The sequence below is a fragment of the Gopherus flavomarginatus genome, chromosome 14 (assembly GCF_025201925.1).
Source record: "Gopherus flavomarginatus isolate rGopFla2 chromosome 14, rGopFla2.mat.asm, whole genome shotgun sequence".
In the NCBI taxonomy this organism is placed as follows: Eukaryota; Metazoa; Chordata; order Testudines; family Testudinidae; genus Gopherus; species Gopherus flavomarginatus.
Window position 1 is genome coordinate 28,373,817 of NC_066630.1, and position 144,179 is coordinate 28,517,995.

Below are 144,179 nucleotides of genomic sequence, written 5' to 3' on the forward strand. Positions count from 1 at the left end.
CAAGTAACAAATGTGATCTCCTGGGTTGCTGTAACAGTCTTACTAGGGAGTCACAGAGTCCCCTTAGGGTTTTCAGTCTATTTTGTCACCCAGGCAAGCTGCACCTAGTGATAATTGGTCACCTATACCAGTGGCTCTCAAACTTCATTGCACTGCAACCCCCTTCTGCTAACAAAATTACTACATGACCCCGGGTTGGGGGAGGGAGGCCCGGAGCCCGAGCCTTGCCACTCCGGGTAGGGGTGGAGCACAGGCTTCAGCTACAGCCCTGGGTCCCAGCAAGTCTAATGCTGACCCTGGCAACCCATTAAATGCAGTTTGAGAACTGCTGACCTTACCAAATATCACAAAATATTCAGATTACTTCCAATCCCAAGGGATCATTCACGTACCTCAGCGCAATTTGTAACTCAGATCACACACCAGAGACAATGCTTGTAGCCAATCCTGTAATAAACTAACTAAAGAGTTATTAACTAGGTAAAAGAAACAAGAGTTATTATAAGTTAAAGCAAGCAAGCAGATACACACAAATGAGTTACCAAAGTTCCTAAAGATGACAGAGATGTAGTAATGTGTCTCTGGCCCTGTGAGAGTTCAAACAGCAAAGACATGAAAGGTTTTCGTATTACTAATATAATTAACATCAGTCAACATGGTTTTATGGAAAATAGCTCCTGTCAAACAAAATTGATTTCATTCTTTAAAGAGAGCACAAGTTTAGTTGATAAAGATTACTGCATACTTGTAATATACTTAAACTTTTGGAAGGCATTTTGATTAAAAAATTTAGCACAATACCATAAAAATAAAGCACATCACATAGAATAAGAACGGACAGCACTCAAAAAGAAGTTGTCAGTGGGGAATGCTCACTGAATGGGGGTGTTTCTAGTGGAGTTCTGCAGTGATCAGGAGTAGGCTCAACGTTATTCAATATTTTTGTCAGTCTGGCAGTAAATATAAAATTATTGACTGTAACATTTGCAGATGACGTACATTGGCAGAATGTTAAATAATGAGGTGCACCGGGCAGTCACACAGAGCGATTTGGATTGCTTGGTAAGCTGGGCCCATTCAAACAAAATGCCTTATGGAAAGTTGTCTGTCTAGGAAAAAGGAATGCAGGCTATCCCTACATAATGGGGGACTGTATCCTGGAAAGCAATGACTCTGACAAAGAGCATCATTGTGGACAAGCACCTCAATATGAGCTGCCAGTGTGATTCTGTGGCAGAAAAAGGGCTAATGTGATCTTTGGATGTATAAACAGGAGTAGCGAGTAGGAGTAGGGAGATGATTTTACCTTTTTATATGGCATTAGCAAGGCTGATACTGAAATACCGCATATAGTTCTGGTGTCCCCATTTTTAAGAAGTTGAAAAATTGGGGAGGTTGCGGAAAAGAGCCACAAAAATTATTTGAAGGCAGAAAATGCCTTATAATGAGAGACTTAAAAGAGCTCAACCTGGTTAGTGTGTGAAGAAACATCCTGAGAGGTGATGTGATTACAGTGTGTAAGTACCTGCACAAGGAGAAAATACTGGGTATTAATGGGCTCATTAATCTGACTGAGAAACTCACAAGAACCAGTTGTTGGAAGCTGCAACTAGACAAATTCAAATTGGAAATAAGGCTCAATGTTTTAATAGTGAGGGTGATTAGTCATTGAAACAAACTCCATCTTCTGATTCTTTAAATCAAGACCTAATGCCTTTTTGGAAGTTTATGCTTAAGCCCAGGACAAGTTATGTTTCAGTCAGCCACAAGCTATTGGACTCAGTACAGAAGTGCCTGGGTGAAATGTAATGCCCTGTGATGTACAGGAAGACAGAGTCGATGATCTGTCTGGTCTTATCTCTATGAATCCCCTGCTGTGTTTGCAGTAGGATGGCATGGAAAGCCGCTTTGGTGGCAGTGCAGGGACAGGATAGGGAGGGGTTACGAGACTGAATTTATGTGGAATCAGTGGTCCTATTACTCTGTACAACTGATGCAGAAAGGCATGGACACTGGGTGGGGGTGGTGAGGAGAGGTTTGCACTGAGTGTATGCATCGAGCGTATGTGTGTGGGGATTCCATCTCCTCATTCTCCCTGAACTTGTTGGGCTTTATGTAGAGGAAGTGAATTTCATCCTTTATTTCTATGCAACATTAAACAAAGCATCTGTGTGTGTACATTACATTGGGCTTCTGTAGCATATAGGTCTGGCTAGAAATGTTTAAAACTGAATAAAAGTTAAAATGAAAAATTAGAGGTAAAGCGCTCTATGTGTTCTAAATATTAAGCTACAGTAACACATTTTTAAGTACCTGAAACAAATGCATTGAAGAGGCTACAGCACTACTCAAGCCATAATGTGATGTGACATGGTAAATTCTAAAGGCTGTCTAAGGTGGGACACTCAGGAAAATTAATCTGAAGTAACTAAAAGAATAGAGTTAAAGTGGATTAGTTAAACTGCATTAAACCACTGTATGGACACTCATTCCACACAGGAGTTTAATGTGGTTTGACTAATCCACTTTAAATCTATGCTTTAGTTAATTCAGATTAATTTTCCTGAGTGTCTGCATGTAGACAAGCCCCAAATTATCTCAAGAGACCCAGCAAATGTAACTCTTCACAAGAATAACGATTTCAATGACACTGCTATTATAAACCCTTCTGGCTAATATTTGACTTACAATATCACAAAGACTGATATTTCATTTGGAATCCTTGGTACTGACTGACAGGCATTCCTATTTTTTTTACATGAAAATGCTAATTTATTATTTTATTTCTTTAATTTTATACAACAAAAAAAGGTGTGTCCCAGCTACTCTGGGTACCTTTGAAATTATTTAAAATACAACAATAACAAAACCAACCCCAATCCCCTAGAAAAACACTAGTACGTTTCACTTTTCATTTCTACTGCATCAGTTTCTCAACAATTTCTTTTCTCACAATTTAAAGTCAGTTCTAGAATAGTCTTAGAATTTTTTTCATATATGTTACTGAAGGTACTGTTCTGTATTTTTCCTGAATGAAGAAAAATGCAAATGCACTGGATTAGGAGTCAGAAGGCCTGGGATCTATTATCAGCTCTGCTACAGACTTACTGTGTGACCTTGCCCAAGGTCATTCAACTGCTGTGTGTTTCAAATCCCCTACCTATGAAAAGGGAATAATAATTAGAAACAACTAGGGAAAACAACTAAACTTTTTTTTCCTATTTGAAAGTCACATTTTTAACAACAAAAAATTTTAGAACTCCAAATTTGGAAAAATTCAGGCATCTCTAAAAAGAATACTTATTTGCCCTTGTAAAGCATTCGAGGCAGTTCAGTGAAAAGTGCTATGTAAATACAAAGAGTTACTAATTATCTAATGAAAATGAAAAAGGGTGTTACATAGGTAAGGCCTGGTCTATACTAGGAAATTACGTTGGCTTAACTATGTCACTCAGGGGTCAGAAAAATCCAAGGTTAAGTCAACCTAATCCCCAGAGTAGACAATGCTAGGTTGACAGAGAGTTCTTCTGTCGACCTACTTACTACCTCTTGGGGAAGTGGATTACCGACACCAGTAGGAGAATCCCTCCCGACAGTGCAGACACTTCCTATGCCAAAGTGCTGCAGTGGTGCAGCTGTGCCGCTCTAGCATTTCAATTGTAGACAAGCTCTAAGTTGACTAAGGTAAAACTTAACTGACTCACTGAGGATATGTCTACACTGCAATAAAATACCCATGGCTGGCCTGTGTCCGTTGACTTGGCTATAGGGCTATAAAATTGCAGTGTAGATGTTTTGGTTTGGGGACCTACAACTCGAGTCCTGCAAGCCTGACTCAGGCCAGCCACGGATATTTTATTGCAGTATAGACATACTGAATGGAAATATACACAGTGCATAGAAGCATCAAGAGGACCTTTCCAGGGTCCCACGTGGAAATTCACGTTATCTGAAACCTTTTATTATTTATTTTTCTAACTGCTTCCTGCCTTTTTCTAATTTTCCTTGTTTGTTTTGGTTCTTTCTAGACTTTAGTCCCTATTTTTTCCAATGCACTTTTCCCTTTTACACTCTGTTTCATTAACTTCTAATTCTTTGACCCTGTTTCATTATTCTCTTCTTTCTTTTAATTTTTGTACTTTGCTTCCTCCTGCGCAATTCCAAATCTGTTATTTCTTACCTTTTATAACTATCTTTGGGTCACTTTTTAGTGCCTTCTTTATCTCTTAGTTTCTTCTCTATACCGCGACTGACTTGCTAACACTTCTCCTTTAATCTATTTTTTGCATGAATTTCCTTCTTTTTCTCCTCCTCCCACCTTCCCATATTCTTTTCTTTTCCGCTGGATGCTGCTGTACTGGGAGAACAGCTGTGCCTTTGATAGTTTCATGATAAAACTGCTGAAGACAGAAAATGCTGATGGATTGAATCGGGAATATCAAAAAGCCAGGATATACTTTTAAATCTGAATCCACTAATCCACAAGAGTTCTGAGATTCTAATTCCAAAGCAGCTATCTCAGCATCACTATTAGCAGGCATTAAATGTTGGTTTTGTTTTCTTTTTGCAAAGTGAGCTAGTTCCAAGTTTTGTTTAGCATTGCAATCTGTAAACAATAGAATCACTGAATTGTGTATAGGCGAGAATTCAGGGGAATAATACGAGGTCAGCCTGTCAACATCCAAAAACACTTAGCTGTCTATTTGATTGCTTGAAAGGCTTAACATGCTTAGCAAGCCAATCCAGTAGTCAGCCTCCTAACATTCTCCTGAGAATGATATTATTGCCATTGCTCTGCCCCTGGTTAATTTTCAGCTCCTGTTCTCTCTGGATCTGTGGTCAGTTTTGCTCTGTAAGTATGGAAATTAAGAACATGTTTTTCATGAAATAGAGTCAGTGTCCTCTTGACATGCCCAGCAACATTTTGTTGAATCAAGCTAAGTTGTATTTCAAACTAAGTTAGGTGTTTAAACTTCTGTCTATTAGAGACAGGTGCAGAACAAGACCCTTATTTTGTCTGCAAAAGTGGAATGGAAAAGAGATGAGAACAGTCAGTTGCGTAGTAGTTTAGGGTTTTTGAAATGCTGGATAGGACCCAAAAATACATAGGATCACAAATCTCAAAGTGATGAATAGTTCTTAAAAAGATACCTGTGTGGTTTGGGGTTTTTTTTAACCTCAAAGTTTGGTTCCAGTTCAAACTGGTTTGCCTATCCCTGATAGAGCCCAAGCCTGAGGTCTGAGCACCTCTTGTCAGCTAGCTGCTAATGCCTTCAATCCTCATTGACTTTACTGAGATTTGTAGAATTGGACCCAAAGGTTCTGTCACAAGGTTGTCTTGTTTCCAGGGTCCATCCCCACTGTTTACTAGAATTGCATGAAATGGTCAATCCAGAGTTCAAAACACTCAATATCTGCCCAGTGTTGAGCTTGCGATGATGTGTTCTTTTGCAAGTGTTTTATACCAGTGAAAGTTTTGTTGAAATTGTGCATGGGATTTTCTTGCCCCATCTCAGGATGTTAATACAACTCTCATGGTGCATCTCTGAAATTCAGTGGGTTAGCTGAGCCGTATTGCATGGTATTTCTTCTGGTTCACTGATTGGCCAAACTTATTGCATATGGTGAGGAAGGTTGGCAGAAGCCATGCTTCTGTTCTTCAGTGGGGAAGAGTTGCTGTCTGACCCATCAAGGAAAACCTGTGTGTATCTGTTGTTTATGCTTTTACTGAAGTCTCACAGTTACTATTAGTGTAACCATTTTACAAGGAGAACACAACTTTGAGAATTTGTTCTGTTGTGGCCTCAGAGGCATGGGCTAAGTTCAACCATGGTGTTTATTGGTTAATTACAGCTTTTGCCCAGGGAAGCTAAGGGCCATAGATATTGCCTGCGCTGTCTGTCTGTTCATGGAGATCTACACTCCCCTAGCCTACTTGCCCAGGTTAATACCTTCTCTCAACCTGCCTGGAAAAATAAACGAGTTTCCAGTATTTGAGATTCTGTAGAAGCTTCCTCTTTATAATTAGTATAAAGGAGAAATATCCCCAGGAGAAGGATCAGCTTCTTTTGTTCAGGCATCAGCATTACTCTCCCCTTAAGGAAGAGAGACAGGAACAGCAGCAGAAAAGGCATTTCTTCAAGATGAGTCCCACATGACCACAGAGTCATATCTCCTTCTGCAGTGGCCACCCCACAGCGAGGCTGTTCTGCCTGCGGACTTAAGAGAGCTGTTGCTGAAAAATGTAAGTCTAAGTCAATGGGGATGACTGTGAGATCAGCAAAGCATTTGGAAGAGCCAGGGGCTGAAGCACAGGTTGTCCACAGAAAGCATGATGTTGCTACGAACTTTCCATACATCAATTCAACTGGAAAACAAACTGCATACTGCTATCATGGCCGTTAGTGACAGGAGGAGCAGGAAGGTGGGGATGAGGTGAGGTAACAAAAAGTTCTGTCTAGGAGGAGCTGAACCCATTGTTAGATTTTTTTTTTTTCAGATTGTCCTTGTCAAGGCTGATTCCCCACTCTGGCACTCTGAGTGCAGAAGTTGGGGGCCCGCAAGGACTCTACCTGCCACTCCAGGCTTGTATTAAACTCCCAAGGTTACAGCTTTTCTCTGACCTTGGATTGGTAGATTCTGCCATCACGCAAGTGCAGAATCCCTTTGAGAGACCAGAAAGGCTCACTTGGGAATTCCTTCCTGTGGGATACACTAAAGCCCTTTCACCCCACTCCTCTCTGGGGAAGAGCTGACAAAGACAAAAAAAAGAAGAAATCAGCTGTTGCCACCAGGTAATTAAATGTGCACAGACTTCTTAAGACACAAAAATCCAATTCTGTTCTTAAAAAAGGTAAATTTTATTTAAAAAAAAAAAGGAAAGAAAATACATTTGGGAACCCAGCTGTTGCTAGATTTTAAAAGCGCAATTACAAGGATTAAGCACCAAGAATAGTTTTCTCGAGGTCCAGCTTAAAAGTTACAAGCAAAACAAAAGCACTGGGGGTTAACACAGAGGAATCCACAAGCTATAAAGAAATAAAAGGGATAAATCTAATTGTGTCTTACTAGACATTTCCTGATTTACTTACGTATCTGGGGTTTCAAATGAGTAGTTTCTCGGTATGATACTGATGATTTTTCATACCTGGTCCCAAGCTTCTTACAGCTTTGCTGCTCTGTCCTCCTCTTCCTGGGAGAACAAACAGACAGACAAAGGGGAAGTTTTTTCTCAATTTTAAAAAATTCTAGCCCTTCCATTGGCTCTTTTGGTGCCTACTAACTTCCTTTTACCTATGTGTAGCAGTGAGACTTTTTAACCCTTTACAGGTAAAGCAAATAGAGAACAGCTACTAAGAAGGATTTTATAGCTAACTGGTGGGCTGGGTGTCCATAAAAGGGAGCTACCCCTCACCCCCCCTTCGTTTGTCACAGTCCTTATGGAGAAAATGTTTGGAGCTAGTCTTGTTCAACTAAAAGTATCTGTTTATGGGACACCAGTTTTATCATTTTTAAAAGGGAAAACACATCATGTAAGTAGGGGACATATATTGGGTGAGACGTCAAGATGAACCAAGGTAACATCTAGCCCTTGCAGTAGTCTCTAACTAGCATCTGCCATGCTGCCTCCCCCAGCTCAGCATATTATGTCCCTAAACCATTCCCTTAATTCAGCTATTGCTTCAGTTAGAGGGTGAGAGAGATAGTGAGAACTAGATATTTCCACCTGATGATGGTGTTATTCTGCAGAATCTCCCTTATAAAGCCTCTCCTTTGTGCATAACTACTCCCTTCGAGTAGGACTTTGGGGTAAAATGTTGAAAACTTTTCAGATGAGCAACCAGGATTGGCAACCTTTCTTCTTTGCCTTCCGCTATGCTACTAAGCTGTGTCAAGACCTCAGATTTAATGCAGGGAGCAACCTGGCAAGCAAAAACGTAGAGAAGATGGTTTCAAAGCAACCTAGAAACAGCAAACTAGACAAGTTATTCTTTCAGAAAGCCAGTTGCCCCCCTCAGCCCTGAGATTAAAACCTTGCCATCTATTTAGCAGCTGATCTCAGTACACTCACACCATTGACTTATTTAGGCTTGATTGGATTTAGCCCTGGCACACCCACCTCATCCCCAAGTGAGTGACCAAGGACACATCAGTGATTTAGGGCCCAGTCGAGAGATGTGTTGATTGTTTTCGGTTCTTGTTGTTTAGGGCCCAATCCAGGGATGTATTGATTCTTTCAATTCAGTTCTTGCAGGTTTGGGGCCTTACTTCTTAAACTAAGAAAGATTTATATTAATGTCTTGATCCTCTGGCTTTTCCTCATGCAAAATACGTACTAAAGTCAATGACAGTTTACCTTTTGCTGATCCTGAAAAGGTAACATATGGTGTCCAGCTATGCAACAGAGAAGTGCAAAGGTCTAATGCAGGCTCTAGGTTCAAAGTTTAGCACTGCTGTTTCATACATACTTGGCTAAATATGTTTCAGCATCTGTAATAGGGGGTAGGGGTGGAGAAACAGAAAGTGAATGATATTACACAAAGCAATGAAACTCTTAACGTCTTCCATAGACAGTCTTGCTAGACTGCTATTTGGGAGTTTACCTAGATGCAGTTTCTTGACAGAAGTATTTTCTATCGACTATTATCCTGTTTTTTGTTTCTTTTGTAAAAGTCCCTCCCCCCACCATTGCCTTTGTGCCTAGCATTTTTCCACACTTTATTTCCTAAAAGACGACCAGGTTTGACGATGCATTGTGATTTTCTTTTCTACGGGGCTTTATGAAGGAAGCTGGAGGCAGTTCTCATTAGTCTCACTAAAAGCAGCAAAGGATCCTGTGGCACCTTATAGACTAACAGACGTTTTGGAGCATGAGCTTTCGTGGGTGAATACCCACTTCCTCAGATGCATGTAATGGAAATATCCAGGGGCAGGTATATATATGTGTGCTAGCAAGCAAGCTAGAGATAACGAGGTCAGTTCAATCAGGGAGGATGAGGCCCTGTTCTAGCAGTTGAGGTGTGAAAACCAAGAGAGGAGAAACTGGTTCTGTAATTGGCAAGCCATTCACAGTCTTTGTTCAATCCTGAGCTGATGGTGTCAAATTTGCAGATGAACTGAAGCTCAGCAGTTTCTCTTTGAAGTCTGGTCCTGAAGTTTTTTTGCTGCAGGATTAGTCTCACTGACATCTTTTATCACTTATCAGAGGAACAAGCAAACGGAGAGCAATTCCTTTGATCATGGCAAAAGTAGAAAGAGTATTAAAAACCCTATGAAGATTTGCTAAGTAGAAAGTGGAAAAGGCAGTCTGTGGCATGTTTCAAAGAAGTAACATGATTTAAAGTTGCCAGATTTGCTTGTATGTATTAAAGAATTGTTAATGATGCTACGTTCTACATGCATCCTTAGATTTTTTTTTTTTTAAACAGGCAAAGAAGCTCTTAGGTAGAAAGGATGGATTAGATCAATTGGAAAATACCTTTAAAAGGTGAACTGTGTTGGAGAGGAATTCTGTGAGACAGTGACAATTGCTGAAAATAAAAATAAGGTTGTAGCAGTGGCACAATGGATTGGGGGAAAACGTGGCTCTCATGGGAGAATGTCCAAGAATCTGTTAGAGAGGCATGTGGTGTTGGTGGTAGTTATTGGATGTTAGTGAAAATCGTTGATAGAAATTTGAAAGCTTGTAGTTTTCCATGTATGGTACCCTGCCCCATTAACTGCCCATTCTGACCTCAAAGTGCCGTTTCTTCTTCCCTGTTCAGGAAGTAAGAGTTGTCTCACTGGATCAGACCACAGGTTCACCTGACATGCTGTCTGCGGAGCTGGCATCTTGTCATATACCTTGCCAAAATGTGCAATACAGGTGTGGCCCCTGCAAAAGGCAGGAGAATAAAGGGGACATACCTCCTCCTCCACAGCTTTCTGAGCATCCTGTCACCTTCAGTATAGCTGCACACTTGTCCATTTAGTCTTGCACCTCCACCTGTGCTTTTGAGTGGTAACCTCTTTGTGTAATGCTTACAAAAATCCCTTCCTGGCCAAGGGGTCACCTTGCAGCCTGAAGCATGAGGTTTCATTCCCTTTATCTCAGTTTTCATAGCTACAAAGGCCATAATTATGCAGGTATTTTCTTACAATGCAGACACCGTGCCAGCCTAATCCCTGCAGTATTCTTTACTACTGTAGCTAATTTTAAACTGTGTTGAATTTGATTCAGCTCTGTGCAATGAAGTGCATTTCTATAACATCTTTTATGCAAGTATCCCCAGAGCACTTTCTGATCAAGCTAAAATTAGCACTGAACTACAAACAAATTCCTAAAACAGTCATTTAAAAAAAATGCTAAATATGGGCTATTAATGCATGTGTCTAGTTAGAAGTTACAACAGGCAGAGGGCCAAGTACAGCTCTGTTATGTTGGAGTAACCGACAGGAGAGATAGGGCCAACTGGCTCATACTCGAACAGACTTGGAGCTTGAACTATTGTAATAGCAAGGAGCTGTTATGTATTAATCTAAGACTGCTGATATGTAATAATGAGCAAGGTGAGGTCAAGCTACAGTACAATTATGGTGGGTTATTGGAATGTCTTATATGAATGTACTGGGTGACATACTTTACATGTGTAGATCATGTATTCAACTGGCTTCCACAATGCCAGAATGACCCAGTGGATGAGCTACAATCTCAGCATATTGGGAAGGGCAGAATCGTATGTTATCATTGTGACTCTGACAGGCAAGGTCATGCCAAAGCCCCTAAGTCTCAATGATCACTGACAAATGCATAGCTGAAAACCAGACTGGCTCACCTATGTGTTCTCATTGTTAAAATAGATGTTAGGTTTATAAGAATGTGCTTAGTGTTTGAATTTTTTGATCTGCTTGTGAGTTGTGGCATGCATCAATCTCACTTATAATATCTGCATCCCAGGTTATAAGGTAATAGCTGAGTGTTTGCTATGAAACTGGATATAGTCAAGAAATGGGAACTGCTAGTTTACCACAAGAGGTGTCATCTCCTGCTCAACAAAAGAGGGCCTATAGACACCAAACCAACCAACTATTGTGCAACATCAGTGGACAAGACTTTGTTGATTGCTGCCCCTACACCTATGAAGAGGGGATGTACACAAACTCTTGTCTCATCATAGTTTGAACTTCAGGGGAAGGGAATAAAAAGCCCTGACCAGAAGGAACTGTATCGCTATGCTATTTGATTGCTGGAGAGGGCAATATTTCTAAACAGCAGCAAGGGATCCCCAAGCTGCTTATCCGGGGTTAGCTTTTAAGGACATAGAGCTTGCACACGTTACAGTAGCTTCTGTTGCTTTTTGGAACCTAAGACTAAACTGATTTGTATGTGTTTACCTGCATTAACCTTGTAAATAACCTATTTCTTTTTCCTAGTTAATAAATCTTCAGTTAGCTTATTACAGGATTGGCTACAAGTGTTACCTTTGGTGAGAGAGCTAAGGTACAATTGACTGGAGTAAGTAACTGGGCCTTTGGGAATGGGAGTAACCTGAATATTGTGATTTTTGGTGTAAGGGACCATCTATCACAGAGGCAGGCTTGCCTGAGTGGCAAGATAGCTGGAGCGCCCAAAGAGGCTGTTTGTGACTCCATGTTAAGGCTGTTTTAATGCTTGAGGAGTTCACACTGGATACTTGGGTTGGCAAAATCTAATCATAGAACACACAACCAGCTTGAGATTTGTGTCCTGGTTTGTAACGGTCTGCCCTGAGGCTAGCATCCACATTTATGAACCACTCCAGACAGTGCGACAACTATGTATAGCCTGAACCACACGTTTATTCATTGTAAGTTTATACAAAACATAAAAAGACCTTTCTAAGGCTGTAGGTTTTGTCAAATATTAAAGATACAAATGCAGCAGCTTTCCCAAAAACATTGTGATGTTAGACAGAACAGGCTTGAAGTCTAGAAGGTGTAAGTCTGGTCAATACATTTTAGCACAATTCTTGTTAAACTTCTTTAGTGTGAAGAAAAATGTGAGTAGAACAAGAACAGAACAGAGATTACCTTGGCTGTAGCAGTGGGAAAAGTAAACTCTGACAGAATTGTTTATTATAGTGCAAAAAAAACCCAACCAACCAAACAAACACAAAAAACCCCAACCTGGCCATATTTTTATGTTATGTTATCTATCAGCTTCTGGGTAGACTCTGCTAGGGTCTGATCCAAAGCCTTTTGAGTTCAGTGGAAAGACTCCTATTGACTTCAGTGGACTTTGGATTTGGCCTCTGATAAGCAGCGTTCCATGCTGCTAGACATAATTACAGGGCATTCTTCCTTGCTGATTTATCAAATGAGTGAATGCAGAGAAGAATCAATGTACAGCCGTTATTCTGAGTTGTACAGTAGATGTGTGTGGTTTTGCTGGCATGACGGTGATAGTTCCCCTGTTAGCATCTAAATGTGGATGCTGAGCATTTGAAATGTGACTATTATTGAAGTGACTGGGACCAAACCAAAAACCTGAAGAAATGGAGAATTACCTGGACCACAGTCTGGTCAACACATCCTGAAAATCAGCGGTGAACAGAGCTGGAAACCCAGTAAGAAATCCAGTAAGATGTAAATCAAGATGTTAGTCAAGATGCTGCTATTGTGGAACAATTCAACCAGCCTAACTCAGGTGATCATTGCTGGTGCTCACAAATACATTCTCTGCTGTGGCCAAGCCTGGGGCCAGATGGAAACTTCTTTTTCAAAGTAAATTTCTTTTCCATTATGGTGCTGCAGTTGTTTTAACCACAACTTTATTGAGCATCTTCAGACAGGGCAGCATTAGACATTATCTAAATAGACAACTGCCTAAGGGCACCATCTCTCACAGGAACGGTATTGGCCCTGATCATTCACCACGAGTACCATTCTGATGCACTTGTGGGACTGCTGCATTCCAGCCCCACGCCACCTCTTGTGATCTTGTCTCTGTTCACTAGTGTTCAGTTGGTGCGTCTGTATTTAGGTGTCCCAAATCCTCTGTATCTCCTGCAGCCAGTGCATAGGTTTCTGGTACACCTTTGGGAATGAAAGGTAATCTTTGCAGCCCTGGGTGATTTATGAGCATTGGAGATCGAAGCAGTACTCTGCATCCTAAAGCACGAGCCTCTACTGTCTGAGCTAAAAGACTCAGCTCTGTTAGATAATGTTCTGGCAGGTTCATGAGCCTGGCCCAGGCACCACTAAAAGGGAATGGAGCCCCACACTGAGTGGGCATGCGTTACATAAAGATACCCCGGCACTGGCAGCAGAAATGGTGTGTCCTTTCAGAGGAAGACATAACACTGAAGAGAACAGCTTTGTTCTATTGTGTTATGTCTATTGGTTAGGGTGACTATACGTCCCATTTTTGGCTGGGATGGTCCCTTTTGTAAGCCCTGTCCCAGCCGTCCCGACTTCTTTGGCAAAAGTGGGTATCTGTCCCGTTTGCTCTTGCTGACTGATCAAGTTGGCAAGAGAAAATGGGACAAATGCCTAGTTTTGTCAAAAAAGTGGGGTGTGGTGCAGAACAACATGTGGGGGGCAAGCAGAGATGCCAGGCCAGTGCAGGGAGGAAGCTGGGCTGAAGGTGGGGTGGGGAAGAAGGTTAGTGTGTGTATGTGGGGGGTGGGGGGAGTGGCAGGGTTCCAGCAACCAGAGATAGCCTGCAGGATTCTATAGACCAGCGACAGCCTAGAGTGAGGGGTCGGCAGGGTTTGAGTGACCAGCGACAGCCTCCAGCCGGCAGAGTTCAACTAACCAATGACAGCCTCTAGCAGGGGGCTGACAGGGTTCAACTGACCAGCGATAGCCTCAAGTGGGGAGCCAGCAGGATTTGAGTGACCAATAACAGTCTGGGGAGGGAAGGTGCCATGGGTAAGCAGCTGGGGCCAGCCCTGCAATGGGGGGGCCTGCGGTGAGCAGCTGGGGCCAGATACGTGGGGAGGGCCCTTGGACCAGCCTGCTCGGTGTCCTGTTTTCCCTTTAGGAAATATGGTCACCCTACTTTTGGTACACTAGAAATCTAGATTTATTTTAAATGTTTTTTGAGTGACCATTTAAATGGGCTCTTCTGTACTTCTGCACAACTACACTTTTGATTTAGGTTACAGAAAATGTATTGATTTCATAGCTATTTTCAGGACCAGTTCACACAAATTTGGGCCACTCACACTTAATTGATGTGTCCAGCCACAAAGCCTGAGATCCAGCGTGTGAACTGTCCAAAGCTTCAATTCAATTGCTAAGGTGGAAAGAGAAGGAGGAGGCATTTACAAAATAGTAATCGTAGAAGGTGGATGGGCTTGTGGACTGCGACTCAGGTGATCTGGGTTCAATTCCTACATCTGCCACAGACTTTAGGTGACCTTGATCTAGTCACTTAATGTCTCAGTTCCCAATCTTCTGCTTAAATGATATTCAGTTCTCCCTCGTCTAATCTCTGCTCTATTTGTATCTTTATCCTCTTAGGATGGAGGATGGAGCTCAGATCCTGCTCAGCCTCTGACTACATGTGATGGATGTTTAAAGGGCTGAGTGGAAGACAGAGTGAATCTGAGAGTGCGCTGTCCTCCAAATGTGAGTTGACACTCCTGCTTCTTGTACAATGATTGAATTGGCCATTTAAAATCTATCAGTTCTGATTTCCTTGAAGTGAGAACCAATCATGATTTAAAATAAGCTGTGAAGACACAATACAAATCAATATGCCGGTTTTGGTTCCTGAGAGGAACAGTCAAATGGAAACATAGGATCAAATGAATGTCTGGTTAACTTGGAGCTGAAGTTATTCTGGTAGGTTCACAGTTGTGCAGGAATATATAAATTACACCATTGTTTTACGTTTAGCTACTGCGCCCCTTCCTCCCTTAGCATAACAGAAGTCTAAATAAACAAGGTTTCAATCAGACTCTCTTCTTCCATCTTCCTGTGGGTTATAGGCTCTTCTCTGAGGGGCTTTATGTGAATGTAAAGAAATGAAAAAGAGCTTGTGTCCACCCTCTCCCAGAAGCTCCTACAGTGGGTCCTGGAAAAGGAGGTAAGGAGCTGGCTTGGTCCTTGAGCCATTTGTTTCCTTGCCCAAAGTGGCTTGTTCACTTCTTCCCAGAGTTCTTTGCTCTCTAGAACTGTGAACTTCCCTCCCTTGAGTTTCCACTTCCCTTCCCCGAGATTTATTCTTTGGCTGTCCACTTTCTGTCTCAAGTATCGGGGGTAGCCGTGTTAGGCTGTATCCACAAAAACAACAAGGAGTCCGGTGGCACCTTAAAGACTAACAGATTTATTTGGGCATAAGCTTTCGTGGGTAAAAAACCCACTTCTTCAGATGCATGAAGTGAAAGTTACAGATGACGGCATTATAAAGACACATGAAAAGAAGGGCATTACCTCACAAGTGGAGAACCAGTGTTGACAAGGCCAATTCGATCAGGGTGGATGTAGTCCACTCCCAATAACAGATGAAAAGGTGTCAATTCCAGGAGAGGCAAAGCTGCTTTTGTAATGAGCCAGATGCTCCCAGTCCCTATTGAAGCCCAAATTAATGGTGTACATTTGCAAATGAATTTTAGTTCTGCAATTTCTCTTTGAAGTCTGTTTCTGAAGTTTTTTTGTTCAAGAATAGTTACTTTTAAATCTGTTATAGAATGTCCAGGGAGATTGAAGTGTTCACCTACTGGCTTTTGTATGTTACCGTTCCTGATGTCTGATTTGTGTCCATTCATTCTTTTATGTTGGGACTCTCCAATTTGGTCAATGTACATGGCAGAGGGGCATTGCTGGCACATGATGGCATATATAACATTAGTAGACATGCAGGTGAATGAGTGTGGCTTGATGGTGTGGCTGATGTGGTTGGGTCCTCTGATGAGGACAGAGTAGGCAGCGAGGTTTGCTACAGGGATTGGTTCCTGGGTTGGTGTGTAGTTGCTGGTGAGTATTTGCTTCAGGTTGTGGGGTTGTCTGTAAGCGAGGGCTGGCTGGCCTCTCAAGGTCTGTGAGAGTGAGGGATCGTTTTCCAGGATAGGTTGTAGATCATTGATATTGTGCTGGAGAGGTTTTAGCTGGGGGCTGTACGTGATGGCCAGTGGTGTTCTGTTATTTTCTGTTTTTTCTTGTTGGGCCTGTCCTGTAGTAGGTGATTTCTGGGTACCCGTCTCGCTCTGTCAATCTGTTTCCTCACTTCTCCAGGTGGGTACTGTAATATTAAAAATGATTGATAAAGATCTTGTAGGCATTTGTCTCTGAGGGATTGGAGCAAATTCAGTTGTATCTTAGGGCTTGGCTGTAGAAAATGGATTGTGTGATGTGTCCTGGATGGAAGCTGGAGGCATGTAGGTAAGTATAGCGGTCAGTAGGTTTCCGGTATAGGATGGTGTTTATGTGACCATCACTTATTTGCATTGTAGTGTTCAGGAAGTGGATCTTTTGTGTGGACTGGTCCAGGCTGAGGTTGATGGTGGGGTGGAAATTGTTGAAATCCAGGTGGAATTCTTCAAGGGCCTCCTTTCTGTGGGTCCATATGATGAAGATGTCATCGATGTAGCGCAAGTAGAGGAGGGGCGCTAGGGGACGAGAGCTGAGGAAGCATTGTTCTAAGTCAGCCACTTTGTGTGTCCTTTTTAAGTCATCACAACCAAGTTTCATGGCAGGCCTTCTAATCTCCTGGGGACCAGAGTCCTTTGCCATGGTTCATGCAGACGTAAATCCTAGATTAATCTGGCCTGAGATTTGTAAAGCGCTTTGAACATGTAAGGCCCTATAAAAAGTGCTGTACATTATTAATGAATTCACAGGAGTCCCTCCTGAGCTATTGTTCCTGGAGGTGAGGTACGGTGACAATCACAGTCAAACCTGCCTCCCATTTTCTGAGATTACATCTGTCTTTTCAGGATTGCAGGAAGAAATTGCATAGGAAGGAGGAGGAGACCCCCTTCAAAGATTTCACCTTCCAAGGGACTTCTTTCAAAGACTCTGGCATCGTCTTCATGCTTTTCCCCCCCTGCTACTGGATTGCCCCGTCTCCTCACGCTAACTCCTAAGCACTTTTGAAAGCTGACAGCCTCAACTGAAACCTCTCTTGGGGGGAAGGAGGGGGAAAGAGAATCTTGATGCAGGGGGATGCTTTCAAACTTTGTCTGCAGCCAACACACAGGCGGGGAAAGAAGCAGCATCAAAAATTAGGCCATTCCAGCAACTCACTGAAATCACAAGCACAATGCATGAAAAGCTAGGCCCACTGCACCTAAACCTACACAATTTGACATTTTTCAGTGGCTGTGCCAGGAACATCTATAGTGTCTGGTTACTTAAAGCAAGGGAGAAAGAGGTGGGTGGTGAATCTAATCAGTTTTGCCCAGATTTGAGGTTTCTTCCTTTTCAGCATAAGTAACAATGGGAAAAAGCTAAAACTATAGACAGTGCAATCCAGATTCCCTTTACCTGAAAATCCTTGTTATCCGAATCCCCTGTGTGTGCCCCATGTCGTCCTACGATAGTTAATAGGGCTTCCATTTATCTGAAAGTTTCAGATATCCCCCAGGCCATTTGGATAAATGAGTGTATTATGTGTGTGTACAGATAATTCAATAGAATTTAAAAAAAATATTCTATAGTAACTAAAACCAGAACTTGAACAGAACACAGAGTCAAAACTGAGAATGTTGACTAGCTAAAATGGAACCAATAAATGAACAGTCTTTTCACTTCCCCTAGCACTGTTCAGAATGCATTATGGGTTCATTTGGTTTACTCCTCTCCTCCCATTATTTGATAGTTCTTTTAACAGTTGCGAGTTTTACTCTGTTCCTTTTGATCAGAAGGGAAAGGTACTGTAGGAACTGAGACACTGCAGTGACTCTATCTTTGAACTCACCAGGTCTAAAAGCCTGCAAGAATATTTTCTCTTTCAGCTTTCTACTCTGCTCATATAGCTGCCTGATAAAGAGATGTTAAATTGTCCTTAAGGACTAGAAAGGTAAGAATTATGCTCTAAAACTCCTGCATTTTTTTTAATTATAAGTGCATTAAAAATTTAAATGTTAGACTTTTCTAAGTAGAAATTCTTCTTTTCAAACATTTTAATCCTTTTGTTGCTTAAAAAAGTTTTTTTTTCGTTCATTTTATATGGTGCAAATTTGCAGGTAAGTGTTCTTGCAAATGCTGCAGCTCCATCTAGTGGTATAGTTGCTAGTTGTCAGGGCAAAGACAAACCTCTTTGAAACAGTAATTATTAAGAAAAGGATACGGATTTAACCTTCTATGTTTTCAGTGAAATCCTTCAGAATTTACTTCAAATAATCAATGCAATGTGAGCTATTATCGGTCAAAATTCATATACAGTTTTAAGATATAGCAATTTTTGTTTTTGTTTTTGTTTGTTAGAGATACCAGTGTATGAAACACAACCCAAAGTGCGTCCTTTAGTATTTTCATTTATAGGTACTTGTCTATTTGTAATGTATGAAACTAGTACTTTTAAAAATGTGTGTGTATATTTATGTGTGTGTGTATATGTGTGTGTGTGTGTGTGTGTGTGTGTGTGTGTGTGTGTATAATAAAAAAATCTATATCTATAAAATTTGACACCTCTTATAGTTCTTTTCATCTGAGGATCTTAAGGTGCTTAGCAAATATTTATTAAGTTTCATGATATCTTATACCTACATCTCATATCTATCTACTCTATCTATACAGTTTAAAAATAAGTGTCTTGTGCATGTATTTATAGACAAAGTAAGCCTGATTCTGCTCCCACACTGTCATTTAATTAATTTCATATGAGTTACTCCTAATTTACACTGGTATGAGATCTGAATCAGTATTCTGTGTATGTACAGTATATGTAAGAGGATCTTAATTAAACAGGTCTGTCTTTTAGGGTTCTCTCCTCATCCAAACAGGAGCTGAGATTCAGTATTTTGCACCATTACAACTGATGTATCATTTTTCAACACATCTTGTCCCTGTCTTTGATCTTATCAGAAAATAAACATTCTTGACTTCATTTGCTGAGCTGCTGCTGGGCCCAAGGTCTTTCTAAATTCCAGCTGATGTCCTGAAATTGAATTTTGTGCTGCCTGTGCAAATCTATTGAAATTCAGTGAAAGTATTTAACACTTATTAAGCTAGAAGGAAGCAGATATTATCCTTTAGTGATGCAACAGATAGTAAGAGTTAATAATAAGTATGTGATAAGGAAGATCACAGGATTTCCTGTAAACAAGATGCTGCGTTGCTGAGGGGCATCCTTTCTGCATATGTTTCATAAGTACCTAGGCATCCTCATGGGCTTCTCTAGTTATTTTAGTAAGTTGTGTAAACAGTATTATCTACTTAAAGCCCTCAGATGATCTAATAATTGATATGGAAATGGGCCAAAGCTCAATAGATTGTATGCAATTCTCCATGGACTTCTGAGAATGGTCTGCCCATTTTATTTAACATTTTCTCTAGTTTGTGTGTATTTGTGCAGTCTGTGGTTTGCTAGACACGCCAGACAGATGTTGGTTGGATGATCTTTTTTGTTTTAATATACAATTTTTAACATGTTCGTGCTCCGTACTTGGCTTGACAGTTTTTATAGGTATGTCAAAGAAAAGAGAGGAGCCACTAATAACATCAAACAGTGAAAAGAGGTAAAATCATACTGGAAGGGTCAAATCCATTATGCAGCATATACCTGCATTACATGTTAAGAAAAGCTGGACACCTGTTAATGCAATTAGTTACATTACTCTTCAGTGTTGAACTGATGCCTACAGGAGTGGTGCAAGGAACCCCACCACTCTAACATGAGTTGTTTAGAGTTTTTTGCAAAGATATTTTGTCTATTTTTTTTGTGCGTGTGGAAAATGTTAGATTCTCTGAAAATTTTTGACCAGCTGTATTTCTAAATGTGTTTCTGACACTTGACTTTCTCTCTAGTCTATTTGTAATTGGAGAATAGTCGTAATAATCCTTGCTGAACAGTTTGCTATTCCTTCATTTATTAATTTAAACTTACTCAACTTCCCCCCCTCTCCTTTTATAGATTTATCACAAGCAATTGGCTGCAAGTATTTGATACAAGCAAAATTTGAGCTGTGTTGGTTAGTGTGATTGTTCACAAAAGAAGTGTAGTTGCAAGCTGGAATAATTTAGGCCACCCACCATTTGGGAAACACTGATTTGGGGCACCTTGAAAAATACCTAAACATAAAGATGTTTTTGTTGAGTGGTGATACTAATAATACATAGTTTGTATGTGTGGGAGGTGGTGTTGCGCAGTGGTTACAGCTCTTGATTGTGACTCAAGAAACTTACGTTCTATTCTTGGGCCTTCCTCTGGCCTAGTGGCTGATATTGGGCACATCACTTTACCTCCCTGTTCCTCAGTATCCCCACCTGCAAAATGGGGATAATGATACTGATCGCCTTCCTTAAGTGCTTTTGAGATCTATGGATGAAAAGTGCTATATAGATCTCAGATAGGTTTCTGAAGTTGATGGGCAAGGATTCGTTGGTAATGATTCAGATCAATGCTAATGACATTGCATCATGGGATAGCTTGCAGATAATAGATGACTTCAGGGAGCTCAGAAATGTACTCAAAAAGAAGAATGTCTAAGTGCTCTTCTCTGAGATCCTTCCTATTCCATGAGTGAAGGAAGACAGAAGGGAAAAGATTCTGGAAGCGAACCGGATTCTGGTCCACCTTCTAAGGGAGCAGGGGCTGTATAGTTAGAACCAATTTTCCCCATGCCAGGCTGGCAAGAGTAGTCAGAAGGATGTTAAGCCAATAACAAGAAGGGAAGGTAAAAAGAGGGAAGATGTGAGCACTCATTTGGCCCCAAAGCAAGATGTTGAGAACAAAATTAATTTAGGAACCAAAGGAGATGAAAAGAAGAAATTGCTTAATTGTCTATACACCAATGCTAGGAGCCCAGATAACAAACAAACAGAGCTAGGATTGCTAATTTATGAGCATAAACTCAATCTAGTTGGTTTTACTGAAACCCAGTTGAATCATTCTCATGACTGGAATTTTAAAATCAGTGGTTATCACCTATCCACGAAGGACTGAGTGGGCAATTCTCGAAAGGGAGAGTGAGTAGCACTCTGTCAAAAAGGGCATTACCTTTTCAGGGTCACTGATAACTCAGATGAAAATGATCTTGAATGCTTATGGTGAAACACAAGATGGGTATTATTAGTGTCTGCTACAGACCTTCAAATCACACTAGGGAGCAGGATGACCAACTCCTTATGCACCAATCTATAAAACATAGGGAAAAAAGCTGCCTAATCCTGGGGGACTCTAATTTGAGTGAACCTTGCTGGAGGTCTCATACTTTGGTACTAAAACATGGTTGGAATTTCTAAATATTATAGATAATTTCCTAATTCAAAAAGTGGTGCATCCAACATGCGGGAATTGTGTCAAGATAAGGTGTAACACAGACAAAGAAGAACTGATCACAGAGCTAAAAATTAGTGGTAGCTTAGGTACAGGTGATTATAACTTGGTTGCACTTGTAAATGCTTATAAATGTGGAACAGAATAAAGTCCAAACCACATTTTTTCAAAAAGCTGAAAACAGTGACGAATCAGATCAACTGTGAGGAAGAATTTAATCAGAAAAAATGTGAATGAAAATTGGGAATTGTTTAAGAACACGTTATCAAAAGCCTCCAAAGTCATGATTGATTTAGAGGAGAAGTAAAGGCAGCTATTAAAATTTAAAAAATAATATCTAACAAATGGAACAAAGGGGAAGTTTGTAGTAATAAATATGAATCAGACGCTAGGAATTGCAGAAAATTGACAAGGGAAGCAAATGGACACAAGAAAATCTGTGGCCAGTAGAACAGAGGAAAATAAGGGGTTTGTTTTTTAAAGTATACTAGGAACAAAAAAACTTCCTGACAATGTTACTGGTCCATTTCCAGATGGAAATGATAGAATTGCCAATACTGGTGCAGTACAAGCAGAAGTGTTCAATAAATATTTCTGTTCTGTAATTTGGAAAAAAAAACATGATTTAGTTATCATATAATAACACTCTTTCCATTCCACAATCATCTTAGGAGTATCATCTTAAACAGCTGCTATTAGACATTTTTAAATCAGCAATTCTGGATAACTTTCATCCAAGGGTTTTAAAAGAGCTGGTGAGGAAATTGCTGGACCATTCATGTTGATTTTTCAATAAGACTTGGAACACTGGGAAAGTTCCACAAGACTGGAAGTAGTTAATTTTTAAAATACTGGCACAAAAGGATAAACAAGATGACCTAGGTAATTATAGGCCTGTGAGTCTGACATTGATCCTGAGAAAGATAGTGGAGCAGCTGATGCAGGATTTAACTAATCAAGAATTAAAGGAAGTAAACATAATTTAATGTCAATCAACATGAGTTTATGGAAAATAGATCCTGTCAAATTAACTTGATATCTTTGTTGGAGATTACAAGTGTGGTTGATGAAGGTAATAGTGTTGATGTAATACACCTAGACTTCTGAGAGGTATTTGACTTGGTACTTACTGCATGATTTTTTTTTTAAATAGAATGATGTAAAATTAACATGGCACACATTAAATGAATTAAAAAACGACTAATTGATACATCTAAAAATGTAATTGTAAATGGGATATCATCATCAAGTGGATGTGTTTCTTAGGGGGGTCCTACAGGGATCTGTTCTTGGTCCTACATTGGAAGAAAACATAAAATAATCACAGATAAAGTTTGCAGATGACAGAAAAACTGGGGGAATGGTAAATAATGAAGAAGATAGACCACTAATACACAAAGATTGTTAAACTGGGCACAAGGAAACAATGAATGTTTTAATATGGCTAAATGTAAATGCCTACATCTAGGGACAAAGAATGTAGGCAATACTTACAGGCTGGAGGACTCTATTCTGGGAAGCCATGACTCTGAAAAGGATTTGGGGGAGGGGGTGAATAATCAGTTGAACATGAGCTCCCAGTGTGACACTGTGGCCAAAAGGGCTAATGTGACCATTGGCTGCATAAACAGGGGAATCTTGAGAAGGCAGAGAAGAAGAGAGGTTATTTTTCCTCTTTATTTGGCACTGGTATGACCGTGCTGGAATACGGTCTCCAGTGCTAGTGTCAACAATTGAATAAAGATGTTGATAAATTGGAGAAGTTCAGAGAAGAGTCATGAGAATGATTAAAGGATTTGAAAACCTGCCTTATGGTAATAGACTCGAGAAGCTCAGTCTGTTTAGCTTTACAAAGGAAAGGTAAAGGGTGACTTGATTAGTCTGTAGGTATCTACATGAGGGAACAAATATTTGATAACAGGCTCTTCAGACTATCAGAGAACATGATCCAGTGCCTGGAAGTTGAAGCAAGACTAATTCAGACTGGAAATAAGATTTACATTTTTAACAGTGAGGGTAATTAACCATTGCAACAATTTACCAATATCATGGTGGATTCTCCATCACTGGCAATTTTTAAATCAAAATGGTCTGCGTTTATACAATGGGTCAGAACAGATGATCATAATAGTCCCATCTAGCCTTGGTATCTATGACCCTGGGAGTACATAGCATTGAAATTAGGAAGAGCTTATTTTGTATAGGCCTGTAAGGAGGCGCCCTGGCTCCCCGCCACGCCTGAGAGGGACGAGCCAGAGCAGGTGCCTCAGTGGGTGGAGCCAGCACGGCCTGTCCCCGCCCCCCGGAAGTCAAGGGGCAGGACAGGAAGTATAAAAGCCCGGCCCCAGCGCTCAGTTGGGCGCAGGCTGCCGGAGAGGACAGATGCTGGTGCCTGGGCTCCCGCCGGGCCCAGCCTGCCCCGCGCCCACTATCCAGAGGAGCGCTGGCTGGACCTGCCCCGCACCCACTATCCAGAGGAGCGCTGGCCGGACCTGCCCTGCGCCCACTACCCAGAGGAGCACTGGCTGGACTTGCCTCAGACCCGGTACCCGGAGGAACGTCGGCCTGATCTGCCGTGTGCCCGATACCCCGAGGAGTGGCCTGAGCTTCCCCACGACCGGTACCCGGAGGAGCCCATGGTCTGGGACCCCCCAGACGATGCTGGCAAGGACCAGGTACCCAGAGAGGGGGAGGTTGGAAGTGGCCCGGGGGTAGCCAACCCTGGTTTGGCTCCTGAAGAGCCCGAACCCATGTCACTGTGTTGCGGCCAGGATCTCCACTGACCGCAGCGGGTCTTGACCGCTGCTAGGGCCCCGGGCTGGAACGCAGTGGAGTGGGAGGGCCTGCGTTTCCCCCTGCCACCCATAACCAGGTGGCAGACTCCCCCTCTTCCCGCCTATTGCCGCTGCTCTGCCCTGATCCAGAGGGCCAGAGCTAACTAGACTTGTGTTTGGTGCCCCGCCCGAACCAAGGGCTGGGCCCCGTTGACTTTGCCACTGCTCCGCCCTGATCCAGAGGGCCAGAGCTAACTAGACTTGTGTTTGGTACCCGCCCTGCCAAGGGCCTGGGCTGATACTGTGTTTGCTCAGCCCCTGCTAGAGGCCTGAGCTTGAACTGTTACTGCCCCGCCCTGTCCAAGGGCTGGGGCTTATTGACTTTGAGAGCCCCGACCCCGGCTAGAGGGTCGGGGCTCTACCTTGTTTACAGACCCTGTACCCCGCTCAACACCTGCCGAGGGGCTAAGCCTATCCGGACTGCAGTGTGTAAGGAGGCGCCCTGGCTCCCCGTTGCGCCTGAGAGGGACGGGCCCCGACACGACCGGCTTACAAGGCCTGATTCAGCATCAGGGACTAACCCAGTCCAATGCCATAAATAAATAGTTTGTAACTTTCGCAAGTGTAGAAACAGTAATGTCCAGTTCTAAAATAAGACGGTACTAGTAATAAATTATTAATCATACAATCAAGAATAGGCTTCTAGACTGGTGACTTACTGCCTGCGAATATCTTTTTTTCCTGTTTAAGAAAATACTAAAAGAAGTGAAAAAGGCCTGTATAGGTTTCAACTATCTTCTCCTTAATGCTCATTTCTAGATTAAAGGTTGGAGTTATTTTATTGTATATTTTATAAGCTTTGTATAGCATTCATTGCCATAATATCTCTCAACCTATTAATGAATTTAGCTTCATTTAAAAAAAACTATGAGATGAAATATTTTCCATTTTTTTAACTGGTGGTACAGAGACACAGAGGTTGAGTAACTTGTGAAAAATTGTGCACATAAAGTGTGTAATAGAGCTGGAAATAGAATCCAGCTCCCTTGATTTCCCTCATCCAGTGCCCAAGCCGCAATACCTTCCTTTCTTTTTCAAGTATTCCTTTTTTAACATCCACCTTGAACTTGTTAATAAGCAGCTTCTGCTGTCCTCAGTGGTCTATAGTCTCAGCATTTCTGGAGAGGAAAGCTATTTGTATTTCTTTAGTTTGTGGGGGGAGTGTTTGTTTGTTTGGTTTGTTTGTGGCTACTGGAAGTGAGATCGTAAACTGATCTGAAGCCTTTTATGGGCTCATAACTGACCCTGTGCCATTTGTGCACAGTCGGTTTTGCCGATTCAATATGAGAAGCTCCTTGACTGCAAATGTCAAAGAAGCAGAAAATAAAATCAGTACTTTAAATTAGACAGTTGATACATTCTCTCTGAATAGCACTCGAGATGAATGACTTCTGCTCTAGGGAATGATAAAAGTCCTGGCCAATCAGTTAGCACATAGGCAACATTAAAATGCCTTTCATGTAAAGCAGTTCGCAATGGGAGAACTACACAAGGAACAGATTGCCCTTTCTTCTGCCTGTGCCCTGAATTCAGTTAGTAATTAGCGCACAGGTTTTCCATGAGGCAGGGAAACTGGTGTCTCTTTTGTAAGACATTTGATGATGGATGGGGCCGGGTCTAGACCAGGAACACTTTGCTCCTACTATATGTATCAGCAAAGCATTCCTAGTGTGAATGCCCTCTGCCAGGATAGCTTATTCCCTCCTTCTCCCCTCATCCCCTAAGTGCAGGGGCTTCTGCCACCATAGTTATCTTGGCCAGGGATCACACCCCAACTGACGTTGTTATGCTGGTAAAAGTTTGCAATGTAGACCTGGCTTCTATCTGCATGATCAACTGTGCCCTTTTAGAAGATGGAAGCTATGGCATGACAACAGGGGTGTGGACAGAATAGCTGTTAATGGAGGTCTGTTCTTTCCTTTCTCCAGCAAGAATTTTTTTTTTTTGCAATGTTCATTAGTATACAACATGTACTCCCACATATAGTCAATTGCGGGATTGGAGACAGAAGGGTCCATTATGCTAGGCAGGCACATCCCCAAGTTATCTCTGGGGAAGGTCGGGTGGGAGGGGGTTAGAATTCCACTGGGCTCTGGAATATTCTAATATGGGTCTTCCTCAGTCTCTCCTGTTGAAGATGTTCCATTCTATGTACCCAATTATGTATTGGGCCAGAGAGCCAGTGAGAGTGAATCTGTAGTCTAGTGGTTAGGGCACTCATCTGAGAGTGAAGAAACTCATCTTCAAATCCTTTCTCCCCATCAGATAGAGTAGAGAATTGAGTGGGTGTTTCCAGTGTGCTGAGTGAGTTCCCTTATCACCGCCATACAGGTTGTAAGGGGAGAATCCACCTCCCTTCTGTGTGGAGTTAGATGTGCTCTGATAACACCTACCACAGCAGACATAAGCAAGGGAATGGCTTGAGGCTGGTGCGGGAGCTTGAGCATGAGATGGCACTGAGGCATTGTGTGCATGCCCAGTGGCAGAAACATAGGCACCTGGTGGACTTTTATTGGGAAAATGTAGGCACTTCCAAAGTTAGGTGGCAGCTGAGCATGGGATTTTGGGGATCTCAGCGGTGCCTATGTTTTTTAACTTTTAATTTAGGCACCAAAGTGCTTTTGTGGATTTGAGACTCAGAGTCTAGAACTCAATATTCAGAAGTGCTGGGATTTGAACTCTTTATTGCTTGATTCCCCATTCTGTGTTCAGTGCAACAGACCACACCACTCCCACTCAATATTGATCTATGTGTTGTAAACATCCACGAACACATAGGAACTTCATGTATGCCATGTATCAGAGGGTAGCCGTGTTAGTCTGGATCTGTAAAAGCAGCAAAGAATCCTGTGGCACCTTATAGACTAACAGACGTTTTGGAGCATGAGCTTTCGTGGGTGAATACCCACTTCCTCAGATGCATGTCTGACATGCATCTGAGGAAGTGGGTATTCACCCACGAAAGCTCATGCTCCAAAACGTCTGTTAGTCTATAAGGTGCCACAGGATTCTTTGCTGCTTTTACATGTATGCCATGATGATTCACAGAATGGTCACCATGTGGTTAAGGGAGACAGCAAGGATAGAGTTCAGTTCCTTCGGTTCCAAAAGTACAGGTACCTCCCCAGAGTCTACTCAAGATAATCTGCTACCCGAGGCAAGACTACAGTGTGCCACCTGCTCCTATTTGCTAGAACAGGGGTTCTCAACAGGGTGCATATCAGACTTTATGGGGATCGGGGAGTGCATGGGGAGCCTTCTGATAGTTTGGTGGTCATGACAGAAGGGTGGCCAGGCCAAATTTGTGTGAGTGCATTGTGCCCTTGCCCCCCTAGACAAAATCTGCCTCTCTAGGCAGCTGCCTAGTTTGCATATAGATAGAACAGCCCCTGTCCCTCCCAAAAGAATCTGTCAGCAGCATAGGCGCTATGAGACACAGCTGAACAGTTCCGAGTCTGTTCAGTACAGAGCGGTGGTTCACCTTGTTCGTCATAACATGAAGACCAATTGTTTACGTAATAAAATAATAGCATTTGCACTGGGGAAATAAATAAAGAAGTAGACCGGTGGGGGAATGCTCTGCTTTTTACATTTTCATCTATCCCAACCACTGTGCCACTTCCATTTGAGAAGCTTTCACAGAAATGCCAGGACCAGGGCGAACTCAACATCCTTTCCTGTGGGAAGGGCTCCTGAAAGAATGAGCAATGTCATTTCAATGCCAGCATTGTCGTGTCAGTGCTAAGTCGTGACATTTCCCTAGGTCATAGCAGGCTCTAAAATGAATGCATTATAACTTTAAACAAAATCCTAACCATGTGTATTGCAGCTAGATCAGAATTAAAGGCTTCCATTACATTAGCCAGATGTTACCTCTACAGCATTCTTTTGTGGTTCCTTTTCATTAGGTGTACGTTGCATGGGGCATGAATTTTCCTCTCAAGTAAGAGCTCTGTTAAAAATTGCCAATAACAGGAATGTGGTTTCAATGCAAGTCATGAAATCATATCAGCTTTAAAAGGAAATTAAAAGTAAACCCCATCCCCAGTGAAATGATGACCACTGGTAGCTGCTGCTCCCATTGAAGTAAATTGTAAACTATCCATTGACTTCAATGGGAGCATACCCCATTGTATTAAAAGTCAGAAAATTATTGGGAATTTCTGAGCAGTTTTTGACAATGCTTTGATCATAGTTATAGAAAAAGTAATTAATTTCTGATAGTGTCCCCTTTTAAATAATAGGTCCTGAAAATTTCTTTTTAAAACATTTTCTCCTTCCCTCTTTGTTCATAAGGGTTTTTTTCATTAACAAAATCCATGATCCTGTAAATGTGTGAACACTTGCATAGCTTTATTTATATGAGTGGTTCCATTTTAACTGACTATACAGATGAAACCCTGAAACTGGCTATAAACAAAGTACTGTCAAAAAGAAACAAATGGAAAAAAGAGGTCCCCCCTCCCCACAAATTACTTCCCATTTTAGTAAGCATAGATGTTACTGTAACTATGCAGTAAGTACAGCATTATCTTACAGAAATGGGGTAGTGTCCCTTGTATATTTTATCATACTTTTTTAGATTGAAAACTATCAGAATCTTAACTTTTGCTGTCTGTATTTGTAAGCTGCAGTCTCCATTCAGAACTGCTTGAAAAACACATTTTGAAGTCCATGTTCCTCAATGAGAGCATGATCACGTTTTTGCTATTCAGTGAAATATGATCGTTGATCTTTTCTTGCACTCATTGTATATACTCTCGAACTGTAAGTTCTTTTAGGGTAAACACTTTTATTTGGGTTTTTTTTGCCTTGCTCTCTTCCAGTTTCTCTTGCAAGGATAAAAAGTCTTTGCCAAGTTCATATGCCAAAGTGATCATTGTTTCTAGCAATGGAACATAATACCTGTGCCCACCATGCATCTGTAGGTGAAGTAAAGCCTTTTCTCCATATTCATAGGCACTTGCTAGGTTCTCCAGGTCTTTGTGACACACAACTAAAGCACAGAGTGTAGGGACTATTAAAACAGGGCTGTGTTTGGTTAATTTTTCCTGCAGAGCGATGACTTGCACAAAAATTTCCAAAGCTTTGGTATATTGGCCTCCCCTCAGACAGCCATAAGCTTCCTCCATCTCTGGTCTTATTAAGAAGTCGATAAATTTTTTGGATCTCCGGACACATTTCATAGAATACAGAAATCCCAGATAGTCCCTGAAGGCTAATTTTCTCTCATTGATCATTTCCTCTGTGAAATTTCCAGTTAGGCATTTTTTGGGAAAGGTCAAATCTTCCATTTCTTCATCAAAGTCCTTCAAAAGATTTTTGTGCAATTTTTCAAAATCTGAATATCGACGCTCAATTACAGTTTTGTTGCCATCAAAACTGCCTGTCTGGATGATGATGATTTTATACAACTGGAAGGAAAAAAAAAAACCAAGTAGCAAGAAATATTCAGTCTTGTTACATAAAACTATAGGCTTGCTGAACGTTGACAAACATATTTTAAACTTTACTTTGATTTTGTCTGCTTTGAGATTTTGCCCTGATAGGACTGACACTGGGGCAGGTGTAAATGTAAACAGAGAAAGCCACAATTTGCACCAATGGAGTTTGTCCCTGCTTGAAAAACCCTCTCCCGCAAAAAACATTTTGCATCAATTTACATCTAATTGTGCTGATCTGCATTGTAGATGACTGTGTGCAGCACTGGTTCTGCTACATCAGTGACTAGCCATCAGCTGCAAGAAATAGAGCATATTCCCAAGATAAACAAGGCCTTTGAGATAGGTGTCCATTGAGTCAGTAATTCCTAACCACTACTGTTTCAGACTGTTGTTACTAATACTTAGTATTTGCATGTATTAGTGCTTGTAGATAGGGCACCTTAGGGGCTTCATTTCAATAAGAAGGCACTCAGCACCTGGAGTCCTTAATCTGGTAAATTAGCAAATTGCTTGTAAAAGTTTAGGAGGAGTGCTTTAAATAATTTATGTTTCATTCATGTAACTGTACTCCTTAACACATATGGTTACTACAAAAAATCATCCATAGCAAACTGAATGGATTTCCCAGAACTAATATTGAATTTAATATATTTTTCATTGGTTATAACTGTTAGAAATATTTCTGGGGATTTCTGGACATTATTAATGATCTGACGGAGGAGGAGAGAGCTGGAGGGGACATTTGGTATATGCAAAAATGAGATGGAGCAACTTCAGAGATTTTTTTTTCTAAATTCATTGTCCTGTTATGCAAAGCCTACCACTTTATATAAATACTGAAAAAGTGAATGCCACATTTCTAAAACAATCTGTTTGCTATCTAAGATCCTTCAGCAACCTCTAGCAGGAACATTTTAATACAATAATTCACAATTTAAGAATACAAAGAATAAATTTCTCTGAATTTTGCACTGACCTTGATACCAAAATGAATTTAGTAAATGTGACATTAAAAAAAAAGAAAGAAAGAAAAAAAAACTCACAAAGCTGCAAAACAGATTTTTGATGCTACATATTCTTCAAATAGATTTCCACCCAGGGCTTAATCCACAGCCCATTAAAGTTGAAGAAATCTCCAGTTAGGCTAGATCCTTGCCCTGAATACTTCCACTGAAGTCAATTGGGCTATCTCAATTACACCAGCTGAGGAGACAGTCTGTGGACCTGGATGGGTTTTGGATTGGGTCAAGATGTTACTCACTTACAATCTCATCCTGTTCCCAGTGAATTAAATGGATTTAGGCCCACAGTTTGCTTAAGTCAAACTGCTCCTTTGTAGAAATGGGCATTAGATGTTACAAACCAATACTAGCATAAGAAACTCCCTCATTCTGTTATAAAAGACATTCTCCATCCTTTGATTTTAAGCCTGATAAATCATCACTTTAGCAAGCTTCTCTCTAGCTTCCTAAAGCTGAGATGCCACTGCTCTGATATCTCTTCATTCATTAACACTGTGATGTTTTCCTATACTCTGCCCTGCTCACTGCTGATAATAAAGTACCTACTGGTTATGCAGATTCATAACAACATTGCAAGAGAGCAAGAAAATTGCATAGAAGGTAAAACGATGATTTAAGAAATCTGACTACCAAGGGCAGCTGAGTGAATAATTCACAACAAACAATCTGTTAGATGAATTTATCCCTTATCCCTTCATCCCCCTCCTGTCCTCCCTTTTCCCTGGTTTGTGGAATGTCCATGAGCAAAAGAGGTGATTTCTTCTAAGACATTATTCAAATTTCTCAGCAATTTTTTAAGGTGAAATATCTTTAAGTTGTTATTGATCTTGGAGCTAAGTTCTACCACCCTCACACACACTACGTGGTACCTTTATTCCTTGAGCACTTTTAATGAAATCAGTGGGACTATTCAGGAAGTCAGATATACAATCTGTGCAAGGGTAACAGAATCTAACTAGAACATGTATAGCATTTGAATCTCCTTTGAAAATATAAGATCATACTAGGCCAATCTCTGAAACCTTTACTCACTTGCTAAATAGCACCTTATTCCAAGAGGAATCCCACTGGGATCAATACACTAGTGTGAGTAATAATAATACAGTACATAGTTCTCAGCACTTTTCATCTGTTTACCTCACTTTACAGAGGAGGTAAATAGCATCATTCACTGCTGGGGAAACTGAGGCACGGAGTAACTCGCCCACAGTCATCCAGCAGGTCAGCGGCAGAGTTGGGAATAGAATCCAGGTCTCCTGAGGGCTCATCACAGTGAGTAAGAATGTCAGAATCTGGCCCATTGTGTTGGTTTTCCCCTTTTGACATTCCAATGTTAGCTAAAAGAGCAAATTTTTTACACTAATTGGAAAAATGTGATTAAACCATGGGTTTTTTAGATATGATCAATAGGGGATTTTTTTCCCCCTTAATGTTGATAAATAGATCTGAAATGTCACAACAGTGGAAATGCATAATCACAATCGCACAGTGTCAGAAAATGTCTTATCCTTTTCACTTACTATTTATTGTCCCTGTCCCTCTCCCTCAGGCTTTTTTTTTTTTAAATGACTCTACTGCAGGACTGAGTGTGCAAGAGGATACAGTCCAAAGTTGGTCTAGTTGTAGGATTGGAGCCTTAGGGTTTGTCTGCATATGGAAATGTGTACTTACACCAGTGCAGACCTCAAATTATAGGTATATTATACTGCCACAATGTGGGGCTTACCCTAGTGTTGCTTTGATGTGCTTGCAGCAGTATGAATTTCCTACTGTGTGTCTTGTCTTAGTCTTAAACTATAAACTCTTTGGGGGCAGGAACTGTCTCTTTGTTTTGTTTGTACAGTGCCTGGAGCGATGGAACCCTGGTCCATTAGTAGGGCTGCTGCGTGCTACAATCATACAAAGAACAATTAACACAGGGCCTACAAAATTAGCCCCGTTACTGTGTTTTTTCCCCCATTGGCACAGTCTTTATTATGAACTGCTTGTTGAAGAGTTTTTTTAGGGCAAGATTCTGCCACCCATGCTTGCTTTAAGTATTACCTTACTCTAAGAGTATGTTCTACCCAATGTGAACAAGGGTTGCAAACAGGGTTGCCAACTTTCTAGTGGCACAAATCGAACACTGTAGTCCTTCCCCTTCCTAGAGGCCCCACCCCCCACTCACTACATTTCCCCTCCCTCGGTGGCTCGCTCTCCCCCCCCTCACTCACTTTCACTGGGCTGGGGAAGTGGGTTGGGGTGTGGGAGGGGGTGAGGGATCTGGGCTGGAGATGTTGGCTCTGGGGTGGGGCTGGAGACAAGGGGTTTGGGGTGCAGGAGCAGGATCCAGTCTGGGTGGTGGGGCTGATGGATTGGGAGTATGTGAAAGAGCTGTGGGTTGAGGCAGCGGTTGGGGTGCAGGAGGGGGTGAGGGCTCTGGGGTAGGGCCGGGGATGAGGGTTTCAGGGTGTGGGAGGGGGCTCTGGGCTGGGGCAGGGTGTTGGGGTGCGGGGGGGGGTATGGGCTCTTGGGTGAGACTAGGGATGAGGGGTTTTCAGTGCAGGAGGGTGCTCTGGGTTTGAGGGGGGGCTCAGGGCTGGGGCAGGGGTTGGGGCTCAGGATAGGGGCATGGGCTTACCTCGGGTGGCTCCTGGGCAGTGGTGCAATGTGGAGGCTAAGGCAGGCTACCTGCCTGTCAGGAGGCTCCATGCGCTGCTCTCACCCGCAGGGAACTGGCCAATGGGAGTGCGGAGCCAGTGGTCAGGGTGGGGGCAGCAAGTGGAGCCCCATGCCCCCTCAACCCCCCGCAGCCTCCCTGCCTAGGAGTCGGACCTGCTAGCCAATTCCGGGATGCAGCGCAGTGCCAGGACAGGTAGGGACTAGCCTGCCTTAGTGGTGCAGCACTGCCGAATGGATTTTTAACAGTCCAGTTGGCGGTGCTGATTGGAGCCGCTAGGGTCCCTTTTTGACCTGGCATTCTGGTCGAAAGCTGGACACCTGGTCACCCTAGTTGCAAAATCTGGTCCTGAGTGAGGCTAACAACCCATGCTGTGCAGACATCTGCTGAGTGAATGAAATTATGTTACATATTCATTTGTTAGCTTACCACATATTTAGATAAGTACTTTTCTACAATTCTGGTTGATGGGATTTCAAAAAGGAGTTTGACTTGTCTACAGCGGCGTTTCTCATTCCTCCAGTAGTCCTGAAGCTGCTTAGTTGTCATTGATGAGCTAGGACTTGGGGAGTTACTGGTACCTAAAACAATATATTTAATATCTCAAGTTGTAGCCAGTGCATCTGGGAAGAAAATCCATGTACATTCACCAGGAGAGTGGCTAATTGAATTTCTGATACTATATTGCATGAATAATGTGTATATCACTACCTTTAAGACTGATAAAATAAGATCGTTCACAGCTAATAGGAACAGCTTTAGGTCATCTAATCCACGGTAAAATATGAAGGCTTGTTAGTAAAGCTTGCTAGTAAAATCCTGATGACAACAACTTTGACCGAAAAAAACATGGTGAAAAAAATATCCTACAAGCATATTGTAGAGCTAGGTTGTGAGTTCACTATAGGTGAACAGGATGCACTCTCCCAGGAGTAGCCACAGGGAGGTCACGATTCACATGTGCCTCTGAATCACACTGTCCTTCTGTTTACTTTTTGCTGGGGCAGTGGAGGGTCGGGGGTGGGGAGAGAAAGGTAAGGGGTAGTATATGCATGGTTGCAGCAAATTCTGAAATCCCCTGCACATGCTCATGTGCTCTGGGTTGATGCTTAGGGTTGGGTGAAGCCAAGACTCCATCCATACTCTACACTTTCTATTGGCTCCAGGTAGCCAGTGCAGGAGCAAAAAGGGAGTTACTGCCCCCAACTCCTTTTTGTGTACACATGGTCCAGGCTACAATCTAGACCACAGGTTATAACCAAAGCCAGAATATCATTTGTTGTAAATGTAAAAATGGGGTATAAGAGGCTGGGAAGTTAACTTACAGGGAAATTGGGACTAGATTTTAGCAATGAAGGATACTTCTCTGTCTTTGGAATCCAGTCCTGATAATTTTGTTCAGGTGAACTATGGCACAGCAATGTGGATAATGTGGCACATCACTACAATTGCTGTTTCATATGGGTATATCTGGACTTTGCATCACTGAAATTATTTGTCTAGACAACCTAAATCATTATGAGCAAATTATTCAGCATTGTAAACAATGTAAATACATGGTCACAATGGATAAGAAGGAAATCACTAAACACTTATATTTTTCACATTCAAATTGTAGGTGCCCAGAAAGTCCCTTAAATAGTTGGATTTTTTTAACCTGCTGTTTAGGTTAAAATAACATTAAAATGAGTTTCTCTTCCTCAGAGTTTGACCCAGCCTTTCCTAAATGTATGGTTTTAAGAAAGGAGTGCTGTTCCTGACAGCATTACAGAAAGAAACATGAATCAACAGTTTTCTTTTAAATAAAATCCATACCTTTAAAAAATTACCAATAAATGTATTTGCACAGTTGACAGCATTGGAGTTCTTAGTCACTGTACAAGTTCAATGCAAACTTCCCCACAGCATGTCTTCACCCTAGCCTGAAGAAATTACCACTGGAGTGGAAGTGGTCATTCCTGTTCTCTGTTTGTAACTCATGAGACATGTAGCACTGATAGCTCCATGAAAAAAGGTAGAATAAATGGTGGGTCCTAACCTGAGAGAGCAGCAGTTTCTGGGTTGTCATTGTTCACTTGAAATGAAATTTCAGCTTCGGTTTCATTTTGTTCTTCATCTAACTGAGCGGCCGCAGGACACGAAGTTATGTCAGTTACAGGCTCCTGCTGATCTCCTTCTGCTGCGTGATGGTCTCTGTCCATTGCAAAGCTGTCGCAGAAGGAATACAAAATCGTGCACTTCACATCATCAGACACATTAAGAGCTTTAGAAGTCTCCCAAAGTCCATTCTAGATAATTGTTTATTTTATTGAGTTAGGGCTTGATCTGATCCCACTGAGATAAATGAAAAGATTCCCATTGATGTCAGTGGGCTGAAGTTTACAGAGCTGCTAATTCCTCAATACCTATGTGCTTAGACACAAAGTTAAAGAAACAGACATTGTATACAAATATCTACAAGGGATAGCAGTAAAGGAATGCTGCAGCTGCCAATAAGAGTGCTGGGACCTATATGGGCATTTTGTCAGCAAGAACTTATGCCAAATAATATGTGTATTTAAGGTGAAACCCTGAATCCATCGATGTCAATGGGATGTTTGCCGTTGCCTTCAGTGGGGCCAGGATTTCACCTCTTATATTGTGCCTCAAAGTTTTCTGGACTTGGCCACAGATCAGTTGTTGAGGGGAATAAATTCTGGAAACCCTGAAGGAAAACAGCCAGACTACTGGAGAGTTTACCCCCCAAGATTTAACCGTCTAGCTGTGGCGGCATACGCAGTAGCTCAGGCTAGCTGCCCGAGTACATTCAATCACATTTGAGATCCTAGGTATCTGGGCTGCCTGTGCCACCGCAGCAACACAGCTGTTTTTTAGCATGCTAGCTCAGTCAGTCTATGTGAATGTTTACCCAAACTGGAAGTTACACGTACTGCTGCATTGCAGATGAACCCCTGAATCTGTCAATGGCCAGGCAGGTGAATTACTAAATTTTCTATTTATTATGTAACAGCATGTTCCTCCTGTCCCCCTTGCTTGTCTGTTTCAGCTACTTGCTGTGTCTTGTCACAATCGAGATTTGTAAACACTCTGGGGCGGGGCTTGGTGGTTTTTTTTTTTTTGTGCATGTGTGTGTATATGTGTGTTTTAAACTATACATTTGTACAGAGCTTATTATAATAGGGCCCTAGCGCCCTATGGCAGTATTCAAATACAGCTCCCTAATAGGGACCAATAGGCAGTACTATAATATAAATAACTATTTATAATATCATTGTGAGGAAAGGGTTTTAAAAATGTGTAACAACTTTGTCAGTGATTTGTGTTCGATCAGTTATGTGAGATGAACTTTTTTGCTCAGAGTTTGGCTAAAAAAGAAGGAAAGACAAATAATATAGGTTACTTTAAAAAGTCACAGCTCCTATTCCTGCAGTAAAACAAAAGATTAGTGAAAGATGTTATTGAGAGTGAACTGCTGCAGTACGTTTTGGAAGTGGGAGCTAGTCAAGACTGCTTGGTTCTCATTTCTGCATAATTTAAGGATCTTTGTGTACAGTCATGCAGTGCTGTACTTAGAGGTGTGGGAATTCCTTCATGGACTCTCTTGCAGTCTATTGTATCAGTAGACATTTACAAGGTTGCAAAAGCACTCACTTTAATCCCTCCCTGACAGTAAGGTGGAGCAGAATTGAGGAGAATGCAGCTTCGCCAGCTCTACTGAAAGTGCTGAGGAAGCAGCATTCCACAAAACTCTCCCTTTCTCCTTGACAGGGACCTGATTCAAAGTCCTTTGGCTTCAAAAGGTTTTGGATCAAGCCCCTGATGCAGTGAGAGGTGCAGTCACAAAAGTGAAATACCTGCAAGCTGCATGGAAACTTTTAAAAAACACCATAATAGAGGCTCAAACTAAATGTATACCCCAATTTAAAAAACATAGTAAGAGGACCAAAAAAGTGCCAGCAGCACTAAATAACAAAGTATAAAAGAAGTGGTTAGAGGCAAAAAGGCATCTTTTAAAAACAGTAAGTAAAGTCCTACTGAGAAAAAAAAGAAAGGAAGCATAAACTCTGGCAAGTCAAGTGTAAAAGTATAATTAGACCCGTCAAAAAGAATTTGAAGAGCAACTAGCCAACAACTCAAAAACTAACAGCAAATGTTTTTTAAGTACATCAGAAGCAGGAAGCCTGTTAAACAACCAGTGGGGCACTGGATGATTGAAGTGCTAAAGCAGCACCCAAGGAAGATAAGGCCATTGTGGAGAAGCTAAATTAATTCTTTGCATTGGTCTTCACAACAGAGGGCGTAAGGAATATTCCCACAATGAAGCCATTCTTTTTAAGTGATAAATCTGAGGAACTGTCCCAGATTGAGATGTTAACAGAGGAGACTTTGGAACAAACTTATACATTAAACAGTAGTAAGTCATCAGCACCAGATGGTATTCACCCAAGAGTTCTAAAGTTCAAATATGAAATTGCAGAACTACTAACTGTAGTATGTAACCTATCATTTAAATCAGCTTCTGTACCAGCTGACTGGAGGATAGCTAATGTGACACCAACTTTTTAAAAAGTCTCTAGAGGGGATACTGGCAATTAGAGATTGATAAGTCTGACTTCAGTATTGGGCAAACTGTTTGGAAGTATAGTAAAGAACAGAATTATCAGACACATAGATGAACATGATTTGTTGGGGAACAGTCAATACGGCTTTTGTAAAGGGAAATCATGCCTCACCAATCTATTAGAATTCTTTGAAGGGGTCAACAAACATGGACAAGGATGATCGAGGGATATAGTATGCTTGGATTTTCAGAAAACTTTTGACGAGGTCCCTCACCAAAGGCTGTTAACCAAAGTAAGCAGATAAGAGGGAAGGTACTCTCATGGATCAGTAACTGTGTAAAACACAGAAAACAAAGGGAAGGAATAAATGGCCAGTTTTCAGAATGGAGAGAGGTAAATAGTGGTGTCCCTGTCCCCCAGAGTTCTGTATGAGGACCAGTGCTGTTCAAGATATTCATAAATGATTTGAAAAAAGGGATAAGCAGTGAGGTGACAAAATCTGCAGATGACACAAAATTACTCAATGTAGTCACGTCCAAAGCAAACTGAGAAGAGTTACAAAGAGATCTCACAAAACTGGGTGACAGGGCAACAAAATGGCAGACGAAATTCAATGTTGATAAATGCAAAGTAATGCACATTGGAAAACATAATCCCAACTATTCATACAAAATTATGGGGTCTAAATTAGCTGTTACCACTCAAGAAAGAGATCTTAGAGTCATTGTGGAGTCACTGAAAACATCTGCTCAATGTGCAGCAGCAATCAAAAAAGCTAACTGAATGTTAGAAACCAGTAGGAAAGGAAAGATAGAAATATCATAAGGCCACTACATAAATCCATGGTATGTCCACACCTTGAACACTGCATGAAGTTCTCACCATCCTATCTCCAAAAAGATATATTAGAATTGGAAAAGGTACAGAGAATGGCAACAAAAATGATTAAGGGTGTGGAGCATCTTCCATATGAGGAGAGATTAAAAAGACTGCGACTTTTCAGCTTGGAAAAGAGATGACTAAGAGGGGATATGATAGATGACTATAAAGTCATGAATGGTGTGGAGAAAGTGAATATAGAAAAATTATTTACCCCTTCACATAACACAAGAACCAGGACTCACCCAATTAAATCAATAGACAGCAGGTTTAAAACAGACAAAAGCAAGTTCTTCTTCATACAATGCACAATCAACCTGTGGAACTCCTTGCCAGGGGATGTTGTGAAGGCCAAAACTATAACAGAGTTCAAAAAATAACTAAATTCATGAAGTTGGCTATTACCCAAGATGGGCAGGGATGCAACCTCATGCTCTGAGTGTCCCTAGCCTTTGATTGCCAAAAGCTGGGACTGGATGACAGGGGATGCATCACTTGATGCCTGCCTATTCTGTTCATTCCCTCTGAAGCACCTGACATTGGCCACTGTTGGAAGACAGAATATTGGGCTAGGTGGATCAGTGGTCTGATCAGTATGGCCATTCTTATGTTTCTATGAATGTTTTCACTGCTCTTTCAGTCTTTGTCAACCACTGCTCATTGCACATTCAAAATAGCCAGTTATTTAATGTTCAGTTAGTCAACCAGTTTGATTTATTACACTGAAATCCCAGAGAAACAAATTCATTTTATAGACTATATACCTGAAAAACCTTACTTTTTAAAATTGGGAATGTGACAATAAGAATCTCAAAAAAGGAGATTAAACGATAAAATTTACCTTAAACACCTGTAAACTAAAAATGGCTGACCAAATTTAAACTAGATTTTCCTCCTGAGTTGCAAGTTTATATGATGAGATACATCGGAGTGATATTTATGTTCAAGATATAAACCTCTGAAAACAAAATTGCATAATGGAAATACTGACATGCCCATAAATACAATGGTTCTAAAGGTGCCATTATGGTGATGAAATAGGCCCAAACTTCATTGTTCATTCGGTTCAAAAATATAGTACTAATATATATATATGAAGGAATATTCTGTCATTGTAACATACAAAAATTAATCTCAACTATTTAAACTAATCATTAAACTACTATTTACCTTAACATCTAAAAGCACAATAAAGTGAAATCTGCACTACTATTCACAAAGACAGTCTGTTGCTTTAAACAGGTTGTTTCATGGTAATATTTGTACTGAAAAATACCATTCAGAGTTATTTAATTGAATGCTTATTAATATTACAAAATATAACACACAAAATGCTGACCTTTGAGCTTCTGAAGAGTTTTCAGGGGTGACAAGATTGCAACGTGAGTCTTGCTTTTTATTTTCAAAACACAGAAAAACATGTCTGTTGTCTTGTAGCAGACAGGTTCTTTATTTTTGCAAAAAGGAAGGAGGAAGTCTTGCTTAAATCTGACTTCCTCATCCAGTTGGTTTGTTGCTTTAGTGGGTGGTTACTTCAAAATGAAAGTGGCTTTCTGCCTTGAGTCATTTTTCATATAGTTTACAAGCAGGATAAACCTAATCCTGTTTCCATTGTTATACTTTTTTTTTTTAAACAACACTGCAAGTTACAGACAATGCCACCTTTAACTTGGATTATCTTGGTTTCTGTCACAAGTCCACTTATTTTTAAAGTTAGATGTATGATTTGCTTACTTGTGAACAGACAATCATGGGTGAAATCCTTGACTTCAATGGAGACAGGATTTCACTCATGATGATAATATATAGCTATATGAGAATTTCAGATTTTAAATCTGCCCGTTTATGTGTAGCCATATTATTTTATGGTTCTCAAGGGTCTGAATACTCTTTGGTCTTGCTAAAGGAAAGTGGCAAAGAATCTCTTTCAGTGTTTTAAGACCTATATGCTCAGTTATTTCAAAAGAAGGAACTCCTAATTAAATACCCTGCAGAAATATAAACACATTGTTATTACCAGCATTGTTCACTGACTATCAAAATAATTTTTCAAACCTTGACTTGATTACTAAAACCTGTCAAAATGGTAATTAGCAATGTCATAAAATTAATAATAAAATAAGCATATCAATGAAACTCTGAATATCAACAGAATAAAAATGTAATAATATATGTCTCCTTACATCCCCAGTTTCATTTAAATAATCAAATGAAGCATGAAAAATGGATTAAAGAGCACAAAAGTGTATTATGCAGGTTCTGCCTGAATGTGTTTTTTTAAAGTTTAAGCAAAAAGTTTAGCTGTTTGGGAATACAAGGAGAGTTGGGTGGGGGAAACCTTTTCTTATTGTAAAAAAAATATATATTTTTGCAACTTGTAATGAACAGTACGTTTGAGTGTTCTGGTGAAAAATTGGTTTTGATTTTCACATGCACAACAGTAGTGCAATTTTAGTAGTGGTAGCACACATTCTGAGGGAAGAAAAGATTTTCTAAAAGGTTAATTTAGCTGACTACTTACAAACTATGGAAAGTTAGTAGTGATTGATGCCTGGATCCACATGCACTGGCTCATTCATCATGCATTTTGTATGAAATACTTCCATTCACTTCATTTGTCCGCCATATACAGATTAGTGCACACTAGTAAAAGATGAAACATGTGTACCTAGGGATATAGAAATAATAGTTATATTGTATTATTGGACAAATGATATGTTTATAGTCCTATGTCCATATGACTTCAGCACATAAAAATAGCATTCCTTGGAGATGTCAGGACTACATCACACAGGTCAGCTTGCTGGTAGGAATGTGGTATTCATTTTAGGGAGAAAAACCTGACAGTTCCAGTGAGGGAGGCTTGGAGGTATCAGTTGCTATGTTGGCTGCTGTATTCAAGGATGTGCACATCACAGATTGTATTAGTCATATATTAATAGATTATAAGGCCCAAAGGACCACTGCGGTCATGTAGTCTGACCTCTTGTGTAACACAGGCCATGGGACTTCCGTGAACTAATCCTGAACTAATCCTGTTTGAATTAAAGATTTAGAAAAAATCTAGTCTTGATTTAAACTTTCCAGTGATGGAGAATCCATCCCAACCCTTGGTAAGTTGTTTCAATTGAAAATTGCCTTCCATGTTAAAACATCTGTTCCATATTTTGCTATTGTCCACTTGGGATAGTAATAACAAAAATCTTATTTGGCCATCTGACTACATTTGTCCATTCAGATTCAAACGGATAAAAATATTTAAATACAGAATACACAGCACAGTGGGTACCAGCTTGTCTAAGGCAAGTCTCAGACAAGGAGCTTGTACATTTTGTGAACACACTAGTTTTCTGAAAACCTTATCTTCCTGTAATGAGCATAGCAAGTTAACATTGTGCTAATATTTTGAGGATACCAACATGCTAATTTATCCTGTTTACTGGAGCCACGCCCATGTCTCAGTCAATTTGTGGCTGTGATATTTGTATTATCAAACGGTACTCTATTTTCTTTCTTAGCAAACATGACTTCGAGTGTCCTGATATGCCCATTGCTTTTTTTCCTTTTATGGCTCAAACTGTGCAACTAATCCTTGTATATCAACATCATGATTCATTAGACACTGAGTGACAGAAAAATCAAGATGAGGCAGAAATGCCTAACACATTTATCTGAAGCCCTTTTTAAAATCACATTACTGATATCTAAATAGTGGGTACTATCACCTTACATGTTTCCACCAGAAATCTGCCTTTTATTTTTTTTTTTTTAATGCAGCGGGATATCTGATGAAACAGAAAAGTTCAGCTGCTGTACATTGATGAAATTGTGAAAAGTGTGTGTCAAACTACAGTGCCAGTACAGCAGAAAAAACTACTTCATATTAATTTGTATAATGTTTAAATGTATAATATTGTTTAATTTGACACAGATTTGTTTTGCCTCAGTCACTATTGTAAAAGAAACAGTGTAGTCGGCTTCCTTTGATCAAGAATGTGATTAATGAAATGTATTTACACATCTTAACAGAAAGTGTTCTTATGTCAAGGCCCTTCAGGTGGGATTAATTTAATAATTCACTCACTTTAAGGCCCACTTACACTGCCAGAGCAATATAAAGGGGCCTTAATGTTCTGTAAAATCACAGTCAGGCACCTTGTTCCTTCTGTGATTTTTTTTCATAAAAGTATAGCTAAAATTCATGATCTTTAAATCTGTGTGATAAAAGTCATTAAATTTAGCTTGAGTAGTGAGGCTATTCTATATACAGAAAGTAGATTTACTAAATGAAATAATGTAGTCATTTTCCTCCCGAAATGCCTGAAAGGATCTGTCCATAATGTAGGTGCACTACAAATTTATTTTCAAAATATTCAATTTGTTTTTGAATTACTGAAGTACAGATAGGAGATGCAATCACTCCTAATATTTTAGATGTTTCATTCTTATAACTTTAACAAACAATCCAATTTTATTTTCAAATGTGATTAAGATATTCTCAGATTAAGATTTATATGCCAAATTCCCACTATAATGTATTTATTGGCAGGTTATAAACCCCGTGAAATTTGGGATAATAGGATTTATAATGGACATATTGATGCATTCTATAGCATCACAAAGGGAGCCCTAACAATGAAGGAAAATGCTGCTGCTTTGTATAGATAGCCATCTTGAGCATTAACAGAGTATAACTTGGTGTTATGATGTGCTTTCAGCTTGCAAAATGAAGGAAATGTAGTGCACAAATCTTATTATTTTTTCAGCACTATTTTTGATATAGTAAATATGACTTTAAAATGCAATTTTACTCTAAAAAGTGACTGTGTAAAATGATACTGTGCTGAGATTGCATATTCATTGTGTCTCACTAATTACATAACAAATGTAATCCATTTGTAAGGAAAACATATTTTTCCTTACAAGCAGTTAGGGTGACCAGACAGCAAGTGTAAAAAATCGGGATGGGCGTGGTGGGTAATAGGAGCCTATATAAGAAAAAGATCCAAAAATAGAGACTGTCCCTATAAAATCAGGACATCTGGTCACCCTACAAGCAGTCAACCCAACTCACCTTGGATTCTGACATTCAGACTGAATGGAGTCCATCTCACACATCATCACAATAACAGAGGGTCCTTATTTGTGACCTCTCTCCATTTTACCGAAAGGTGGGCATTTTTCAGTTCATAACTTTTACCATAGTTATATTCTTGAGCTGTGATTCTGGCTGCAGCTGAGCTTTTTGTTGCTTGTTTGCTAACTTTGCATCTTCGGGGTTCTGGAGACCTCTGGAGACCAGAACAGTAAGTACCCTGTCTAAACCAGGACAGCCCCAAGGATTGTTTAAAATAATGCCGGGTTGCAACAATTACTAAATTACATTAAAAAAACCACATTAAAAGAACATTAAGGATGCAAAGTCAAGCTCTGAAAAATTTGGAAATACAAGATGTAAGGTTGCCTGTGAAATCTTAATTTGGACTCATTCTGCATATACATTATGATACAGCCTTTAATTACATGATCTCATACTATTTTTTCACAGCTTTCTATGCTTATTGGGAGCTCATTGCTGGAAGCATAAGCTTCAGAGAGGGCAAATGTTTTATATGATTTAAAATAAAACAATTATTTAAGTCACCAGTTAAAAACAAACTTATATGGCTAAAAGGATGAACCATAAATTTGCCTAAAAATAAATGCCATGGTCCAGAAACCCAAAATAAATAATGAATGAGAAAAAAATATTTGCTTATACATATATACATAAATAAAAAGTTAAGCAGCTGCTAAGTTTGCATTTTAATACATGCAATTAATGTATTAATTACATTATAATTAATTACAATTATACAATGTAATTAATACATTAATTATATTAATTACTTGGCATGGATATCAGGTAACCATACAGAAATATATTAGATTTGCACTTACTGTTTCTTTTATGTGGAATTGGATGCTTTCACATTTAAAGAAGTGTGGTAATCAAATTGGGTATTTGCACATCTAACAGTTAATGATTGTATCTGCATCACTGATTGGGCCATATGTGCACTGCACACAAGTTCATTACACATTTAAGGTGTGGGGTGTCAGACTTTGGGCATGCTGAGTAAATGCACATCTGAGGGAGGGTGAATATATAGGCATGATGGGCTATTCCATATCTAATGGACCATGTTTTGGACAGACATGTCAGGTCATTATACATCTAAAGGGTGAGTATGTACTTGTACAAGAAACGTCACTGCAGGTTATCTGCACAGCTACAGCTCACTGCATATCTATATTGCAATATTTGGTGTTTCTCTTCAATCCTCAGGTTCCTGTAATTTAGTGAGAATCTCTGAATTATAAAAAAATCCAGAAATATAAAAAAAACAAAAATATAAAATAATCTCCAAACTATGTTGTGTTTAAAAAAAATCCAAAACAAAACAGCTATTATTGTTAAGCCAATCTCATGATTTTTATAATACTTAGTGTTGGCAATGCTGGTGGTATCATATTAAGAAAACTGGGGCTGGCCATGCTTGGGGGCACATTATGTCATGCATATCTAAGGGAAGAGTGAGTTTGCGAGTGTCATGTTCGTTTAGGCATGAATGCAAGGGTACTCAGGTCATTGGATATCTGATGGAGGCATCTCAAGTTATTAGCAGTGTGTACAGATGCATGTGGGGTCCTTGTAGAGCTAAGCAGCCCTGTGTAGTGGTTTGTGGGTTTACATGGGGTTACTGCATGTCTCAGGGCCCCAGTGCAGAGGTTGCTGTTGCCAAGGGCACATAGGCTCAGTGTGCACATCTAGGGGACGTTGTGATAATTGGGCCTACAAATTTACCTATATTGTAAGTTCAACTGTGAAAAATGAATGACCGTTCATAAAGTGCCACAATAACCTATAACAATAATGATGATGGTAAAAGATGCAAAAGGGAGATAGATTGATTAGTACAAGTAAAAAGCCCTACTGATAAAATTCAAAGATTGTGCTTGATAAACAAGAAAAATGTTGGACCAAAATTGATGTATTGGAAATTAGGTCTAAGTAGTAGATAAAATAAGACGATTGGCTATTCGTCCCATCACTCCCTTTTAGGGTCCTTAAAAGACTGTGGAAAGAAAGCCAGCATTTTCTATCCTTGCTGTACTTTTCATTCCTCTTTCATATGACGGGTTTTACCCATGGGTGGCAGGTACCATAGGCTGGGGGATGCTATGCTTCCCCAAACAGCCAATGGTGGCCCTACCCATACCCTCCCCCCTCGCGGTCGGCTCCAGTCCCCCTGTGCAGTGGCTCTGTCTCAGGCTGGAACCATGCCACTTGTTCTCCCTGCGCTCCAGGTAGGGTGACCAGATGTCCTGATTTTATAGGGACAGTCCCAATTTTTGGGTCTTTTCTTATGTAGGATCCTATTACCCCCCACCTCCTGTCCTGATTTTTCACACTTGCTGTCTGGTAACCCTAGCTCCAGGGCTAGCCTAGGGTAGGGGCTGGTGGCTGTGACTCTGGTGAGGGGACAAGAGGCACAGAAGAAGCAGAGCCTTGAGTGGAAGGGGCAAAGCTGGAGACTAGCCTCCCACACTGGTGATTCATGGGCTGCCCATAGTTTTACCATCTAAGAGGCTGTCCAACAAGGGGATGGGTGTGTATGTGTGTTCTTTCTTCAAACAAACAAAAAGAAGCCTCTCTAGCTAAAAGGAAATGGAACAAGGGTGTTAAAATGAAAGTCCTATTTGATAGTTTACATTTCAAATGCTTTAACTACTCCCCCCCCCATCTTTAATACAAAATGTAAAGGTTTGCCATGGCCCTAAGCTGCCTGAGCCCTCTGTACACCAAACATTGTTGAACACTGGGGACAGTTACAGGGTCACATTAAATCCTGGGGGCCTGGGAGCCCATTTCTTTTGCCTGACAGAATGCAACAGGGACAGGTGCAGCCTCAGCGCTCAGGGAAGGGAGGTGCCGCTGGGCTGGTGTCAGGGCAGACCCCGGGGCCGGGCACACTGCATGAGGAGTACGATTGGGTCTGAGCACCTAAGCCCCTCCCCACCTACTGCCACTGCTCACTGCACTTCCCCCTTAGGGCAGGGCTTCAGCCTGCTCCTGATTTAACCAGCACCTGGTTAAACTCTACCAATCGCTAGAGAGCGACTCAGGTGGTTCAACCAATCAAACCGAAGCGTTCCTCTGCTCCTCTTACGTTCCCTCCACCCCCTCTCTGTAGCCAATCTGCAGCCCGGCCGAGAATAAAGGATTTAGCCAATCAATCCCATCGGTTTGACTCCTCCCATACGTCAGTTCCCGCCTTCACCTGCGGCTCTGCCAAGCATGCTGGAGTGGAAATCCCCGTGTAGGCGCAGGCTCTGCGTGTGTCGAACCAATAGGAGGGAGGGTGGCCGGTTCTGGGCCTTGTGGTTGGCTTCGGCAGCTGGCAGGGGGCGGTGCTGTTTGCGTAGCATGGTAGGTTTCACGGGCCGGGCTGCCTGGCTACTGTGCTGAATCTGAGAGACCGGGCTATAGGCTGTGTTGCTGTGATGAGCCCCGCGGGGGTGTGAGCGGGCTGGGAAAGTCCCCGCGCCGGCGGCTCCGGGCCTGTCAGGAGGAGCTGCCTGGGCAGCAGCAACGCGGTGGCTCGCTGGGCCGAGGATGAAGAAGTGAGTGAGGGGCCCGGGGCGGTCGCGCCGCGTTTCGGGGCTGCCTCCGCTGCCCTGGCCGTGGGGCCGGGGCTGGTCCCCCCTGGAAATCGGCGGGGGCTGCGGACCGTGCCGGTCTGTAAGTGCTGCGACAATACTTGTATCCCCTCCCCCCCGCGGGGGGCCGCGCTCGGAGGGCCACCGACGGACCGGCACAGGGTGCGCGCTGCCAGCCCTCTTCGTCCCGGGCGCGTACAGCACGGTGCGGTGGAGTCGCCTCAGCTGGCTTAGCTGCAGGTTGGCTATAGAGCAGCGTAGTGGGACTTGGGTTCTAGTTCTGCGCGTGTGTGCGCGAGACATTTCCTCTGTTAGGGCTTCTCACAGTGAGTTGCTTTGTTTCGCCTTTTTCACCAACGTGCAGCTTGAAGGTAGGCAGGCAGGCTGGGTTGTGTTGTGCTGTGTACCTGAGGTAGGCCCAGATCCTGCGGCTGGCTCTGGTAGCTCATGCAGAACATTGAAGTCAGTAGGGTAAGAGGTTCCCACTGTCAGATCTGATTGAAGGCTTAAGGATTTAGCAATATAGTGATCCCTGCATTTTGTCAGGTTCACACTGAAATAGATAAGGGCTGTCTGTGCAGGCGGCACTGATTTTGGCCAGTGCAGCTCCCAGGTTTAATGTAATGATCTGGTCACTAGTCATCCCTTGCATCTGAGGAAGTGGGTATTCACCCATGAAAGCTCATGCTCCAAAACGTCTGTTAGTCTATAAGGTGCCACAGGATTCTTTGCCCCGTTTATTTAAAAGTTTAAACTGTATCTTCATTTACACATGTGCACAAAAAATAAGAAAAAAGTCTAGGCTAATGTAAAATAAAAATCTGTGTTTAAAAAAAAGTAAGCATTTAAAAGCAAGGAAACGTTTAAGCATATTTTATGCTGCTCAGAAAATAAACATTAACAAGTATAAAGAAGTATATATTAACTTATAAAGCAAGAACATTAAATCTGACTGAAAATAGTGTTTTCATCTTTCATCTCAAAATATGAACACAATGCACAATCCCTCTGACTTAGAGACCAATGGCGCATACTGACATACAAGAGTCATCCCCAAATCAAGTCCATGTACACATTATACCAAACAGCTACAGTGTAGTGCTTTTTGTTTTAAAAAAAGTTAAGTAGTAAAATCCAAATAGTAAAAATACATTTAAAAGCTCCAGTAATCCATTGGACTGTGTTAAGATGTATGTTTTCACTTAGCAACTAAGCATTCTTTAAAATGCACATTTTTTTATTTTTATTTAGTGTTGCAAACATGCAGCTTTGGCCTCCCTTGGATGCTATTACATTTGCCCATTCAGCTACTGTGGGTTCTTCCACTTAAAACATTTTTCAGACTGACAGTCTTGGTTGTTTGCCCTGCACATGGGGTTATTCAAAACATGACATTTAAACTTGGGAATTTACAAGAGACAATTTGAAACAGGTTGATCCAGTTTTCCCCACTTGTTCTATAGTCTGAATCAAGACAATATACTTGTGTATATTCATGCTGAAACCTGATAGGAGATACAAACCACACTGCTTACTCCAAGTAATGCTATCCCAAGGCAGAAACAAAGTTCTCAAATTTCAGAACAAACCTTTTTCTCAGTGGGATGATTCTCTGTAACAGTATATGCTAGTGACTCAGAGGGTGAGGTGGGGGGAGAGGAATTTAGGGAACTTCTGACTGGCTAACTACAGTGGCTTAAACATGTGCAAAGTTTCACCCTCTTAGCTACACTTACAAAGTTTCAGTCACTTGCTCCTGTTAGGTCTTTGCTCCTGTTCAGAAGATGTTTTCTCTCTTACCCCTCAGCCCATTTTGGTACTAAGATAGGCTCAGATATCACAAAGATGGCCATGGCATGAGAACCTAGATGGAAAGAAAAAGTTCTTAAGTAAGTTACAAACTATCATACCCGGGGTTTAATATTCATCACCGCACTGCTGTGCACTGTAGTAAATTACACATGCAAATACTCATGGGATGTGTGTGGAAGAGTGGATGGCAAAAGGGAGAGGGGGTTGTGGTTCAAGGAAGGGGAGGATCAATTATGGGGGTAGGTGGGAGAGGGGTTAGGTATGGGTCAGTGATAGGGAGTGGGAGGGGAGGAATGGGACAATGGGAAGGAACACATGTGAATAAGTTCCAGGCTGGGGGAGAATAGGGGCAGCGGCACCTGTCAGCCCTACATTTCCCTCTCATGTGATCGCTGGCATCTGTAGGAGGCTGCCTATCTTAGGGGAGAGGAGGTATAAGCCTCTTCCCCTACCTTTGTGTTTGTGCCAGATCTGAGCACCCCGTCTTTGTGTACCCCTTCATGTGAGCCAGATATGGGGTACTTGCCCTTCTGGGGGTGTCTGAGTCCCTGCCCCCTATATAGGGTGACACCAGGCACCAGCGCACCAAGCACATGCCTGGGGCGGCAAGCTGCGGAGTGCAGCCTGCTGGTCGCTGTGAGGGTGACAGGCAGGTGCTCTTAGCGGCGTGCCTGTGGGAGGTCCACCGGTCCTGCAGTTTTGGCGTCAATTTGGCGGCGGATACGCCGATTCCACATTACCAGTGGACCTCCCAGAGGCTCACCGCAGAAAGCTGCCTGACTGCCGTGCTTGGGGCGGCAAAATACATAGAGCGCCCCAGCACCTGTATGTGTGCCAGGGTCTGGGGGCGGGGGCTCTCTATGCTTCTATGGGGATCTAATCCCCCCTCCCCATCTGCCCATCCCCATGTGATATCTAGAGTTCTGTGGCCTTCTGAAAATGTCCGAGCCCCACTGCTTACCCTTCTTTATGTAATGTGGGATCTTAGAGGGCTCTGTCTCTCTAGGAGGATCTGAGCCCGCTTCCCTATTTCGCCCCCTGCATATGAGCCAAGATTTGGGGAAGCCTTGCCCCTCTGGTTCAAGAGCTTAGAACAGGTACGCTTAGCGCATGTATTAAGAACACACTGCTGAGATGGGGTGAGAATTTGCATGCATGTATATTACAGGCTCTCTAGCACTGGGGAAGGGGATGAGACACCCACTGACATAAATGGAGCAGTTCACAATGGAGTTATTGTTTCAGGCTGTATTTATATCTGGGGATATGGTCTTTCAGCTGAGAACATCTCATTGAGATGAATAGGTCACTTCATACCTCTCTAGGTCTGCTGTGCTGCAGATGGATATGTAGAGTCCTTTTCCTCCATCCTCCTCCTGATTTCATATAATTATAGTTGTGCATCAGCATGCTTACAGGGACTGTCTTGAAATTTGCATTGTCTCATGAGAGTGTAGGACAGGGTTTGTGATGCAAATATGGGTTAATTTGAGTAAGGGATTCCTGAGATACAGCCCCAACTCCCTGGAAAAAATTCAGTATTTCATAAAGTTCACAGATTCTAGCAGCTTGTAAGTTTGAAACCCACGGATCCTTGTCAGAAGTCTGAGAGTGAGCTGTGTAAACATTGGGGTAAAACCACCTCTGTCAAGGTGTAGGTAAGGTTTGAGAGAGAGAGAATCTGAGTATGGGAGATAATTCAGAGAATGCTTCAACTGTGTTTGGAAAAAAAAATTTTGAGGGGAGGGTGATTGGGATGGAAGAGTAGATGGGGAGTCAGGGGGAGAGGTTTGAATCTACTTTGGAGGATGGAAACGTAATGGAGAGAGGAATAAATGGCAATGGGTGGTAAGAAAAGGAAGAGAGGGTTAGGGCTTAAGTACAAAGGGGGAAATAGGGATTGATGGGGTGAGAGGCGAGAAGATGGGAGGGTTTGTATAGAAAGTTGGAGGTATATCGGTGGGTGAGCCTGTTAGCCCAAAATTCTACCCTACCATGGTTGTGCTGGGATGTGAGTGAGTCCTACCTGTGCTGTGTGGTCTGGGATCAGGGAGATCTTGGTCTGCTGAGCCCCTCTCCTTGCTCTGCCATGTGAGCTGCAAAATGGGGATGATAATGTAAAGTTCTTTGAGCACTACTGATGAAAAGCACTATATAAAAGCTAGGTACTTCAGTAGTACATCCACTGTAAAGCTAGGTGAGAACCACAGCTGTCTAAATGACCATAGTCTCCTACCAGCTAACATGTCTGTCTATCTTTTTAGGGAAAAAAAAACAAAACCAAACCAATAACCCCAAACAAACAAACCACAGAAGGAAATTTAATGGCAAAAACTTTAACTCGGACTTAAGATTGCCCAGAGATAACTCATGACCTTTCAGAATGTCAAGTTCAGCAAAATTCAAGCTCTTGGAAACAGAAATATAGGAAATAGAGAGTTAAGATAAATGTCTGCTTAGCCCTAACTCTGTCCTTCTCAAATGATGCCCCAAAACACCCATAACACACATGCTTGAAATCTGCCTTTTCATTGCAGTGCACAGGCACTACTGGCACCTGTCCTACACTTACAACACTGAGCATACTCCTCTCATAGATTACAACTTCTCACAGTTTTATAAACTCTTCTTTGCACACAGGGTATCACCTAAACTTATGCTTTCTCCTACCTATCATTAAATCCGCAGACTGCTTTCAGTACTGACAATACTCATAGCTAGGGCCCTACCAAATTCACGGCCATGAAAAATGCATCACGGACTGTGAAATCTGGTCTCTCCCCTTGTAAAATCTGGCCTTTGGTGTGCTTTTACCCTATACTATTCAGATTTCATGGGGGAGACCATGTTTCTCAAATTAGGGGTCCTGACCCAAAAGAGAGTTGCAGGGGGTTTGCAGGGTTATTTCAGGGGGGGTCACAGTATTGCCACCCTTACTTCTGTGCTGCCTTTAGAGCTGGGTGGCCAGAGAGCGGCGGCTGTTGGCCGGGTGCCCAGCTCTAAAGACAGCAACCCCTCAGCAACAGCACAGAGGTAAGGGTGGAAATCTCATACCTTGCTACTCTTACCTCTACACTGCTGCTTTCAGAGCTGGGCAGCCACAGAGCGGCAGCTGCTGACTGAGGGCACAGCTCTGCAGGCAGCAGCGCAGAAGTATGGGTGGCAATACCATACCATATCATCCTTCTGTGCTGCTGCTGGCAGTGGCTCTGCATTCAGATCTGGGCTCCTGGCCAACAGCTGCTGCTCTGCAGCTGCCCAGCTCTGAATGCAAAAGTAAGGTAGAAGTATTGCAACTCTCCTCCTCAATAACTTTACAACCCCTCCCCCCAACTCCTTTTTGGGTCAGAATCTCTACCATGACAACACCATGAAATTTCAGATTTAAATAACTGAAATCATGAAATTTGCAATTTTTAAAATCCTTGGACCGTTAAATTAACCAAAATGGACCATGAATGTTGTAGGGCCCTATTCATAGCTAAGGCTAAGATTTTGTCATGGTGGTCACGGAAGTCACAGAATCTGTGATTTCCAAAGATTTCTGTGCCATTTTCCGCTTCAGTCCCAGCCGCCGTGGCTCCCCCCACCCTCCGTGGCTCCAAGTTGCCGTGGGCAGTGCAAGGGGACCCTGTGAATTTTTGCTTACTGCTTGTGACTGGTCCCTGACTTTTTACTAAAAATAACTGTAACAAAATCTTAGCCTTTCTCATAGTAAGAAACCACCAGTGCTCTGCTGTTGACATAACCTACACAATTCTGTATTGAAATGATGCAGAGTGGAATCTCAGAGTACCCACACACCTCTTTCCTTTGATGACGGGCATTGAGGGACTCAGACTGACATCTCCTCATATCAGTGGCTGTGATGTTTCTCATATCACAAACAGATCTACCAACCTGTCCCATCTACTGCCTCCATTCAGCATTGATATACCTAAAACACTGAATGCAACTGCAGTGCATGCAGACAAATCCCAGTGGCTCTTGCCAGCTCCATTGGGACTGAGTTAAGGTTGAGCGGGTGTTTAGCTTAACTCTGTATTTCCTAGTTTTCAGAAGTTTGAGATTTGCAGAACTCTGTTCTGGATAGGCACAAGCCATCAGTGGGTATAGTTATTTGAACTAATTAAGTTTTTTTGCCATTTAATAATTTAAAAAAAAATTGCTTGGTATAGTGAATAGAACTTTGTAAGGCTTTGTAAATGCTGAGTGACTGACCATAGATAGTATTAAGGATACCATTATATAATCTAATTAAAACTGTTACACATTTCCAGTTGAATTAAATGTTTTTGGTTAAATCAGATTATAACATCGTAGACCTTGCCCAGTTAGCAAGCTATAGTTCATGTAATAGTTACAAAGGAACCCTAATTAGAGATTCATCTTTCCTTCTAAACATTTGTGCAGACTGCTTTATAAATTTCTGTTTACACATTTTCTTTTTTATGTTTTCATATTTAAGTGAAGTATAAGTTTTAGATATATATATTTGAAATGGTTAAGACCCCAAACCTGCAACAACTGATGTTTGTGGTTAACTTTACACAATGTGGGTAGCTCACTGACTTCAGTGCAATCACTCAGTTTGAAAAGTTAAGCATGTGCATTAGTCTTTGCAGGGTCAGGACATAAGATTGAATGATGAAGAATGGGGCTTCTGACTCTGAGTTGCAAATAAAAAATTTTGTGGCATCAGTGCATAGAAATAAGTTATGACATTAACGATGAATACATCAAAATTCAGATTTTCATGTCTGGGGTTACTTGTAGTAATTTGTACTTGATCTAATGTGTCACATGTACAAACTCTATTAGTGTATCCTGTCAGTTCTTGATCAGCTTCAATAAAAAAGTTACTGGTGTTTGGCAAGAAAAACAGCAAATAGACGTTTGATTCTATTTTCCCATTGGCTAATTTAAAAAAAAAAATAGTGTATTTCTATTTTAATTTGAAAACAGATTGACAGCCTCTACCAGACTTCAGCTCAATGAGATCTGAAACTGCCCAGATGTTGTACTTCAACTATGTGACTTATTCTGGAAATGCAAACAGACTTTTAAAATGCATTGGTGCTACCAGTTGCTGCAGTGATACAGAATGTTAATGACATTGATATTCATGTGCCCTATTAATAAAGATGAAACAAATAGTGTATTCAGTAGCTGAATGGCTGTATTATTGTAAAAGTGCATCAAAAGAAGGTATTGTTTTTAGTGCAGAAATCTGTGAAAGCCTAGTGATTAGAAAATGTTTGATTGCTTTAGATGTTTCCATTAACCCTCTACTGCTATGTCATAGCATAACTTTTGGTTTGTTCTGAAGCATGAAAAAAGGTACCTTTTTGTGTTTGTGGGGGGAGGAAAATCAGCATGAGTGTTTAGTTACAAATGAATAGCTATAACCACTTCATTGGCTTCTGGATAGATTCCAAATTTGGGATCAAACTGAATGACAGGAATATTAATAGATTGGGGGAGAGCCTGGCTGAATGCAATAGGAGAAAAGATGTGAACCACAACAACAACAACAAAATCACCAGAATAAGAAGTAAATCATCAGTGAAATATTCATTGGCTAACTAAAATCCAGCAAAGTTATAGACATCAAAAATTTAAGCTGGAGAATATATATTTAGCCTATGTGGTAACTTTTAGGTTCTGAATATAAATAAATTGTGATGTATTTCAGATGAGTTTTTTTTCTTTAAATAATCTAAGTAGTATAGTACAATTTGTAGATAGCTCTTTTACTTAATCTCCTGATAGATAATCTGCAGTTAAGTGTTTTGGAACATGACTTATTAAAGTTTAATTTATACATCCTATGGATTCCAGTTTTTACCACAGTATTTAAATGAGATGACCTCTTCTTTCAAGCCTGCTCTCTCTGGCACTTCTACATTGTTAAAATATAAGCAAAAAAGTTAAATGTTTTGTTACATTTACTACATTTTAAGGATAGCTTTTAAATAGAATGGGTAGAATCGGATATTGTCTGTTTAAAAAATAAGTATTGCAATGAGTTCTGTCTGATCCCATTATAAAACATCTCTGTGTCTCTCACATTTCATTAGCTATTCATTAGTGAGCTAGCTCAAATAACTTAACTAAACTTTCAGGTTCTTGCTTCTTGGAGAAGACCTGACCTTCCTGGAAGATTCCACTGTAAGTCTTCATTGTTGTAAGACACCTTCTCTTCATTACTCCTACTTCTTTTGCGCATCACAGGAAATTGAATCTTAAACCTTGTGTCTTCGAGACAGGTTGAATTTGTTTCCTCGTTCCCCTAAAATACTTTTTTGTGTGCCTAGTATGACAGCGAAACAGTTCTTCTAGCAAGTGCACCCTTTCTTATATGGGGACTGTACTATAGTAGGCTTCCCTAACTATAAGCAAGAAATAGGTCTCTTTCAGAGGATTGCTTTGCGTCTAAATCAGCCACAATAAATGGATGAATTACTCCCATATTGCCTTTCCAACCCACTGTATCTGAGAGGGATGCGTCTGTTCTGCTGGCATGGGACATGAGATACCACCAAGATAAATATTTCATTCTGGATCACTAAACAGCAGTACAGTGCAATTTTGGGCACCAGGATGGCCTTTTCTAGATATTTGTTATGGAAAAGTATGATCTACCTGTTGGTTAGTCCTCATGATCCTCAGATTTGTTGTTCAAGTGTTGATCTTGAGAACCCAAAAACATGGCTGTACAATAAAAAGTAAGGTATGTTTCTGTAACTTTTCTCTGTAGTCAGTTTCATTCCATCCCGTAGGATATTGAGTCTGATATATTTTAAATATGTTGAATACTAAATTGATCTAGTTCATAAACATTAGCTTTGATTAAAAAAATTTGTATTAGACATAGTATCCTTCACAACTGTACTTTTCAAATTCTGGTTTTGTTCATTTCATGAAAATACTACTTAGCTTTGTGTCTCGGAAATAGCATTACATAGTAATAAATACTTTACAAATTTCTAAACATGGTAGGTTCAGAAAAAGTTGCATACATGTTCAGTAGCGTACTTAATATAACACAAAAATACTTTTGCTGTATCAGAAATGGACAGTCACTAAAATGCATAAAGGATCATTTGTCGTGGAGAAAGTCTTCTCAGAAGCTCACTCACTATACATTTGGTTTGGCCTTTATCTGGTCACTTAAAATTAAAGACTCCTTTTCCTTTTAACTTATGTGGTTGTTGCGTGTCATTTGAATTTTAATTTTGTAGTTCCTTTATTCAAAACACTAGAGAAGGGTAACTGGAATAGAATCGCAAGCTTGTTCTGCAAAAATATTTGTCTGTTTGAAGTTACCTTTAACATCACCCAGCTACTTTTGTTTTACTGTATATGAAAAATGTTTGCATTTTAAAATGAATTCCTATTGTGCTTAATTTTAACTGTGATTCTCTTTAAACTTAATGTTACATTGTGTTTATTTTTGTTTATCCTAGGCTTTCTGTTCTGGATTTAGCCCTTGACAACGTTGACACAGAATCATTAAACAAATGTTGGATCCTCTAGGAATTTTCCTTTGTAACTGCTGTACGACTATGTCAGCAGATCATCTTTGTTGAATATAACTGCTTATTTATAAAGTTTTCATCACAATGAATTCAGGCTTATGGAGTCAAGAAAAAGCCAGCTCATCCTATTGGGAAGAGCGTAACTTTTATTTGCTTCTCCAGGAATGCAGTGTTTTAGACAAACAAAATCAAAAGCTTTTGAAAGTACCCAAGGGTAGCCTAAGCCAGTTTATTCAAGATCGTTCTTCTGTGGGACACGGCAGAAATATCCCTTCTAAAGGCAAGAAAATGCAGATTTGTTTAAAGGTTCTGGAACAGCCGCATCCAGTCCTGTTTGTGGATGAGAAAGATGTAATAGAAATAAATGAGAAACTAGCTGAGTTGCTTTTGGCTATTACCAACTGTGAGGAAAGATACAGCCTGTTTAAAAGCAAAAGCCGATTAAGTAAAGGCCTGCACATAGATGTTGGTTCCCCTGTGAGAGTACAGCTGAGGTCAGGAGATGATAAATTTCCTGGAGTTGTTCGCTTCCGGGGACCCTTGTTACAAGATAGACTATTATCCGGGATATTTTTTGGAGTAGAACTACTGGTAAGTTTTTTTGCATGCTTGATACATGAGCTCAAACAAACTTCGTCACATTGCCATTTTTCACAAATTGAACTTCCATCCAGAAGGTCTGGATGCTCTGCAGTTATTTAAAATTGAATACAGAATTATACAAAGCATCTATTTTAGCTCTTTGCTACTTCTAGTACATTAAAGTAAGATAGCAGCAAGGACAACTTATGGGTGGCTCTTTATTATTTTTGTTAAATGAGGCTCCAATTCAGCTAAGTATTTAAGCACATAGCTAACTTTTTTAAGCATCTGAATAGCCCTGGTGCTTAAGCCAATATGATTGCTCAGGTGCTTTTAGTTACCTGTGAAAATATCTTGCTGAATCAGGTCCTAATTGTTTACTGGAATTTCTCCAAAATGATGCATTATAATCCCTACAAAAATATTAGTATTTTTAATATTTTGGTTTCTCTTTCCAAAACCCAGGAAGAAGGTCGTGGCCAAGGCTTTACTGATGGACAGTACCAAGGAAAACAGTTTTTCAGATGTGATGAGGATTGTGGAGTATTTGTTGCCTTGGACAAACTAGAGTTGGTGGAAGATGATGACAATGAACTGGAGAGTGATTATGCAGCTCCAGTTGACACGATGCAGGTAGAACTTCCGCCTTTGGAGATCAACTCCAGGGTTTCTCTGAAGATAGGAGAAGGTATAGAGTATGGGACAGTTATATTCTGTGATCTCTTACCAGGAAACGAAAGTTTAGGATACGTTGTTGGAGTGGACATGGTAAGAAAATCTGATTTTTTTTTTTTTAATAACTTTTGCATGTGTGTGTTATTGAAAGTACATGCAATTAGAAGATAAAGAGGTATCTATAAGTTACTTCGATAGAGGCTCATGACATGAAAGTGAGAAATCAGCACCGACATATAAAGATGGCATTCAGCAGCTATTTTGGCATGAGGTAACAATATAGTATTTGACTCAACAGTTTTTAGGCAGAATAGTCTGATTTAAGTTGTCTCCACTAGTTACTTGCTTTGGCAGAAATCACGTGAGGCTTGATATTATTGAACTAATGGTTTGACTTGTGAGTATGATTTTTACATTTATTTTGCTTTTAGGAGAAATGCACTGAATTACTTTTTCCTTTTTGTTTTGGATTTTATTTTGGTAAACCAGTTTGTCTGCATCACAGTTTTTTTTTCATTTGAATTTGCAAGAACACTGAGGTTTTGAAGAATAATACTTTACCTACCTATAAAACACTAAATCTTTTCTCTAAATTTCGTTGTCATGTTCATCTTGTGTTTTTTTTTTTAAACTTACTCTTAGCAATTTCTGAAAAATTTACTTAAAATAAACAATTCCCGTGCTTTTGATGGAACCTGCAAAACGTTTTGGCCTATGCTTCCTTTCCTGATTGCAGCAGCCATTTGAACAGCCCCAGTGCTGGTTAGCTAACCAATTATTAGTACAGAAAGAGAGCTTAGCAGATAGCACATTCATGCAAACAGGAAATATTTGAGGTAGACTGGAAGAAGTAATTTTTTTTTTATTTTAAGCCCATACATATAATAAATAAGTGGAATATTTTAACTCTTAATAAAAGAAGCATAAGAGTCTTCCATAGTTAAAAAACCTATTATGCCACTGCATGAAGAATTGCCTCAGTTATGGCATTTCTATATTGATGACCAGTATTAAAGTTTTTTAAAATTTTAATCATCAATCTTTAGGGCACTTCTGATAATTTATTACTGATCACATATCTTTTGCATGTTAAAATATTGAAGCAGAACATTATCTATTGCCAACATTTATGGATTCTGAGAATGGTGTATGTAATGAGGGCCTCCTTTTCACCCTTGCTCTATGGGACTCCTGCCCTCCACAAATCAGCCAGAGACTTCTTATGGGTGCAATCACCAATGCCTTTTATTTACAGTGTCAGCTCCCATTGCCTTCTATTTATAGACCACTCCGAACCAGCAACCTGGGGACAGCTAGCTTCTCCAGCAAGCAGGGATGCACATCCCTTGGCTCCTTCCTTTCCTTTCTCCCCCCGTCCCTTCCTTCCGGCAAGCCTTATATCGCCCCTTGGCTAATAAGGCTGTCAGGTTCTTCCCTTCTATCAGTTAGGCATGGCAGACTCAGCCAGCCCCAATTAATGCTTCTTAATTGGAGCTGGACTAACAGCTGGCTCAGGACCTCCTGGCCAGCACCCTGTTACAATGTACTATGGTTTTTTTTTTTTTTTTTTTTAAATTCTGTACTCAAAATTTTGTTGCTAAGCAAGAATTTATTTTTCAGACCTTGCATTTTTCCACTTGTGCCACATATGGCCAAACCTGCATCTAAACCCACAAAGGTGTATGGTTTTCTTAAAATTCTGTAAATACTTCTTTTGGATAATACTTTGAGATGTAAATTTTTTATTTTTAGGATAATCCTATTGGGAATTGGGATGGAAGATACAATGGAATACAACTCTGCAGTTTTGCAAGTGTAGAAAGTACTCTTCTCTTGCATATCAATGATGTTATCCCAGGTATGTTTTGTGGATTTGAAAAACACTTTGCACTATTTATATATTAACTAGCCAAGTATATAATTAATTGCAAAATAAGTTCATTAACATTTTTAAATATAGCCCACTGATTAGCTTTCCTGATATCTGCAGCCCCTTCTGTTTATGCAGTAAACATTCAAGTGGAGAGGAATTTTGATGGGAAACAGATAGTGTTATGAATACTTGTGGATAAATATTTGAGTACTGGTGGTGGCAGTGCACCCATTCTTGAAAAGATTCTTATTAATCATCCATCAGCTTGTGAGCAATTTGTGAATATCTGGAACAAGAAAGTATTTCTTGTGTGACTGAAGCTTAGGTCATCCAGTAGAATGCAAATAATACTGTGTGATTTACCAGTATCACACAAGGCAAATAACAGATACCCATAGCAATCATTTCTGAAAAATCCAAGTTAAAACTGTGTGGAATGCATGCAGTTTGTTGTTCACATCAGGTCAATGCACTAACCTATAATAACTGCAACCCTTTTGTGTGGATACTTCGCAAATGGTGTACTAAACCTCACTTTTCAAATTGTGATTTTTCTAGCTCTGGTCAAAATACTGTGCTCTATGTGATCAAAATCCTGAGCTAGAATATGTAACCACCTAACTAAAATTTGTTACCATTAGTAATATTTATATATATTTATAAAAAATATTTTTTGGGGGTGGGGTCTAGCATAGTTGCAGAATTACCCAGCTGTGGTCTGTAACTACAACCTTCTCCTCACACTAACTATTAACCTTTCTTCAAGAGTACATTCATACTGAGAAGTGGTATGAAATGGCACATGTACATAAATGCTTCCATGAGTGGCATTATGTGCATCTCCTACTCATTTGTTTAGTTTGCAGTACATAGGGTGCATGAGATTCTATTTTTGTTTTTCCTCCAGAAAATAGGTTTCTTAATGACTCCCACATATTATCAGTAAAGAATGTTTATTGCAGCAATTTTTGATAAAAATCATAAGTATTCGAAGTTGCAGGTCTGTCTTAGTTGTTTCCACTAGTGGCATTCCTATTTATTCTTTTGAATAGGAATTTTAATATAGCAGAATCTGAACTCAGTGAATCTAGTATCAGAGGGGTAGCCGTGTTAGTCTGGATCTGTAAAAGCAGCAAAGAATCCTGTGGCACCTTATAGACTAACAGACGTTTTGGAGCATGAGCTTTCGTGGGTGAATACCCACTTCCTCAGATGCATGTATATACCTGCCCCTGGAAATTTCCATTACATGCATCTGAGGAAGTGGGTATTCACCCACGAAAGCTCATGCTCCAAAACGTCTGTTAGTCTATAAGGTGCCACAGGATTCTTCAGTGAATCTAGTTTTTCTGCTTTTAAAATGTAAACTTCAAAGTACAGCAATAATTTGTGGTCTTTTACTTAATAAATACAACTGAGTATACCTTTTAGTCATCCAAAAATTAGGTTTTGTGCTGCTCAAGTTTGCTCAGTTGCTGTGTAATGCCCAAATACAGCAAGGTATTTAAGCATATGACTGCCTATCTTTAAGCAGGTGTGTAGTCTAGTTTATTTTAATGGAGTTACTTGCATGCTTAAAGTTAAGCATATGTTTAAATGCCTTGGTGACTTGGGGACTTAACAGTTCAAGAAGAATGACTATAGGCTTTTTATGTTTTAAATACCGTTTTATTGTCAGCTGTGTCATGGTAAATTGATGGAACTTAAGAGGCACTATGCACTTTATGTTAAAATGGTAAATCTTCCCAAAAAAATCCCAGATATCTTCCGGGGATGTTGTTTTGGATGGCTGGGCAGAGATAAGCTAACATACTCTAGCAGAAGTCACGGAAGTGTGTTAAATGTACTACTCCTAAGGGGTTATGCTGCTAAAATGCAAATAAACCACTATACTGATTCAGAAACATGAGGATTTTTTCATTTAAACTCTTTTAAAAGATACGTTGCATGTTCCAAATCTTCTGATGTTATGCAGAAGAAATAATTTTTCTGCTTGCATAACTTCTTGTTTTAAAAGAACTACGTTTAGCTTATTGTGTATAAATAAATAGGAGGAAATGCAACCAACATTATATTTAAATTGTTGCATGACCTGTTTTTTAAATTCTCTTCACTTTTTTTCACTTTTTGTCAATTCTTTCTGTAAAGTGGGGGGAAAGATCATCTTATAAGTGGTGATGAGGGAAGGAAGAGTTCTTCCTTGGCTTGCAATTAATAATTGTTTTTTTGACCACATGCAGAATATGAGACAAATTAAAGCAAAGCATAGCCTAACAAATGTATAATTAATATAAGTTTTTGGGACAGCTAGATTGTGGCATAAGTTCATTTAAAGTTATGCCTGTTTTGGATCTTGTGTCTTTTTATATATTGCCTTCTTGCAAGATTCTATTATTGTTTCATTTTGCAGTGTACATTGTAGATTTTTCCAGTAGCAGTGAACTATTTCTTAAAATCTCATTCATAATCTCATGAAAAATCTCATGGATAGTTCTGAAATACATTTTGGTTCTTTATTCTTCAACTTCTTGCAGTAAAAATAAAATTGGCATGTCACCAAATACAAGTTTTTTATCGTGTTGCTTGACTGAAATGTTAAAGGATGTCTCATGGAACAGTACATAAAATATAGCTAATGAAATGGGGGGTGGGGAACCCTCACAATGAAATTAAAGCATTTCTTACACCTTCATCATAACATCAGACTTATTCCAAGATGTAGTCATTATGAAAGGCCTGATATTAAAAAACAGACAAACAAAAAAACATTGTAGGTCTGCTTCCTCAAGACTCTATTTATGTGGAACATTTGTAAATGCCCTTTTTGAAAAGGTACCATTGACTTGAAATCTGATCCACTTCAAAAACAAAGTGGGGCACACTTTCAGGTACCCGCCTCAAAATCCCTTCCAGTTTTTCTGAGAACTGATAGGCCAAAACTTTCAAATCTGGGTGCCTAAGTTTAGCCTAAAGTCATACTCAGGTAACTCATCATGAGATCATTTTGACTTTCCCCTCACCCAGCTCCCCCTTCTGTAAGGTGATGGTCACCCACAGATACCATTTAAATCCATAGGAGCTATGTGCCAGTATTCTCAAAAATTGGGCCACCTGTTAAGACTCTGACCTTGTATACCCAGGCTTGAAATCTTTGGCCTTAGTTTTTTAATAAGAGAAGTGCTGATGGAATGGGGAGAGGGATAGCTCAGTGGTTTGAGCATTGGCCTGCCAAACCCAGGGTTGTGAGTTCAAGCCTTGAGGGGGCCATTTAGGGATCTGGGGCAAAAATCTGTCTCGGGATTGGCCCTGCTTTGAGCAGCAGGTTGGACTAGATGACCTCCTGAGGTTCCTTCCAACCCTGATATTCTACTGATTCTTCGTAGAGGGACGTTATTGTACTATGGTTTTAAAGGTTTTATACTTACTTATTTTTTGCCTTTGTTATGCTTGCACCTATATGAAAAAACTAAAATTCTACCTCTATACCTATTCTAGAGACTGCATCACAGGAGAGGAGAGTTCCCAAACTTACCTTTGCCTCAAGAGGTAGTGGTGACAAAAGCTTATTCAATCATAGTAAGCAAAAGGTCACAGGTACTTTTTACTTTATTTTTAGGGATGTTTGTACAAAAAGGGAGCTTTTTATTTATATATTTTTTTGTTCATCTGCTCTTCCTTGACACTTGAAGTCAGTCCTTTGTGAAATCATAATAAAGACTTCAGGTGAGGAATAATAGCAGCAAATCTGTTTCCATGAAAATGTCTATAGGAAAAAACACTTGCAGGGAAATGCAAAAAATATATTTCATGGAAGCAGAATACAAAGATGAATGTGTTTTTCAGTTTTCCTTGCGGTTCAATTGGTTGGTTGTAAATAGGTTTGGAAAGTTTAGACTTTTCGGCAAATGTTGGTAAACGAAAATTTCTCACCCCACCACCCCCACAACAAAAAATAGACCACCTATTGATAACTGGAGATTGCAGATAGGCAAAGCAAGAAAAATGCTATTTGAGAACTTATTAATTTGGTTAAGAATATTTACTATGTATATTTTGACACATTAACATTGTTAAAACACAAATTATAAAGCTTTAACATTGTTAAAACACGATGTCTGCTTTCATTAAATAATTCTGAACCATCTCCATAATTTTGCACAACTGTAAAAATTTAAATTAAAGTGCTTAAAAACAAACATTTATATTAGCCGTCAAAATTATAGTAGTTTTTTAATAAAATCAGTGTTTTGCCGATCCTAGTTGTAAATTACCATCCACAAAGTGAGTATTGTGCAAAAAAATGCCCCTACCACTCCCCAGCTCCAGTCGTACATTAAGTGGATGTCCATTGAGGTCAGTGTAACTCTGTGTGGACACAGGGATCTTCCTGCGTGGAGTTCAGTGTGGAATTGAACCTTAGTTTGCTCTTCTGCTCTGAACTATTTAATTGAATAGTTTTTATTTAAAGGGTAACCAGTTATATATAATATAAAATTTCAGCTTGGACAATTAAAATAGTTTTAGGAGCTATATTACCTCAGTGCAGACTTTGAACTATGTTGTCTTTGCTGCAGGAGTGTTTGCTTCCCCTGGAAAGTGGGAGCCAGGATTGCCCTCGTACAAGATATGTAATGAAATGAGCACAAAGCAGGATTTTTATTAATAAAATTCTGCATTTTTAATAAAACATGCTGTTTCTTCTAGGATCTACCTCTGAGCCTGGAAATAGAAACAGATCCGAATTTTTTTATACATTAAATGGCTCTTCAGTTGATTCTCAACCACAAACTAAATCGAAAAACACATGGTACATTGATGAAGGTAATGAGGGATAAGTTACCCTTTTATACAAATGCATGCTGTTTCACTTAAGTCTATACTTTAAATATGATCATTAGCACAGTGGAAAATGAGTGGTACAGGGAGGAGGGGGAATTAAAATGTTTTGAAATAGATGTTCTGTGTTAATGAGTGTGTTGATCATGCCAAAACATTGGTGAGTGCCCCTTTAAACAGTAGTGGACAACCTGCGGCTCATGGGCTGCACCCGGCCCATCAGGGTAATCCGCTGGTGGGCTGCAAAAGAGTTTAACATTGACGGTCCACAGGCACAGCCTCCCATAGCTCCCAGTGGCCGCAGTTTGCCATTTCCAGCCAATGGGAGCTGTGGGAAGCAACAACCAGCATGTCCCTGCGGCCCATGTTGCTTCCTGTAGCGCTCATTGGCCGGGAACAGCGAACTGTGGCCATGGGGAGCTGCAGACGGCCGTGCAAATGTAAACAATCTGTCTAGCGGCCTGCCAGCAGATCACCCTGACAGACTGCAGGTTGCCCACTACTGCCTTGGAGGTATTATATACACTTGAAGATGGTAGCTTTTCAGCTCTGTTTTCGGTAGGTCTGTAACAAACTCATTTTATGTAAGTGGGGACGGGTTGTACACATAATATTGTTGAGGCTCATCTCTGAATGTGGATGATACTTTCAAACCTCCTTCTGGTACATAAAGGACTTTAATCTGACTTCTTCTGAAGTTAAATTAACTCTCCAGTTCTAAGTAGATCATAATATTTTTGTATATTCAGGACACCAGTTATTCAGATTTACAACAAAATCAGCTACTTGTTTGATAAAACAAAAATGATACAAGCATTTTTGTATCTTTTAAAGTTTATTCTTGAAACTGCACACTTGATTTTAAGGAAATACCTAAAACCTGTAGAATCAGTAAATACTGACTGTTTTTGCTCTTAGCTAACAGAAGATGGAGAGGTTTATACTATCCCCAGAAATTGCTTCTAGGGTCATAACAGATGTTTCATCTGGCAAGGAGTTCTTATGGCTGAAACTGGGGAGGGGGACTGCTGAAAACATGGGTTTACAATGAAAGCACATACAGCAGTAATGGGCACTGAAGTCCATAAACTGTTAAAAAAGAAACTGAGTTACAATCATTCCTGGCTGCCTAGTAAATAATAAACCAGTTTTACACTGAAGTCATGCATTTATTTGAGAGATGGTTCCTCTGATTTAAAGTGAATAAGAACTTATCATTTCCTGGAAAGTAACAAGCATGAAGGAGTTAATTTTGTTTTTTGGAATTTTTAAATATTGTCACATAACGATTAAGCTGACAAGAAAAGGATAAGTTGCTACTTGCTCTATAAATGCCAACTGTGAATTGTAAACCAGCTAGGAAGTTGAGACAAGATGTAAGATGCTTATAAATAGTATCGTATTAGTACATCTGCTTGTGACCTCATTTATCTAGCACTGAATTGCTCATGATTTATTTACGTTTTTTCAGGTAGCAAATCAGTTACTTTATCCTGTATGAGCTCTAGATGACAGATCCTGTCTCTGCGTGAACCAAAATGTACTCTTATGCTATGCCCAGGGGATAAGTGATGTCCCAGAACAGATATTTATAACCTATAGTTAATCACAAGCAAATGTGAAACATACTACACTAGTTACTAACTGCGAGCTATGAAGTCATTCCATGATTCCTGTTGACACGTGTATTAAGACAACTGGGGTTTTCTTGGCTTTGGCTATTCCCTATAGCATATATCTTTAAATTTGTGACACCTGGACACAACTATAAAGATTGGCAGTGTAAGAAAATTATTTTCTATATTTATCTTCAGGCTAAGCCTTCCTATATTTGCCTGCTAATGTACCCTACCCTAAACTAGAAAATCTGTGCTCTTTGCTGCATTGTGCTGTGGAATCTCCTCAGCAAACACTGCAAATATGCCTAATTTAGGGTGATAACTTTGTGAAATGGATTATTGTCCATTAGGGGGAGATGTGAGGTTATAAACTAATTTACATAATTTGGCAAACTTGCATATAAATACAGGAAAAATCAAGGGGCAAAAGGAACAATGTTTTGTGATGTCAGGAAATGTTGCGCTGCAGGCATAATAGCATATTAGCTGCCCTTTTCATTTTCAATGAAATAATTTAGGCCTTCTGCAAAGTTATGTAATTTTGAGTACTAGCTCATACAGGCGGAAGAGGGATAGACACTCTTCCCCAGCAGAAGACATGCATCTGGGACACACAATTCTTGGAGCTTTTTGGCATACTGGGGAAGTGCGCTTAAAGCACCGTATACAGTAGTACAACATGGCATGTTCCCTGCTCTATTCCCAGCCAGTTGTGTTGATTGCTATGGAAGTGAGTACAGGTCTAGCCCTACCTACTCACCTGGATGTCTCATACTTCCAGTAGTGTTTGATGGCAGTGATTCCTGGTATATCTACAATTTGTGACTAGTTTCTGCTTGCAGTGGTAGGGAATACCTTCTGGTGCACCTGCAGAGTGACCAGTCATAACTGGGCTCAACATTTCCCATCCACAGCTACATTAAGACACTTGTTTTTGACCTACAAGGCTTTTCTTTGGGAAGAAAGAGTGAGCTACTTAATTTGTCCCTTGTTTCTTTCTTTCTTAACAGTTGCTGAAGACCCCGCAAAATCACTTGCCGACTCATCTTCTGGATTTGGTCATTCTTCACCACCACTACAGCCGTCTCCAACAAACTGTTTATCTAACGAAAATAGATTTCACTCTCTGCCTTTTAGCCTGACAAAAACATCTAATACTAATGGTACTATTGGACATAGTCCCCTCTCTCTCTCTGTTCAATCAGTTATTGGGGATTTGAACACTCCTGCCACACAGGAAAGTCCATCAACAGTAATGCCTGTCAATAACTTGCATGGTCTTGAAGCAGGTTCACTGGCTGAAGTTAAAGAGAATCCTCCTTTCTATGGAGTAATCCGCTGGATTGGTCAGCCACCAGGCGTAAATGACGTATTGGCTGGATTGGAACTGGTAAATAATACAAACTGCACAGTTTTACTGTTTACAGTTTTATTTGCTGTCTGTCTTGCAATTTAAATAAGTTTTGTAGTTGAAGACCAGAGCCCATGTCCTCTACAAAAGTAATTTGGCTTGGCTGAAGTATAGTTGTCACATGATCTGAGTGCAGTATAGCTTAAATTTGTGAATAGGACTTAATCATTTTATAACTCCATTAAAGCCTTGTTTCATCACCAAGTTATGAGATGGTTGGGGCCTGTTCTGTGCCACAGATAAAACTGTTGTAGCCTGCTCAGTGAGCAACCACTGTGGTTTTTTTAGTTAGACATTTCTGTAGTGTAGAAGAGTCTGGAATTCCTTTTATTTGTTTCTTAGTTTATATAGGCTGCTGCATCAGAACTTGTGAATTACTGGACATCCATCATTTCCTGTTTAAAAAGACAGGGAATACAACCTATATAAAATATTGTCTGTAATAGTCTTCAGAATGTGAAGGCTGTTATCAGATGGTAGAATATTAGCAGAATGATTGCCACCATAGTTCCACAGTAGCTATAGTTCTATTAAAAGACTTGAATTTAGCAGTGGATTTAAGTCATACTTACAGGTAGAGCAGAGCAGGAAATGGCTTTCCAAGTCCTGTTCTGCACTGGAACAAAACTGAGATTTTCCAAATATTTTTCTTGGTGGGAGGGAGTGGGGAGGAAGGGAGAGAAAAGAGACACACCCACCCAAGAATAGCCCTAACCACCAGTTCTTCTTCGAGAGATGTCCCTGTGGGTACTCCACTCTAGGTGTTGGTGCGCCCCTGCGCCTTTGATCGGAGACTTCTGCAGCAGTACTCCTAGCGGCCACGCATGCTCAGAGCCTGGCTCCCGCTCTGAGTATACCTCTAGTGAGCATGTGCAGCCGGTTCCCTCAGTTCCTTCTCTATCGTCCCCGGCTTGAGACGGAGCTCGGCAGACTCCTTAAAGAATTTCTTTCCTCCTCTAAAATAACTTATAGTTAGACAGTTTCTTGTTAGTTAGTATTACCTACCTTTTTTCTACTGTTTAAAAAAAACCAAACTTGTTCTCTCAGCTGCTCCAAATATGCCTGGCTCCACAGGCTTTGAGCGCTGCTCCTCCTGTAAGGACGCCATCCCTCTCTCCGATGGACATTCACAGTGCATAAAGTGTTTGGGGGAGACCTATATTCCCCCAAAATGTGCTCACTGCACTAAACTAAGCTCCAGAGCGAGAGAGGACAGGGAGATAAAACTTAAACTTATTTTACTTCAAAAATCCCTAGGGTCTGCCTCAGACCCTGGTGCGGACTCTGCCTCCGCTCACCGACACAGCTCTCCCACTTCTAAAAAGCAGAAGAAAGCAGCAAAACGAGGACACCTTCTGTCAAATTCAAAAGAAGCCCTTAGACGCAAACCTTCTCCGGTCAGATCCACAGTCTCCTTACCGGTGCTCCCTCGCCTGAGCACTTTCGAAGAGCCAGGCTCCTCCAGCACCGCATTAAACCTGCCTGTGCTTTCAGCAGCAGTGTGAGGCTCCGGTGCCGAGGCGACAGGCTTTCAGTTGCCTGCCTCGATTATGGCACCTATTGTCACTGTGATGAACGCGGTGCCGACAAATCAGGCCCCCCCGAGGCACCACAGCCTGCTATTAATAGCGCGGCACCAGCTACGGCACCGGCATTAACAGCACTACTTGGCACGGAGCCAAGACTAAGAACTCCAGTGCAAGCCCAGGTTCCCTCACAGCAATTCTATCAGCTTTCACCTTCAGCTGCCTCAGCGCTGCAGTTGACCCAGTCAAGTGACCTCCTAGTGTCACCTACGCTGCAGTCGCCCTTCCTTAAAGACTGCTTCTCCCTTACAATGATTCAGGGTCCGAACAGCCTTCCTCCAGTGAGGAGGAGTCTGAACTACAGGGTGATGTTTCAGTACAATCAGAATTCCATCCTCGGAGTCCTGTTACCCGCGGGCACGGGAAAATTCTCTCAGGCTACCCTCGAGACCCTGCCTCCTGGTGTGTTAACCTCTGGATGGCACCACCTATGCCTTTTCCACCACCATGGCAGTATTGGGCCCCATGGCATCTTTCTCTCGGCAGCGCACCCGCTATTCCAATCCGACGAGACGCGAACGTCCAAATCATATGACTCACTTGGCGGCACCCTCCCATGCTCAGGATCAATTAACTCCTGCATCTGACCCAGTACCAACTGAAGTACCAACTGAACCAGTGCCTGAAGAAGATTTACTTCCCTCCCCTCTACTGCCCTCAGACGATTTTTCGAAATTCCAGGATCTCTTTAAAAGGGTTGCCAGCGAGCTTAGAATCCAATCTAGAGGAAGTACCGGACCAACAACATGAGTTAACGGACATCCTGCAACCCTCTTCTTCATCCAGACTGGCATTACCAATTAATGCAGCCCTTTTGGAACCTGCTAAGTCCATCCGGCAGGCTCCAGCCACAAGCCAGCCTACCTGCAAACAAGTGGACCGTAAATACTTAATTCCCTCTAAGGGCTCTGAATTCTTTTTCTCACATCCTGCGCCAAACTCACTAGTAGTAGACGCAACCAGTCAAAGGAACAAACAGTATTTCCGCCATACCCCAACCAACAAGGAAGGCAAACGCTTAGACCTGCTGGGTCGCAAAGTGTATGCCTCTTCAACCTTACAATTTCAAATTGCCAATTATACTGCAATTCTGGCAAAGTACGACCATAGAAACTATAACAAGTTCATGGACTTTATTGAACACATTCCAGATGACAAGAAACAACAGTTTACAGCTTTAGTTTTCGAGGGCCAAATCATATCACGCACGGCTCTTCAAGCAGCTCTGGATTCAGCCAATACCGCATCAAAATCCACCGCTACGGCGGTGGTCATGTGCCGAAGTTCATGACTCTCCTCTTCCCTCTTTCCTCGCGAGGTTCAGAGCACCATAGAGGATCTCCCTTTTGATGGTGATAAATTCTTTGCTTCCACCACTAATGAGGTGCTCCACTCAATGAAGGACTCAAGGACAACTCTTTGATCCTTAGACATCCAAACTCCTACAACCAGAAGGCGACAATACAGATATCAACCTTACCACCGTCCACACTACCCCCCCCATACTCGGCATTTCCCAAGATCTCAGGATCAACAACGCCAGAGATCCAGATACCAGCGGCTTCGCCCCAATTCTTACGGGATGCACCAACTTCCTCCAACTACTAAGCAGATTTGAACCTTTGGTCGAGGGTCTCATAAACATCGTCGCAACTTCAGCGTATGCACTGCCTACAACTATCTTTGGACACCGCCTGCAGCCATTTTTGCACCAATGGCAGAATATTACCACCGACAAGTGGGTTCTAGAGGTCATCACAACTGGGTATTCTATCCCCTTTCTCTCCTTACCTCCCTCCCACCCACCCTCCCCATCCCTCTTCAGGGACACCTCTCACGAGCCACACCTCCAGCAAGAAGTACATCATCTCCTTCACCTGGGTGCTATCGAACTTGTGCCCGAATGCCACAAGGGGAAAGGGTTCTATTCCCCTTATTTCTTAACAGAAAAGAAAACTGGAAGATGGTAACTGATCCTCGACCTCAGGAGGCTCAACAAATTTCTCAAAAAGCAAAAGTTCAAGATGGTTACTCTCACCAGCATAATTCCAGCCCTGGAGCAGGGCGATTGGTTTTCAGCCCTCGACCTACAAGACACCTACTTTCACGTCACTATCCACCCAGCCCACAGACGTTTTCTTCGTTGTACCCTCGGGTCAACGCATTTCCAATACAGAGTTCTACCATTCGGCCTTTCCACTGCCCCTTGAGTTTTCTCCAAGCTCCTAGCGGTAGTCACCGCCTACCTCAGGGGAAAAAAGGGGTCATAATATTCCCTTACCTTGACGATTGCCTCCTGAAGGCCTCCATGTTCGACGAGGCACTCCGCTTCACACAAATCACCATCGAGTGCTTCCAATCCCTGGGCCTGCAAATAAACTAAAGCAAATCCACATTAAGTCCTACCCAGCACCTGGAGTTTATAGGAGCGAGCCTCGACTCCACAACCGGACTGGCATCTCTTCCACCCGACCGATTCAATACCATAAAACTGCTGGCTACAAGACTTCGCAACAGCCCCTGGGTCACCGCCTGAGACTGCCTCCAACTACTAGGGCACATGTCATCGTGGACTTCCGTAGTCCAGAACACACGTCTCCACATGAGATGCTTCGAAGCTTGGCTGGCCACGGTTTACAAACCAAACGTGCACTCACTAAACAAACAATTGGCCATACCTTACCGAGTCAAAGACTCTCTCATATGGTGGACAGTCCCCTACAACCTCTGCTCTGGAGTCCCCTTCCTAAAGACTCCCCCAACTCTGATGATGGCGACCGATGCATCCCTCACGGGCTGAGGGGCCCACATCTCTCACCAAACAGTTCATGGGCTATGGTCTCATTCTGAGAATTCCCTGCACGTAAACGTTTTAGAACTTTTAGTTATACAGAATACCTACCGCTCCTTCCTTCCACTAATCAAGAATCAGCATGTACGCATAATGACAGACAACATTGCCTGCATGTTCTACGTAAACAGACAAGGAGGGGCTCATTCCCACTCTCTTTGCTCCGAGGCCATAAAACTCTGGAATTGGTGCCTTGTGAACTACATCCGCATATCAGCTGCTTATCTCCCAGGGGTGATGAACACCACTGCCGACGAGTTAAGCAGACGTTTCTCTTCGGAGCATGAATGGGAGATAGACGGAATCATTTACAACATATTTCGAACTTGGGGTCACCCAACCATAGATCTCTTCGCAACCGCGAAAATCACGAAATGCCTCAATTTCTCCTCCAGGGCGGGACTGGGCAAACACTCCCTCAGAGACACAGTCATGATCTCATGGCACCAGGACTTAGCTTATGCATTTCCCCCAATACCATTGCTCAACAGGGTCCTCATAAAGATATGAACGGATCTTGCCAGGGTGATCTTGATCGCACCTTCATGGCCGAATCAACCGTGGTTCCCTTTCCTCACCAGAATGTCAATTCAACCACCGATCTCCCTGCCTCTCATCCCGAACCTCTTATCACAGCAACACGGCTGGCTTCTTCACACCAATCTCTCCATGCTTCATCTCAAAGCCTTGTACCTGCATGGTTCTCCCAACGAGAACTAGACTGTTCCGACCAAGTTCAGAGGTTATTTCTACGCAGCAGAACACAATCCACCTGTACCACCTGTCTCCGAAAGTGGAAATGATTCACAAAATGGTGCTCAACTAAACAACAGTCTCCTACCTCGGCACCTTTTCCCTGCATACTCTACTATCTATTGGACGGTAAGCAATCCGGCCTTTCCTTCAGCTCCCTCAGAGTCCACTTAGCTGCCATCACAACCTTTCATGGTACGGTTGACAATACCTCGGTCTTCGCTCATCCCATCACCAAGCATTTCCTGAAGGGACTCCAAACCCTATATCCAGACCTTAAGCCACCTACCCCTCCGTGGGATCTTCACCTGGTATTGTCCTGTTTAACTCATCAACCCTTTGAGCCCTTAGCCACCTGCTCTCTCTTGCACCTCTCGATGAAAACAGCCTTTTTGGTGGCCATTACCTCCGCCAGACGGGCAGGCGAGATAGCAGCCCTTATGGCAGATCCACCATATACGCTGTTCTTCAAGGGCAAAGTTACTCTACGCCTACGCCCAAAATTCCTTCCAAAAGTTCACGCTTCATTTCACATCAATGAACCAATACATCTACCAACTTTCTTTCCGAAACCACATGCAAACTCCTTTGAAGCCACAGTGCACACACCTGATGTGTGCAGGGCCTTATCCTTCTATTTGGACAGAACCAAACCCTTCAGAAACTCTCCTAGACTCTTTGTCTCCATCGCGGAGCGCTCCAAAGGCATGGCTCTCTCTCCAAAGGCAGAGACTTTCAAACTGGATCTCTGATTGCATACGACTCTATCAGATAAAAAACGTTACACTTCCAGCATTGATCAGAACACATAACACTAGATCTGTATCTACCTCTGTAGCCTTCCTACGTGAAGTACCATTGTCTGACATTTGTAGAGCAGCCACTTGGTCCTCCAAGCACACATCTGTCAAACACTATGCCCTTACTCAAGGCCCTCTCTCTGACACTTGATTAGGCAGGGCAGTATTATCTACTGCATTCCTGCCAGACCCGAAGTCCCTACCTCCTTGAGATACACTGCTTCGAAATCACCTAGAGTGGAGCACCCACAGGGACATCTCATGAAGAAGAAGAGGTGGTTACTCACCTTGTGCAGTAACTGACGTTCTTCGAGATGAGTGTCCCTGTGGGTGCTCCACTACCCACCCTCCTCCCCTCTACTTCGGAGTTAGGGTAGCCTCCATTGTAGAGAAGGAACTGAGGGAACCGGCCGCGCATGCTCACTAGAGGTATACCCAGAGCGGGGGCCAGGCTCTGAGCATGCGTGGCCGCTAGGAGTACTGCTGCAGAGATCTCCGATCAAAGGCGCAGGGGTGCACCGACACCTAGAGTGGAGCACCCACAGGGACACTCATCTCGAAGAACGTCAGTTACTGCACAAGGTGAGTAACCTCCTCGTACTGGCATTCACCTGGTATATGGGAGACCCAAGATCAAATCCTTGCTCTGCCAAATGAAGAATGCTCTAACCACAAGGCAGCTGGCTGTTTTGGGGTGGGTTTCTCTCTCTGCTGAAGCGGCTTCACTTCATATGAAGAATAATTATAGGGCTAGAGAGAGAGACACTATAGCTAAGTGATTAGAACATTTGCTGGGATGTGGGAGCCCAGGTTCCAGTCCGTGAGTCTTTCACGTCCCATTTGAGGGTCCCAAAACTTTCCTGACAAAAGTTCCTGAGAAAGGTGGTTTTGTTTTTGTTTTTTTGTTTTGTCCCCCACCCCCCTTTCAATTTTGATGAATCAGCATTGTCACTGACAAACCGTTTTGCCAGAAAATTCCCAACCAGTTCTACTTACAAGGCCAATTACACAAATTTCAAATAAAACCATAGTTGCAGCAAAATTATGCAGATTTGTGTTATGTTTTTGATATTTTTATGGTATTCGTAGATCTTGTTGTGGCTGTGCAGCAACTAAATTATTTTCTATGCATGTAATATGATGCCTTTTAAGAATAATTTTCTATTTTACACAAGTATACATCAAAATCATAGCAGTATACATATGATAAACATGTTTTCTCTCTTAGAGGCAGATGAGTACGTGGGTGCATTTTGAGTTGTCACCGAAAAAACCAATGCAGCTGATTAGCTTTGTCCTTTATCCTATATTTTCAGTCACAGATGATCTGCAGGCTGTGTTTTATGACTCCATGGGGTAAACTTGGCCCTTGGACTTGCACATAGTACACTTCTGCGATAGGTCTAACCTCTGTTTAATATCTGTTAATACCTTTGACAGTATCCTTGAAATAGCTATCTTCCAGTCTTAATCATTTTGTTCCCTGTTATAATTATACTGCAAACATTCGAACTTCCTTCATGCTCACACTGTTACAGAGGCTGCACTGGTACATTTTCCTCCCAGCCTACAATGAAAAAATTCAAATGATAATTATTTATGGTGGAGAAAAATACCGCATAGAGAGTACCATATATTTATCTGATTGCAGAGGGGTTAAAGGGCAGAGAAATATGGCTTTGCTGCTCTTATCACTGAACTAAAAATAAATCACTCATGAACTGAAGCCATATATACCAACTTGTAGCCCTAAATCAATCATGCATTGCAGAGTGGAAAACTTGAATAGAGGTGTCTTTATCATAGATATCTTGTCAAACACTAAATCACCAGAATCCTAGGAATTGGAGTTCTAGGACAGTAGTTCTGCATGTACCTTTTTCAATTAAAAAAAAAAAAGTGGTAAACCCCCTCTGTTTCATTTTCAGGAAGATGAATGCGCAAGCTGTACGGATGGAACATTTAAAGGAACTAGATACTTCACCTGTGCCCCCAAAAAGGCTCTCTTCGTTAAACTCAAGAGCTGCAGGCCAGATTCTAGGTTTGCGTCACTGCAGCCTGTTCCCAACCAGATTGAACGCTGCAACTCTCTAGGTATTGCATGTGTCCTTCTCAATTATTTACTAATGTGGAAGTAACATTGTTTCTGATTTTGGTTCTTCATGCAGTAGTCAGCTAGAAATAGGTAGCATTTAAAAGTCTGTACAAGCATTGTTTAATCTGATTAGTCAATGGTGAGAGTACTATGCACAGAACATAATTTAACATTTTTCTGTGAATTATTCTGTCAGTTACTTTAAAGCAAGAAAACGGTCAACTTTCTTAAAAGTAGTAGTATAAGTTTTTTCTTATCATTGCAATCTTGTATATCATGTGACAAAGATCAGTGTGTAAATTGTGAAATGTATTGGAAATTGAAGTTTTTAATTACACTTGGCATTTCTTACTTTACTGATGGCATCGGCAATGTTGCTGAGAGTTTTATAGAAATGTAGAGTTGGAAGGGATGTCGAGCGGTTATTTAGTCCAGTCCCCTGTGCTGAGGAAGGACACCCTGACAAGTGTTTGTCTAATCTGTTCTTAAAAACCTTCAATTATGGGGATTCCATAACATCTGTTGGAAGCCTGTTTCGGTGCTTAACTCTCTCTATAGCTAGAACGTTTTTCCTAAATCTCCCTTGGTGCAGATTAAGCCAATTACATTTGCAACTCCAGCAATATATGATCTCCGTTTCAAATACTGTAAGCCCGCTTCCATTCTCCTTCGATATGGCTCATTTTGAGAGGGGGAAAAATCAGCATGTTAATACTAACAATTTATTAAAATGGGAAAGAGTGCCTGTTTACATACTGGAGGCATATTCTCTGGATGCAGAATATTCAGACTGTCTTGATCTTGTGTTAGATGTGTTTTGGCAAAGAGAAATAGAGTTTCTAAACATTTATACCTTTTAAGATGATTTAAATAAAACATGTAAAAATGAAGGAGAAATTCATTTATGCTCACTGGGTGAAACTCTATTCCAGTGTAGTGGGCCCAACCCGAGTGTGGTAATGCAACATCAGTAAGGCTTTAAGGACTTGTGCACCATCGCTGCAGATTGTGTTTCACTCACTGAGAGTAAATAGTAGAATAAATGCTGTGCTGCTTCCTTCCCAGACCTGAAGAGCAGCTCTGTGTCGTTCAAAAGCTTTTACTTTCCACCAACACAAATTGGTTCAATAGAATGTTACATCACCAACCTTGTCTCCCTTTCTAGTATAGGGAAATAATGGTTTCAGTGTAAGCAATATGTTGTCTACAAAATGCTTTAGGAAAATCTTGATGGAAATGAAATTTTGAAGCTTTTAAGTGACTTATAAAAAAAATATTTTCAGCCTTTGGAGGATACTTAAGTGAAGTGGTAGAAGAAAACACTCCTCCAAAAACAGAAAAAGAAGGTTTAGAGACCATGATTGGAAAGAAGAAAGGTATCCAGGGTCATTACAATTCTTGTTACTTAGATTCCACCCTATTCTGGTAAGTGGTGTGTGGTTTTTTTGTTGTTGTTTTTTTTAAAATTAATTTGTGCAACTGAATCCAAAGATGTGGACGAGAGGGAGAAATGTTACAAATGGAATAGAGTAGCTGATTACTAATTTGTATTGAATGTTTTGCGTTCTTGCTGTGCAACTAACAGTGACATATTGTACATGTGATACCTACTGTTGCATAACATTATTTTCAATTGAATTGGTCCACCAGGACTGGATTGGCTCCTGAGTGTGCATTGTGATTTTCACTGAGCAGGTTAAATAACTTCCTACATGAAATGTTTAATTTGAATTCTTGACTGGTATCCAGACATTATTCTTGTCTTCTACATTTATTTTTGCTTGATTTGTTCTTTACTTCCTCCTCTGGTCTTCATTGGTTTATTCTGAGACTTTGCTATGCTCCTTAGCATTTTACAGAATGAAAATATTTTTTTTTCCTCTTTCAGCCTGTTTTCTTTTAGCTCTGTTTTGGACACTGTTTTACTTCGACCTAAAGAAAAGAATGATGTAGAATATTATAGTGAAACTCAAGAGCTGCTAAGGACAGAAATTGTAAACCCTCTGCGGATGTAAGTAGATGTTTAGAAAACATTGTACCAGAACTAGCCAATGAGTCTCCAGTCTAGTATAAATTTTATAAATACCTAGCCACCTGTGCAATACCATGTCACAGGAATGAAAAGTTCCTTCCTGAGGACTGCTGTTGTAAGGCAGTGAGGACAAACAGCTCTGGTGTGTTTTGTTTTTTTTTGTTTTTGTAGTTTTTTTGGTTTTTTGTTTCAGTTTAATTGGTTTTAATCTAATCTGCAGATGATTTTACAGAAAATGTGAGAAGGCATAGTCATATTGGCATTTCTAGCTGTCTCTAGCTTTAGATAAATCATGTATGTTGGCACAAACATAAGTGGTAATAAGCACCAGTGGTGACTTGGACAGACATGGGTAGTTAGAACAACCTAACATCTGGATACTTATGGCATGAAAACAGTTGTATTGCCTCAGTTTCTCTTCTGTTTAGGATTGTGGGATTCAGACTGACTCTTCTCTTATTAGTCATTAGTAACAATCACAACTGCTTTTAAAAGCTTCAGAAAATTCTGCTTTTTGGGTATATGGTACACTGAAATCACTTAGCAAATTATATTAAGAGGCATTCGAAGGTAATGATGAGTAGAGACGAGAAATTTGAGGCTCATAGAACAAAGGAAATGTTACAGTATGACATATAGCAATATGCAGTGGGGATTATAGATTATTCCTCTTTAATTCAAAAAAAGACCACTAGGGTCTATGAAAACATAATTAATTAGTAATGGTTATAGTTCTAAAGCTATACTTTGGTTTTACCATTAATAGCTTATTTGTAAAGATTTTAGCTTTCTTCCTTTGAAGAAAAGTGCTGGATTTTGAACCTCTTAGAAGTGAGGACATGCACACCACTGGTGTATTCTGTGATTCCATGGCCACAGAATGGATTGCAGAATGTATCTCCAGCCAAAGAAATATCAAATGATTGTTGGCACAGAAAATTAAAAGCTTTTTGTTTGTTTGTTTGTTTTTGTCTCCCTCCTACTCCCAACGTTTCAAGGCTTTTCACTACACCTTCCCACGATATAGAAAGAGGAGACACATCTCCTCTCTAATTCACAAAAATTCAGCCACCTCCATGTGTCAAACACAGTTTTTAGCATTCAGGAAAAAGTGAAATACTCTTAATTGGAACAATTTCTGCAATGCTGTTGTGTACTGTCATTATAAAATTTGAAAACTGAATATGGTGGGATAGTGCAAGTTAAATTGACAACTATTCCAAAACTAAAATTTGGGTAACATTTAGTATTCAGATAATTAACACAAGGAGGATTAGTTTCATGTTTAATAAAACTCTGAATTTACTTGAAGCTATCACAAATATGTCAGTGCACCTCAGAATTCAGCAGCGCTCTGTCACAAAAAACTACCATGACAAAGAACTTGGTTCATTGTGCTGCAGAATACAAGAGGTCTGGCATTTAGGTTTATACGGGGAATGCCAGATACTATAAAAATCAGTAAAGGAAATAAAGTTTTTTTGAGCAAATAGTCTGTATTCTAGCCTCTGGTTATTAAGTCTCTCTTCTACTGACTTGATTAAAAGGTTTGGCTAATAGTTTATTAAACCAATTTCTTAATGTAGTTACGGATATGTGTGCGCCACAAAAATAATGAAATTGAGGAAAATACTTGAAAAAGTTGAAGCTGCTTCAGGATTCACTTCTGAGGAAAAAGGTAATTATAGAGTTTTTTGCTTCTAGATATGTAGTTGTTGCTATAAGAAGGGACTGAAAACATATATTCATTACATAGTATACATTAAGATATACAAATATTTTTCTGTAGCACCCATCACTATAGTATCAAAGCTTTGATTAGGGATGGGGATTGAAGAATTTACCTTCCTCATGGAATGACCTTGAGCTGATCCATAAGGTCCTTCCCCTTTCCGCATTCAGATCTTTCCTGAAGACTCACCTATGTTGTGATGCTAATGGGGAAACTAGCTGACCTTTACTTACAGGTTTGAGAATAATTGGGTTTGTTGTGTTTTTGTTTTTAAATATATTTTATAGTCAATCTTTTATTACCAAGCTGTGACTAGTCACTGCTCAACTGCTTAGCTAATTTCCTTCTTTTCTGTTGGGAAAGTAGCATGCACGTTGCAGGTACTGCTAGAAGCAAATTAATAATCTCTTCAATTAGGAGTGAGAAGAAAACACCATCGCTCTCTTTGATATTGAGATCTGGATAGCAGATATCTGTCCATATGATCAATATTAAATTGGAGGCCGTGACCCTCCAACAAAGTAAAAGTGGTTACCACTGTAGATATTTCTTGCATCAATTAGCAGATACTGTACTTTTCTATTTCCTCTGCTCTTTTCCCTCTTCTCAGGATAAAATTTCGCAGGGTCAGATAATTCCCTTTGGAGTAGGATAGCTTTGTTCATCTGTAAGCCTTGTTATCCAAAGTTTAGCCTTCATCTGTTTATAGTTCTGTTTGGTGCTTAGTACATAAACTTTAGGATTGTGTGCTCCCAAATATGGCAGTTGATAAGTTGACATAACTACTGTGCTACTAAAATTTGAATGGTTTTTTGTTCCAATTAGAATAAAGTTGCTTAATTTTATTTTAAAAACAGTCTTGGAGATTGTATGTGCTTTAACATGCTACTATTACTTTTATTTTTGTCCAGATCCAGAAGAATTCTTGAATATTTTATTTCATCATATTTTAAGAGTAGAGCCACTATTAAAAATAAGGTAAAATGCTCTTTTGACTAAGCAATTAAAATGTATGTGTTGAACCCTTACAGCCAGATTTATCCCGGCAATGATGCTAGGGTCAATGCAGGTGTTGAAGAAAGGTTGTCTACACTGAGGGGGGAATAGCATAGCTGATGTCGACGTATCTTATTTCGACTTACCTCCCTTCCTCACGGCACGGGATCGACGGCCGCAGCTCCCCCGTTGACTCCGCTTCCGCCTCTCTCCCTGGTGGAGTTCCAGAGTTGACAGCGTGTTCGAGGATTGGTTTATCGCATCTAGACAAGATGCGATAGATCGATTCTCTACCCGCCAATCCGGCAGGTAGTGTGGATGTACCCCTAGAGGCAGTCTAAGTTATGCTTCTTGCTAATATTGCCTCAATACTCATTTGGGGATGTAACAGGGTGCTGAGTAAGGAGGGCTTAATCAGCCCCTTGCCGCTCCAGCCCCAATCAAGGGGGATGGATTGGGGCTGGTTGAAGGGCCCTGTGCCTGCCTGGCAATGAGAAACAGCTGTCAGCCTAATTAGCCAGGGGCTATAAAAGGAAGACAGGAGAGGAGAAAGGCCAGGCACATGGAGGGGTGGGGCCCGGGCCGAGCCCAGGTCCTCTGATCTGCTGCTGGCAAAGTTTGGCTGTGAAAAACCTGTACATAGATGTATAGTAAGATGGCAGTGTGAAACAGCTATAAATAAAGAGCACTAGTGTTTGCATCAACCTGAGGCATTCCTGGCTGATTTGCAAGGGAAGCAGAGGCAGAAACCAGAGGGGCCTAGCTTGCCTCTCACTACAGGGGGATATCAGCAAAGCATATTACTTCTTCGGCTGTGCCTACTGCTGCCTCTGGCTTGCTCCTAAAAGCCCTTTTGTCAGGGTTTTTACTTCCCGGGGGATGGTATAAAGGTCTCCTCTCCCTGTTTGTTGTACGTGTTGTCCTTATGTGCCTGACTTTTCTGGCCCCTCTGTACCAGCATAGCTAACCCACAAGGTCCATAGAACAATTCTGAATCTAGCCCTTGGTGTTACTTTTGGAACAACTTTTTGAAGCAATCTTAAACAGTAGAATCTGACATAAAATATTTTGGCTTTTCAGGAAAAATATTATAATTTTGCTTTGGAGGAGGCATAAAGATTTTGATTTCTTAGTTCTTTTAAAGTTAAACACATGCAGTCCTTATTAAAAATAATTCTTTATAAAATTGTAAAGCTTCAGTCTCCCCTATGCAAGTTATTCTTTCTAAGGCAGGAGGAAAGAGCTCTGCAAACCAACTCATGGAGTTTTATATTCATTCTTTGGGAATTGGATGTTGGGGTTTATTCACCTCCGCACTCACATAGGATTGGCTGAGATTTAGCCCCCTAAATCTACATGTCTTTGGGCTTGCAATGGAAGTAAGGTCTGTTACATGGAGGCCTACTGCTTCCATGCTGTTGCCTAGCCTTTCCCTTTCTGTGGCCCCTTGATAATACATCTCTTGCAGCAGCCTTGTTGCCAGGAGTTTCCCAAGGGCTTCTTTCACTGGGAATCCCTTGCTCCCGACGTTGCAGTAAACTTCCCTGAATTGCCCTGTAGATTTAAGTTGAGATTACTCAACCTATTGTGATCAGCTCCTAGCCCTCTCCTTTGGAGCAAGTTGTGGGAAAAGGTAGCGGAAGCCTGCTGTGGGGCTGGCACACTCTACTTTCCTCCTCTTTCTACCCTAGCCCAGATTCGTGGGCTTTTGTGTCTCCTCTTCTCTCAAAAAATAAGGAAAAACTGAGTTCATATGGAGAATATTTTCAGAATATAACTTGCAATATCCTGGCCCACTATATTGCAGTATTTCAGCACTGTGAAACTGTGATAATTTGCCTAATCAGTCTCTGGGAATGGTGATGTTCCAGGTGTAACAGTTTGGGAATTTTGGATATTCAAATTAAAATAGATGTAGTATAGTTTTATAGTTGAACAAAATGTTAAGAATGCTTTAAGCTCAAGGATTCTCAATGCTGTGCTCTCTTAAAGGGATACTGAAGAGACAAAAATCATGCTTCCCAAGGAGATACTCTTTATCAGAGTTCTTAGTGACACACTTTAGCATGTATTGCACTTTAATAATCTGGGGCTCAGTATTCCCGCCCTTCCCCCCTCTCCCCCCCCACAAGCAGATGGGTGGGCTAGAGCATTAAATGAAAGTGAGGAAGAGTGCCTCTGCCTTATGCCTGCCTCTTACTTATCTTTTCTGGAGCACCTCACAGGTGCCTTTTCTCCCTGTTCCATAAAGATGGAACACTATGGCAGTTTGTATAAGGGGTAGGGCAAGGCTGGATAGCAGCAACTTTGAGTTTTGTGCTCTGAGGATCCTCCGTTATATCCAGGCAGAAGTTAATGCTCCTTGTTACAGCATTGATCTGTGCTCTAAGGTGGCAGTTATTGCACAAACAAAAGTTGAATGATAGTGTGTCCTCAGGAATACATGCTGGCTAGGCAGAAAGTCCAGCAGTGTGGTGAAGTAGCTCCTCTATAATGTCCTTTCCCTGTGATCTGTGGGGTTAGAGGCCAATGATGGACTCTCACATACCCTTTTTCCGTGAGGGGAGCATTAGTCAGTCTTTCCAACATGAAGATTTAATTTACTAAGGTCCTTTTGCAGACTTACTGCAGGAGGGTATGATATGACTTATGATGTAATTTTTCAGTCTTTCTGCTCTCTTACTACTTGAACCTTCACTCAGCTTTCAGAGTGAAAATGGTCTTGGTGAATCTCGTTTTCTTATATTCATGCATTTGAAAGTGTTTCTGTTGGTGTTTCCAACAATGCATAGGGCTGCATTTTTAAAACATTATTATTTTAAAACATCAAAATGTTTCTGTTCCTTTATATGTATTATAAAAAAACCACCCTTTTCCTTAACTCTACCTGTGCTTATCTACTACTTGACCATGTCCCTTTAAGCTTTTATTTGTGGCAACCTGAAAAGTGCCTAGCATTATGAAGTTGTTATAAAAATGAAAATACACTTAACCATTTCACACCATTCCCTTTACTTTTTTCTTCATGTATTTGTACATGTGGATCCCGCTCATGGTCCACATGCATTGTATGTGTAAGAGTTCAGAATGTTTGTTTTTTCCAGCAGTATCTATTATGGGTCATTTGTGAGTCTTGCATGCCTCACGCACTACCTCTCTCAAGGGCATAAAAGACCATGTAACTTCAACCTCCACGCAGTTCCTTCAGATTCTCTGCCAAAGGGCAGTCAGAAGAACTTCCATATTCCTTGCTTAATCTTAGATAGTTTTTTACTTTGTGTTTACTGTAGCTTTTCTTTTATAGTTTATTTGTGTTTCCTTTAGCCTACTGGCTATATGTAAGTATGTTATCCATTGTTTAAAAAATTCCATTTATTTTGAAGTTCTATTTTATCTGTATTATTAGATCAGCAGGTCAAAAGGTACAAGACTGTTATTTCTATCAAATTTTTATGGAGAAAAATGAGAAAGTTGGAGTCCCGACAATTCAACAGTTACTGGAATGGTCTTTTATCAACAGTAGTCTGAAGTTTGCAGAGGTTGGTGATAGTTGTTAGTTTGTTTATACAGAGTTGACCTTTTACACAGTGGAAAAAATTCTGCTTATAAAAAAGGAGAAATGTATATTTTGTGGTATCTTAATCACTGGGTGAACATTTATGAGAAGAGTGGTCTAATAATACTGGTAGAAAAAATGTTCGATATTATCTTTTATAAAATCTCTTTGAGATGGTTTCATGTCTCTCTGTCATTTGACCAAAGTGACTGGAAATAAGGCTAATGTTTATGGTATATTTAAAAACAAAGGTTTCTTGACATTTAAAAAGTTTACTTACTTTTGTTAATCCATTTAATTTTACAAAGGAATAAGATTTGTGATCTCTGCAAATGTTAAAATTGTGCAGAGACTGGCTGTTCAGGGGAAGGACATTAGTATATGTTTTAATATACCATTTAAACATGGCCAGTACCTACTGCACATAAAGAATTAGGTTAGCGTCCTTTTATCTTATGTTTTTAGAATTTTGATGAGATGACAGTGATATATTTGTAAACATTAAATTATTTTTGTTTCATTTGTTATTTTGGTTAATGATATATAGGCATGTGGCCTATTAGCATTAAAACATTAATATGATTTAGCAACTATAAACAAATATAATATTAGGTGAAAATTATAAAATAGATGTATATTTTGAAGATCTAAATTGCATTCTATTTTGGGATTTTTGGTAGGCACCCTCATGTCTGATTATTCAGATGCCTCGATTTGGAAAAGACTTCAAAATGTTCAACAAAATATTTCCATCTCTGGAATTAAATATAACAGACTTACTTGAAGACAGTAAGTATAAACTGTTACTAGGTATAGTAAAAGTAAGTAGCCTGGTAGCCATATGCAAGACTATATTAAAAATTTAGAGGTCTGCAGAATAACTCAGCTTGGAATGAACTTTTGATCATCTCACTTAGGGAAACTCTCATAACCAATAAACTCTTTTTCTTTGAGCAGTGTCCCCACACCCCACCTTTAAGTGGGGCAACTATTGTCTGGCTTGCCGAGGGAAAGGGAACAGTGCTTTACGGGTAGGGTGTGGGACGAGAGGTCAGAAGCTGCTGCAAAAGGAGGCGTGGATCAATGTTGTGGCGATGACTCATCCCTGGGACCAGAAGGATGGAGAGGGGTGAAAGAGGGCAAGGTCTGCTGTAGGATAGACCTGCCCTTAGTCACTGACACAGAAATTGACAGAGACCTCAAGTCCCAAGGGGAGTTCAGTGCAGACTTTGAGTGATGCTGATACTGAAAAGGTGAAGAGGAGTCAGTCTTCTAAGGCAGGCTCAATACTGGGTTCGGGTACACATACCCAGAATGGCAGAGACACTGGTGAAAGTTCTAAGGCTGTCCCTGGCTACCGGTAGCATGAAAATCAACAGTACCAAATATTGTTATCCACCTGTGGTACCAATGGAATTGAAGTCAACTCACTTCTATGCCAAATGTTTGGTACCATATGCATTGATACTGAACCCATCTTCCACAAGTTCTTCTTGATTCCTTCTTTGATAACATTGATATCACAAGAATTTAGGTATCCTAAGGACTTGCTAATATCTTTGGAGCCAGAGTCTCCTCTGTTAACAAGTTGGGCATTAGGGGAGTGTCAGCATCAAGACTTGGTTACTGACTCCTCTGTTATCTACAGTTCCATACTCACCTTCCTATACTTGAACAGGCTGAACGGGGGAGGGAGGGAGGGAGAGGAGAATAGTTGAAGTGCGTATGGAAGAGGATTCTCCAGATTCCCAAATATCCATGCAGGGTTCCCCTGTTTATTGTGGGACATATTGCGCTCTCTCCTACATTGACATAATACAAGAGGATAGATCTCAAGTGACACCCACATGACTGGAACACAGATGAATACCTCTACCTATGCCATTTCTCCCTCCTCATTCGCCTTCCTGGGACTTGTGTGCATTCTGTTTTCAACAATTTACAATGAAATTGTCACACCATAGGAAGGGGCAGAAAAGGGCCCATTTTCCAAACCATCTATGTCAGGAAGAGACCTTCAAGGAGCAGGAAGCTAGGGCAGATAAGGAAGTGACTCCTCTCACTAAAATTTCTGCCTCATTACCTGATGCAGCTATAATGTTTCCACTATGCTCCTATGGCGTATGACTTCAGGCAGTTCCAAGAATTGCTGAATTGAATTACAGACACGTTTCGGATTTGCTTAGAGATGCAGGAGTTCTATCATAAACTTCTAGATCAGTGGTTTGAGCATTAGCCTGCTAAACCCAGGGTTGTGAGTTCAATCCCTGAGGGTGCCATTTGGGGATTGGTCCTGCTTTGAGCAGGGGGTTGGACTAGATGATCTCCTGAGGTCACAAATTTTATTCTTCAACGAAATTTCAGAATAGCAAACCATCAGGCACTCCTGGTCAAATACGACTATTTGAATTATAACAGATTTAATTAGTTTATTGAGCACTTGCCAGAGGAACATCTTGTACAAGGGTCTTAAATTGTACATGAGGGTCAACTGCTGGCAAAGACATCACTCCAGGCCTGCTTTGGATAGTGCTGATACATCAGCGTGGTTTATTTCCACTGCATTGGTTATGGAAGAGCATGTTGGCTACTGCTGTTGGGCTTCCCAAGAGAGAGGTCCAGATGACATTGAAGACTTTCCCTTTGATGGTCGCACATTCTTTGCAGACTCGACAGATATATTTTTTCACAGTTCAAGGGTTGCAGAATGGTTCTTGAGTCCTTTAGAAATTTATGCTCCTGTTAATAAGAGGAGATTTAGTATAATGCAAGGGTGGGCAAACCTACGGGCTGCGTCCGGCCCATCAGACCTTTTAATCTGGCCCTCAAGTTCCCACCGGGGAGCAGGCCCGGGAGCTTGCCCTGCTCTGTGCGGCTCCCGGAAGCTGCAGCGTGACTGTTCCCCGACCCCCATCCAAGCTCCTACTCGTAGGGGCAGCCAAGGGCTCTGCATGCTGTCCCCGCCCCAAACGCTGGCTCTGCAGCTCCCATTGGCTGGGAACCATGGCCAGTGGGAGGTGCAGGGAGCAGCGCCTGCAGACGGGACAGCACACATTGCTGCCTGGTCCTCCACTGCATCTCCACATAAGGAGACTGAGGGGGCCATACCGCTGCTTCCAGGAGCTGCTTGAGGTAAACGCCACCTGGAGCCTGCACTCCTGACCTCCTCCTGCATCCTAACCCCCTTCCCCAGCCCTGATTCCCCTCCCATCCTCCGAACCTCTCAGATCCAGCCTGGAGCCGCCCTCCTGCACCCCAAACCTCTCATCCCCAGCCCCACCCGCACTCTGAAACTCTGATTTCTGGCCCCACCCTGGAACCCGCATCTCCATCCCAGAGCCCATACCCCCCTCCCACACTCCAACCCCCGGCCTCTTCCTAGAGCCCATCCTAAACTCTGAACCCCTCTGCTCCACTTCCTGTACCGCGAACCCTTCATCTCTGGCCCCACCTCAGAGCCCACACCCTCAGCCAGCGCTCTCACCCTTTCTGCACTCCAACCCCCAATTTCGTAAACATTCATGGTCCGCCATACAATTTCCATACCCAGATGTGGCCCTCAGGCTAAAAAGTTTGTCCACCCCTGCCCTAGTGGGACTTTCCAATGGAGAAGGAGCTGAAGGCATTTTGCCTGCGCAGCTCTGTATAACCTTGGTGTGGGACACAAGGATGTGTGGGTCACGAGCACGGGAAAAGGGGCATTACTACCAAAATGTCAGCTCAAAGGCGCAGGATGCCGGTGTACCTGGAATGGAGCACCCACAGGGGGGCACATCTCAAAGAGCTCCAGTTACTGCACAAGGTGAGTAATCATTCCTCTTCACAATAATTCAAAGGTCCATCTTGAAGACGTTGTAGAATGTAGATTTGTGTCTGGATATACTCCTTTCCCCTCTCTTTAAAAAAAACAAAACAAAAACAGAGATAGAATTAAACCTTAATTCTAGTCATTGTCAGGTCATGTGTGAATAGTGTTTCATTAGAATTTGTTTTTCTAGTTCTAAGGAATAATTAGATGTTAGCAGCTGTAAGAGGGGTTACAGCACAAGTATGATGCGTATCAGAATTGTGGGCGAATAGTGGTCATCTAGAGGCAAGTAGCTCTGAGATCAGCTAAGTGAAAGATTTTGAACAGCCAATGACAGTCAAGTTTCACCTGCCGGTGCTCCAGCTCCACCAGAGTAGTGCCTAAAACACCTAGGGCAGGTCTACGCTACCGCTCAAGTCTATTTAACTTACATCACTCAGGGGTATGAAAAAGACCCCATCCCCCTGCCAAGCAATGCAAGTTAATAGTGACTTAAGCACTGTCCACACCGGTGCTATGTTGGTGGCAGGTGCTCTTCCTCCTCTCATGGAGGTGGAGTAATTATGCCAAACAGAGAGCTGTCTCCCATCAGCACTGATGTAGTGCTTCTAGCGTAGACTAGTTCGTAGTCTTTTTCTGTAGCTTGCCTTGCTGGTGTCTGTTCACCAAACTGGGCCAAAAATCAGTTCAATTTTTTTATTAGACAAAAGTAAAAATTTTCAATTTTTTATGTAATTGAAAAGAGGAAAGGGAAAAAAACCAGGAAATTTTAGTATTTTTAGCTGTAATTTGTGATGTAGTGTTTTATATTGGAAAGTCTGGGATGACCTTAATTTCTGGAACTACTAGTCACCTCTTGAACAAAAACATATATAATACCTTCTTATCTGTTTCAGTACAATACCTGTAAGTAAATCTCTAGTTTAAAATTGCTTGAAATTATTTCAAATATCTAACACTAGCTACTTTCTATTAAGTTCTATTCTTCTGGATGTGGCTTTAGATGACCCACCATGGCTTTTCAATTAGTTGAGTTAAGGGTTTGTTTGTGGTTCTTTACTTAGGTTCCTCTTAAATGCTAAGCTATTTTAACAAGTGTAACACTCACTAGATTAAGAAAATACATTTTTGACAGCAGGAATAACGTGTGGAATATGCTTTAAAAAAAAAAAAGCATGTGTGCTGTTACATCCAGTAAACCAGTACTGAAACGCTTTCTACATCAGCTGTATTTCTGAGGCTAAGGCTTAGTACTTAAGTGTGTGTGTGTCTTGCTCTCTTGCCCTCTCTCCCTAGCTGTAGATTAGTAAAAGAGCAAAAGTTAAGACCACAGAAAATAATGATGGACTTTATTTTTATTTTTGTCTTTTTTTTTTAATTGGCGGCAGTGATGTTAACTGGCTTAATGTAGGTTATATTTTTGGATCAAAATCGATCTTTTGTACAAAAATCTGAGACAAAGCATTTTTATTTTTTTTACCATATCGTAGCTCCTAGGCAGTGCCGTATATGTGGAGGACTTGCAATGTATGAATGCAGAGAATGTTATGAAGATGCTGACATTTCTGCTGGAAAAATCAAGCAGTTTTGTAAAACCTGCAACACACAAGTAAGTGTACTTTTTAAAAAAAATTCTGTGGTCCTTTAACCAGTATGTACTCACAACTTGGTGTAGTATAATAGTAACAGAAGGCACAGACTGACATATGGAAGCAGGGATATTGGCAATTGGGCACAACATGAAGGTGCAGTCCTCATTAATAAGATAAGACTCTTGATTTAATTCATTAACACACCCTTGATGACTACATCTATTGAGCAGCATTTTTAGTAGCCTTTGGCAACTACATAGTCCAATGTTGTGAACCAATGAGAAGAATGCAGTAATTCCAGTTTACAGGGCTTGGAATCCTTTAACTTTGGTCAACTGGAGAGCACCTAATAGTAAAAGCAGAAGAATAATGCTTCTCACTTCCTGTGTTGCTGGTTCAAATTCAGTTCCGAGTAGTAGTGACTGAGTCTGTTTACTGTTACTGTTTGACTGTCTAGTTACTGTTTGACAAGTTAAATTATTATGTTGATTTGGTTCCCAGTGGGCAGATGTCCATTTCCAGTAAAGGTATCAGTAGTGATGATGATTTTTGTAAGTCTGGGCGAGGAGGGGCACAAAGACTTGAATAGGTTTGGAGACTGAACTCCTCATCTCTAGAGTGGGCTTCTCCATGGCAGGTTGGAGCTACATTTGGTATAGGGGAACTTGCACTGCTATTGTCCATGTCAGACCTGTTCTTTGGTTAAGTAATATTTCATTCTCTAGTGCTGTCAGTCTGCCCTTTTAAAAATACTAAATTCCGCACAGCCTTTTAAAAAGAGTCCCCCTCGCCCAACACAGTTGCTGACTTTCAGATAGTAAATAAGCACCCCGACACTCACAATAAGATAAAAATCAAGCTAATCCCATTTCAGAACAGAGCCAAAACAAGCCAATCCCTAAGAACCCCAACACTCTCTCTGTGACTAGATCTCTGCGGTGTGCAGTCTGGGACTGTGCTGCGCCCCTGACTCTCTCCCCTCCCCCCAGCTCCTGCTTGCTGGGAGACGATTTAAAAAAAAAAAAAAAAAAAAGCTACAAGCCAAACAAGCAAGAAGTGCAACTTATAAGCCAAATAAGCCAAAAATAAGCCCAATTTCTGCATTGTTTTCGCAGGTCTGCCCCCCAAGTGTGTTGGTGTTTTTTTTTGTTTTGTTTTTTTCTCTTTCTGAAATATTGATCTAATTCTAGGTTCACCTACATCCCAAGAGACAGAGTCATAAATTCAATCCAGTGTCACTTCCTAAAGATCTACCAGACTGGGATTGGAGACATGGATGTATCCCTTGCCAGAAGATGGAGTTATTTGCTGTTCTCTGCATAGAAACAAGCCATTATGTAGCTTTTGTTAAATATGGGAAGGATGACTCCGCCTGGCTCTTCTTTGACAGCATGGCAGATCGGGATGGTATATTTTTACTTAATTTTTTCTGTTAGACTGTCACATTAAATAATGTTAGCTCTTAAATACTATGACTATAAATGTTTTCCAGTACCAGAACACATACCTTTTTATGTCATGAGGATTGAAAAGTAATTTATTTTTAAATGCCAAGACACAGAAATCTGTTTTTATTTAGTTTAAGTCCACTGGAATGTAGCTATTTAATAACTATGCAGTGTGCAACTGTCATTCTCACTTCTCCAAAATCGCAGGCTTAAACAATTCAAACAGTAGCTGTCTTTGGCATAATAGAAATTAAAATCTCTATGTTGCAAAATCAGTGCCCTCTGGTTTGATAGCAGTGGGTCATTATATTGACATTCTCTGAATTAACACTGGTGAATTGAGGTGGACAGTACATACAGTACTTGTGGCTAGTGCCTTAGAAAAGCTTATAGTAATAGATACCACAGGCATTTGACTAAGGGGAACAGTTGTTTTGTTTTTTTTTTTGTGGCTTGCACATTATGATAGTTAATACAATACCAACTGCAGAACGTTTATAAACAGCTCCGATAGACTCCGGCTCTCTCCCCTATAGCTGTATTGCCACAGTAGAGGCCAGCTCTCTCTCCTATAGCTGTATTGGTTATGCAGTGCTAGCAGGAATAAAAAATTGTAGAAGTCCAATAAAATACACAAATCTGACTGGTGCACACTGCAGATCTGCTGATTAAGATGTAATTTTTCTGACTATAACTGCACTTTCCTATTGAATGCTTCAGCATACCTGATAGCACTCCAGTAGTTAGGCAAGTAGTTAAGATTGGGGTGATAATGGCTTTGTGTGTGGTACAGCAATGCTATTTGACTGACACATTGTCAAGTCCTCATGCTAGCTATGGGATACTAATATTCACTAATCATGTTTCATTTAAACAGTTAAGACCAAAATAATTTATATTTGTTCATGAGGTTCCCCTAAGCTTACAAATGGTTCCCAGTGGATTACAAAAGCCTGTTGTGGCAGTTTCAATCTTTGGGGGTGTTAATACTTCGGAAGTTCACCATGGAGTAGCCCACAATGACAGCTTTGGATTTGAGATCTCCATTTTCAGGGGGAGGGATAGCTCAGTGGTTTGAGTATTGGCCTGCTAAACCCGGGGTTGTGAGCTCAACCCTCGAGGGAGCCATTTAGGGATCTGGGGCAAAAATCTGTCTGGGGATTGGCCATGCTTTGAGCAGGGGGTTGGACAAGATGACCTCCTGAGGTCCCTTCAAACCTGATACTCTATGATTCCAAGACATGTTTCAAAGATGTACGCATTAAAGAGGAAGTAAGGATGTTTAAGATGGTAGCCTAATCCTGTTGCTCTCCTTGCTTCCCCCACAAAAGGAGGCCAGAATGGTTTTAACATTCCACAAGTTACACCATGCCCAGAAGTTGGAGAGTACCTAAAAATGTCTCTAGAAGAACTACATTCACTGGACTCCAGAAAAATTCAAGGATACGCACGAAGACTACTTTGTGATGCTTACATGTGCATGTATCAGAGCCCAACCATGAGCTTGTACAAATGAACATTATACTCTGGAGAGGAGAAAAAACTGTACGCAGATTTCTACTGTTGCATTCGCTATACACTTTAGTCAGTTTTGATGCAACTGTTGCCGGCAATGGATGCTATTATAGGGGGAAAGCTGACTGCTAGAGCAAAAAGATGAATGTTTTAAAAACTACATGTAGAGTTCTGTTACTGAAATATTTAATAAGCATTTTGCACTCTAGGAAGTGTGTGTGTGTTTGTTTTATAAACAAAGTCTAAATGAAGTTGCTGAAAACTAAAGCTTTAAGTTAAGTGCATTGATAATGTGTTGATTTTTGAAATGAGAAAATCCTCCTTAGTCCATTGAAAATGTAAACACGCTGTGTACTTGCTCAGTGTATTTCTGTGGACCAAGGATGATTTCTTTCTTTCTTTCTTTTTTTTTTTTTTTTCCTTCTTTTTCTGTAGCAACAGTTGCCTTCAGGAAGGAATAATTCTGGTTTTAATAAGATTGGCTGATTTTAAACTGATCATTACAGTTTATTTCTGTGGTCTTGTTAACCCTTAGCAGTCTACTGATATCATGCAGGTCTACTTCTATAGAATTTCAGGTCTTCACAACACCCATAATCTCAAAACTGCTCTATTCCTTGAGGTTTTTTTTTCCTGTTTTATTTGGGAAAGTCAAACATACCTTCTTTTCGTATATGATACTTTTCTTCAGGGACTGGGGCAATACTGTCCAAGCATAACCGTAGATACATAAACTATTTTGTGGAACATAAAATTTAAATATAAACAAATGTTTGGATGGCAAGCTAAACAATGTGGCTTATTGCCTCAGGGAGTGTTAATAAAGTAGAATCTGTAGTCCTTAGTAAAACAAAGTTGACACTTTGACTATCCTACAACATACTGAGCTGCTATATGTAATAGGTCTAAATTTTTCATTGTTTGGGATCATTAATGTTAAAAATATAACATCAGGAAAGATAAAATTATAAATTGAAAAAATAGCATTTTAAACATTCTACTTGGTACCTGGTACGTAAGAACAAAAAATAAATTACACTAGTTTAAAAAAAATCACTGTAAAGTATTATTGATATTTTGTGACTTGGAAGTTGATTCTTATTTGCAATGGAATTCTACTGTATTAATTGCCTTTCAGCTACTTCTGTCTAAACTATTTTAAAAAATGTTTAGAAATGTCATGTGTGTAGCAAAATTAGGATGTTGTAGTAATTATAGGTCATAAACTGCATTATTGTGGGTTGTAGCACGTATTTTCAGATTTTTAGGAGCTGTTTTACATGTTCAGATTTTTAGGAGCCGTTTTACAGTGTGTAGAAAGGATGAAGAACAGATAAACACACTATCATTTAAAACAAAACAAATAAAAAAACCCTAATTCCAAAAGACTTTGCCTTCAGAATATTGTAAAAACTAGGTTAGTTTTGCACTTTTTTGTGCCAGAAAATGTAGAATATTTCTCTCTGGCTGTTTTGTCTGATTGTTAGATATCTTGCCCTAGCATGTTTGAGAATTGCATTGGAATAGCTGGCAGACTAAAAGCTGCCAGCTACAGTTAGGTACCAAAGTTAGGAGTTGGGTAAGGAAATGGTTGGAGTTACTGAGATGCAGAGGAAAAATTGGTATTAATTCCAGATCATAGCTAATAGGATCATAGGGAGAAAACTTAATCTCCTCATTCTCTAGAGCTGCCTGATTGTTGAGGGGAAGAGACTGACACTCCAAGAGCCTCCTGGCTTGAGAGATCTGAGGAGGAAACAGGCCTTTGTTTCATAGTTTTTGCTACCTCAGGGAGGTGGTCGGTTCTTTGTGCAACTCCTGGGCCTGCCTCCAGATTAGAACTCTGGGTGGCCGTGAAACTAACCACCATGAAACTGTTGGTTTGTGGTGGCCGCAAAACTACTGGAGCACGCACGCATGCACATACACACAGAGTTATCTTTCTACAGACTAAGAAAGTCAACACTGCATTGACTTAACCTAGTAATGGAACGGAATGTATTTTAAGCACAAAGGCTGGTAATAATTTACTTTAAACAAAAGGTTAAATTTAACAAATTGTTTAGGCCCTCACACTAGCAATGGCTTTCAGCTCAGCAGTGATGAGTGGATTTTTCAAGCCATGTGTTGGACTCATATGCATTTCTTTCATTTGTTCTGTTAATAAGTCTGATATTCAGCCAGCTCCAGGGAAACATGAGCAGGCTCCTAACACCTGAGAACCTCAGACTTATTTGAAGTGCATATAGGGGAAAGGCAGGAACATTTGAAGAACAAAAAGGGAAGAAACTTCTGCTTAGAAATAGCCAAGTCCACTAACTGTAAAGTGTGCTTTTTGGTTTTGTTTTTTTTTTGTTATTATTGTCCTTGATTTCTGTGGCCCTCATCAGCCTAGTGTCTGAGTGCATCTCTCAAATTTTACGATTATGGTGATGCACACATTTGTTTTTCCTTTCCAACAAGAAATAGCCTTAGCGATTTTGGGTGGCTTTTTCTGGGTGAAGAGGTGGATGATGATCCTGCTTTGAGGTTACTTTACTTATATAAGGAAGAAGCAGTTGGGTATGTTTTGGGGTTTTGTTTATTTGTTTTTTTTTAAACTGCTGACATGGCACATATCCTTTCCAGCTGGAGTTATTTTCTGTAGTTTCCACAACAAAATTCGGTGTGAGAAGAATGAAACCTTCAGCATCTCCTTGTCACCTGACATCTCCCCTCATCCCAATATCTATTTGTGGGCCTTTTTTTAATATACTGATAGAGTACCATGTTCTGCTTTGAAAAATTGTAGGCAAAACTTATCTGTTCCTACCATGTCAACAGGCAAGACACTGGAAAGGCTATCTCTAGCTTTTCAAATGACCACAGTGGTGGGAAGAGCTGGGGGGAAATTTTCAGCTGGAAAAATGCAGATTGTATTGATTGTGTGGAATTGTCAATCAGAAAAAAAAATCAGTGTTTCAAGTGTTTCAAAACAAAACTTCTTGATTTTTTTTCTATTCAAATTGACTCTTTAAGAAAATTATTTAATATTTCCAAACAAAAACAGTGGCAGGCTTGTGTGGCCATTTTAGCTGAAAGTATTTTAATAAACTGTTTTTTCTAAGCTCTCTCTCAATCAGAGCTGAGTATTTCAACTGACCCTAATGTTTCAGAGAACAGAAATGCCTGCTGACCAATGTGAATTATAAGGGCAAGTATAAAAGGCCTCTTGGCTTCTCCCTCTCAAATCATTGAACTTCTTTCCAAAGAGTGATTTCAAATATAAATACTTTTTTCACTGTTATACTTGGAGAATTTTGTATAAAGAATTGATGTAACGTCAGTATGTTGCTTTTTTGGTGATTGTCTAATATTGTTTTAATATACAGGTTGTGCAGTATGCATTTGTTGGTTAATTATGAACTACTCACCACTTTGGGGATTGTATGTTAGTGTGATGGTTCACTATAGTTCATAGTCCAGTCTTGAGGAGTTAAAATAGGTGGGAGAGATGCTTGTTGTAGTTTGGAAACACTTTTTTGAGGAAAAAACTATTTTTCTAATCTCAATCTCTGTGTTATTCTATAACATAGTTTTGCATCAGATTTGAGAAACGCATACATACTCTGACATAGTACAGTGTATTTTAAAGCGTATGGAAGTTGACCATTATGGTTCTCTTTACTGAAATTATTATGCAAATATATAAAACTGACTTCAATGAGAGGAGAAGTTTAAACTACGAAGAATAACTTTTAAACAATGTACATGATATTTACCAGAGTGATGTAAATCCTGGGCAGTTACCTCATCTTGTTTATGAGGAAACTAAAAAAAATGAAGGAAATTGCGATTCTGTAGGGAATAAGACACTTTTTTTTTTATACTCCATTATTTCCTGGAGAGGGAGCTCACAGAAAGATGGCATTTTTAAGCAGTTGCCACTGTTGTTTTATACAATGCCAACAAGCATTTGGAGGCGTCTTTTTTTTTTTAAGTCACCAGAGGGCAATTAATTGCCCAACTCCCTGACATTCAGTGGGAATTGGATGTTTATCACCCTTTATTATTTTGAAAATCTCCCTTTCAGTTCTCAGGCACTTTATTACAATGGTGTATCTTCTCCTAAAATAATTATGTTTACTTTGGAGGATAGGATTTTATTATTTAAACTAAGATTTTGCTTCTGCAAGTGTGGTTAAGAAAGGCTTTAAACAACTAAAAATGATGTGAAAATAATGTGGTTCACCATCATGAATCTTAACTTCTAAATACCTTTAAATTGGATAGATGGCCTGAGAACAGCACATAACACACCTATATATTCATTTTAGTTCAATGAACAAACTTGGAAATTAAGTGTCAGAGTCAATGGAAACATGAGCAAGTCACACCAATGGTCATACCCTCAGGCTGGGGTTGTGAGGTCAGAGAAGGGTCACTAAAGCAATTGTCTTGAACATAAATCAATGCACAAGCAGTATAGACTTGTGCATTACACACAGCTACTTCTGGCTTTTCAGTTTGGAGGTGATGGAAGAAAAATGTAAGAAGACATATGTTCAGTTGGAGTCTTTTCAGTGACTTCTTGTTTTCTGTGCAATGAATTTCTAATGTATTTGATGTTTGTTCTGATCCTGTGCCCTTAAAAATGTAATTCTGTGTTTTTTTTTATTATATGGGGTGAGAATTTTCCTTTTAAGGAACTGTAGCTGTAACAATTATTATTCATGGTCATAAGCAGTCAGTTACTTCAGTTCAATGCATTTCTGTTTATTATGCACTTTACACTCCTTTGGAATGGATGAGCTTGTCACCTCAGTCCTGGATGATAGTCTGCTTCATAGTAGTAAACCACAGTGAAAGATTGAGTTGGCAAGAAGGTTGAATTAAGCTTTACCTTTATTAAGGCTGCCTGTTTTAAGTTTAAGGTGTGAGTCAATTGTTCTGCCATTGTCATGAAGCATGTTTTTGCATTTGCTCTATATTTTTGGTATTTTGTTAAATAAACATCCCAAGTTCTTGTGCATACATAGTTCTTTAAATTTACAAAAACTGTCTCCAAGGGTGGTTAGTCAGGAAAAAAATAGTCATTTCAGGTTGCCCTGATTTAGCCTTAATACTTTTCAACAACTTTAGAGAAGAATGAATTTCTACTGGAAAGGACTGTACTATATGCTATTTCTGTATTAATATTTTATTATTAAACTTAAAATTTTTATGGTTCTCCTTTCTTCAGAGGCTTATAGGTCATCTGGGTAAGCTGGAAATAGAAATGTTGAATTCATGGTGTGAACTAGTTTATTTTTTATGGACTTTCTGTAATCTCTCTGAGAGGGCTCCTAACTGAATTTTGCACAGGAAACAGGAATTGCTGTATCTGATCACATCAAGGGTCCCATCTAGTACTATATTCTGTCTTGGACAGTGCCTAGTACCCAGTGTGACAATAGAAAGTGCAAGAAATCCTACAGTAGATGAATGTGGACTTAGTTTCCCCTAGGGAAAACTTCTTCCTAACTTCTATTAGTTACAGATTGGCTTGTCCTTAAGCATGAGGTTTAATATCACTTCCAAAACTGCCTATTGTGCCTGGAAGGAAAAGCACAAGGATGCTGCTAGGAAGAAATTATCTGACAGCAGGTGGATGAGTGCATGTGAAACCTGACATTGGGACACGTTAGGAATAACACATCTCAAAAAACAATAGTTAATACAACGTGAGTAACCTCTCCATACAAGTATAATATTGCTATAATGTGAATTTTGTTTAATTCCTGTTAGCTGAGAGCCACTCGTGTGTGTAAGAACATGACTTTTCTAAAAAAAAAAAAAAAAATTATAGTCTAGGACTTCACAATCACCACTACAAATGTATTCAGAACAGCCCCCACACATAGTACCAGAGTACTTCTGCCTACATTGAACCACGTAGTTTTGCCAAAAGTTGAGACATATAAAAATGACTGACTACTGGAAACTGGGCTGCATATTTCTGATATCTTGTCACAAGAAGAGACTGACTTGTAACAGCTGAAAAACCTGATCCTGAACTATTGTCCTCTGTGCTGTTTGGCAAGAGGAGTTTAACTCTGAAGTGCTTTGGGGTGTTTAAAACTGGACTTGGATTTATAATTTGTAAGTATCTGAAACTGACATGTTCTTTAAGATTACTAGGTTTAGCTCATTTACAAAACTTGTATTTAAGAAGCCTTTCCTTATTTTTCTTAATCTTGAAAATTTGTAATCCAGGGAGTTCTGTCTGCAAGTGTTTCCTGGAGGAAAACACTGAATTTGCTTAATTTGCAGTAGCAAAATCACAGGTACCAGGGATGAGGAAAGATTTAAATCCCTCCAATGACTCCGACCTTCACCGTAGTGTCCTGATTTAAGTACTTGGTCATAGTATCAGTTTAATCCTAGCTGTACACTTGAAATCAAGACTGTTGCCGCAGACAACCCCAATTGTCTGCTAGTAATCTGCGAAACCTGTCGCCTTCTCCATCAGCTATGCCCTAGTCATCCATGCCAGAAGCACAAAGGGCTGGATTGCTGATGAGAATCTGGTCCAATCACAACCAATAAATATGCTTTGAATTATAACTCAAACTAATTGCAAGCTACTATCTAAAGATTAGTGGTAGAACTTACTGGGTAAAAATTACAATATGCTAAGCTATCTGTGGACAAGAAAAAGAAGGGGGAATTCCCTGTTCTATACTTGGCTATAGCCAACTCTATGGCATTTGGTACAATGGTTTTCTAATGGCTTGTCTACCCAACAGAGCTGCTGAAAGAAGACATTGTGCTGGCATAGCAAAACCACTTTATTTATTTTTTATTACAAATGTTTGCGCTGTAAATAAATAAATAAATAAATAAAAATATAAATATATATATATATATATATATATAAATATATATATATAAATATATATATATATATATATATATATATATATATATATATATATATATATATATTCCAATGCACCTAATACAAGTACTGTAGTGTAATCTCTTTATCATGAAAGTTGAATTTACAAATGTAGAATTATGTAAAAAAATTCTCATTCAAAACTAAAACAATGTTAAACTTTAGAGCCTACAAGTCCACCCAGTCCTCCTCCTTGTTCAGCCAATCACTCAGACAGACAAGTTTGTTTACATTTGCAGGAGATAATGCTGCCTGCCTCTTGTTTACAATATCACTTGAAAATGAGAACAGGAGTTCACATGACACTATTGTAGTTGGTGTTGCAAGGTATTTACGTGCCAGTTGTGCTAAAGATTCATATGTCCCTTTCTGCTTCAACCACCATTCCAGAAGACATGCGTCTATGCTGATGATGCTTGTTTTAAAAAAGTGTTAATTAAATTTGTGACTGAACTCCTTAGAGGAGAATTGTGTATCTTCTGCTCTATGATTTTACCTGCATTCTGCCATATATTTTGTGTTATGGTAGTCTAGGATGATGATGCAGTATGTTTGATTTAAGAACATATTCACTGCAGAGCTGACAAAACACAAAGACGGTTCCAATACTAGATTTGAATTGAAATATACTGTTTTTTACTGTGCAAACATTTGTAATCCAAACTAATCTAAAGTGAGTACTGTACACTTTGTATTCTGTGTAACTGAAATCAATATGCTTGAAAATATAGAAAAAGCATCTACAACATTTAATAAATTTCAGTTGGTATTCTATTGTTTAACAATGCGATTAACAAAGAAATTAATCACAATCACAGGTTTAATCACATCAGTTAACTGTGATTAATGAACAGCCCTAGCAGGAATTGAATGCACATCTCGGTCCAGTGTTAACTACACCTGACCATCCTCTTATCTACAAGCCAAAACTAGGCTAATATTTGAGTCTCCACCTTAGTATCTGGATTTTGAATTCCCTCAGTCTTCAGAGGTGTGTGGATCTAAATGGTAGGTAGACCCCCTGTCCCATTCCAAATCTACTTCTGCTTCTGCCCATCCACCCCTTCCTCTCCTCCCCTCCCAAAATCTGGGGTATTTGGATGCGGGCTTGGAGGTCAGATTTCTCCTTGAAATTTTTCAAATGTAGCTAAAATTGTTAATTCACCCTGAATAACTCCTTAATACTTCTCAGGCCCAGGCTTTTGCTGTTTCAGTGGCTGTGTTTGTAAACTTCTCTCCCTGAGCTGATATGTGCAAAGGATCCCAGCATGGACACCACCATCCAGCGGCATCCCTCTTCTCTGAAAAGAAAGTAAAGAGAACTGTTGTCAAATGAATTTGGCTCTTGTTTTCTTTCTTTCTCTCTCTCTCACGCACGCATGCACGCACACGCACGCACGCACGCCTCTCTAACCTGCTTAGATTGCACCGTTTGGAGTGCCTCACCCAGAACAACCTTTACTTTGTAAGGTACTGTTCCACTGCAGTAATGTTGTCCAGTGCTTACACTAGGAGCTGTTCAGTGTGCCTGTTTCACCAATTCTGGAAAAGGCCAGCTACAGCTTATTTGCATGACTATCTGAATATATGTCTAGGTCTCTAAACAGTTGCTTTGTAATAGCCATGATTCTCATTCTCACTGATGTAAAATGATGACACACTACTGCCTCTAAGGGAACTAGATTGATAGTAAATGTAACCCTTCTGCCAGATGGAGCCAATAGAACCTACTATGAATAAGTTCCAGGGTTCTCTCCATTCCTAAATGTCCAAAGTCAACATGCAGGGCCCTCAGGGCCAGGGCTTTGTACTCTTTTGGTAGCACTAGTTGCATTTGTTGCTTTTGTAAAGGGTCAGTGGTAATTCAGTGAAGCACTCCTTGAATCAGTTTTAGTTTGTTCCATTCCCTCAATAGTAGTTTACTCTCAGGGTTAGGTGGGATAATGACAGGGGGCTTCACCCCTCCCTTTTTGAAAAGTAGTGTATCACAAATTTCAATATCTTGCAGCTGGGCTTCTTGCCAGGCAGACACATTGAGTCTGGGCAATGGAAATTAGTCCAACACCAATATAATTCACTGAGGCTGATGGCTCGCTTCCAGGGAGCAGACCCAGAGCTTCTGCAACACACTCACGAAGGCTCTCATGGGCCTCTGGCTCTCGACGACTCTCACTCCATTCATAGGTATATCAGCAGCTTCCAATGCCTGCAGATGCCGGGATAATGCATCTGCACCTACATTGCTTCTCCCTGATTGGTACTGAATACTGAACTCCTAGCTTGCCAAGGCGGCCACCCATCTCTGCCCTATAGCATCCAGCCTAGCACTTGATAACACAAGTCAGTGGATTGTTGTCTGTCCACACTTGAAACTCAGCACTATACAATAGTCTCGAAATTTCGCAGTGATGGCCCATTTCAAGGCCAAGAACTCCAGCTTGTGGATAGGATAGTAAGTTTCACTATCAGCCTGTGGTTGGCAAAGGCTACAGGTTTACAGTTGCCTTCTACTTCCTGGTACAGGACTGCTCCCAGATCCTCCCAACTGGTATCAGTATGCAGGATAAACTGCTTGCTTGGGTAAGCAAAGACTAGGACTGGAGCATGAGTTAGGCAATTAATGATTTCCCAAAAAAGCCCTTTCACATCTCTCATCCCACCATGGTCCAAATGGTTCTAAGGGGCCATTGTGTCTCTGCTCAGGAGGCTTTGGGGACCTCCCCTTATTCTTGGTCTTAGATTTGTTCTTGCTGGACTGGTACCCCCGGGTAAGATCTTTCAGGCATTTTACAATGGTAGCATAGCTCTTTACAAATCTGTGGTAGTAGCCACTTTATCCAAGAAAGGTCTTGAGTGCTTTGTAATTACTCGGACGTGGCCATGTAGTGAGGGCATCTATTTTGTCAGGATCAGTACTCTCACCCTCTTGAGACACAACGTGACTCACATACTTTACCGAGGTTCTGCAGAACTGGCATTTGTCAACTGAAAACTTCAACCCATAGGCTTCTAACTGATCTAGAACTTTAAGTCTTTCTTCATGCTCCTCCAACGTTCTTCCAAAAACAGCCAGGTCATCCAAATAAACACAGTAAATTCATGTCTCCCACAACTTTCTCCGTAAGACCCTGAAACATACCAGGTGCTGCAAAAATGCCTTGGGGCATGCACTCAAATTGATAAAACCCTAATGGACAGATCAAGGCCATCTTCTCCTTATCCTTTTTCTCCCAGAAGGATCTGGTAGTATCCACTTGAAGATCCAACACAGAGAACCACTGGCTCCCCAACAAACAGTCCAAGGCATCTTGTACCCAAGGCATGGTGTATTGGTCAACTACAGTGCACCTGTTTAGGGTGTCATAGTCAATACACATACGGATTTTCCCACTCTTCTTATGGACCACCACAATGGGAGAGTCATATGGGCTGTGGGACTCTAATGATACCATTCGCGAACAGCTCTTGAAAATGATGCCACGTCTTCCATCTCCGAGAGAGCCATCTTCCTAGATCTCTCCTTGAAAGGTTGGGAGTCTTGTACACAGATGTGGTGTTCCACTCCTTTTGCACATCCCATGTCCCACTCATGCACTGAGAATACCTTGAATCTTTTGCAAAGCTGCTTCCTCAGGTGATCCTTCCACTCCGCATACAGAGGTGAGTCTCCAAAGTCAAACTTTGCCAGATTTATCACTGGAACCTCAGCTTCACATTAGGGTCTCATGATGGTTTCAGGCTCAAAGAGGTCTGCTATCTTCTGCCCTTGTCTCACAACCACATCATAGTTTGTTTCATTAGCAATCAGTATAAGCACTGTTTCCTGGGTTTCGGCAGGTAGTATCATGACTCCACTGGGAACCAGCACTCCTTCAGGAAGCCCTCCCTCAGCCGGCTGCTCTACGGTTGCTAATGTTCCTTTACTGCCTTTTAGCCTTTTATGGCTGTTAGCTAAGGCTGTAGAGCAGAGTCATTAATCTCTCTCCAAGTGGTCTCGGTGCCAGTAGATGGGACAGAGCAACACACAGAGGACATGTGTGGGTTACATAAAAATCAGATAAAACTTTCTGTCCCTGTCTTTTTTTTTCTGTCTTACTCATAGAATTTGAAAGGAAACCTCTGCAAAATTTAATTAAATATTTCCCTGTGATGCAGCCAGCAATCCCCAACTGCTCTCTTCCACACTCCTCACTGAAAGTCTAAACACAAATGTATTTCAATTATGCTCTTGCTGTATTAAAACAAACTGTTGCTCATCATTAGTTTGAGGATGTTAGCCTTTCTGTGACTGAATGCATAAAGTGCCATCTTGTGGCAAAAGGGCATTGCTGCATTCACCAGAGCCTTGCTAATTTTTTCCCCTCCTCAAATAGATTTTGATATCAGCATCTCAGCACAATGTATTGATGTAGAAGAAGCAGTTATATACTTTACTCTTAATAGCAGAGCCTTAACCTCAGGAATATAAATGTCATTGGATTGTTTTAATTTTGAAATACATGTGGAAATGAATTTTTTTCTGAGAATTTAAAAATAGTTAATTCTAAGCAGGGGAAGCTAGTTTCTGCTGCTGCTTTAGTTTGCATTAGGGCTGTGAAGCGATTCCAAAAATGTATTGCAATTAATCACATATTAAAAAATTAATCGCACTGTTAAACACTAATACAATACCATTCATTTAAATATTTTTGGATGTTTTCCACATTTTCAAATAAGTTGCTTTTAATTACAACACAGACTACAAAGTGCACAATGCTCGCTTTATATTTGTTAGCACTGTGCATTTAGTATTCTATGTTGTAATTGAAATCAATATATTTGAAAATGTAGAAAAACATCCCAAAAAATTTGATAAATTTCAGTTGTTACTCTTTTTAACAGTGCAGTTTAAAACTGCAATTAATCGCAATTAATTTCTTTAATCATGATTTCGTTAATCGCATAAATTTAACTGCAATTAATTGATAGGCCCAGTTTACACATTTGAATAGGACAGAAGCAAGCGAAGGGGTGGGAGCAATTAGTGTGTGTATGCATAAGCTTTAAAAAAAGGATACTGTACCTGTACTAAAGATTTCAGCCAGCAGTTTAGAAGTTTTATATCACACAGCTAAATCCTTGCACAAGCATGACCTTTTTTTTGTATTTGGTTGCAAATTTGAGATGGGGGGGGGAATAGGTTGCTAGATCTGAAAGTTTGATGGCTATTGTAAAATAAACACCACCCACGCTCTCTTTTTTTTAAATCCATCTTTACTAGATTCTGATAACTGACCCTCTACAGAAGAGCAAAAAATCTTTCTCCATGTTTGTCTTTTTAAACATCTTTTCTCCTTCCCTGTCTTTTGTGGATGTGGCCTATACATTTACTTACTATTTTTGCGTTCTAGAGGTATATGTGCTGTGTGCGTGCTTAAGTGAAGTTAAATGCTATCTAAGGCCTGGTCTACATTTCGGGGGGAGGGATCGATCTAAGTTACACAACTTCAGCTTCGTGAATAACGTAGCTGAAGTCAACGTACTTAAATCTACTCACCACGGTGTCTTCACTGCGTTGAGTCGACTGCTCCCGCTCCCCCGTCGACTCTGCCTGCACCTCTTGTGGCAGTGGAGTACAGGAGTCGATGGGAGAGTGCTAGGGGGTCAATTTATCCCGTCTAGACTAAACGATCAATGAACCTCTGCTGGATTGATGGCTGCCTGCCGATTCAGCGGGTAGTATGAACATACCCTAAGAGTCAATAAGGAAAACAGTTTGGGTTTAAAAACAAAAACAACAAAAAAGCCACCATTAAGATGAACCAAGTTGGTCAAGAATGTAAAATAATAAAGCATAGCTGCTTAGGCATTTATAATTGGTTTATAACTTTCTGATTATTTCAAATACATGTACCTCTTTAAAAACTGGCCTACAGAGGCAAGCAGTTAACTGAGCACTCACTGCAGCACCTTCCTGTGAATTCAGATTAAGCATTGTTTAGCTTTGTCTTATTTCAAGACAAAAAAAAAAAAAAGGCAGGGCAGTGACTATATGTTATGCTTGCTTTAAAAGGAAGAAAAAATTAAACTGTTGGTTTATAAAAACCCCTCCTTGTCAATGGCATACATGGTGATATTTGCATTTTACGGTGCCAATATCAATTAGCGCCTGGTGGCTATGAACATGAGACGTGATTATCACTTAGATACTGCTTTTTATATTTATGTAGTTGTAATGTAAGCAGGGTCTGACATCTAGCGATGAACTGTGGGAAGAGACTTCAGGAGCAGCCGTATTTGCATGGACACACTCTGCCTGCGTATTCAGCAGACAGAGCTGCGCTGTCAAAGTGATCAGTTTTGCCTGTTTTTTGGGTTACAATTCAATTGTATTGAATGCAGTGCTAATGAAACTGTTATCCTGATTGCATGAGTAACTGGCAGCAGAACTATACTTAGCCTCCCTACCGTCCAGTTTAGGACTGCCCCGAGCTCTCCCATCACAACAGCTTACATCCACTGAAAATGTGAGAGGATAGAAACAGGGGTACCTGTCCAATGGTGTAAACTCTGCCTGACAAGTCCTAGACTTCATTTGATCCTTCCCTTCTCCGATGTTTAAAGACTAGCTGGCTGGATTCTATAGAGAGTCTTTGTTTCTGTTCCCTGATTACTAGAGCTGAAATCACTGATGAACAGGACTAGGGACTAATCCTTAGACCTGGTCTGAGGACAGGGTTGCAGTGAAAGAAAATGCAGCAGCAGATGGGTTCCCCACCACGTGGTGAACTCACCAACAGCTGGGCTAAGGTGACACCTCAGAAGGGGGCATCACAGAAGTGGCAATGAGTGGCCAGCAGCAGTGAGAATAGTGGCAGAGTGCAGCGGTAAGTGGCAGCAGTGACTCCTCTTAAGGGTGGATGGTGAACCCATGTAAATGCACCTCTGAACTCTGAGTCTTTGCTGGCCAAGAACAACCAACTGTGAGAGAAGTGCAGAAGAAGAAAAGGGGCGTGACATGTTAAAGGGACATTTATTTGTTGACCTTTCACACTCCAAAGTGGGAAACTGAGGCAAAAGCCACTGCTTACATACTGTGGTGTGGGTTTATGGTCGCATGCTTTTCAATCATAGTTGTGGTGTTTTCCCAAATTAATGCTCGGGTCCCTTTTCTTAAGTCATCTTCTATTACATACAGATTCAGTGCTAGAATGTGGAGAAGTACTGCCTCTTAGAGGTGACCAGGGGTGGTGTTTAGTTCTCTCAATTAAGGGGGTGTGGGCTCAATCTGGTTCAGTTTTGTATTGTTAAGTTGAATTCCAGATACTGAATCCAGCCCCAGAAGGGTTACTTAGTCAAAGTGCTTGTTATAGACATCTAATAAAGTAAAGGTGCTTTGCTGGTGTGTTTAAAGTCCCATCATTCAAACCTTCACACTTTCCAATAGAGATTCTCCTTTTTTCTAAGATTAAATGATGAGAAATGTCTGGTTGAAAGAGAATTTTGGTGGTTTCTCCAAGGGGAAGCAGACGGAGTTGGTGTGAGAAACCTGGGAAGGTGATTAAAAGTAGTTTCCATTCTAAATGCTTTATTAAGAAATAGAGCTAGTCAATATTTTTTCAGCCAAACCATTTTCTCACAGAAAAAAGGGGTGTCAAAACACACACTTAATTCTCTGTGAATTTTTTTGGTTTATTTCATTTCAAAATTTCCTCTGAAAAAACAAACATCTTTCAATTTTTTTTATTATTATTTTTTTTTACACAAGGGAAAAAGGGTTTTGTTTTTTCTTTCTGACCATGTTTATTATGGAGTCCTCATCATGGCTTCCTGCCACAGAAATGACCTCAGAAGTGAGCAGCAAGAGATGAGTAGAGAGATGTCTTTTCAAAGGTTGCATGTGAAGTAAAAGTACCCCCTAAAATTAGTTATTGAAAAACCAAACCCTAGATATCAACACTCCGTCTGATTTTTAAGGACCTCTCACTTTTAATGCCTAATATAACCTATGCTAGAGTTTCCTGAAAGCAGGAAACTAATGTTACATTTTAATTCTTCACATCTTAGTGAAAAATACAAAAAACATTTAAAAAGAGATTCGCAAAGAATGATCCTGGACTCAGGGTTCAAAGCTGACTCACGAGACATCAAAGGCATTTTTAAAACAAGCCTATTTAAACAATCAGACTGTTCAAAAGCAAAGGGAACTGCTTTTTCTAAATGGTCACTACATCCAGCTGGGGAATTTAAAAAGAGAGAGCGGGGGTGGGGAAAATAACCACAGAGAGAAGGCACAGTTTGACTTAGAAAATACAACCAAACATCAAGAGTTGAGCCAGACAATGATATTTGAAGAGGTCAAAACCAGAATGTATTTTGGCCCCCTACCCCTGTGATTGAAGTCCCAATGTCCTGCAGCAATGGGGGAATGCATGCCTTGTTGCTTTGATGTCTGTTAAAAGTACTGTTTAGTTATCCAAGGTGCTCATAATAATCTTGTGCTTTAACAAAAACACACAAACACATGCCACTTATGCTCTGTCTCAGTTTTAAATGGCTACAGATGCAAGATTTTAAGTAAGCACTGTATAGTAGTTTTCACTGTTAGAAATCACTGAGGTTTATAGCCCTCATTTAATGCCTGTGTCTGATATTAAATTTATTTTGTAGAAAATTAAATGTAGGTTGAACTTAAGTGGACCTATAATTAGACAGATGGAAATTTAATTTGGATAAAACAAAGACTCCTATCATCACCACTTCCCCCAAACCTTTCAGAACCGAACTCAATCCAAACAGAGTTGGAGGTTCTCTCTCTTTTTTTGTCAACAAATAGGAACATGATGAAAAAGAGAGAACTTTCAGTGAAAATGTTTTAAAACAAAAAAAAATTAACTAGTTTTACTTGCAAGTTGAGAATGTCTCCAAGAAATGAAAAACAAAGTAGTAACTCCTGTAGATAACCAGGAAAACAAGAATGATAAATCCCTGGACTAAATCTCGGGGCTCTTTGAAACACCAAATAGTGTGCATGTGGGTGAGTTGTTGGAAATTGGTTGACTAACATACCACTGAATGTACATGACCGACAACCCACAAGTTTCTTGTACAGAAGACAAGTTTGGAAACAAGAAAGCAACTAGAGGACTGTCTGCTTATTACTGGAAGGGAATCTTGCAACCAGTGACCATGAATGACTTGAATACACCATAGCAAGAAATGGACTCTTAGAGCATCCTGGAGTACATCAGCACAAGGATATGTATTACACGAAAGCAAATCTTGGAAATAAGAAGTTTATGGAAGAAAGCTAATAAACGCTAAACTACAATAGGTTGGATTCTGCCAGTCCAATTCACAATAAGTAGTTGTTTGATTTCAACAAAATTAATAACACCATGTGCCAAGTAAAGTACTATTCACTGTGAACACAGATATCTAGATCGGGCCCAGTATAAGTAACGCACAGATTAAAGTTCCCGTAGGATAAGAAAAATGCCTTGAATAAGGATTGGCCAATATGGCTTCATGAAGAATGCCTGGGAGATTTTAAAAAGGAATGACTTGAAACAGAAAAAAAAGAGGAGGTAACCCACTAAGTATCCTTGTCTTAAGCACCTGGATAAAGGCAACCAAAAGCAGAATCAATTAATACTAGTTAAAGAGAAGGATGGGGGGAAGGGGATGTGTAGTACTGATTTTCAGTCAATGGATTGAAGAACAATCATAGGCGCTGACTCTGTGGGTGCTCTGGGGCTCAAGCACCCACTGAAAAAAAATAGGAGGTGCTCAGCACCCCCAGGGCCAGATTAATCTTTTGTGGGCCCCTGCTCCAGCAGTGATCTGCCTTGAGGCCTTGCCTCTGCTTGGCCTTTCCCCCATCCCGAGGCTCTGCCCGCTGCTCACATGGTGGGGAGAGGGAGGAGAGGCGAGTGCAGGAGGTGGGGGGAATGGAGAGGAGCAAGTAGCGGGCAGGGCTTTGGGGGAAAGGGGACAAGTGGGGGGGCAGGGCCTCAGGGTGGCGCATGGCTAGGGCCTTGGTACACCACATGGGTGGAGTGGGGAGTTGGGGCCATGGTCCGGGCACAGTGGGCCCTTTTGCATGGAGGTCTAGTGTCGTGGCGCCATTGTAAACCCAGTACTGAGCAACCATGAGCCACTGAGTGCTGCTGAGAGTTTCATCCAGACAGCTACAGTGAGACATCATGTTTTTAAACTGGTATGTTAGTGAAGACAACTTGTAGGTGATTGCAATGATTGTAATATACTGTAATTCACGCACACACACACCCCCTTCAAAAGCCAAATGTCAGTGCCTGGGAGAACAAACCTGGCATGTTAATTTGTATCTTTAGTAAAACAGTAATAAATGAGATTTGGGGAAAGTCAGTGGGCAGCTACTGAGTGATAGAAAATGAGTAATAAGTAGTGTGAGTTTGTGTGAAATAAAACTTGCCAGACAAACACAATTACTTATGATGAGGGGGAAAAATTACAAAATGAGGTAACAAGAAGAATAGACTTAATATTATCATTTGTATTCTGGTAGTGCCTAAGGGCCAGTGCCTGTTTGTGATTCGCTTGGCTTGTAGTCAAGCAATTGAAATAGTCTCACCCAAAATATTACTTAAAAATGAGTTCATATTGGCTTAAGTAGGTACGCTGTCATCATGGACTAAGAAAATCACCAAAAGCCATAAGTCTTCCTTGTGGGATGAATCCTTAAGGGACGAAAGCCCTTCTTAGCTGGTTAAAAGCAGTGGAGACTGTGTGCACACTATACTCATTAAACTGGCTCTCTGCTTTCCCAGTAGACTAGGATAAAAGCCAACTGGTCCATCCACATAAGACACAAATCATGCTAATAAGCAAAAGAAAGCACTTTGGCAAAAACTAGGTCTGATTCCACAGCTGAGGGTGTCTCCCGATTAACAATCAAAGAGAGTTGCCATGGGGAGGTATTACCGGATGCCTCATTTTTTCTGATAGCCACAGGGGCCAGGACCAGAGGTAATTTTCACAAAGGGATTTAGGCCCATAAAGTTGCAGATAGAAGCCTAACTTCCATGCATGCTTTTTGCAATTCTACTAGACCCCCAGCAAGTCCCATTGACTTATCACACCGGGCACCTATCTGCATCTTTAGGCATCTAACTACATTTGTGAATCTGGCCCCAGACTTCTATTTCATCCCCAGCTGGGCAAAGGATTGTGACTGAATGCAGACCTCACCACATTAACCATGCTTTTATTCCCTCCAGGCAAGTGTTGTTGCTACATGTGAAGTTAACCTTGGAGGCTACATCGAAGCACCTGCTGATACAGCACAACTGCTTGCCTTTGAGTAGATAGACAGGTGACATCATACCATACTTGTGCTCCATTGGTTGCCAGTTCATTTTTCAGTGTGTTCAGCTCCTTTCATAAGAATCTATGAAGCTTTTAAGAGCTGAGCTGATTATCCAGACTTATTTAGTATCTCTGAGGGCATTCAGATATGTGGGGTCATAGCTAATAAACAGACACACCCCACCAATATAGCTGTGTGGCTTTTTTTCATTTGCAAAGTATAAACAACTTTTTTTTCCCAAGCAGATCTGAACGACTGAGTGTAATGCATATTGAGTGTCCAGTTACATTAATTAAATCTCATTTAATGTACAAAATAATGTAAATTCATAACCAATTCTAAAGCTGAGAGGATATTAGTCCACAGCGAAAGGAAAATCTTTTTATTGAAATGTTAGTGAAAAACCTGAATATGTATAATTGATTATGAAACAAACAAACACAAACCCATAGCAAAGTTCCACTAGGGACAGTGTGCCAATTTATTATGAATCTAGTTTGTGCTCATTATAATAGCATTGATCACAGGGAAATCATTTGGTAGGCTCTTCATGTAGACATCACTCTGACATTCCATTATAATTCATCATTAGTTAAACACAAGTTAGCAGACTCTTTAGGATTGCACTCTCCATCTTTGTGCTTACATGTTTATAATTTACCATTCCTTTCCCCCTGGAGCTTCTCTGAGGCAGGACAGGTGCACTAGGCACTTGGTATACAGGAAAAAACAGCTACCAGCATCTACAGGTCCACTATACCTCTCTAATAGGCACTGAGAGGGAAACACATTTTTGACTTGTTAAGGCCAAAGGACTCAGATAACGTGCAGCATTTTCCCTCTCTGCTGTTTCATAGCATTATAGAAATAAAGGCTGGAAGGGAGCTTGAGGAAGTCATCAAGTCCAGCCCCCTGTGCAGGATCAAGTAAATTGATACCATCCCAGACAGGTGCCACTTGTTCTTACAAATGATGTCGAATGAAGGGGATTCCACAACCTTCTTTGGAAGCCTATTCCAGAACTTAACTATCCTTACAACTCGAATGCTTTTCCTAATATCTGACCTAAACCTCCCTTCCTCCAGATTAAGCCCAACCTTCAGGGCAGTCGGTGAACAATTGATCACAGTACTCTTTGTAACAGCCCTTAACATAAGTGAAGACTTAACATAAGTATCAGGTCCCCCCTCAGTCATCTTCTCTCAAGACTAAACAGCACCAGTTTTTAAATCTTTCCTCATTGGTCAAGTTTGCTATAACATTAATTAATTTTATTGCTCTCCTCTGGCCTTTCTTCAATTTGTCTTCTCAGAATTGGACACAGTATTCCAACAGTGCCAAGTAGACTGGGACAATCACCTCCTGTGTCTTCCATGCAGCACCCTGGTTATTATATCGTTTTAGCAACTGCATCACATTGTCTATTCACATTCAAGTTGTGAACTACTATACCCTGCAGCTTCTTTTCAGCAGCACTGCTCTCTAGCCAGTTATTCCCGATGTGGTAGCTGTGCCTTTTGAGTTTTCCCTCCTGAGTGAAATACGCTGTACTTATTGTTATTCACTCATTCATTGGGACGATTTCAGAACAATTCTCCAATTTGTCAAGGTCATTTTGAATTCTAATCCGGTCTTCCAAGGTGCGTGTAACACTGTCTAGATTCAGTCATGTGCAAAGGTTACAAGTGCGCACTCTACTCCATTATCCTAATAATTAATGAAAGTATTGAATGGTACCAGTTCCAGGACTGATCCTTCTGGGACCCCACTAAATGCCCGCCCCCCCTACCCCCCCACCAGTTTCAAATGCATTTAAACATACTTTGGAGCTGAGGAAGAAATCAGAGCCTATTATCATCATCAGCGATGGGAGAAGTCAGCAGGCATTTAAGCTTCACAAAATCTCTAGCATGTTCATGGTAAAATTTTGGCAAATGCTCGTGTCACAAAACATTTTCCCTTCTTCATTTAAGTTGTTGTTTTTCAAGTGAAATGTACTTAAAACAATCAGATGTGAATGGAAACCTGTGCTATGCAGACAATAAAGATTTGTGTTTGAACTTTACCCATGACATTGGAATGAGTTGTGAATGTTGAAAGCAAATGCATCAACACCTGTTTCTCTTGTTTAGAGGGGCTGAACTGCTTCCACTGAGCTACCTGCTATTGCCATTGTGCCAGTTACTGTGTCCTTTCAAGTTAATGTATTGTGGTCAGTTCCTCTGTTGCTATACAGACTGTCAGGAAGGATACCCAAGACCACACTTTGAGTCACTTAACAGGACAAGCAAGGAGTAAGTTTACTTCACAAAGGAAACTCAGTTCAAGACACTTAGAACACTGGAATGAAAGTATGATGAACTACTCAGCAGGACCAAAGGACCAGCACTGACGTTTGCCAGAAGAGCCGGATGGAGGGCATAGGCTGATGAAAAGACAGAAGTTTGGTGAACATGAACAGGAACCTTCAGATCCAAATATATACCTAGATCTTATCTCTGTATCACATCCAGACAACTATCTTCTGCCAGGTCTGCTGTGGTTTCGGTTCTGAAAAATATCTGGAGTGACAGGCACCTTTTAATATTCATCAGCAATATCTTTTTGCACGTGAGTGATCTACACTATTTATGTTCCACATTCCTATTACTTTTTGCCATAGTAACAACTGTTGCCAGGCCCACAGATATAAACAAATGCTGTTCAGTCAATAACTCACACACATTAATATAGTGGTGGAAATGAAAATTAAAATGAAAGGGAAATTCAGACTCATTTTTAGTAGCCAATTAATAGCAGTTAACTCATGAGATTAATTCAGAAAAATTAATTGCAATTATAATTGCATTGTTAAATTAAAATACTAACTGAAATTTATTACATATTTTTGGATGTTTTTCAATATTTTCAAATATGTTGATTTCAGTTGCTGCAGACTACAAAGTGTACACTGCTCACTTTATTATTTTTTATTACAAATATTTGCACTGTAAAAATGATAAACAAAGGACACTTTTTTTTAATTCACCTCATACAAGTACTGTAGTGCAATCTCTTTATCGTGAAAGTCCAACTTACAATGGAGATTTTTTTGATACATAACTTCACTCAAAAACAAAACAAGTCCACTCAGACCTACTTCTCGTTCAGCCAATCACTAAGACAAACAAGTTTGTTTACATTTACGGGAGATAATGCTGCCCTCCTCTTATTTACAATGTCACCAGAACGTGAGAACAGACATTCACATGGGACTTTTGTAGCCGGCATTGCAAGGTGTTTACAGCCAGATATGCTAAACATTCCAGAGGACATGCTTCTGTTGTAGGAGCAGCAGTGATCTGTATGCTCTGTATGACTATGCTATGTATAACCTGTATGCTCAAAAGGTCTGTTACACTTCCCTCGCCCCCATTTGTCTCCTCTCCCTCTTTGAATACCTGTGAAGTGGCTTCACCCCTCCCTCTCCCTCCTGGAATGCTTGTGAGATGAATGGGCTGGCTGAACAGCTGGAAGATCAGAAGAGCTCCCAGGTAGACAAGGTGTCTAGGACTCTAATTAGGCAGCATTAACACACCCAATGCATGGACACTGCATGGACACTGCCCGAGGTGGAGTGTGACCAACCAGACATGGCCAAGTCATCTTGGATGATGACCCAGCACGTTGTTCGTTTTAAGAACACTTTCACTGCAGATTTGACAAAACACAAAGAAGGTACCAATGTGAGATTTCTAAAGATAGCTACAGCACTCTACCCAAGGTTTAAGAATATGATGTGCCTTCCAAAATCTGAGAGGAATGAGGTATGGAACATGCTTTAAGACGTCTTAAAAGAGCAACACTCCGATACAGAAACTACAGAACCCGAATCACCAAAAAAGAAAAATCAACGGAAAGAAATTCTGCTGGTGGCATCTGACTCAGATGATGAAAATGCATATGTGCTGGTCCACACTGCTTTGTTATTGAGCAGAACCCATCATCAGCATGGACGCATGTCCTCTGGATTGGTGGTTGAAGCATGAAGGGACATATGAATCTTTAGCACTTCTGGTATGTAAATATCTTGCAACGCCGGCTACAACAGTGCCATGAGAACACCTGTTCTCACTTTCAGGTGACATTTTGAAAAAACAAACAAAGCTTGTTTGTCTGAGCGATTGGCTGAACAAGAAATAGAACTGGGCAGACTTGTAGGCTCTAAAGTTTTACATTGTTTTATTTTTGAATGCAGTTATTTTTTATACATAATAATGCATTTGTAAGTTCAACTTTTCATGATAAAGCAATTGCACTACAATACTTGTATTAAGTGAATTGAAAAATACTATTTCTGTTTTTTACAGTGCAAATATTTGTAATAAAAATAAATATAAAGTGAGCACTGTACACTTTGCATTCTGTGTTATAACTGAAATCTATATATTTGAAAATGTATAAAACATCAAAAATATTTAAATAAATGGTATTCTATTATTGTTTAACAGTGCAATTAATCATGATTAATTTTTTTAATCGCTTGACAGCCATAGTAACCACTAAACAGAGCTGATCAACTAGTGCAGAAATAGTATTCAGGAGCATTCATTCAAATTACAAATCACTGTTCAGTTTGACCATCTCTGTTTTCGGTCACTAACATTTGCACAAATGTGGTTTTGTTCTCCCATTTGTTTGGGGGAAATGGCTGTGTTTTCTGAGCATGCTGACCTCCAGTCAAGCAAGGATGCTCATGTGCAAACAAGAGTATTGCTATTTGCTAATGATCATCAGCATTCCTTATCTGCAGCCCTCATCTGAGAAGCAAAGCAGTCTATTGGGCAATCATTCAATTACTAGATGATAAAAAACTGAGGATTCTCCTAGTCTAAATGGCTTATTTAAAAGTCATTAACTTGTCAGTGTTTGTGTTTCTCACTGGTTTTCAAGAAAGAGGGATATTGTTGGACTAATATGTTCATTATCCAGCTAAGGTTTGAAATGTCCTTGGAGATTGACAAATGGAAGGGGTAACAGAAGTGCAAATCTATTGTTATTTTCTTTTTAAAGTTTGTCATAAACTCAGGAAGCACAAACAATACCATGTGTCCAGTCCCAGCCCGTGATAAGCAAATAGCTGAACTGAACTGTTCAGGAACAGCCACGAAGCTGAAGCTTGTTCATCCAAGCTAGGCAGTGGTTACACACGATTGACTGATGTTGTGCCACAAACCAGGATTGGTTCACAAAAAGAAAAAGGGGCTCAAGTTATGTCATTTATTTGCAGTGCTTAATTAGCCCAGCTCTGTTTCTGAATTGGCCAGTGCCAGGTCTGTTTCTTTTGATAATTCTTTCTCTTGGCAGAAGAACAAACTTTGGGCCTCAGGCTGCTTTTGGAGCCTGTTCAGCAAGTTCATTCCACCCAAAAGGCACTGGTGAGACCTCATCTGGAAGTTCTGTGTGCAGTACTGGTCTCCAATGTTTAAGAATACTGAACTCAAACTGGAACAGGTGAAGAGAAGGGTATTAGGATAAGCTGATGAACAGAAAACCTACCTTATGGGAGAAGACTCAAAGACCTTGATTTGTTTAGCCTAAGGGGAGCCATAATTGCTGGCGATAAATACATCAGAGGGATATATCAGGGGAGGAATTATTTAAGTTAAGTGCCAATGTGGACACAAGACCAAATGGATTTGAACTGGCCATCAACGAGTTTAGACTTGAAATTAGGCAAATGTTTCTAATCATCAGAGGAGAAAAGTTCTGGAACAGCCTCCCAAGGGTAGTAGTGGTGGGCAAGCAAACCCAACTGGCTTCAAGACTGCACTTGATAAGTTTATGGAGGGGATGGTAGGGTGAGACTGCCTACAGTGGCATGTATCAGATATGTGACGCTAGCCACAAATATCTCCAATGGCTAGGAACGGGCAGGGCCGGCGCTACCATTTAGGCAACCTAGGCAATCGCCTAGGGTGCCAGAATAATTGGTGGGCACCGTTTTGCTGGAGGGGGCAGCAGGCGGCTCCGGTGGAGCTGCCGCAGTGGTGCCTGCGGATGGTCAGCTGCTCGCGCTGCTTCAGTGGACCTCCCACAGGCACGACTGCAGCAGCTCCACCAGAGCTGCAGGATCAGTGCGCGGGGCAGCGAAATTGCTGTGCGCCTAGGGCGCTCAAACCCCTAGTGCTGGTCCTGGGAACGGGACACAAGATGGGGAGGTTCTGAGTTACTGCAGTGAATTCTTTCCCAGGTGTCTGGCTGTTGGAGACTTGCCCACACGCTCAGGGTCCAACTGATCATCATATTTGGAATCAGGAAGAAATTCCCCTGTGGGTCAGATTGGCAGAGACCCTGGGTTTTTTTTGCCTTTTGCCTTCCTCTGCAGTTCACTTGCAGGTGTAAACTAGTGTAAATGGTGGATTCTCTGTAACTGGAAATCTTTAAACCATGATGTGAGGACTTCAGTAACTCAGTCAGAGGTTAGGGGTCTATTATGAGAGTGAGTGGGTGAGGTTCTGTGGCCTGCAATGTGCAGGAGGTCAGACTAGATGATCATGATGGTCCCTTCTGGCTTTAAAGTCTATGAGAAAAGACTGATGGCATCACTCTGATAGGTGATGGGTGAAATGCTGGTTCCATTGACATCAAAAGGAGTTTAGCTATTAAGTTCAATAGGCCAGGATGTAGATGCAAAGTTAGAGACTGGCTCAGTCCCTGAGACTGTATGAAAGAAAAGGAGACAGAAGAAAAACTGAACCGTCCTCCTGCTGGCAGCCCTTCTACCTTACCGCAGCCTATATGTTTAGCTCTAGTAGGGCCTTATCTACAATCTACTGAAGTTAATGATGCCTTTACATGGACTTCGGCTCAGGCTGCTACAGCTCACACATACCTACTCAGTCAGCTTTACAGAATCTTTTGGTCTGCTTTGCAGCGCAGTGAAGAGAGAGGCAGTATTTCTGTCCCATGTTACATCTGCAAGGTCGTGAAGGCCAGTAAATTATGAATATAAATGCAGACCTTGTATGTGTGAAAGCTGGCTGAAAATGCACTAAGAGAAGGTGTAATAAACAGATAGCTAAGGGTTAATGTTCTTTTACCTGTAAAAGGTTAACAAAGTGAACCAAACACCTGACCAGAGGACCAACCAGGAAACAAGACTTTTTCAAATCTGGGTGGAGGGAAGTTTTGGGTGTGAGTTCTTTGTTCTTTGTCTTGGTTTGGTGACCCTCTGGGCTCTGAGAGTGATCTTTCTATCTCCAGGCTTTCTAATCTTCTGTTTCCAAGTTGTAAGTACAAGGATAGTAAGACAATAGGTTTATATTGTTTTTTTTGTATTTACATGTGTGTAGTTGCTGGAATGCGTTAAATTGTATTCTTTTTGGATAAGGCTGTTTATTCATTTTTTCCTTTAAGCAATTGACCCTGTATATTGTCACCTTGATACGGAGACCATTTTATGTCCTTTTTCTTTCTTTTTATATAAAGCTTTCTTTTTAAGACCTGTTTGAGTGTTTTTCACTGGTTAAGGCTAAGAAATGAAGGGAGGGGGAAAATCTCTTTGTGTTAGATTTACTAAGCCTGACTTTGCATACCCTCTGGGTGAGGGGAGAGACAGATTAGTTCTCTCGGTACTTGTGTTTCAAGGACTTGAAGCAGGGAGTATCCTAGGGTCCCCAGGGTGGGGAAATCTGGGAGGAGGTAAAGAGGGGGAAGGGAAATGGTTTATTCCCCTTTGTTGTGAGACTCAAGGAATCTGGGTCTTGGGGTCCCCTGGGAAGGTTTGGGGGGACAAGAGGGTATCAGGCCCTAAAATTCCTGATTGGTGGCAGTGCTATCAGATCTAAGCTGGTAATTAAGCTTTGGAGGTTTCATGCTAGCTTCTCATGTTCTGAACTCTAAGGTTCAGATCTGAGTAGGACAGTTATGACAGAAGGACACCCCTAACTTACTCAAATGCTTTGCAAACTTCCCACCTCTGTGGTGCTGATGCTCAACTCCTTCTACCTTTCTATCACTCCTTTACAACATTCTGCCCTCCTCCCTATTTCCACAATGAGAAATTGAGGAACATGAGTATAAAATACCCCTAAGTTAGATCAACACAAACACCAGTGATCCACAAATTGGCAGTTTACATGTCAGAGCTGATGCTATAAAACAAGATGCCATGTACTAGATGATAACTTGTGAGCTATACAGATTGCACTTAGATCCTCCACACTGCATGTTATTTATTCTCCAGGTTTCCCACCTATCAAAGCAATTTGCAAAGATAATTCTATTTGCAGCCAGCTATTGCAATAAATCAATGAATAAATAGGTTATAATGTAGCATTTAAATGTATAATGAGATGGGCAACAGCTATTAATGAATGCAGCGATAGATATTTGCCCAAAGGTGAGCAGACTTCCCACTCATCTTTCAGACCAGGTGTTGGTCGTTGTATGATAGAGAAACAAGCAGCTGTTAAATATGTAAATGAAACCAAGAGCTATATGGATTCATTCCATAATATTCCTCTTCAACCTCATTACTATCATCACATTATTAACTCTTCTGTGAGTTTTCCCTTGAATATTTAAAGACGAGGAATGTGTAATTATCTTTAAACAAGCATTTGCCCAATGATTGATTCAGTGATTCTGCCTTGAGTCTGTAGGTCTTATCATGTTGGTAACACAAACTACTGTCCATGGACTTCAGTTTTCTACCCAACTGAGACAGTTGGAGAACAGAAATTCCATTCAGTGATAAATTCTTACATTTTTAAATTTTGTTTTCATGCTGCATTGGAATGAAAAGCAGAAACTTATTTTGATTCAGAACTGTCAAAAATGAAATGTTTAAATGTCAAAACATAATCTATATTAAATATCACATACAAATATCACTTTGAAATTAACATTTTAATGTAATATAAATGGCTGAACAAAACATTTCAACATTATCAAATCCAAATGAGAAAAGTAAAACAATTAATTTGACTTTTTCCCTATCAAAGTTAGCATGTTCTCATAAAATATTTCCATGTTGATAGAACTGCATTTTCCAATGGAAAACTGTTCCACCAGAAAAAAAATTGTGCAGCTTTATTATTGAGTACAGTAAAGTATAGTTAGTCAAACTTGCATGAGCCCATCCTTATTCGTCCTTAACCCGTTTTAAAGCTGTCACAAAGGATTCCCTAGGCACATGTCATGTAGCTTTGGTCCCTTTTTAGAAAACCATCTCTAGTGGTGATGCCTTTAATGATTGCATCACTGTATATACCTTGTATTTCTGTAGCACCACTGAGAACCAATTATTCAGAGACTATTTTTATAATGGAATGAATGAAATACTTACTTTTTTGCACGTTTCAGCATACTCGAGCAATGCTGGCACAGTAGTATGAGAGGCACAGTGCCAGCCTAGAACACTGCTTGGGGTTTGTTTCAAATCCTCTGACTTGCATAAGCTGCTGAATAAAGGTTTGAGGTATTTTATACAGTAAAAGAAATAAGGCTGGATCATTAGCTGCTATAGATGTCAACCGGAGCAACAGTGATTTATTTATTCATTCATTTAGTGTAATGGATGGCTAGAAACAGAATTATCTTAACAAATTAGTTGGATCGGTGGGACATCTTGGTAAATAACATGCATTGTGGAGGCCTGAAGTGCACACATTAGTGAAGTCAATGGATTTATGTCAATTTACAGCAGCTGAGGATGTGGCCCCACCTCTTTAGGTGACGGTTCCACTTTAAGGAAAAACATGGACATGGACTCTAAGGCGCTACCACAGGTGTCTCGCTCTGAGGCTGTCCTACTTTATTGCGTTTTCTGCTGAAGTAAGCAACATTAGTGGATTTACGTGTGCTTTTTATACTGTTCAAACATGCAATAGGCAGCAGTTTCAGGCAAGGGTTTTCCAGCTTGCGCCTTCAATTCAGAGCAGAAAACTGAGCTGAACGAATAGGTTTGATGAAAAATCCACACCTAGTTTTCTTGGCTACTTATTGCTGCCTTCAAACTCCGGCAGCAGGTGAATCACTTGGGCCTGTTGCAGGCATTCCTGGAACTGTGCCCCATATATATTTTGAAGGAGCTTTTATTGAGCTAGAGCTAAAACCTCTTAAAAAAAAAAGCCTCTGCAACTGATCTTTGTGACTGTGTAAGCCCAGTCTTCCTTCCCCAGAAGTTAATGTAAAATGTTTCTCTTACTACAGGACACAGTTCTGAATCACATTGTTAACCACTGAAATGCAGCCACCTCTGGGTAGAACATAGCAGCTGTTTAATAGCATATAGCAAAACTAGCAGGGGTTAAGGCTAGCTATTAGAGGACCCTACTGTTTCCAATTGAAATTGCAGGGGAATTTAGTTTGGCAGATGTAATTACCTACATTGGAACTTTTTATTCATGGGTGGGTGGGGGCCAAATGGCAATAAAGGAACTCAAGGGACCACACCCTGTTAAATATCACTCCTCTGGCTGACTCCTGTAACTTGCCTGCAGACCCGTCAGGATCCTTTTCTCGATGGCTGAATATTAACAGCTAAAATGAATGTATTTCTAAGGCCCGGTGGTCATATGATTAAATTGGGCTGAATCAGAGGAATCACTGATCACTGAACTCAGAGAATGACTCCAACATAGACCCCCACCCCCACCCCCACCCCATGCAGAAACGCACATAGGCATGTGACTTAATGAGTGGGGGGCCTAACACAGGTGTAAGTGAGATCTCAAGCTGGCCCAGAGCTGCTCCACTTGAGAAGAGGAAAACAATGACAGGATGCTGGGAAATATACATGAAATATAATAACCTCGGCTTGTAGAAATGCGATTTGGGAGCGCTAACCTCTCTCCTATGAGTCCACAGACTCCACGGAGGGGCCCAGCGTCCACCTCTCTTGGAATTTCCAGTTAGTGCCTCAAGTGCCTAGAAACAAAACGATAACATGGGGGGGGGGGGGAGGAACCAGACCTTCTTTGCAAGGTAAAAGCTCAGTGCTAAATAGATCTATGCATATTTTTCCAGCTTCATTCCTCAATTGCCAAGTCTGATGCTATTTTCATTAGGTCTTGTTCCCATACATGTCATTTTATACAAAGGTGCAGTATATCACAACTTGAGGTTGAGGTGCTTGTAGTGAACACAAATGAGCTTGTAATGGTCCATCTGCTTTGATTTTATTTAGTGATCCCTCAAGGGCTGGGAGCTAGAGTGAGAATAACAATGCTTCAACCCATCTGCTATTGTAGTATCAGCTCCAGTTGAATTATCACATGTTCTGAGTGGTTGGCATATGCTGTGACATAAAGCTACAAGGAAATGTTGCTCTCCAGCTGTTGTGTTGACAAATACTTTTCAGCCAGTCATTAACTTCAGCTCAATAACCAGGCAGAAACTGCAGCTAAAGGTTGATTATTATTCTGTTTTATTTTAAGCATTAACAATAATAAGTGCAATACATTTTGTGGCAAAAAAATGTCACTAAAGGCACACACTGTACATGAGATTTAACATAGCAACTTCCTTGTAATGTATGCAGATGTTTGTGTCATAGACCTAACACTGACAATGTAAATCTGCTTAATGAACCAATGGCTCACACCAAGTTTAAGAAGCTGCACATGTGAGCTCAATTGTGTACATAAAGACTTGCTGACTGGGTAGTGCTATAGGCCTTTTCCATGCTTAACTACGGGAGGAGACACTTGGAAATGGACTTGAGAGCTGAGGCCACACCTCTTGGCGGGCTACGAGCTTGTATCTGAAATGATGAGCAGCTGAAGCACAAAGGGGCAGGCACAAACATATACACCCACCGGCTGCAATAGCTTCAGAAAATCACCTACATTCATAGGGCCTGACTGAGAAGTGCTGGGCGCAGGACTGCCACTTCACACTGTCGGAGAAAAAGAGAGTTTTTACTTTTTTGGGGGGGCGCAGCAAAGTCAGATACGTTATTGTTAAGCAATTGCATAGAGGGGAAAGAGTGCACTAGGACACAAGGTTTCCCCCTCCTAGGCAGGTCTTGCTGCAGGTAAACAATCCCAGCAAGCATTTATACCTTTTGTTACATACAATAATGAGCAACAGCTGCATTTTGTTTATACATAGGTTAGTCTGATATTTTATTTTTTATGTTTATTTAGATTTTAGTTTATATTTTATACTTATTTATACATGGCCGTAACAACTTTTTATACAGTTTTTCCCCATTTGCCTTACCCAATTTTTGCTTCTACAAATTTTGTGTTAGTAGGCTAAGAGCTAGCCTGACTCGTGCTCCCAGAAGAGACTGTTTGCATTGAAAGCCCCTTCAAATCCCTGTCAGTTCTTGCTCTACTTTTATACACCCACCCTATTTTGTACTTCTGGTACAACTAACATCCTTAAACATTTGTTTGCATTAAGCCTTGGATTTTAGCTGCTACATTAAACACTTTAACCTTAGGGGTTTTGATTGGATGCAATGACAATGCATGATTAGCATGGACATGAAAGGTATTACTATTATTACTTTTTTTTACAACAACAATAACATAATTTTAAACTAAATAACAATACAAGCAGTAACATTCCCATGGTAATAATACGATGGAGTTGTTGTACAATTTTAGTCATAAAGCACAGTACGTCATACTTAGTACATAAAGTAGACACTTTATAAGCTGTCTGAAAGGCATTCTTTTTAACTTGATATATATTTTGAAGCATGTGAATTTGCTCCTCCACTTCTGGAGAGGAAGAGAGCTGGGAACCCCCAGCACAACTCTAGGCTGCTCTAATGTATTCTTAAATGCAATGACCCCCTCCAAGTCAGATAGGAATCTGTGGAGCTTGGCAGTCATGCCCCATATGTGTCTTCTCTGCCAGGCTTACATAGGAGAACCTCCGCTGCCACTTACCTTCAAGTTTGCTGGAACAGAGCAAAGTAGAGTTAAGTGGGGCTGAGGAACTGGCCCATAGAGTTAAATAATTAGGATGTTGGGCAAAGAACTACATGGGATGGGATGGGGCGTGGAGGGTAATGGTGGAGACAAACAAAATTACGACGACAGATTTCTGTGCTTGCAGATCAGATTAATCACTGATCATTTGTTTTCAAAGTATCATCAGAGTCTCGCTTCTTTATTTTTTTGCCCCAGTGCTCCCAATCTGAACTGCACCACACTGCAGAAGCCCCAAAAATGCATCCTTGAGGCTGTACGTATGTGTTTTAATCATAGTACACTGGGTCCTGTGTGTAATGCAGTTATGTGACAGAGAAACAGCTCTTTAACGTACCAGTTTAAGTGCCACATAAATCTCTGTGCTGCATGTACCTTTATTAAAGGTATTTTCTGGCTACCCTCCAGCTCCTAGACTTGTTTAGTGGTCCACTGGAGGGCACTGTGGCTGAGTGGAGAGTGTGTGAAGAGAGGAGATGCGGCAGCATGAAAGCATAAGCACTGTCTCGGTGGGAGGAGGAGGAGGGTTGGAGAGAGATGGCTGCCATCCCAGAACTCATGCAGCAGTGAAGCGCCACGTCTGCATGGCTAAAGAGCTCCTAAGTCATGCAGCTGTGGTTCATTGATGTTGCATGGCTTAGAAACCCACAAATGGAAAGTTGATCCTACTGCTCCAGACAATGCTTGATACCCTTACTGCTTTGTGTGACGCCTGCTCTGGTGCCATGCAACTTATCAAAAGACACTTTGCAATCAATTCATCTGACATGTCATAGCTGACATATTGCCTGACACCCTGGAGAATGAACTGGAAGCTGCCAGAGCTGAATGCATGAGTGTCTACAGCTTGAGCTAAAGTCAAGAGAAGGCTGGAGTAGACTCATTCCTCTGCATGGGAACCTGTAATATGCTGACCAGTTGCTTACATTAAAATTCTATAGAATACCACAGCATTTAGTACAGCTTTGCTTCAGAAAGCAGGAGCTCTTGCTGCTTAATTCAGGTGCCAGGTATATAACACATTTATATTCAGAGCACTTTATACACATTGAGTAAACAATTCTCATAAGCAGGGCAGGGTGGCGCCTAGATTGGTATATTTATAGGCCCATCACTGTAGTATCTAAATGTTTTGTATCACAATTTCGCAGCTGAAAAATGGAGGCAGAAAGATTAAGTGGCTTGTCCCCAGTCACAGAAGGAGTCAGTGTCATAATTCAGTAGTCCCCAATGCTGGGCTCAGATCACTGGGTCCACATTTAATCTCCTCACAAGTATTCACTGTATCTGAAAATTCCTCAGAAATAATTGGGGCTGTTTTCAGGCTTTAAGGCACATTATAGTCTGAGTGACATTATCTGTTTGGCCTTATTTCTTGCCTAACCGATTAATGATATGCTGACATACAAGTGTCACGTATAGCAGGGGCTTGACTTGTGCCTTATATTCTTATGCTCAGCTCATTCTGTTGAGACGCGCACCTGGCTAGCGCAAATGCATGTTTGGTACAGTTCTCATCTGAGCAGAAAACCTTCCTGTGACACTCCCCCAACTTCAACTCAGGCTTTTGCTATGTGAAAACTTTCTCTAGAGTTCTCTGGCTAATGCCAATAGGATTTAATGCTACAAGTAACCGAGGGTTTTCCTGGAGATCTATAACTGTATCCCAGAGCATGTTACATAGCTGTAATGAATTCTTAGAATTGCTACAGTACAATTATAGTAAAGACTCAGGACAGAGGCTACGGAGAGATGGCTCTTGCTGAATTCCCATTAGCTATTGGATTCAGGCTTCAGTTCTTAAATATTACTTCTGCTTGTATTTGTATTGGAAGACAACAGGGACACTTCATGTTGAAGCATTGCAATTCAAGAGGTTTATATTTCTTATTGTATCCAAAGACTTGTTGTGGGTGCCAGCTGTCACTGGGACTGCGGTTGTATTATGATCCCCCGGCTAACGTATGAATTGCTGATTAGATTGCCTTTTGAATCAGTTGATTGCCATTAATAATAGGGCAAAAAGGCTGTCAGCATTTTGACTTTAACTATAACTGTTACAATTAATTATGGGTTTAATTAGCATACATGTCTGGCTGCGAGAATATAATACTTCTTGGTTAACAGATGACCCTGCAGCTGTAACAAAGTGTGATACAGGTTCAGGATACAGATAGTTATTAATAAATTGTTTCTATTGTTTGAGGTCCTAATTTATACAAATTAGCAGGCACTACATAATCAACTTAAACTGTATAATTTATAATAATTGATTTGGTTTTGACTGACCACCAGTAGGCTTACCAAATGCCCTCGGAAGAAAAATAGCTCTATTAAGATAAGTTTAATCCTAAACATAGCTAATGAATCCTATTACTTTAAGGTCATATTTGAAGCTTTTGTTAATTGTCAGAACCATTTTAAATTGATTAGAGTTAAATTAAATCAATGTAATGTTTAGAAAAACAATATTTCTAATGGATGAGGCTGAGCTGACCTCGAATAAACATATTTATCAACCGATTTCAGTGAATGAGAAGGCTAACAGCTGGGCTCATAATTCACAATTGTCTATAATATGGGAAATGTCACTATCTAGGCAATTAATTATGCCAGGTAATAAATCTGTTGTTCACAGTTAACCATTTGCGATTTGGGGTGACAATCCCCTTAGCAAATTTATGATGCATGTAGACCCTCCTCCCACCCCCAAAGTATACAATAGCAAAGTTCATAACACAATTTTAGAATAAAGATCCTGGGAGCTGCATTGTATTTTCATAACTGGTAATCACCAGAAGGACATGACTAATTGTGATGTTTTAGGCTTGTATTACCAGTAATTTCTATCCCTTAGAGCAGGGTTTCTCAAACTGGGTTTGCCTCTTGGGTAGGGAAAGCCCCTGGCAGGCCGGACTGGTTTGTTTACCTGCCTGGTCTGCAGGTCCGGCCGATCGCTGCTCCGGGCCAATGGGAGCTGCTGGAAGTGACGCGGGCCAAGGGATGTGCTGGCAGCCACTTCCAGAAGCTCCCATTGGCCCGGAGCAGTGATCCGCAGCCAGTGGAGCCGTGATCGGCCGGACCTGTGGATGGGACAGGTAAACAAAGCGGCCCGGCCTGCCAGGGGCTTTCCCTACACAAGTGGCGACCCCTGTTTGAGAAACCCTGCCGTAGTAGTTCCGAAGGGACCAGTTACTATCTTGAAAGAAATAGCACAACAGCACTTTCCTGTACAAGCAAGGTCAGCAGCTGCTCTGTCCTGCACATCTATTAGCTGACTCTAAGAGGGCTGGAACTAGGACCAATATTGTTCAAAATGACCTGGAAGAGGAGGTGAAGTGTGAAATTGCAAAATGTTATGATGATGTAAAATGATTGTTTTGATTAAAACTAAGCAGGATTGTGGGCAATTCAGGAATGATTTGACAACTGGTTAATATTAACTGAGAAACAGGACGCTTTATTTGATGGCAGATCAGGTGTAAAGCATTGGAAGGAGCAATTTAAACTACACATACACTCAGATCAGTCTTAAACTGGCTTCAATGGATCAGGAGAAGATCATTGTGGATACTTCAGACAGGGCCAGCTCCAGCTTTGTTGCCACCCCAAGTGGTGAAGAAAAAAAAAAGAAAAAGAAAAACCTGATTGAGCTGCTGCCAAAGTGCCACGGAAGAAGAAGAAGAGGAGTGAAGTACCCACGGCCGAATTGCCGGCAAAGAGACTCGGACGTGCCGCCCCAATCACGGACGGAGTGCTGCCTCAGGCACCTGCTTCCTTCGCTGGTGCCTGGAGCTGGCCCTGAATAGAAACATCTGCTGTGGTCGAGAAAGCAAATATAAAGGACGTTTGCATTAAGAAAGGGTTAAAAATAACAGAAAACATAATGACATTATAGAAATTAGTGATAAATTCTCTCCTTGAATACCAAGGTTCAGGTTGGGTCACCTTATCTCAAACAGGTCAGAACAGAAATAGAAGAGATCCAAGAAACATGATTAGAGGCAACCAGATGCTTCCATAAAAAAACCAATTAAAGGAAAAGGACTAAAGAACTGATCCAAGTCAACAGACACTGGAATAGGCTTTATAGACTTACACTTTTATTTGAGGTGCCCTTCAATTTAGACTCATCCACTTTACATGTCAATTACTGAGTAAGTTCTATTGTGGATTTGAAATTTGAGAGTATTTGCATCAAAACATACATTGGAATCATTTCTTAAGTATATAAATATGTTCCTAAACTAAAATAGCTATGAAGTAGGTCATACTTCATAAATACCAGGTTATGAGTTCATAATAAAAACAGCAGGTGAATAAAGGCCTTTTGTGAAGAATAAATAAAAATAGCACATACTAATATGGAAAGCAAAATACAGGAAAGTATCCAAGGTACTCAATCATGGTAGAACATTTTCAGAATGGGTCCTCTCCTATAGTACTAGCTTCTTTGGACAGGTCACAATAGCCCATGGTCCATCTAGTCCCGTGTCCTGTCTGTGACAGTGGCTAGTACAGAGTTTCAGAGGAAGGTGAAAGAACTTCGCAGTAGCCAGATGTGGGATAATCTGACCTCTCCATGGAGTCTCATCCTGATCTCTAATAGTTAGAGATTGGCGGAGGGCCTGGAGCATGAGTTTTAAGTTTAACAAGCTTCAGACCACGATGACTATGGAGCTTTGGCTGAACTTATATAAGGCAGAGAAAAACATTCAGTGACAAATGACAGATTGCGTTGTAATGACAACAATTTAATTTGTTCATCTCCATGGAAATTATTTATCACTATTGCAATTATCTGAATTCAGCAATCTGAGGCCCTAGAAGCTACGGTGATGGATATAATGCAAAAAATGTGTTGAAAGAATCTATGAGCACATATAACCCACACTACATTTGAACACCTACAATACATTTGAAAACTGAGCACTCTTATCCTGCAGGTCAATACAAGGTGGAATAACAGCTCCTTAACAGCCTCAGCTGGAGAGGGGAAAACCAGCTAAAAATCATCTGAGTCCATCTAGGCCCAACTGTGAGCCAACATGGGCCAGGTTACAGTTTGTGTCAAAATCATGGGCAATTTGGGGTTTGTTGAAGCTTTCTCATTGAAATCAAGATAGAGTTATAGAGCTTTGCTTTGGGATTTTGGCTTAGTTCAAATGTAAAACTCACAGTGCAATTTAGAGGTTGGACAAATGTACCAAAACCCAATGAAAGCAGTGCACGCATATTACTACAACACAAAACTGAAGGGTCTCACACAGCTTATCTCAGTGCCAGTCAGCAAGGTATAACTGTCACACAGACTAGCAGCTGGGAAAATTCTGAACAATCAGGTTTCTGGCCTTCTGTGTGGAACCAGAAAAAGCATGCATGCTGCAGTTGTACAAATACTGCAAACGTAAAATAAACAAACTAGCAACAAGTTAATTGTGGTTCTAGTTACTGTCCATTATGAGTCTTGTGTGCCATAAAACCCCCCAGAGTAGGTTCATTCTCCTTTATTTATCTCTTTGTTTAATTCTATGGAGCTTCAGGTAACCTGGAGGATACCTGTGGGTAACAAATCTAAGAGATGAACTTACAGGTACATACATAGAATTTAAGTGCTACTCACCTAGATCCTTCAGGAATCCTACAAATACTCACAGGTCCACCTCAGTCATGCTTCGTCCCATTGCTTCACTCATTTGCTATCTGAATGTTACGGCTCTATTTGTCATCATTGTAATAACTCAAATAATGAAGTGATATATTGTTATATAAGGGACCATACTAAGTATTCTAGATTAAGGCTAATAACTGCATGTGCATGGGTATGTTCATCAAGGAAACACACAATAGCAGTCTTGGGGCCAAGTTTTCAAACAGTGTCTATAACAGAGAGGTAGGTTGTACCTTACAGGGCCCTCCCATTAATCCATCCTGCTGATAGGTGTTAGGATCTTGCACAAAGCTGCTGTGCACAGCTAGCCAGAACATGGTGTTCCCGTTCCATGGGAAATTCAAGTGGGGAATTGTTCCAAAGCGAAATGAAAAATGAGATTTTGAAATTTCTTGCAGGATGGAATTCCAAAAATTTCATTTGGAAAAAGTCACAACATTTCATTTCAACTCCTTTAAAAAAATGTTTCTGAGGCAGCTGGAGCTGCAGTAGCCCGCTGAGTCTAGGAGCCTGGGACCCTGGAAGCCCTGGCCCTGAAGCAGCCCAACTGGTGGGTAAGTGAGCTGGCAGGAAATGAGGTAGAACTCGTGGAATGTTTTGATTTTGATGAGTCAGCATTTCTAATGGAAATCTTCCAACCAGCCTTACCAATTTGCTGACTTCTGGAGGTAGGGGTGGCAGGATGTCAAAGGAGGGCACAATCTTCTGATCAGAGGGAACTAGGGACAGCGAGGTCCTGCAGGAAGCCTTAGGAACAGTCAGTCTTGGCTTGAAAGCTTAGCCTGAGCTTTAAAGTTCTGTTGTAATTTTTGTTACCAAAAAAGCCAAACCCCAGGAAGGAGGTAAGTCTAATCTTACATAGTCCATGAGGACTTTATTCAGCGCCAGATGAGAATGCCGTCTGACCCTATTTGGAGCAGGTGTGAGAGACCCCCAGAAAGCCCCTGCAGTTAACTGGCATTACAAGTGGAAAACAGGTACATCTGCACACATTTACCATTTTGGTTGTGCAAATATAGGCTTTTGCATACACACATTGGTGTGACACATATATTGGAGAGTTAAGAAACACTTTGGGAATTTGCCATGTTCCATGTTTATATTATAGATATAAAATTACTGTTTCATTTCATGAATAAATCCCACCCGCTAGCCCCGGTGAGGAAAATTGCTCTTCTAACCTCTCTTCAAAATGTAATAACTTTACTCACAACCAACCACTGTAGGCCCTGACTGGACTCTGAATTATTACTGTGAGATGAAACATTTCTTTAACCAAACTGAGTCCTTTAATATCCTCCATCTCTGTTATTAGATGGACAAATGAATTTTGCTTTGAACATAACATGCTGCATTGTCTGAAAATTGCTAGTATGAACTGAAGTTGGCAGGTATTTTCTTGCTCTCCTCATCAGTGATTGCCATTTATTATATGTTGCACCTTTATCTGTCAAATGTTGCAGAGCGCTATATTGATTTGTGTCTGCTGCAAAGCAAAGGTCACTTTGATCAACATACTACAAAACCAGAAAAAGTAGGGTTCTGACATTTCATTACCTGGGGAAAAAAGGACTAAAATAAATAAGAATATGTTTGAGAACAGAGCACTTCAATATCACAGTGTGCAGTAACTGTAATTAACAAAAGAACCGCTCTATTGAAGTTAAAGAGAAAAAAGAGCAGCAGGTTTTCTTACAGGGACCGTTCTTTACATGAGTGATGTTGTAACATTACAGCTGTGATCTTACCAAAGGCTTACATTCATTACAAATCAAATACATTGGCTTCTCAGATGCAGGCTTTTAATGATCGATATAACTCTGGAAGCTCTTTAGCAAATCAAGGAAGATTTTATAAAATTAATTATTATTATTTTATTACTGGAGAATCTAGAGAACACAAATAAGATCAGGGAGACATGCTAGACACTGTAGAGATACACAGTCCCTGCTCGTGGGAAATTTCCATCTAAATAAACAAGACAAAAGATAGCAAAAAGGAAATATGATTGTCCCTATTTTACAGACGGGGAATGGAGGCACAGAGATTAAATGACTTGCCCACGGTCTCACAAAGCGTCATGGCAGAGACGGGAATTTAAGCCAGATGCCTTGACTCCCAGTACAGTGCCTTAATTGAAAACCTCTTTCTCTCTCTATATTAACACCTCTTTCTCTCTCTCAATTTATACAAGAAGTCCCTTTCCTAGATAATCTTACGATACCTTTCTGTCCAGTTTCCCTTCCTTGCATCTTCTGGATTCATAGCAGAATGACACAGAAGAGCTTGCCTCTTGCTAGTCAGTATCCTAGGCCAAACTATGGAACGTTTTCTTACTGTTTTTTGGAGATTGTCTAGGCAGAGGGCAAGAGGAGCCAGGAGATTCTGTCCCATGCTTATATGAGCTGGGAGGTGGAGAACTAGGAATCTTCTAGTTCTAGATTTCAAGAGAATCTGCAGAAATGCTATGAGAAAGGACATTGCTCAAGCCACCATCAACTCCTGCCCTCCTAGGTGTCAGTATTTACTGTCTCTTAAGGATTGCACATCTCAGTTCGCATTATTTGCACAGAGAAAATACAAAAAATGAGTGACTAAAGATCAGAAGATCAACCAAACCAACCAACTAACCAACCGATGCACACACAGACAGCAGCACTTAAAGAGCTGGGGGGGGGGGTATGTTTGCCAAAAGAAATGTAAATTTAGCCCTGCACATCTAAAAGCAGCATGCATTTTTCTAAAGTTTACCTTTTGACTCAACTTCAGACAGGGTACAGGTTCCTGCTGAAGTATTCAATAAGCAATCCCTCTAAATGACCTGGCTGTTAGGACAATAGAGATATGTTGGAAAGCCCCTTGGATAGTTGCATGTAGAGATGGTGCAAAAGAAAATAAACTTTGCTTTTTAAAAAATTGCCAGATTTTCACAAAAGTGTAGGTTTGTGGTTGTTTGGTAGCTCAATTTTTTTTTGTCAGCTGTCAGTATAGAAAGGAAAGCATAAAAACCTCAACCTTATTGTGACCCAATGCATTCTTGTATTCACACCCTTTGTATGTCTTGTGAGGTATCATTTGAAAACTAACAAGTCACTGGTCAATACTATCATGGCACAATGTATGTAGCAACACTATATGTAAAGTTATGAATTCCCTCATATGATATTCACACATATTCAAATCCACATAGCCTTGGCATAAGTTGTTAAACAGCTCTATCTGAAACAAAGAAATGTGTGTTTACCTCAATTTACATATAAGTAGGAAATGGGGACCTTGGGACAGGAAGTGGAGTAAACCAGTTCCTCAAAGGCAAAGGACAAGCTGATGCCTTTAGCCAGGTGTCGTCACAGTAGATTTGCAATCATCAGTCAAGTGGTTATTCTTTGGCAACAATGGAGGTGGGGTGGGGTGGGGTGGGGTGGCAGGAACAGATCAATCTCCATTTTAACAAGCAACAACGTGGAATCTCTTTTACCAGGAGACTCCATGTCTCAGTCCTCACAGCTGGAAGGAACTTTATCTGGGGGTAACCCTCAAGAAAATGCTTTTCATAGGGTGACTAAACTACAAAAGTGAGGGCAAAACCATCCCAGGTTCTCACTCTCTCTCTTTCTTTCACCTAAGATGACAGACGAACAAGCCCTTGACTTTGCAGGAGTTCCAAACCTCAGAATTTGGTCAGCAATGTTGCCGGGAACATGTGGTAAGGCTTTTGCCTTGAACCATATCTAGTGTGTTAAGTTTTAGCTACTAGAAAGTGCTTTATCTTTATTTCTCTTGTAACAAATTCTTACTTTAAAACTTTATATTTGTACTCACTTAAAAGTACTACTCTCTTTGTAGTTTCTTGTTTTAATCAGTGCTAATCCAGTATTGTGTCTAAACTGAACTGTTTGGGTAACTCCAGTTAAAGTAACATGTTGACCTCTGACACGGGCAACGGAGCTGTAGTATCTGAACTGCCCAGGAGAGGCTGGACAGTGCAGAACACACTTTTTTGTGAAAATTCAGGACTGGGAGTGTGTTGGGGTTACCCTGCAAGTAATAACCATGGCTGGTGGAAGACATGTGTGACTAGAGTGCTGCTGACAGGCTGCTGAGTCAGATCTGTATCTTAGGGTTGCTAACCCTCCAGGATTGGCCTGGAGTCTCCAGAAATTAAAGATTATTCTTTAATTAAACATTATGTCATGTGATGAAACCTCCAGGAATACGTCCAACCAAAATTGACAACCCTACGGTAGCTACACACAGACACTCAGGGTGTGACTGGCATGCGGTTTGGCTGTTTGTGAGACAGCAGCAAAGCACTGTGAGACACCCAGAATTACAGGGCAGGTGGTGACACAGCCCCTCACTGGTCTGGTTGGCACCCCAGAATGTGAAACACTCATCAAATCATTTCTAGAGCTACAGAAGTGGAGATAAAAAAAATGCCAGTCAGGCTTCCAAGGCCAATCATGAGACTTGGTCTTCTCCAAGCACTGCTCCCCCGATCTCTCTGTTGCAGAATTACCCCTTTCTAACTATCTCCTGGTCTCTTTCAGCATCAACCATCTGCCCCACCCTTAATTTTTTAGCTAAAACCCAGACACTTATTGTTTCAATTTTCTGGACAAAAACATTTAACATTTTCAACCAGTACAGACATTTTTCACAAAAACGTTCATTTTGTCCATAGAAAAAGAATGTTTTGACAGACAATTTTCAACCTGCTTTCCCAGCAGCTTGCCTTTTACATACCGTCCTATGCTACTAGTGGGGCTCTGCATGGCCAGCCTCTCCCCTTGGATACTAGAACCACGTAAAGGCTCATTTCAGACTTTTCTCCTGGTGAAGAGAACTTTATGAGTGCAAACTGATCATTAGCGTTAAAAGGTTTTCACTATGACTATCCTTAAAGATCTCTGTTTACTCATGATCCCTTGCTAAAACTGCCCAACTGCTTTTCCTCATTTTTTGGGGAACCCAGAAGCTTGTGCCTCCGGGCTGTATACAAATGTTGTTAAGACCACTGCAAATTTCCTAATAGTGGGCTATCTGCAGTGGAGGCAGCTTTGGATATGTGGCACGGTGTTTCTCCAGAGCCCTTTGTGCAATAGCAACAGAAAGGCACATCTCTCATGCTTTCTATTTGAACAATCCTATCCAGAAATGTTATTCTGCAGATTCATGAATACAACTTTCACTATTGCCATTGTTGGGTGACATCTTAAAAATACAAAATAATATACAGTGCTTATTCCTTAGTCTGGGCAAGTCAATTTTTACTGAAATACAGAAAGAAATGGGCATCTCATTATACCCGCCATCACCAGGGTGCATGTCACAGCTTATATGCCAGTGCTTATAATGGTAAAAGCAAAGGGGAATAATGAAGTTCTTCATTGCAGTTAACTTTTATAAACATCACAACCACAGGTCATTCCTGGACTCTTTATCCTTCCATCTCAAGAAGAATTTTGACTTTCTTTATTAATTAAATAGACAGCCTGATTGAATGAGCCAATAAACTCTGCCTGAAGGGATCAGCATTGATCAAAGTGAAGGCCCTGATCCTGCAAGTCCCCTGGAGTCAATGAGCCTTCTGCATGCTGCAGAATCAGGCTCACAGCATGTTGCCTCTCAGCATTTTGATCTGATTATTAAATCTGTTTGAAAATTTCCCCACAGAACATTTTTCCTATCAGAAAATGCTGAATGTATTGCTTTTGACTAATTTCATTAACACCCCAGTCCCCCTCAGAATGAAGCAATTTTTTGTTGAAATGTTCTGTTACGACACAATCAGAATAGAATATTTTGACTTTTCAGTTTGAAACAAATTTTTGTTTCAAATTCAGTTTATGTTATTTTTCAAATTAATTTTTGTTTTTGAAAATCTTAATTGGAACAACATGCTCTGAGTTTATCGAAATGGAACATTACAATCTATCTGAAACATTTTTGAAAATTCAGTTTCACAGAAATGTTGAAGGTTTTTGTTTTTGTTCTTATTAGGAAGTTTTTTACAGACCAGAAATTTCAGTCCTCGCACTGATTCTATGGAGGATCAACTGAATTAGTGGCTGAATTAAACGGATGGCATTGTACATTTAAAAACAAAACTAACAAATTGGTACTGTATCATTTTTAAGGCTTTGGATCTTTATATTTGTGTTGTCTCCCCTGCATGTTGTCTTCTGGTATTTGAGAGGCCAGTGGTTCCATTACCAGCTGTGTCCCTGACTTTCTAAGTGACCCGGGATAAAACACTTTTTCCCTCTGTCTTCATTTCTCTTATTTGGATTGAAAGCTCTTTGGGACTCTCTCTTCTTACGTGTTTGTACAGTGCCTAACGCTCTGGGGCCCTGGTCTCAGTTGGATCTCTAGGTACCATTTTAATACAAAGAGTAAGATTTATAAAGGACTTTTGTTTTCTGTTTGTTCAAGAACTCCAGCTACCCATGGTACAGGACAAGGTGATATAACTATTATTTGTACTGAGACTGGGGCCCATTGTGCTGACACTATACACAAATATAACAAAGAGACACTCCCAGCACCAAAGAGTTTACAGTACAGAGCAATTTAAAATTCTAGAAATAGCCAGCAAATAATGTGGCCCTGTGTTGAGACAGCTGCAAGTCCTGTGAGCGGGCAGCATTCTCGAATTGTAGGAAGGGGACAGGTATTTCTGGGAAAACAGCTGGGGACTCACTGGTGGGTTGGCATATATCTAGCTCTCTTTAGGCCCAACTCAAAGCCCACGGAAGTCAAAGGAATGACTTCCAGAGGATTCAATGGACTTTGGCTCAAACCCTCCATTTCAAATGATGATATTGAGATCAAAGTGTGTGAAACTGGGCTGGAAGGTTTGAGAGCTACTTCACAGTGGTAAAACGTGGCTTGAAGTGAAAGCCTGAATTTCAGTCAGGTAATGCAGCAATTGTTTCCCTACTTCACCACAGTGGTTATATATGTGTTTATGTATCAGTTGCAATTTGCAATAAAGCACACCTCTCTGTGTATAACCTGCTTTTTAACTAGACAGTAACACATTTATTCATAAATGACTCATCACATGATTTCAGTGGGCCTGAGCCTCAGCTCCCCATCCAGCTGCACAGTGCAAAGCAGTGTGGGCAAAGGGATAATCCCTTGTATAAGGAATTCCCTGGTACCTTAAAGCTAGACCAGCTCTGCACCACTCATTTAAAGTCCCTACACTGGAACATGACAGTATCAGGGCAGGCCAGGAGGAGTAGAGAGGGTGTAGCCAACACACACACTGCTCTGGTGATTTGGGGATAATGAAGCAGCTCATCAGCTAAATTATGCCAGAGCCAAATCAGCCCCTGCCAGCCCCAGGCTCTTAGAGGGGGAGAGGTGATGTAAGAGCCACCTCTGCCTCCCACCCGTGGGTCTTGCACCATGTGCAGTTTGGTCATCCCTGAGGATTTAGGCCAAAGATTTTATTAAAATGTGACTATTAATTTGGATATATAGAATTCTCCAATCAATCAGCTCTCAGCTCACATAGAACCATGAAAGTGTAGGTTTGGAAGGGACCTCAAATGCTCATCTACTCCAGTCCCCTGCACTCAAGGCAGGACCACGTAGTAACTAGACCATTCCTGACAGGTGTTTTTTACACTACTACAGTAACACATTTTGCAAAAAGTCATGCAATAAGAGTTTGATTCTGTCTTAAACAGTTAACCCAGCTGGACAATGTATATCCCACTAAACCTTAATGTCCAGGTCCTGCAAATACTGATGCAACTTGCTTAACTTAAATCATATGGCTATTTCCATTGAATTCAGTGGTACTACTCACGCACTTATGGTTAAGTATGTACGTAACAGTTTGCAGGATCAGGGCCCAAATGACATCTTGGCTATGTACATAAATCCAATCTGTGCCTGTCATGAGTAATTCTCCATCCTCTCTTCCCCCTTTTCTCAACATGTTTACCCTTTCTTCTACATTGTGCTCCACTGAATAGCGGATCAAACTTCAAAGAAACACATCGCTTGAACTTTGTTTCTAAGCTCCTAAACTATTCTTTTTCTGACAGCCCTGGATAAGAAATTGTCGCTACTGATGGTGACATGTCATTGGGAGATACAGAAAACAACAGATGGACAGCAATAAGATATCAGGAAGTAACTTCTTTGAAAGGCTGTGTTGACATCACAAATTATGAGAGCAGAGGTAGAATGACCCCCAGTAGGGAATTCAATCCATTCAGCTCATTCTTGTCCACAGGTGGCTTGGTTATGCTTTTATTTTACAGATAATACCTGTATCTAAGACTGTGTGAAGTTTCAAAATAATTATGTTACAAATTATGGAAGCTATTAATAAAGTTCCAGAGAAGAGTGAAGGGACTTAGTCCTCGAGTCAGTGTTTTAATGACATAATTGAAAGGATCGTGTCAGGACTGCTCATGTAACTGGTTCGTCTGAATGCCTTTTCAAAAGTAATCAAAATCCATTAATCTAATGTGAGATCAATGGATTATGACATTTTAATGTCAGACTGATGGGCTGGACTTCCTTATTTCAGAACGATTGATTATGTCTTTTAAAAAGTATAGCTTATGATTAGCTTATCAGAGTACGATCATACATAACGCCAGCAGGCCGTGTCAAAAGTTATTTTGGGTGACCATAATTTTCCCACAAAATTAATTGTCCTGATTATTGCAAGATGACAAAACATCACATGAAATAACATATTGCATTGTGGCTACCACGAAATTACCACATGAAGAAAAAAATCAGTAAACTCCTGGTGTCATTTTTTATGTAAGAGATAAGGGTTTTATGTAAGGGTTTACAAAAAGCTGGTTCTCTCTGACGGCATTAAAAAAATAGTTAAAAATAGAAAATTGGTAATCATTCTATTCTTCGTGAAAAATCTATAGGCTGCCTTTCAGAAGTGCTTAGCGTGTTGGTCTAATTCATATTCCAATTGAAACAATAGTAAAATTCTCATTGATTTCAATGGGAGCAGAAATAGGCCAGAGCTTTGAAAATACCACTCTATTTTCAAGGAAGCCTTGAAAAAAGAAACCACTGAATGCACTTTCATTATTTAAATACCGCATGCTTAGTGACTTACTTACAATAGTGTCCAAAGATAGTGTCTTATAGAGGGCTGGAGTCCGGCTGTGCTGGGAGCTGTACAAAAACAGAGGTAGATATGGTCACTGTCCCAGAGAATTTACAAAAGGCAAGGGAGTAATGATACATTCAACAATAAAAAATGACAATATAAGTCACTAAGAGTCCAGTTCAGGAAAGAATTCGGTACAAAATGCTACATTAAAAGAATATTACAATTGCAAATTGAAACACTCAAACGTCAGTGAATGCAAAGTGAAGGTTGCTTGTGCAGACTTAAGTTATGGTTGTGTGCCTCCTTCAGAGCCCCAGGGGAAATTCTGGGCCAATGTAAGGAAATCCATCAGACCAGAACTTGGTGGGAAAATGTTTTTGCTGTTTAGACCCAACAGAGTAAAGTCAAACTAGACAGGAGGAGGTAACTTTATCCCAGGAGGAAAAAGGCAGCAATTTTTGCTTGGCTAACTACACTAAAGTAATAGTTTCTGAATCACTAGGTATAGACAATGCAGGATTTCAAATAGTTCTGGAAAAAAATCCAACACATTTTACAGTATATTAATTTGGCTTGGGGGACATCATATTGCATTGACTTTCCATCTGGTAAGCTGAGACACTAGACAATTACAGGTTCAATAATATCACTAATTCTGCCAAGTCTTGCCAATTATTCTGTGTTTCCCAGTGGGCAAAGCCTGGAGAAAAGCTTCAACCTGAGAAAATAAGTTTTTACAAAAAATTAAGGGGGAGGGGAGAAATTAATGTGAAAGAATATGCTTATAAACCACAGAAAGGAGTTCTATTAAAATTTCCCATGGTGCTTGTTTTTGTTTGCACTTCTGCTGTAAATATATACAGGGCCAGTGCAACCATTTAGGCAACCTAGGCGGTTGCCTAGGGCACTGGGATTTGGGGGGGCGCCATTTTCTTCGGCAGCAACCGCGGCAGCCAGATCTTCGGCTGCCCTGGTCGCCGCGGGCATTTAGGCAGAGGGAGCTGGGGCTGGGGAGCACGGGGAGGGCTGCCTGCAGCAAGTAAGGAAGGAGGCAGCACACAGCTCACCCCTGCCCCAGCTCACCCCTGCCCCACCTTCTCCCCAAGCCCACCGTGGCTGCTTCACTTCTCCCACCTCAAGCCACAAGCCTGGGAGGTGGGAGCAGTGAAGCAGCCACAGTGTGCTCGGGGAGGAGGAGGGGCAGGGGTGAGCTTGGGGGGCGAGGTGCCTCAGGGCAGAAGGTGGCGAGCTGCCATGGGGGGGGTGCCCCAGAGCGGAGTGGGGGAGCTGCTGCGGGGGGGGAGGGTCAGGGACAGGGAGGGCGCAAGGTCGAAGTTTCGCCTAGGGCACGAAACATCCTTGCACCGGCCCTGAATATATATTGTATCTGATGCTGTGGATTTGTCCTTACCTTTGATAGTTCCAAAGACCATAGTCCTGTAATCTGATCTGCAGGAGTCTACCCACATAGATCTAGTTATCGTATTGGGGCTTTATTCATTTGAGAGTTGAATTTTGTTTGTTTAGGCTGTGACCAAATTATTTTTTTTGGGGGGGTGGTAAGTGTTGGCACATGCTGACCTTCTAATGGCAACCACTGTACAAGAATTTTTCAAAACTAACTCCATTCTGAAATGTTTAAAATCTCTTAAATAGACCGTGATGGCCTGGCTTGCATGGACAACTTCCCTTCTCAGGATGGAATATACCAGACCCGCTCATGGGAGTAGCAGTTCCAATACTTGCTAAGTTTCTTGAACTGCTTCTTTAGGTCAGCGAGTATGGGTTCATGTTTCTGTGTTTTTATGAGCTCAAGCTTTGGGGGGAATGATAGCTCAGTGGTTTGAGCATGGGTCTGCTAAACCTAGCATTGTGAGTTCAATTCTCAAGGGGCCTATTTAGGGATCCAAGAAAAAAATCAGTACTTAGTCCTGCTAGTGAAGGCAGGGAGCTAGACTCAATGACCTTTTAAGGTCCCTTCCAGATCTATGAGATAAGTTTATTTCCATATATTATATATAGGGTTGACTGATAACCATTGGACCTACAGGCTTAATTCTCCATTGCCTTGTGATCATGGAGTGCAAAGTGGGTAAAAATGCTACAATTCTGACTTGGTAGTATTGTACACACACTCTGTCCTGGTATCAATGACTACACAAACCCCAAGGCACTGGAGAACAAGGCCCAAAATATGAATCTCTGGAGAGCTACCAAAGGCCAGAGCTTCATTGTCATAGTTCAGAGCCAGAGTGTCTAAAGATAACAATTATCTGTTATTTAGCTGGGCCCTTATGGGATCTTGAAAAATTCTTATTACATTCTTCCAGGTACATTTTAGGTAATTTTTCATCACAACTCAAACTACTAATTGAAACTGTTCATGGGAGATTTAGCTTAGACATTAGGAAAACTTCCAAACTGTCAGGTTAGTTAAGCACTGGAACAAATTAACTAGGGAGATTGTGGAATCTCCATTACTGGAGATTTTTAAGAACAGGTTAGACAAATACTGGTCAGGGATGGAGATAATATCTAGTCTTGCCTCAGGGCACTGGACTGGATGGCATATCGAGGTCCTATCCAGTCATACATTTCTATGAATCGCAGAATTTAAGGCTGCTCTATCCTCCCCGTTTGATCGAAAGGTCCTATGGAATTGAATGAGGATCCTACAGCAGTTTAATAGACATCTAGAAAAATTGCTTCCAACACCTGCAGAATTCAATTTAGAATGATAGCTCATCCATAGGTTTTTAGAACCATTCTAAAGCAGGGATATTGTTTCTACAGAATAGTTAAAAACAGGAACGTCTTTCCTCGCTGATAATAATAGTCATCCTGAGTCATTCCTGCACCAATGATGAGCCCAGTGCAGGGACTGAGCAGAAGCTGCTTGTCTCTCACCTGGGTCTGGTTTGTTCCCCATTGCAGGTTAGGGCTGCCCTAATGGCACCCTAGCTGCTGTAGCCTCTTGGGCCTTGCAGCATCTAGCCAGACAGGATGTGGGAACACCTCAGCCATAACTCCTCCATCCTCAGCCAGCTCTCGGATCTGGGGGCTCCTGCTGGTTGCCCACCACACACCCGACAAGAAGGTTCCCCTGCTCATGAGAAATTTCTGGGCTGAGTTACAGTTGCATTGTGTGCCCTTTATCCAAAGGGGCCATAAGACAGTGAGGAAATCCCCCCTGACACTGGATTTGATTGATATAATCTCAGCTCTTCTGATTGTTTTACTTTATCGATAACACGGTTTTGGTTTGAATATTTTTGGGGGAGTGCTTCGGGTGGTGGTGGCAGGGGCTTTCTTTTGGCTGTAAAATGCCATGAAAAATTACAAGTAAAGTAAAAAATATATATATTTTTAGTCAGAAAGTAGAAATGTCAACAGTAGGTGAAAATAGCTTAAATTGTGTAAAAGTGCTATTAAAAATGTGAATTTTAAACTCTTTTCTACACAAAAATTAACTTTCCTGACATTTAATTATTAGCCAGACATTTGGGGAACAATTGGATCTTTTTGACAATATATTTTTAGTATATTATCTGTAATTAAATACAAATTGAAAAAAGCCATGAACTACCAACCTTCTTGCATACTGTATCAAACTCTTCATAGCAAGTATTTTCAAAATTACATTTGGGTTTAACTGTTTCACAAAGCAATATTTTATGCCAGGATCCTGCAGGTGGATCCATGGCAGCACATATCTGCAGGATCCAGTTGCAGGATCAACATCTAAATTTATGAAGAATGAAAACCACATATCCATGCTCAATACAATATTTTAAATTCTCTTTATTCCTGAATTTTGTATTCTATATTTCTGAAACTGGGCCTGATCCTACTTCCCCTCCTGAAATATCTTTACTTTTACTAGTAGTTTCATGGAAACAGGGCTCTGAAACAGCCAGTACTTTGATAGAAAGGTCCTACAGAATGTAATGGGGATTCTACAGAAGTTTAATAGGGATCTATAGAAATTACTTTGAACAACTATGGAATTCAATATACAATTATATCTCTTCCATAGGTATTTCTGAACCATCCTGAGTGCATTCTATGCTATGTCATCCCCTAGATTCTCAATTTTGTTAAAAAGTCTCTAGCTCTTATACTTCCAAAGAAAACTTCAAAAATGTGAAGTGAGTGTAACGGATGCAGACATGTCTACATGCATTTGCAGAGAACCTGGAGCAATAGCTCTGAGGTGTGAATGGCTCCATTCATTTTACTGAGATGTTAACTCAGGTGTCCAGGGAAGATAATTTAGATGTCAACATTGTTAACTACTGCAGAGGGAGGGTCACAGACCTGTATGATTTGTTGAGAGTGAAATTTTGGAGGCACAAGTTGATGGTATTTGGGAGCTACCACCACTTTCCCTCCTCCCGCCCCCGCAGTCAAGGAGCTGAGCCCATGGCCATGTGGAAGCCCCATTGAAGCAGCCCAGTGGAGCAGCATGATCCTATTTTGATCATCTGCACAATCTGTGAGTGGTATCTCATCTTGACAACTTCCATGGACAGAACTTATTTTGTGAGAGGCACTTAAAAGAGTACCACTACCTTTTCCCCATCCCAATCTGATGCCCACGGTGAAGTCAAAGGACTTCATGGGCCAGGTCTTAATCACTACAAAGCCAACTTCACAATGAAGAAATGATAAACAAACAAACAGAAGGGCAAGACACATATAAAGCAGCCATTATGCACTATGTGGAATTCTCAGTCATGCCAGTGGGATTTTACCCAGTAAGTCACAAGAAGTACTTACAGGCATAATGCCAAGCATATGTGAAAGTCTTCGCAGGAATGGGGGTCAATTTCAGTTTTAGGTCACCATAATATCTTTTGCTCCCTGAAGTTTTCTTAGTGGCACAGTCGCTCTTGGCATTTGCTTATAGCCATTGTTCAGCCTGATAAAGGATCAAATAAAGGATATATGGATAATTATTCAAACCATAACCAAAGTGTTTCCAGGCTATAACTTATAGATGTGAATTTTTTTCTCCTCCCAACAGAAAACTTGTGATTTGATGCGCTTTTCTATGCATGTATTAAACAAATGGCACAGCTGAATAGCTTTTCTTAAAAACTGGACATTCACCAAAAAGAAGTTTGCCAGCATAGACAATTAGGCTTTCTTCTTTAACAATAGATTGACTGACTGGCACATTTGAAATGCAAGCGTATTTTTTATTCTTCTGTTCACCCTTTGAGCTGATAAACATGAACAATGGGAAACAGCTGGGACAGGAAAACATTTTAGTTTGTATTTTCAAAGCAAGTGAGAAATAAACCCGTCAGTGGAAGCCAGATCACATCTCCTGCCTTAGGGGTAGTCAGCAATTGGGGGAAAAATACTATCCATATTTTTAATCAAACATTACATATTTATTAATGTGCAGCTGGCCCATTGTGTGCATGATTTTTTTCTTTAATGCTGTGCTACGTCCGTCAGCTTGACATTGTTCTGTAACTGACATTACTCTATAAGAATCTGGAAATGCACAGATTTAATAGAAATCATTGAGACAATTGCTTTCTGTATTATTAGGTCTGTGTGACGTAGGTACCATCTGAAATTCAATT

General features: G+C 40.7%; 2 protein-coding genes across 4 annotated transcripts; one reads left to right on the forward strand and one right to left on the reverse strand.

Annotated features, from left to right (window-relative positions):
* Nucleotides 1–28,572: 28,572 nt before the first annotated feature.
* SNX20 (sorting nexin 20) lies at nt 28,573–40,267 on the reverse strand. The gene is made up of 4 exons (XM_050922571.1): nt 40,146–40,267; nt 35,404–35,573; nt 33,795–33,946; nt 28,573–29,654 (listed from the first exon to the last, which is right to left on the reverse strand). The coding sequence occupies exons 2-4, from the start codon at nt 35,564–35,566 to the stop codon at nt 28,986–28,988; spliced, it is 984 nt and encodes a 327-aa protein (XP_050778528.1). The 5' UTR covers nt 35,567–35,573; nt 40,146–40,267; the 3' UTR covers nt 28,573–28,985.
* A 7,026-nt stretch (nt 40,268–47,293) lies between these two features.
* On the forward strand, nt 47,294–94,008 carry CYLD (CYLD lysine 63 deubiquitinase). Of its 3 annotated transcripts, none has more exons than XM_050922536.1 (17): nt 47,294–47,473; nt 56,791–57,453; nt 57,910–58,212; nt 59,872–59,977; nt 63,488–63,586; nt 64,697–64,813; nt 67,458–67,837; nt 75,777–75,942; nt 77,227–77,368; nt 77,832–77,954; nt 79,562–79,653; nt 80,619–80,685; nt 84,110–84,242; nt 84,940–85,048; nt 89,558–89,676; nt 90,850–91,066; nt 92,439–94,008. In XM_050922536.1, the coding sequence occupies exons 2-17, from the start codon at nt 56,947–56,949 to the stop codon at nt 92,621–92,623; spliced, it is 2,865 nt and encodes a 954-aa protein (XP_050778493.1). In that variant the 5' UTR covers nt 47,294–47,473; nt 56,791–56,946; the 3' UTR covers nt 92,624–94,008. The 3 variants fall into 3 exon arrangements, with proteins under 3 accessions (XP_050778493.1, XP_050778494.1, XP_050778495.1); XM_050922537.1 differs by having other exon boundaries at nt 57,910–58,077; XM_050922538.1 differs by lacking the exon at nt 56,791–57,453 and having other exon boundaries at nt 47,381–47,473.
* Nucleotides 94,009–144,179: the final 50,171 nt, after the last annotated feature.

What these genes read in the sequence shown, in the direction of transcription:
- SNX20 (XM_050922571.1), bottom strand. Translation starts at nt 35,566, where the DNA reads ATGGACAGAGACCATCACGCAGCAGAAGGAGATCAGCAGGAGCCTGTA. An exon ending in AGAAACTGCTGCTCTCTCAG is followed by an intron (nt 33,947 to 35,403) that starts GTTAGGACCCAC and finishes ATATTGTTTTAG; the next exon opens with GTACCAGTAACTCCCCAAGT. An exon ending in AGTACTTATCTAAATATGTG is followed by an intron (nt 29,655 to 33,794) that starts GTAAGCTAACAA and finishes TTTTCCTTCCAG; the next exon opens with TTGTATAAAATCATCATCAT.
- CYLD (XM_050922536.1), top strand. Translation starts at nt 56,947, where the DNA reads ATGAATTCAGGCTTATGGAGTCAAGAAAAAGCCAGCTCATCCTATTGG. An exon ending in ATTGTAAACCCTCTGCGGAT is followed by an intron (nt 77,955 to 79,561) that starts GTAAGTAGATGT and finishes TTCTTAATGTAG; the next exon opens with TTACGGATATGTGTGCGCCA. An exon ending in GTAAAACCTGCAACACACAA is followed by an intron (nt 89,677 to 90,849) that starts GTAAGTGTACTT and finishes ATCTAATTCTAG; the next exon opens with GTTCACCTACATCCCAAGAG.